The 102502-nt window shown below is 39.1% G+C and overlaps 8 protein-coding genes, 1 non-coding gene and 4 pseudogenes across 13 annotated transcripts; 9 read left to right on the forward strand and 4 right to left on the reverse strand.

Annotated features, from left to right (window-relative positions):
• The first annotated feature begins 11577 nt into the window (after positions 1–11577).
• Positions 11578–11682, forward strand: LOC148915700 (small nucleolar RNA R71). Its single transcript, XR_016122408.1, has one exon. It is a non-coding gene; the product is annotated as a small nucleolar RNA R71 (small nucleolar RNA).
• A 10685-nt stretch (positions 11683–22367) lies between these two features.
• On the forward strand, positions 22368–23818 carry LOC148915701 (uncharacterized). The gene is made up of 2 exons (XM_089041983.1): positions 22368–23475; positions 23760–23818. The coding sequence occupies exons 1-2, from the start codon at positions 22368–22370 to the stop codon at positions 23816–23818; spliced, it is 1167 nt and encodes a 388-aa protein (XP_088898109.1).
• A 14831-nt stretch (positions 23819–38649) lies between these two features.
• LOC103337300 (protein TPX2-like) lies at positions 38650–44145 on the forward strand. Its single transcript, XM_008240462.3, has 18 exons — positions 38650–39201; positions 39607–39756; positions 39880–39954; positions 40261–40414; positions 40665–40776; positions 41062–41112; positions 41631–41728; positions 41810–41885; positions 41970–42032; positions 42212–42298; positions 42427–42485; positions 42648–42726; positions 42805–42870; positions 42975–43037; positions 43180–43257; positions 43363–43407; positions 43540–43637; positions 43723–44145. The coding sequence occupies exons 1-18, from the start codon at positions 39042–39044 to the stop codon at positions 43739–43741; spliced, it is 1533 nt and encodes a 510-aa protein (XP_008238684.2). The 5' UTR covers positions 38650–39041; the 3' UTR covers positions 43742–44145.
• Positions 44073–46350, reverse strand: OZS1 (C4-dicarboxylate transporter/malic acid transport protein). The gene is made up of 3 exons (XM_008240491.2): positions 45759–46350; positions 44618–45423; positions 44073–44515 (listed from the first exon to the last, which is right to left on the reverse strand). The coding sequence occupies exons 1-3, from the start codon at positions 46293–46295 to the stop codon at positions 44167–44169; spliced, it is 1692 nt and encodes a 563-aa protein (XP_008238713.2). The 5' UTR covers positions 46296–46350; the 3' UTR covers positions 44073–44166.
• Positions 46351–47254: 904 nt separating this feature from the next.
• LOC103337332 (blue copper protein 1a pseudogene) lies at positions 47255–48003 on the forward strand (annotated as a pseudogene).
• A 1223-nt stretch (positions 48004–49226) lies between these two features.
• On the reverse strand, positions 49227–51644 carry LOC103337334 (sugar carrier protein C-like). Its single transcript, XM_008240493.2, has 4 exons — positions 51263–51644; positions 50810–51135; positions 50045–50674; positions 49227–49891 (listed from the first exon to the last, which is right to left on the reverse strand). Exons 1-4 carry the CDS (start codon positions 51393–51395, stop codon positions 49427–49429), a joined length of 1554 nt encoding a protein of 517 aa, XP_008238715.1. The 5' UTR covers positions 51396–51644; the 3' UTR covers positions 49227–49426.
• Positions 51645–52523: 879 nt separating this feature from the next.
• LOC103337335 (blue copper protein 1a-like) lies at positions 52524–53162 on the forward strand. The gene is made up of 3 exons (XM_089041984.1): positions 52524–52686; positions 52798–53025; positions 53068–53162. The coding sequence occupies exons 1-3, from the start codon at positions 52524–52526 to the stop codon at positions 53160–53162; spliced, it is 486 nt and encodes a 161-aa protein (XP_088898110.1).
• Positions 53163–53623: 461 nt separating this feature from the next.
• On the reverse strand, positions 53624–57577 carry LOC148915702 (uncharacterized). Its single transcript, XM_089041985.1, is given in 3 exon segments — positions 53624–55338; positions 55341–57391; positions 57552–57577. Coding segments are annotated over 3 exon segments (3753 nt in total). The 3' UTR covers positions 53624–53662.
• A 965-nt stretch (positions 57578–58542) lies between these two features.
• Positions 58543–59183, forward strand: LOC103337336 (blue copper protein 1b pseudogene; annotated as a pseudogene).
• Positions 59184–60794: 1611 nt separating this feature from the next.
• On the forward strand, positions 60795–61357 carry LOC103337337 (blue copper protein 1a pseudogene; annotated as a pseudogene).
• Positions 61358–70219: 8862 nt separating this feature from the next.
• On the forward strand, positions 70220–73669 carry LOC148915703 (uncharacterized; annotated as a pseudogene).
• LOC148915704 (uncharacterized) lies at positions 72784–78515 on the forward strand. 3 transcript variants are annotated; one of them, XR_016122320.1, is made up of 8 exons: positions 72784–73134; positions 73240–76444; positions 76563–76659; positions 76740–76848; positions 76978–77454; positions 77674–77934; positions 78013–78266; positions 78372–78515. XR_016122320.1 is itself a non-coding variant. In XM_089042028.1 (7 exons), exons 5-7 carry the CDS (start codon positions 77044–77046, stop codon positions 78061–78063), a joined length of 723 nt encoding a protein of 240 aa, XP_088898154.1. In that variant the 5' UTR covers positions 72784–73134; positions 73240–76444; positions 76563–76659; positions 76740–76848; positions 76978–77043; the 3' UTR covers positions 78064–78370. The 3 variants fall into 3 exon arrangements, 1 of the variants encoding a protein (XP_088898154.1); XR_016122321.1 differs by having other exon boundaries at positions 72785–73134; positions 73240–76377; XM_089042028.1 differs by lacking the exon at positions 78372–78515 and having other exon boundaries at positions 78013–78370.
• A 1744-nt stretch (positions 78516–80259) lies between these two features.
• Positions 80260–84810, reverse strand: LOC103337301 (protein serine/threonine kinase). 3 transcript variants are annotated; one of them, XM_089041265.1, is made up of 13 exons: positions 84527–84810; positions 84367–84413; positions 84208–84278; positions 84011–84124; positions 83721–83896; positions 83537–83625; positions 83213–83330; positions 82918–82991; positions 82721–82768; positions 82142–82310; positions 81620–81799; positions 81152–81259; positions 80260–80863 (listed from the first exon to the last, which is right to left on the reverse strand). In XM_089041265.1, the coding sequence occupies exons 1-13, from the start codon at positions 84608–84610 to the stop codon at positions 80675–80677; spliced, it is 1467 nt and encodes a 488-aa protein (XP_088897391.1). In that variant the 5' UTR covers positions 84611–84810; the 3' UTR covers positions 80260–80674. The 3 variants fall into 3 exon arrangements, with proteins under 3 accessions (XP_088897391.1, XP_088897392.1, XP_088897393.1); XM_089041266.1 differs by having other exon boundaries at positions 81164–81259; positions 84527–84809; XM_089041267.1 differs by lacking the exon at positions 81152–81259 and having other exon boundaries at positions 80456–80863; positions 84527–84809.
• Positions 84811–102502: the final 17692 nt, after the last annotated feature.

Below are 102502 nucleotides of genomic sequence, written 5' to 3' on the forward strand. Positions count from 1 at the left end.
CAAAGTCATGCCCTTCGACCTCAAGAACCTTGCCGGGCCACATATCGTCGGTGAGCGACATCTTTGCTCCACTAATTGGCAACACCATGGAGGTTTATGTTGATGACATGCTGGTCAAGAGTCGCACTGTTGACACATCCCTAACCTCTCTGTCATGTTCACCATTTTGAAGCAGTATAGGATGAGGCTCAACCCACCAAGTGTGCATTTGGGGTGGCTTTCGGCAAATTCCTTGGCTTCATGATCAGTCAAAGAGGTATTGAGGCTAACAGGAGAAGATCGGACCATCTTAGACATGACGATACCTAAGGCGGTCAAGGACATTGAGCCTTCTTGGGTGTGTCGCATGATACTAACCAGATTGTCTCTAAGGCCGATCATTGCGCCCATTCTTCAAGGCACTTAAGGGTAGCAAGCGACATTACAGGACTGCCGAGATGTGACCGGCCATGAGCCGAGCCCTTTTATTGTCAACCCCGAGTGCAGGGACCTCCTTACCATCTACCTCTGCTCGCCAACGCAGTTAGCTCGGTACTCATTCGACCACACAAAGGTATTGAGCATCCGGTGCACTATGTGAGCAAATGATTGCAAGATGCGAGGTTCGGTACCCAGACATTGAGGAACTTTCTTCTTTGGTAGTCTCGGCTAGACGCCTCAGACCATACTTCCAAACTCACACCATCCATGTCTTAACCAACCAACCGCTCAGGCAAGTGTTGCAGAAGCCAGAGACTTACGGGAGGTTGGTTAAATGGACCATTGAACTTGGTGAATTTGATATCCATTACAAACCCCGCCAGCTACAAAGGGTCAAGTTCTTGACTTCATATCAAAATTCACAGAACCCGAGCTTGACCGCTACCCAGATCATAACAGAACCAATCTTCCTTTAGGCTAGCTCCCACGTCGCCAACAATGGCAACCTCGACTGACCCAGCCCTTGTGGACCTTATATGTGGATGGCTCATCCAATGCCCAAGGATGTAGGGCCGGCCTCTTTCTTATCTCCCCAGACAAGGTTGTTCTTGAGTACTCCCTCGCTTCAAATTCCACGCCTCCAACAACGAGGCGAATACGAAGCCCTCTTTAGCCGCCTTGGCTAGCCAAGGAGATGGGCGCTAAGCAAATTCAGATATTCAGCAACTCATAGCTCGTTGTCCATCAAGTCAACTAGGACTTCACGACCAAGGACATCTCCATGACAGCGTACCTCCAACATACCTGCCACTTGCTTAGAACTTTGAAGCTCATCTTATAAGCCAGGTGCCACGCTCTGAGAACAGCCATCCTGATACATTAGCAAGGCTAGCCTCGGCCTTGGAGCAGGGCTTAGGTTGCAATATCCACATCGAGTTCTTGGACCAACCCAAAGCACGGGCACCACTCATCCGTGTCATCAATCACACCCTACATGGATGGATCCCATCACTCAGTTCTTGCAGAACCAGACACTACCTGCTGATCTTGCTGAAGCGCGGCATGTTCGCTATCGTTATACTCGATACTTGATCATCAATGACACCCTATACAAGTGCGGCTTCAGCCTACCCTACCATCGGTGCCTGACCCCAGAGGAAGGTACCTATGCCATAAGAGAGATTCATGAGGGCATCTGCGGCAACCACTCGGCGCTCGCTCCCTAGCACACAAGGCCATTCGGCGGGGATAATTTTGGCCGTCACTTCATCTGGATGCATAGGCCTTCACTCGGAAGTCGATAAGTGTCAACAATTTGCCAACATCCCACAACTTCGGTGAACCATTTTTAGCCATGGTCAGCCCTTGGCCATTTGCCTAATGGGGACTTCACCTCATTGGACCTATGCCTGAGGGGAAGGGCCAAGTCAAGTATGCGATTGTGGTCAGAGACTAGCTCCCTTGCCGAACGGCACATGCAGCCAAACTAATACTTCTTTCGGTTAAAGCAAAATCCCAAACCAGTCATTTTGGGATAAACAATACGAAAAATCACTGAAGCCATGAAATTTTTAGGGAAAGCTCACGAAAAATCAAACCTCCTTCTCTTTCTTTGAAGCAAGCTCACGGCATCTTCCAAAGGTCCGCTATATAGGCCCTCACTTCTTGCCGACGATCCAAGGAGACTAAAGACCCTGCTGAGCGGCAAGGGTCGTCCGTGAAATGAAGGCTCCATAATTTTTTGAATATATCTCTGCCGAACGAGCGGTTGATATCAAGGACAGCTCCCAAGGTCACTTGCCTGCACTGAGGACCAAGTCCCTCACCGGTTGTGGAGTGGTCTTAATTCCTGCGAAGATGTAGCCGAACACACAACAAAGGAAGTCACTAATGTTGTCGACTGAACCTTGCCGATCGGCGGGCATGTGCCGAACAAAACAAACATCCACACGATGTATACCGCTGCCTAGCTCCAACAAACTCACGACGCCACTCAACCTCCTTCAACAAATCTGAACCTTGGCTCCAATCTTGCCGAACGACAAGTGTTATAGAGCGTTATTCACACTCTTCACAATCCTTAAAACCCTAACATTTAGCTAGGTCAATGAAATCCCACGGAGGCCCACTCAGAGTTGCCTAACTAAATGCGACAGACCACCTACTCGGATCCGCCAAGTCGACCCTGGCCTTATCCTTCTTCTTAACCCTAGGCCAAGGCCCACACAAGCCCTAGCCAAAGACTCAAGCCCATCTTGGGCTCGATCCCATACCATTTCCCAGCCCCAAAAAGGCCCAGCTACGCTTCAAAAAGGAAGGGCCCAGCCGCATTGCAAAATCCATGACGAGGCCCACTCCAGGTTGCTCCTTGCTGAACGACATGGGCCATCCGAGGCTGCTCGTGCCATCCTTCTCATTTCAGCCCTGGGTCCAGACCTGCGACCTTGCCGAAGCTAATCTAGGGCCCAAGCCTTGCAAGCCTCATTGCCGAAGCCTAGCTCCAAGGAGAATCTTGCCAAAGGCTCTATTAAGTCGCATGACCTTTTGACCCTGTCTTTGCCAAGAGTCCAAATATACTCCAAAGGCCCAACTCCTTGCTTCGAAAATTTTTGTTGGGGTGCTCTCTCCCTTTCCCACAAATGTTATCTCAAAAAAAAAAAAAACAAAGAAAAAAAGAAAAAAAGAAAAAAAAGGGTTCCTTAATCCTCCTTTGCCAAAGCCTAGCACCTCAAACACAGGGGCCCAACCTCCCTACAGAATGCCCAGGTACCCAGCTACCAATTGTTGTAAAGGTTCACATAGCTTCTATAATACATTCCAAGTGTTAACGCAACTTCTAGCTTGCCAACTTAGGGGACTAGGGAATGCCCTACGACTCCCACTAAATCTGGAATGCTCGGTCATGATTACTAAAACTCACAAGTTCCCAACCCAGAAGTTACTTCTTGACCGCGAACTTGTGGGACTACTGTTTACACCATAATCAACCTAGCATATCCAGCCTCAAAACAACTAGTACCAAGGCAGACACGCCTTCTTCCCTGCAAAAGGAAGACACTCTTTCAAGGTGCCAGACACCGCCAAGCTCCCATGCCAAAGCTCACAACTGCCAAACCTAATCTCCATGACACATGTCACCACCGCGGTGACTTGCACAAAGTCCCACATCGAAAATCTACACAAACCTCCTACTTTCACTTCCCTATAAATAGGGAACAGTACCCTAGTAAAAGAGTAACTACTTTCTTATCTTTTCTGTTACTCTGCTAAAGTTACTACTCTTAGTGACTTGAGCATCGGAGAGCCTTCGGCACCACACCGGTGTCCAAGTTTAGCGACTGCTTCTCCTACTTTGTCTTCTGCAGCTAGTCCTTATTAAAGGTCCACACCTTTTCCACTGCTGAAGACAAACCCCTTTTCTAAGTTGCCTCTCCGAAAAATAGCATTAACACTGTCCCATAGCAGGCCTCGAAGCTCTCCTTGAAACCATACTGGTTTGGATTCTTCATGATTGTGAAATAGGCAATCCAGTAATCAGCATAGGTGATGACAGCATGTGGAAACTGTGTCCTGAGTTGTTGCAACTTGGCTTGGAGGACAAGGTTATGGCCATAGGTTTGGTTGTTTGCACCCTTCACACATCCTATACCGTCTCTGTCGTCTTCGGGAGCTAAGGTCATGTCCAATGGCAAGCACCCTGACATTGGCAGACCTTGGACAACAACATGCTTTGCACCCTTCTTTTACAATGCCCTCAATTTGGTAGAGCCTGAGATTATAAAAACTGCATATACGGATGTGGGAGCATCAGGTGAATTTGATTTGTTGTTTATTTAAGATTGAAAATTATGTCCAGAAAAGAAGATATTACAGATATTAAGCTTGAGATGGTGTTAATTTTTTTCCTCATTTTCTATGGATTTTAGGATCAGGTGCCAAATACACTTATGATAGGTTTCCCTCCCTCAAAAATTAGCCAGAAGAGCAAGATGAAAAGAGGGGGCAGATCCTTGCTACAGCAAGTGGATTATCCTCTAGGTATATGTAATATACATGGCAATTTGTTGCAGATGAAAATGAAATCTTGTTCATGTTTGTAATTTTTAGTCAGTCTGTCCTAAAAACTATTGGAGACAAATTCTATTTGCATTGAGTGACACTAAAATATATATTTTCGTCCAATTAGTGTGGTTATACAATAAAGTCAATCAGATTTTGTATATTTGTTATGCCTGTACTAAGCTTTCATGTATGATAAAAGATTATATTGAGTTGAAGGGCATATGCATATGATGACATTACCTTGTTCAGTAGAATTGAACTATCACACTGCTATGTTTCTCTACTGCTCTTTCAAACTTTAACTCAGGCAATTTTCAGTAGCGGGTCTAAGCAAAGTGTCAATCAGAGGAAGAGTTTAGAAATAAATCTTTACATTACCAGTCTCAATGTGGATATTAAAAAGTAAGGTAATAAAGAAAACCGGAATTTTTTGGAATTTATCGTCAGTGCAGAAATAGATAGAAATGGTTAGAGGAAGCAACAGACTTCTATTGAGTTACTCCTTGTAATGGGGACCACATCAACCTTCAGGTGATGATCTTTAGCTTTGGCGACCAAGGTCTTCTTCTTCCCAGTAGCTATTTCGTGGCTACTCCAATTTGTCATTCCCAGTTTGTTCCACGAACCAACTCCGCAACAAAAAGCAATTCGTCGGACTGCTCCACAAATATGTTGTCCATTTCTAGTAGGATCTTCTTGTGCGAGGCGATCTCTTCTGCCGCCTTCTCACTGCTTTTTCCTTTCAATTTTTGAAGTCGTTTCAACGCCTTCATCAGCACCAGTGAATGGAAAACTGAATTTTTCATGACTTGAGACATGAATCCTGCGACAGCCTGTAGGACTAGAAATATTAGAGAGGGCATAAAATCTCAATGCAATACAAAGAGATTATCTTCAACAAAGAAGACATCAGAAACACCGTTCATGGGAATAAATTCTATATTGGATCTCAATTGCAACATCTTTTAAGTATAAAAGTAAATGCATATACATCACAAAAACAAACCTGCACATTGCATAACAGATTAATGTCTGACCGGCGACCTATAATTCCTCTAGAGAGGTTGATAGGATTTTTAGTACCTGCGCAAACAGGGTTAAAATCACTGAAAATACTTGCAAGAATACAAGGTAATTGTAGTATAAATGCTCATGCAAGGTCGTTGTCCCCAAAGATTGTTTTGACTAATCTGTAATTAAACTAACTCTTAATTAATAACTAAAATAGATTTTATCAAAGATTTGAAGTTTATGAATTTGAAAAGATTAAACTAACAGTAAAAGAAATCTGAAAGTTGGGAAATAATAACAGCAAAGAAGAAAAACGATTTCTTTTTAAAGACTAACACTTTAGAGAAAACTAGAGTTTAGCCAACACCGTCGCAATCCTATGCAATTCTATCAATTACTTATGAATTTCCACATATATGCTTTGAAGGTTAGGTTTTCCTAATGCATATTTTCCTTGTGATGTTCAAGCGAAAACATATATCTAACATGCAATCCGTCTGTGACGTTCAGATCAAATATAAACATGCAAGACTCATTAAGCTTTGTGAAAACCCTTTGAAAAACCATGCAACCCTTAAGAGCGTGATGTTTGCCTTAAGTGAACTTACAATTACTGAGCACAAGAAGCCCTCCTCAATTTCAGGGTGATGTTCCAACAGAAATTGCATCAAATTACTTGTCTACATATCCTAATGGTGATCAGTCATTAAAATAGATAGATACTTTTAAACACAGTGATTAATAATTCAAAGCAAACATGCAACCATTCATAAGCAAATTAATAAAACTACATATTCATGCTAAGGCTTACGGCCTCGCCCTAGCAAAGGGAATTAGTTACACATAATCATAATTGAAATCCAAGAAAATATCATTCGAATGGGTAAGAATGAAAACACCTGAAAGTAGCGAAAATCCAAAACCCTAGCAATTGCTCTAAAAGCCAAAAAGAAGTTCTAAAAGGAGATCCCTTAAATTCTGTGAAAAGGAGCTTAAATACCTCCTAAAACCTGGCTACTCAATCCCCACAAGGAAACTAAGTTAAAATAAAATAAGACTAGGAAATAAAGTCCAAATTTGATTAGGAGAATCTGCCCACAATCTCCCCAGTCACGTTTTGGTCTCAAATCTCCTCCAAATCTGGCCCAAGATAGCTCATTTTAAAGATAAAAATATTCCGAACACTTCTCCAGAAGGCCTCAAACCCATCTGAGGTCATCTTGGGCTCCAAAAACGAAATATAAGCCCAAAACGTCACTATTCCAGCACTGCACATCGCTCCTTCATTTATTCACCAGGAAATCATCGCTTAGTGTAAAAGTCTGTTATTTTGATACGATCAAGCTAAGTGACTCACGTACGTCCTCCAACTGTAATTACTCCAAAATTCGTCCATTTGATTATGTTTTACTCCAGAGAGAGTCGAAAGTCCTATATTAGAAATATAATTCAAAGTATCAAAATTCTTCCAAAATATTAACCAAAATATACTAAGAACAGGGTTAAATATATAATATAAAATCGACTCATCAAAATACCCCCAAACTTAGCTCTTTGCTTGTCCTCAAGCAAAACAAGACTCAAACAAAAATAAAAACTTAACAAACTAGACATCTGGCTAACACTTTAACTAGAACAAAATTTCCACCTTCAAGTTGCAATCCATAGTGAATTTTAAAAACTAGAACATCTATTCAAAAGATCCAATTAATCCCACCACTAAGTCTAAGCTATTTAGAATCAATTAGAAAAGAATTCACAAACTTCCTTCGGTGTAAAGTGAACCATCATAGTTAAAGAGACTCGACTAAAACCCTTACATCTCATCCCTTTTATTCATATTTCACACACTTACTTCACACATTTCTTTTCTTTTTCTCCTTTTTTTTTTTTTTTTTTTTCAGTAACAGTAGCGATTGTGCAATGTCGGCTCCCTTAAGCTTTCGATTCAACCCATGTAGCGAGCTTTAGGTCAATGACTCCCAAACCACTAAGGCTTTAGGGCACTAGGTGTAGAACACCCCTAAGGACTTATTAACTCAAGCTGAAAAGGCTACGAAACCAACTAACCACCCTGCCTCATGCCAAAAACTTTACCATTTAACTTGAGAATCACTACCGATTAGGCAGGACTGGCCCGGTTACTAGGCAAAGCTTCGGGTGAGGCAATTATTACTTTATAACACATACTAACTTATTTATATATAACAAAAATTAAAACACACTGGGACAAACAATAAGTATTTCAATCGTACTCCCCACAAACCATGTTGGTGTGATGTGCAAATTTCAAAGTATACTTCATGAATTAGTGTCTAAGCAACAATAAACAGAAAAGACTCTATTGTGGGACTAATCTTCACCATGTCTATTTGTTCTAAAGTTTAAAATAATCTATGGATATTAACTTAAAAACGAAAATTTTAAACAAGAGTCAAAAAAAATAAAAATCTAAAATTTACTTTCCTACCCCCAAACTTAAATCACACATTGTCCTCAAGGTGTGGAAAATAAGCAAAAGAAACAAGAGTAGACCAAACAACTAAATCCTAGAAAATGGAAATAAAAAATAAAGAAAACACTCTAGGAAAAGAAACTAGGAAAGCAAAAGAGAATAACAAAAAAATAAAATAAAATAAAGTAAGGCAGAAAATGAGAAAAACAATAAAAGAAAATAAATAGGAAAGAAAATACCCAGAAATTTGACACCCTGGGGTTCAAGGCAGACTGAGCGGGATCTTGCAACGACGAGCTGACTAACTCGCACAAGTCCACACTTGTGTCATCATTGAGCAACAGATACAATATAACGGGGTGGTAGCTGCGGTGTCAGTTCCTTTTCACAAACCGAGCTGTCCACTCCATCTCTTCTCCTACTTCGTCATTTCTCACAAACCCAAAGTCTGTTTCTTCTTCTGGCAAAACCCAAACCAACATCTCATATGCTACCTGCCAAACAATTTTTTCCTCTCCACAATAAAACTCCACTCCCACTCCATATTGTCTTAAAACCTTAGCCTTGTGAAAAATCGATCTTGAAAATTTGCCTCTCCCTTTTTCCAATTACTTCTAACGTTCAGCATACGACAACATCTCTCAATCGCCACCTTTTTCGGTTGCTGGGAGCGAATAGGTTCAAGCCCAGATGCTTGGAAAAGGGGGATGTGGGTTTGTGTATTTGAGTTGGGTCAAAGAACCAAATATGTGCACAGGTGCCTTACCCCCAATTTTCGCAATGAAATTGACCTTATACTGTGATGCGCTTGAGCGAGAGATGGAAAATGCAATTCTTGGCACGTTTAGTAGCTGCCCATTGATCCTTCCTCGCTCTCGCAGCACCAATGCCTTCCGATATCCATCCAAAGGTAAGAGTAATTCCAGAATTTGTTTTGGGTCCTGATCTGGGAGCTGCGGTTGATGTATAGATGTGTGTGTATAATTTCGACATGTGCACAGTGTAGGAAGGTTGCAGATCCAAGAGAAGGCAACAGACACAAGCTCAAAGGGCAAACAGCACAAAGCCCCGAGGAGCCCCAATCTGCATCTCATAGGTATAATGTCGAATCCGCAAATGTTGTTGTTGGAAATTTGGTAGATTTGTTGGGTGCATGATTCCAGATAGACTTGCTGGTGCAGGATTCCACCAGGATTTTTTGCTTTTGATGTTTGCTGCTGATTGTTGTGTCGCTCTCGTGTAGACTTGCTCCGGGTGCGGATTCCACCAGGATTTTTTTGCTTTTGATGTTTGTCGCTGATTGTTGTGTCGCTCTGTAGACTTGTCTGCGGATTCCAGCCTAGGATTTTTTTGCTTTTGATGTTTGCTGTTGATTGTTGTATCCTGCATTGAATCAATGATGTGTTATGAGTAGAAAGAAAATAAAAACATCTAGTTAAAGAAAACAACAACAAATATTTTTTTAAATAATTTTTTTTAAAAAAATTAAAAGGAGTAAAGAGTATAGAAAAATTAGGTTGCCTCCCAATAAACGCTTTATTTTAAGTCTGTAGCTAGACTTTGCGAAGCCTGTGGTCAAATCACTGGTTCCTTCAGAGTCAAAGACTCGCTTGCAGATGTCAAAGGGTGTCTCCATGTAGGGTTTCACCTGTGATCAGTTGACCTTGAATGTGTTGCCTTGAGCTTCATTAGTGATTTGAACTGCTCCATGAGGAAAAACTTGAGTCACCAGGTAGGGTCCAGTCCAGCGAGATTTTAATTTCTTTGGAAATAACTTGAGCCTTGAATTGAATGTCAGAACCTTTTGTCTTGGCTGAAATTCCTTCCGTAAAATCTGACTGTCATGAAATGCCTTCGTTCTTTCCTTGTAGATGCGAGAACTATTATAAGCATCTTGACGAATTTCCTCTAGCTTATTGAACTGCAATTTTCGCTTTTTCCCAACATACGGTTTATTAGATTGACTTGTATTTGAATTGGCATAAAAATTGTCTTGAACCATACTGTCTACCACATCAATGCGCATGCATTCTTGCTGTTCAGCAGGACGTTTTGCTGCCTCAAACAAATTAAACACCACAGATTGGTCCTGAACCCTTAGAGTCAATGTTCCAGCTTCCACATCGATTAAAGTCCTAGATGTTGCCATAAACGGTCTCCCCAAAATAATAGGTGTTTGAAGGTCTTCGTCCATGTCTAGAACCACAAAATCCGCCGGTAGATAAAGATTATCAACCTTTATAATTAGATCTTCAATAACACCTCTTGGATAAGTAATTGAACGATCAGCTAGTTGAAGTATCATTGATGTAGGCTTTAAATCTCCTTGCCCCAATCGCTGGAAAACAGAAAAAGGCATCAAATTAATACTTGCACCCAAATCAATTAAAGCACTTTTAAAATTAGAATTTCCAATAGTGCAAGAAATATTAAAACTCCCTGGATCTTTTTTCTTAGGTGGCAATTTGTGTAGCAAAACTGCATGCACTGCTCAAAACGACTTTGTCCAAATCTGAAAACTTCTTTTTGCTGCTGCAAACTTCCTTAAAAATTTGGCATATGATGGAATTTTCTTGATTGCATCCAATAATGGAATGTTGATTTGAACCTTGGATAATGTCTGCATAAAGTCCTTGAGCTGCTGGTCCTTCGCTTTTGGCTTCAAACGTTCTGGATATGGAATTGGGGCCTCATAAACACGCTCAGGAACTTGTTTTGGAACAATTTCTGGATCTGCCCGCTTATGTTTTTCTGCAGTTTGGTGGGTTCGCTCTGCAAAATTTTCTATATTATCCTCTATCGCTGTTGCTCCTTTTCAATGCTATTTTCACGATTGTCATAGCTTTTTCCACAACGTAAAGTCCGAACAACGTTGCAAACTTCACGTCCATTTGGATTAGGAATTGTTTGACTAGGAAATTTGCCTTTGTCTCTGTCTGAAATCTGCAGCTAGCTGGCCAAATTGTTGCTCCAAATTTTTAATTGATGCTTCAACATTTTGAAATCTTTGATTGTTGCCCTCGATGAATGATTGAGTTGTTGCTGCCAATTTAGCTAGTTGATCATCCAGAGATGGTTTGGAGGGAACAAAAGGTGTTTGTGCATGTTGGAATGGTTTTGCATTATTTTGATTGTCACCCCATTTGAAATTAGGATGATCCTTCCATCCTGGATTGTAATGATTGGCATATGCATCATTCCTAGGCCTTTGATAGCTGTTCATCATATTGACATGTTGTTCAACAAGCTCTGGGTAGGAGTCTCTATGTGGGCAGCCCATTATGTCGTGTGTAGCCATGCTGTAGATAGTGCAAACTGTTGTTGCAGGTGGCTGTTGTGTAGAAGTTGCCATCTGTTGTAGAATAATGTCAAACTTTGCATCAATTTTCTTCTCCATTTGTGCCATTTGTGCAGACATGTTAGGAGATCCTGCTGATAACTCAAAAATTCCCCTTTTCTGTGAATGTTCTACTGCCCATTGTTGAGATTCTGTAGCCATCATATCAAATAATTCAAATGCTTCTCTTGCAGATTTATTTGACGACGATCCTCCAGCTGATGCATTCACATGACTCTTAGATGTTGGATTAAGCCCATCAAAGAAAATATTCATCTGTGTATCTGAATCAATATTAACATGTGGACACTTTATGTACATCTCTGTATATTTTCCCATGCTTCATGAAACTTTCATTAGGCTTCTGTGTGAATGTCAAAATCTCTCTCTTGTAATTCAATATCTTGGATGCTGGATAATATTTGTTCAGGAATTTTGTGTGTAACTGCTGCCAAGTAGTAATGCTATTAGCTGGTAGAGTAAATAACCAAGTTTCTGCCTTGTCTTTCAAAGTGAAAGGAAAAAGACGTAACTTGATAGCTTCAGCAGAAAAACCCCTAATCAAAATATTCTTGCAACCCACAATAAATTTTGCAATATGTATGTTTGTATCTTCATTAGGCAGCCCACGGAATGTTGGTAAAATCTCAAGCATGTGGTGCTTGATCTCGAACGAATCACCCTCTTCCTGGGTGGGATAGACTATGCAATTAGGAATATCGTGGCACGGGCTGCCAACGACTCTCTGAGTGGTCCTGCTGCAGGTAATTCTAACGCCATGTTACCCTCGTCTACAAACAAATTTTGCAGAAAAGTGTCCTGCAGTGAAAGTCCCAGTGCCCAATTAACTTTCTTTGTCTGTGCATAGTGCACTCTGGTTTTGGATCAAATCAGATAAGATGTGCAGTTCTGATCCGTCCGACCATGCAATTTGCAGACTCATTAAGCTTTGTAATGTTTAGATCAAATATAAACATGCAAGACTCATTAAGCTTTGTGAAAACCCTTTGAAAAACCATGCAACCCTTAAGAGTGTGATGTTCGCCTTAAGTGAACTTACAATTACTAATCACAAGAAGCCCTCCTCAATTTCAGGGTGATGTTCCAACAGAAATTGCATCAAATTACTTGTCTACATATCCTAATGGTGATCAGTCATTAAAATAGATAGATAGTTTTAAACACAGTGATTAATAATTCAAAGCAAACATGCAACCATTCATAAGCAAATTAATAAAACTACATATTCATGCTAAGGCTTACGGCCTCGCCCTAGCAAAGGGAATTAGTTACACATAATCATAATTGAAATCCAAGAAAATATCATTCGAATGGGTAAGAATGAAAACACCTGAAAGTAGCGAAAATCCAAAACCCTAGCAATTGCTCCAAAAGCCAAAAAGAAGTTCTAAAAGGAGATCCCTTAAATTCTGTTAAAAGGAGCTTAAATACCTCCTAAAACCTAGCTACTCAATCCCCACAAGGAAACTAAGTTAAAATAAAATAAGACTAGGAAATAAAGTCCAAATTTGATTAGGAGAATCTGCCCACAATCTGCCCAGCACGTTTTGGTCTCAAATCTCCTCCAAATCTGGCCCAAGATAGCTCATTTTAAAGATAAAAATATTCCGAACACTTCTCCAGAAGGCCTCAAACCCATCTGAGGTCATCTTGGGCTCCAAAAACGAAATATAAGCCCAAAACGTCACTATTCCAGCACTGCACATCGCTCCTTCATTTATTCACCAGGAAATCATCGCTTAGTGTAAAAGTCTGATATTTTGATACGATCAAGCTAAGTGACTCACGTACGTCCTCCAACTAGAATTACTCCAAAATTCGTCCATTTGATTATGTTTTGCTCCAGAGAGAGTCGAAAGTCCTATATTGGAAATATAATTCAAAGTATCAAAATTCTTCCAAAATATTAACCAAAATATACTAAGAACAGGGTTAAATATATAATATAAAATCGACTCATCAGAGGTAATAAAAAGGAAAAAATACCAATCCAAATTGATCTAGTTAAAGGTGCAAATAATCAACCATCAAGTTACAAATCATTCGGATAAACATTGAACTACTCCAAAAAGCCCCTTAACAGCAGTTGTGTCAAGAGACTTTGCCACATTGATACAGCCAAAAATTGAATACCATCTAAAGTGGAACACAAATTTTGAAAGTAAGGTACATATTCCACCAAGAATTCAACCATTGTCAGTCACCCAAAAATCAAGTGTTATTCAGTCAAGAGACTTCCCCATTTCGATAAACCACAAAATTTGTGAATTGCAACTTGTGCTGGACGTAAATTTTGTAAGTTAGAAGCATATTCCACCAAAACCTCAACCATTTTCAGTCAACAAATCAAGAGTTATTCAAACAGAAAGCCAAAGACATATATTCCTATTCGGCCAAAATTGGCCGTTTGCTTGTAATCACGAACCTTAAGTTTAATCCCAATGACATCTGATTTTTTGGGCCGTCGAAAGATTCATTTTTATGCCTCATGTATATCTCTAGCTGGCCGCAACTGGCCATTCTTTTCTTGAAACACACATATCCTTTCAAATTTCTCTTGCCTTATGCCAATTTATACTCCATTCCCGGCCGTCTCTCAAGTCGTGACGTTCCCCGTCTCCGTCTCTTAATTGGAATGCGTCGTGGTCGAGAACTCATTTGATGATGAACAACCCTTCCAGTTCAACGAAAACGCACCTATCTGTGGGTTTTTAGTCCTAATAGGAAGCATGGTGCGCCGTACGTGTCGCCTCGGCAAGGTCTTTGCTTGACTTTTTGTTGTAGGCCCTTGGCTCCATCTGCCTCGAGCTTGCATCGAATTATAAGCGCGAGTCTTGACTCGCTTCTAAATTTCCTAACTCGCCATGGCTCGCGCATAGTTCTTTACCTCATGCCCAGTTGCTTGGTACTTCAAGAAATCGAGCCTTTAGATTGATTGGTACATCGTTGTCCTCGCCTTAAGTCATGGCATAAGGAGCCGCGTGGCCGAGTGTTTCGATATGTGGTATGCCCAAAAGCCTTAGTGAGTAAGTCGTGCCAAGTCCTCGGGCTTTCCGGGTGGGTACGGCTCAAGATAACCTGGTGCCCCAGCCGCCTCGCTAAGCCGCCTTGGTCGTAAGGCGTCGGACATGTTCGGTCCGAGGATCCCGAGGGGCGACTCCACTGGTTGGAAGCGGCCCGACTCGTGCGCATCGCTCGCGGCTTTATCTGCTGGGCCACTTGAACAAAGGGCTTGGCCATTGCGACCGAGCCGGGCGACATTAGATAAGTGTCGTAGGTTTTACCGGGTGCGATGTGTTGCCGTTGGAATGGCCGAATCTGATCAAGGTGGGAGCCCGAGGGAAATAACGACTGTAATGGTGAAACGGTCGGATTACTCGATCTTCTGTGATGAAGCCGTCGCATTGCTTGGGCCGGATGGGTCCGACGGCACGGTGTGAACTAGGCTGTTGCTTTGGACCGCGAATGCGGGGCTGCTTTGCCCTGTGATACGCCAAAGCATGGAGTGGGCCATACGCTGTTTCGCGGGTAGGTCGGTCCGGGATTTACCTATGTTACCGGGATTGCCCCGCTATTTGTCGGCGGTGAGAATGTTGGCCGTAGCCGACGCAGGTGCGGCGAGGCACCGAGGCTACCGCTTTCACCGTAGGGCTCAAACCTCTCGTGCTCTTGGCTTCTCTGTCCGGCTTTGGGAGGCATCGCGACGACGTTACCGGCATCCTCTCTGAAAGAGCGTCCGTAGCTCGAGGAGAATCTGTCCATTGCGCCATAAAGGATGTCTCTATCCCGTAGGCTCGCTTAGCCATCGACCCTCCACTCGCTTGCTCTTCCATGGACTCGCTGCACGATCCGTCGTTATTGGAACGCTGGCCGAGATTCTCGACGGCGTGTTCGGTCTTGGTGATAGTGATTGGTGAGGTGGACTTTGGAGCCTCGGAAGTCATTTCAACTGTTTTGTTTTTTAGCTTTGCCTGTGCCCTAGTTTCCACCATGAGTTTTTGACAAGAGTCCCATGGGCGTGCAAAAGTGTTGGCTGCGCAAATCTCATAGCCTGTGCTCCGGGCCGAGGATGTGCATTAACACGTGACGCCCTTCTTTTGGATGCGGTGCGGTTGTGCGCGGCGTGCAAGACGGTCTATCGTAAGGCCGAGATGGTGATGAGGTTTGGGTAGAAGATGGTTAAATGATGTGCCTATTTTGAGTTCGACTCCTAAACAAACGATTGTGGCCGAGAGAGGAACCGATCTCACGTTGTGTTCACGGCCCGAGCTACAAGGCCGCTTAGTGGTGGTGTTGGTAGCGGGTTTTAGGCGATGCTCGACGCGTTGCTAGAGAGCGACGGTCGATAATATATGGGGTGAATGAGATGATAATAGAGATGGTGCTCCGGCGCCTTGAAAATCAAGGGTCGTATGATATATTGATGAATGAATTTTCCTTACAATCTACCACTACTCCTAGGAAAGCAAATAAAGGTATTGAAAGTGCATGACAGGAAAATATAATTTGCTCCGTGGGAGGCTTTTGGTTTGGTGTTTGAACCCTTTGAATGTAGTCTTGAACTTAGTATTTATAGGAGGAGTCCAGGAGGGACAATCGAGGCTGAAAAGATCTGCGTGGTGGAGCATGATTGGGGCAAGTGGGTAGTCAAATCGGCATTTGGGATCGTGAAGCATGGTGGTGTGACCCCCATAAATCCCAGTAAATCTCAGCCACCGTCCCGATCATGGGTTCTGCCCCTTGGCGTGGGAACGCATTTAATGCCCTGGTCTGGTGGTTGGTAATCTGACCTCAAGTTGTAAGAATACTTGTGAGAATGTTTGCGCCTAACCACTCTGATTTCCATCACCAAATCCTGACTTCAGTCACTTCCCCTCTTCCCTAGTGCATTAAATGCTTCTTGCGACTAGTGGGTTTGCTGCGATAGTAAGAGGCATTACTTCATTAAATGGGGCGTGGGACCAAAAGGCCACGTGGCGTTTTAACCACGATCTTCGGCCGTGTGTTTACGGCCTTCGGCTTCGCCTATAATACCACGGTCGCGAGGCCGAAAGGATTCTGCTTTTGCAGCTTTTCTTTTGTTTTGAAAGGCGAAATGCCTAACGAAACGGTAGGTGCTAGCACCGAGAGGAAGTCCCTTCAGTCAGTTTATGACCGTGATTTATTAGGCACAAACAGAATTTAAGAGTTCGAATTATGACATTTATTGTTCAAACAACACTCATTATTTTAGTACTGTGTAAGTTATATTTACTTTGCTTGCTTCTTGAAACACAACTAAATCCTTATTCTTGATGATCAAATAATTTGTAGGAATGACCATAGATAAAGTACCTAAACGATAAATAATTTCAATCATTAAACTACATTGTACAGTGATTAGAAAGAAATAGAATATACACATCTTTTTAACAATAATGCTACATTATTTTGTTTTTAATAAGTGAATGTGCATTCTAGATCCTACTTTGAAATTTGAGCATTATCAAATCTGATTGTAAAACCTCAAGTCTCAGGTGACAACTAAAGTCTAAAACCAAGTGATATGAACTTAGCAAAGAAAGAATATATCTGAATCTGAGATACTCTGGTCACGGACTAATTGCCTATTTAGGCATCTTCTCACATGGAATTAATTCTTTTTAAAACAAGTGGTGAAATGGATACACACCGATTCGGTTAAAAGTTGAATTCCCCATTTCTTTCTTTGTGCTGACCAATTCGGTCAAATGAACACACACACCAATTAGGTCATCCCTAATATTATAATTGTCAATTTCATGCCAAATTTACGATACCATTGATTTCAAAAAGAATAATACTAGTCTTACCACATTTTTATATCACAATTCCATACCACATGATGTGGCAGCTGATGTATACATATCACATCATGTAAAGTACTAGTTTCTGTTTTTCTAATTTTATTTATTAAAATACACTTCATTCATTTAATTGATGTGGCATATGATATGAACATGCCACGTCATATAGTATAAAAATGTGGGATAAAAATGTGGTAAGTGTAGCATTACTCTTTAAAAAAAACAGAATTAACTTTGGGTTTTGTAGTAATTTCAGCCACACTAATTTAATAATATATTCAAAGATTATACAATATATATTAGGAGACAACAAAACATTGTTGATATCTGACTCACTTGTACGGTTCTCCCATGATTTGAAATCCCAAGTGAGGTAGGAATCTGCATACAAGCAAGGGGTTGGAATCTATAGACTAAATAATTGATATATGATACCAAAGTCCGTCCCTTCGTTGGCACTAGAAACAAGCTTTCGGTTTTGTCCCTTGTCATGGCCACCACAAACCACAAGTTAAGCAACCAAAATTGAAGTTTCCCAAGCCACCTATAATCCCCACAAAATGAAAATGAACCTCTCCTTGTTTTCTATTCTCCTAGTACGTCTACATGCATGGCTACAAATCTCCTCTCTTATCCATGAATTCTCATTATTACAAGCTTTTAGTGATCTTGTTGTTTTTCTTGGACCTGCGAGCTTTTGGTTATGCCAATTGGTCAAGATGGTGTATCGGATCTATTATACCTGAGTTTAAGTCTCCATTTTTATGATATAGAGTAGTTTATATATATTTTCTTTAAAATAAAAAAGAGAAAGAACAAGAGGAACATATATTTAATTATATGAGCATCAAGCTTTGAGTGTAAAACTGGGAGTTTGAAGGCAACGCAGGCAAGTATTGCAAGCAACCCAATTTAGTTGAACCACTAGATAGATGGTTATCTGCACAAGGTTGATTACATTAATCCCGCGTATATAATTATTTGGGAGCACGCAAGAGCTTTCAGATAAATGAGTTAATGCTCATCCTTTTGGTTGTGGTTGCCCAAAAAAATTGCTTTTGAATGTGACTTATGGTTCGTGATCCAATACTTCGTTGCATTTTTAAACTAAATGACAGATTTTCATGAAAGGAACTTCCAGGCTAAAATGAGTTAAGAAAAAAGAAAATATTTTCATAGATTCTAAAATTAATTCAGATTTGAATTCAAACATGCTTTTGGATATGATAAACATATAACCAAGATTTAAAATTGTTATCTTTAGCCTATGAAAACTGGTTTTCCTTATCGCGAGTCAAATACATATAAAGGCTTATCAAATGAATATATGCTCTTCTACAAAGGCAATTTGCAGAAAGGTATATATATAAGTGGGAAAGTGTACTATGTCTTTCACCTATATATATATATACACACACAAAGCTTCTTATTTGAGGGACATCCCTTGTAGGCCCCACTCCGGATTGTATTTCACTAATCCAAATTGTCTATTTTGTAGATACTCATTCAAAGATCATCTTTACAAAAAATCACTTGAATCCGATATCATTTGACCACTCAATTGAGTTTGTTGACGCAGAAAAATGGTTTGGCATTTTCCCGCGCAACTTAGTGATTTTGGGCCTTCGGTATGCTATGGGTCTCGGTAGGGCGTTCGATCTGCAAGATAACAAATGCTCGGTAAGACCTAAGGCACCGGTTTGGTACCGGCCGAAGGCTCTCCGATGCTTAAGTAAGTACGGATTTAGTAAGATTGGACTGCAGATCAATAGGCAGTCTACCGTTAGTTCTGATTGATTACCTCCTAGTTGGGATAGTTCTCCTCTTTTATAGGTCTTGGGAGGTGTGCAAATTGTTTAGAATTTCGATGTGAGACTGTGGACTCCAATTGTGGGACTGCCACGTGCCCCTGGCGGTGGAGTTGCCCTAATCGTGCGATCGGTAGGAACGAACTGTAGCTAGGTGGCGAAGGCTTCCATAGCTATAAATTGGTCCACATGTCCGATGCTTATTGGCTGTTCATTTGGGTATAAACAAAGTTATTGAAATTTTAGTACTTTTTTGAAGCACCGTGTTCATTGATTTTGTAAGACACAATTGGATGTCGAAACGGTTTCCGATTTTTCTAATTTTTTGTAAGGATGATCTATGAATGAAGACCTAAAAAATATATGGTCTGGATTATTGGGAAAAAAATTATAGGGTACCCTAAAGGGCGTCTTTCAAATAAAATTATTTGAGGGATCCCTCAATAGAAGGGGACTATATATATATATATATATGGTATAGTATCAATATGGTATATATGGTATAGTATCAATAGAAAATTACCGCTACGCAAATATGTAAAATCACTTAAAAATACGTGTCAAATCTTGAAGATTTATTTATTTTTCAATTAACAACCTTGGAGGTGTTAATAATTAAGCTAAAATGAGAAGAAAAATCTTGACTAATGAATGCATAATTAGTATAGAATGGCCAACAAAGTCCATACGCTATTTTGGTGATTGACGTGGACGTTTGAGGCTTAGGTGCAAAACCTAGCTGGTCACGTACGCAGACGGCTGGCCCAAGGCAAGTCTCGCCGACTGCAACCCGAGAGGGAGATGACGTCGATGCGCTAATGTCACCGCGCTCCACCAACAGCTAGAAGACGTGTCATCGCTTGGGCACTACGATTGTCTGCTCTCCTCCAATCCAACGGCTGGGCTTTTTAGCTATAAAATTATGAATTTCAAAAAAAAAAAAAAAACCAAAAAAATTTGGAATTTTTTTCTATAAATACCTACCAATACTTTTCACTTTCAACACTAAATTCTCATACATTTTCTTCTACTTCTACTATTATTCACTTTTTACTCAACATTTTATTCACTTTTAAATTGTATTTTTATTTATCATTTTATCCGAAAATTTTATCCGATTGAAATATGAATTTTATAATAAATATTGACACGTACGAACCCAAAAACCTTATCCAAAAATATTATCCAAGTTAATTGTTTAGGTAAACAAATTTGTGAAAAAAACAAAAAAATGAATAGTATTTGCCTTTTGCCATGGCAACGGGTGGAAACACACATTGCTTTTTACAATGACAGCCACTATTCACATGAATAGTAGCTGCTCTAGTCCCCCCCTTGTCATGGCAAAGAGAAAATGGGTGGAGTTGCTCTAAGAGCACTTCCTTTGGGGTGGTGGTTGGGCCAATAAACGCTTCCAGAAGATAGGCTAGCCCCGGCAGAGTTGGGGCCACGAAACCAGGCCACTCTCGGCAAGATCAACCCTAGTTCAAGCCGGGTTTGCCGACGCCAAGAACAAAATTAAAAAAAAAAACTAAAAAAATACAAAAATATTCAGATTTAAAAAAAATAAATACTTAGTCATAATTTTCACTTTTCATACCAAAACTCTATACAAATTTCTCACCTCATATCTCATGTGAATAGTTGTTGCCATGGAAATTGGTGGAAACACCACAACCTTTTGCAAAGATAGCCAGTATTCACGTGAATAGTAGCTGCCCTAGCCCCCCCTTGCCATAGCAAAGGGCAAACTACTGGAAGTGCTCTAACAAAAAAACAAAGGCACATCTTGTTGTAGGGCTCAAGTGTGATTGGAGACTGATGGTAGTAATTTGGCCTATTGGGTTTGGCTTTTGTTCAAAATAAGTATAGCAATAATGTCTCAAATAGCTGTCGGCTTTGTATTGGCTTCAAATGTTATGAATTCATGAGAAAACGTGTGTCCTACATTTATCAATATTTTGATGTTTGCAATTTATAGTTTGGGTGCCACCAGAAAATGAAATGCATACATTGCGGAAAAACGAAAGTTCTATTGTCTCTCTAGGCTAATTTAAACTTGAAAGTTGTAACACATAAATCATATTAAGATGAAGTAATGGGATATAGACATGATCTCATTTGTGGAATATCTGAGGGAGATAGCCCAAAAGACCCATTTGCTAGACAATGGAGCAGTCCATATATATATATATATATATATATGTGTGTGTGTTTTGTATCGGGAAGCATTTTTGCGCACCACTTTAGTCAAAGGTGTACTCTTACCACCTCTCTCAAAAGTTGACATATGTCCATGAGTTTAACTATAGTTAATTCTTTATTTTTTTATTTATTTCATGACATTATTATGAGAGAGAAACAATGCTTTAATAAGATTTTTCCTGATTTACCCTTATTCTAACATAGCGAACTTTTCACTTTTCTAAATTAATTAGCTAACAACAACCCAAATAAATAATTGGCAAGATAGTTTAATTGGCAATTGGCTTTATTCACATGCTTTAATCTAAATCTGAATTCACAGGCTTTAATACAAAGAAAAATTAGGTATTAGACATAATTAAGTTTACTAATTAGTAAGTGAGGTATTAGGTATTTTAGTTTGGGTTTTAATACCTAAGAAAAAATAGCTATTTTAGATTAGGCCAAAGGCTGGCCCAGATTCGTTGGGCCAGCTTAAAAATAACAAATGAAAAGATAATTCTACCCTTTTTCTTAAAAAGTCTGGCCTATCTGTAAACCTACAAATTAAATGACGCTTTTGCCTCTGAATGTTTAAACGATGCGCGAGTTTCTCTTTCTTTTCGCTCGCTTTCTTCTTCGCTTTGAGATGTGGTTCGCCAAAGGAGCTCAATTTTCTGGTAGGTTTTCCTTTTATTTTCTTCGCTTTTTCTTTCTTCTTTTTTCTGCTACGCTTTTCGTTCGATTTGCATGCTGAATGACCTGCTTTGGGTGATTTCTGTTCTCCTTAGTTCGGGTATTTCGAGCTCAGTTTTGTGGCTCGATTTTGCAGCGCGATCTTATGGCGTTCAATGCTAAACCCTATATTCTTCGTTTTGTGATCAGATTTGATTTTAAGCTGCTATTTGGTTGTGGAGATTTTTGGCAGTCCTAAGTTTTGAGGTATGAGTACTTTAGAACCTGTTTTCGTTTATATCGACTTGTATGTTTATGGAATTTAGTTTTAGTACTTTTATCGTGGTTTCCTTTTGGTTTCTATTCGAATTGTTTTGATTTTCTGTCATAAACTACATCTGTTTGTTGTAGTTTTGGTAGAAACTGCATTGCAGTTTCTTGTTTCATAATTCGATTTCAGACTAATATTTGGAAGTCTATTGGAATTTTACAACTACTCATGTACATTATTTACTGATTTAAATTATTTTCTGTTTTTGTTTGTTGTTTTGTTTGCATTTTCAAGGCTAATGGAGGTGTGTGTCATTGCCAAGTGCACATATAAGTCGGAAACCATTATGTTTTCAGTTTCATCAGAGTCATCCATGGTTGATATTTTGAAGACTTTGTGTCTAAGGTTTAAGGGTTTGCAGTTGGGTTGTTTTACGTTACGGTATTCGCTACACAGTTATCCGAGTTGTTTTCTAGAAACGGATAGTGATTTGGACATGATGAGGACATTTTTGTTTGTATCAAATGAGAAGAGTGTTGATATTTTAGTGAAGGATTTATGCGGGAGCAGTGAATATAGTGGTGATTTTTGTGTAAATAAGGAGTTGATAGCATGTGAAAAGGGCGAGTCGTCGTGTTCTAGTACTGTCGAAGACAGAAATGAATTTTTGGGCAGGTCGAAGAGAGCAAGTGCTAAGCCTTTGTTGTCGAATGAGTGGGAGACGTACATACATCATGTAGGGCAGAAGTTTGACGGTGGTGCAGAGGAGTTCCGTTTGAAATTGTGCAAGTACGCTCTTGAAGTAGGATTTAATTTTTTATATGCCGGCAATGACAAGAAGCGGGTGGTTGCTATTTGTTCGAATAAGAAATTGGAGGGTTGTAGCTGGCGTGTTTATGCTTCTCGTTGTGAAGCTACTAGCTGTTTTGTAATTCGAACATTAAATAATGTGCATACATGTGTGGGTCGGATACGAGAATCAAAGAGTAAGATGATGAAGTCTCGTGTGGTGTCCTCCCTCATTGTGGACATAATTCTTGCAAAACCAGAGATGAAGCCAGTTAAAAGTATACACGAGTTCAAAGATTATTATGGTATAGACATTTCATACTACCATGCATGGTTTGGCAAAGAGTTAGCTAAATTGAACGTTCACGGTGATGAGTCGAAGTCCTTCAATGAGTTAGTGTGGTATGTGGACGCCATAAAGGAAACTAACCCTGGTTCTCTCTGCACTCTTGAATGTGAAGCTGGAATTAATTGCTTTAGACGGTTTTTTGTGTCGTTTGGCCGTTGCATTGCTAGATTTCAATATTGCATACCCTTGTTGTTCATTGATGCTACGTTTTTGAAGAGCAAGTACAAGGGGCAGCTTCTCTGTACTTACGGAAAGAATGGAAATCAAGGTGTGGTTACTGTAATGTATTGCAGATTCCATTTGTTGCAATTTTTTAGCAGAAACTGCATTGCAGTTTCTTGTTTCATAATTCGATTTTCTTAATAATTTTTGTATGTCTGTGGGAATGTTGCAACTGCTCATAAACTTAAATGTGTTTTAAACTTAGTTTTAGTTCTTGGATCATGGATTTGCCTTTTGGTTTCCTTTCAAATTTGAGCAGATTTATTTTCAAAAACTGCACTGCAATTTCCCTTTTTTGCTTATACTTGTGCTTTTGGTTTTGTTTTGCAGGGTTTTATCCTCTAGCTTTTGGAGTTGTTGATTCTGAGACGGAGGAGAATTGGACTTAGTTTCTTCAACATTTGGCTTCTATTTTGCTACCGATGGGGAGAGTGGTGACCTTTTTCTTGATCGCAATCAAGGTTTGTTAAATGTAATGGGGTTTGTGTTTCCTGGATGGCCTTATTCTTACTATTACTATCACCTCCAACATAATTTGATATCGAAGTACCCGAAGTCAGGTTATGGGAAATTGCTCCAAGACCATGTTATCAATTTATTTAGTAGGTGCGCATATGCTGTTACAGAGGAAGAGTTTACGGTAGCAATGGAGGAGTTGGTGATTGTTGGGAGTTCAAAAGTGAAGACATTTATATCTGATTTGTCTAGAGATCACTATTGACACATGCACACACATGCACACACATGCAAATACTTAGTCTTTAAATATAGTAGATATTTGTATTTCCTTGGACAATAAGTAGGTTCGATTCCTTGGAGAACAAGTACACAGGATCTCTTTCAATTGTTTAATAGTTGCTTTAGTTATTATACCAATAAGAAGCTAGTAGCAACCGACTTCTTCTAGTATAAATAGGCCTATCCGTTGCATCTTGTGAAAAACACACAAACCTTGTGTATTAATTGAGGTTACACACTGCATGCTTTGCATGCAAAGTAAGAGTTCTTGGGAGAGAGAGAGAGAGAGAGAGAGAGAGAGAGAGAGAGAGAGAGAGCTAGTGGTGATACAGTTCCTGGAAGAGTAGAGGTCCCAGCTTGTGTATTTTCTTAAACTTGGAATTAGCTTTGAAAACGAGGTAGGGATTTCTTGGGGGTCTTTACAGAAGATAATGTTTTTGATATAGGATATTTACGTATTGTGAACTATTTGAATAATGTTGGCATAATTATATCATGTCATTATAATTGATTGGAGTTGTTGGGTGGAGAAGATAATAATGGAAAAGAGGGTAATGGATATAGTCTTTTGTGTAGTTAAGTCTAACTCTTGGCAGGTACCTGGTCTCAGGGATCCCACAGTGCACATGGTTTTATTGGGTGATTCGGGACTGCCGAAAGGGAGTTAGACAAGATGACTAACAAAATGGGAATTGCGGGATGATTAAAATGAGTGTTAGTTCATATAAACGGACATTCGGGACCAAGTGGTATAAACATGGTATGAGACGTGCAAGTTTGCTTATCCAGTTATATGAATTAACGGGAGTAGATGAAGATCATTCATGCATTATTATTATATATTATTATTATTAATGTGATATTTGGCTATGTGATTGTATGTCACTAAATTTAGTTATATCAATCTACTGTGGTAAGGTCTCATGTCCCTACTGAGCTGTGGTTACTCACCCCTCACCCTGTTTAATTTTTCAGATGAATTAGTGGGCAAGAAAAGGACTAAACCAGTTGAGGCTAAATTAGATGAGAGTGATAGAGCTTCATTTATTGTAAACTTGTAAGATTTTGGGAACTATTTTTTATAAGAGAAGTTTATTTTAAACTCATGTTTCGGCTTCTTTTTATGTTATTTTTTTCTCACGCACTGGGCACAGGGGTTTCACCGACCCTCGGGTCCGGGGCGTGACAATCACACTTCCAACTCTCCTAGTATGTGGAACTACAGAATACTCGCCATACAAAGTCTTGTGGTGGGCCCATATTTGATTCAATTTGGAAACAAATTCCAACACCTACAAAATCTAATGGCTGTGATTTCTCCTTTCAAAGTGGACAACCAGGATTCATTCTATACAAACCCAACTGATAGATTGATCCAAATGCCCAAAAATGTTCCTTATTTGAGTAAAAAATACATCTTTGGATTTACATCTTTCCTATTGGAGTTAAAAAAAAAAAGCATATACATCCCCCGGGGGTGTAAAGGATATGTAAAAGTGGCCTTACATACTCGAAAATATATCCCCCCCCCTCCCCCAAAAATTGGTGATGCTATTATAGGAAAGAGAAAATAATTTTTTAGGGTAAGTGAATTGAAGCCCATGAATAATCAATCCATGAATAAACATGGCCCATATTCTTAGCTAAATGGGTACACTATGAACCCATGTTTAACATAGCATTTTTGGTAGCTATATTCGCGCCTACTGCAATTTGTCTTATCCAGTTTGTTCCACAACCAGCTCCGCCACAAAAAGCAATTCATCGGACTGCTCCACAAATATGCTGTCCATTTCTATCAGGATCTTCTTGTGCAAGGCGATCTCTTTTGACACCATCTCACTGCTTTTTTCTTTCAATTTTGGAAGTCGTTTCACCGCTTTCATCAGCTTCACCAGAGTATCATGCGATACGGGTGCCATCTGTATCAAAAGGCATGTTAACGTTAGCTTGATCCAAAGGCCCAAAATGTTCCTTATTGGAGTAAAAAATACATCTTTAGATTTACATCTTTCCTATTGGAGTAAAAAAAAGCATATAAACTGGGGGTGTAAAGGATATGTAAAAGTGGCCTTACATCCCCGAAAATACACCCTCCATTGGTGATGCTCTTATAGGAAAGTGAAAATAATTTTTTTTAAGGTAAGTGAATTGAAGCCCATGAATAAACTTAGCTCATATTCTTAGCTAAATGGCTAAATTGGTACACAATGAACCCATGTTTAAGATAGCTTTTGGTAGCTATATTCACGCCTACTGCAATTTGTCCTGTCCAGTTTGTTCCACGAACCAGCTCCGCCACAAAAAGCAATTCATCAGACTACTCCACAAATATGCTGTCCATTTCTATTAGGATCTTCTTGTGTAAGGTGATCTCTTCTGCCACCTTCTCATTACTTTTTCCTTTCAATTTTGGAAGTCGTTTCACCTCCTTCATCATCTTCACCAGAGTATTATGTGATATGGGTGCCATTTGTCTCAAAAGGCATGTTCACATTAGCTTGATCCAAAGGCCCAAAAATGTTCCTTATTGGAGTAAAAAAAATACATCTTTGGATTTACATCTTCCCTATGTGAGTAAAAAAAAAAAGCATATAAACCCCTCAGGGGTGTGAAGGAGATGTAAAATTTCCTTACATCCCCGAAAATACACCCCCCATTGGTGATGCTCTTATAGGAAAGTGAAAATAATTTTGTTTAGGGTAAATGAATTGAAGCCCATGAAATAAACTTGGCCCATATTCTTAGCTAATTGGCTAAATTGGTACACTATGAACCCATGTTTAACATAGCCTTTTTAGTAGCTATATTTGCCGCTACTGCAATTTGTCCTATCCAGTTTGTTCCACGAACCAGCTCTGCCACAAAAAGCAATTTATTGGATTGCTCCACAAATATGTTGTCCATTTATATCAGGATCTTCTTGTGCGAGGCGATCTCTTCTGCCACTTTCTTACTGCTTTTTCCTTTCAATTTTGGAAGTCGTTTCACGCTTTCATCAGCTTCTCCAGAGTATTATGCGATACGGGTGCCATCTGTATCAAAAGGCATGTTAATGTTAGCTTGATCCAAATGCCCAAAAATGTTCCTTATTGGAGTTAGAAATACATCTTTGGATTTACATCTTCCCTATTGGAGTAAAAAAAAGCATATAAAGCCCCCGAGGGTGTAAAGGAGATGTAAAAGCTGTCTTACATCCTGAAAATACACCTCCCCCCAACTTTTACCTTTCAATTTTGCAAGTCGTTTCACTGTCTTCATCAGCTTTTCTAGAGTATCATGCGATACGGGTGCCATCTGGATCAAAAGGCATGTTAATGTTAGCTTGATCCAAAGGCCCAAAAATGTTTCTTATTGGAGTAAAAAATACATCTTTGCATTTATATCTTCCCTATTGGAGTAAAAAAAAAAAAAAGCACATAAAGCCCCCGAGGGTGTAAAGGAGATGTAAAAGTGGCCTTACATATCTGAAAATACACCCCACCCAACTGGTGATGCTCTTATAGGAAAGTAAAAATAATTTATTTTAGGGTAAGTGAATTGAAGCCCATGAATAAATTTGGTCCATATTCTTAGCTAAATGGTACACTATGAACCCATGTTTGATATAGCCTTTTTCGTAGCTATATTCGCGGCTATTACAATTTGTCTTATCCAGTTTGTTCCACGAATTAGCTCGCCACGAAAAGCAGTTCATCAGACTGCTCCACAAATATACTGTCCATTTCTATCAGGATCTTCTTGTGCGAGGCGATCTCTTCTGCCACGTTCTCACTGCTTTTCTTTTCAATTTTGGAAGTCGTTTCTCCGCCTTCATCAGCTTCACCAGAGTATCATGCGATACGAGCGCCATCTGTATCAAAAGGCATGTTAACGTTAGCACTTGAGAATGTAGAATTATGGGATTTAAGTGTATGCAATTGTGTGTGTGTGTGTGTGTGTGTATATGAAAGCCAAAAAGACCAGAAAATCACAAGACAATGGGATTTACTTCAAGACTCTCATGATATATACACTAATATGGCCTTATGATTTTCTGATTTTTTTTTTTCCTACCAGAAAATCACAATGATATTAAAAAAAAAAAAAAAAAAAACACAAGTGCTCAATCTAGTTATTTTGCCATAAACAGTTTATCAGAGTAAAAACAAAAATATGGGATTTACCTTTCCAGCCATTAAGCCATAAACAGTTTGTCAAAGTAAAAAAAAATAAATATAGGCTTGTAGCTGACTCTGTCTCTCTACTCTTGATTATAGATAGCAATGTGAATTTGGCAAATGGGTTATATAAAATCAAATCAACAAAGAATTCAAAAAAAATAATCAGACTCATATTCCACAATAAAAGTAAACCAATATCCAACGTAAAGAGGAAAGACTGAAGAACCTACCAAAAGGGAAGAAGGAGGTATCTATGCACAATTATCGGAAAATAAAAAAACCCAAAGATTTGGGACCAAAAGCAGTTAGCAGTGCCCAAAATCATTTCTGAATAGTTGTCGCATCAAAACAAAAAGTAGAGACACTAAAAGATAAAGTTGTGTCTCGGCTTGAAATTGAAAGAGAAATTGTCATGATCTACAATGAAAATGAAAGTCCATACCTCAAGTAAAGTTGTGCCTACTGGGGTGGGGTCCTAGTTTGTTCTTGCCCTAGTTGGTTTTTGTAATTATTTTTGGGTCTGTCTGGTGTGGCTGGTCTGCATGGCCTTTTGTAGTGTTGCCTGGGGTTGTTTACAGACGTTAGTCTAGTTACTGTTTATTTGGTTGTGTTGCTACTTGTTGGGCTGTGTCCCTCATTTTCGCTTAATGAAAGTGTGTTTCGACCACCCAAGTGGGTTTGGTCTAGTGGAAATTGAACTGGCTAGGCCGCACATGTTGGGCGAATGTGATGTGGATCCTCAATGAGGTCCCAAGTTTGATCATTCACATGTGTAAAGAACCTCTTGGGAAGAGCTTTCCCTTAACCCATGCCCAGCTAGGAGAGGTGACACTCGCTGCCACCTTTTTTGTAACCAGAAAGTGTGTTTTGACAAAAAAAAAAATGTGAACAAGTAGAAAATAATTTACTCCAGTATTGAAAGCAGTGTTGTTGGTGCTGCAACCGCAAATTTGAGTTCTAGGAATTCACAACCTAGGATTGAAGTTTATATGTATATGGAGAGGGATGGCCAAAAAAACTATAAAACAAAAAGGCTATGTTAAATTTTCATATGCATATAGAACTCCTAACGATAGTTTTATTATTTGGATTTATGTCATCCCTATGCTCACTCTTAATGTTTAATTCAATGTGTTATTTTTGGATCATATAGATTCATAATAACACTGTGACACAACTAGTTAATCAAGGATGTGAAGTTCACATTTCAACATAAAATTAAATTTAAAAACTTCCACTCTCCTTTTACAAAGTAATCAACTACCATCATTGTTCTTGAGTACTGTTAATCCAATCCATTAAATGAGTCCATAACTTTCGGGTCGAGAAAGAGATCGCCGAGAATTAGAGTAGGCTCCTTGTGATGGACAACATCTTCTTCTATATGTTATGATAACACTAGTTACTTACAAACACCAAAAGCATCATGTTGGTCTATATTGTGGGAAAACACCACTTAGTTACAAACATCAAGCATCCACCTACTAAGATATTAAAAATAAATATTCTAAGAATACTAAGGTATGTTTATACATATTATAATATTCAAAATATATGTTCTGATAATGGACTTTTATTGCTTTACTTCTTATAGTGGGCATGCGCCACCTCAACCTTAAGGTGATCAACATCAAACTCAACCTTGAAAACTAGTTTCCCGTATACTACAATTTTTCCTTCCCAATTGATTCCATGAACCAAGCCCACCACAAAAAGAAATTCAGTTGACTGCGTCACAAAAATGATGTCCATTGCGAGCAACCTCTTCTTGTGTCGGGCGACCTCTTGTACTACCTTCTCACTGTGTTTTCTTTCCAATTTTGGAAATCACTTCACTGCCTTCATAAGCTTCATAAGAATATCATGCGATAAGGGCGCTATATGTAGCAAAAGACATGTTAATGCTAGAAAAAGCCCATATAGGTCGCTACTCGCAATGTGTTATTATTTGAATTTATGTTATCCCTATGCTCACTCTTAATCTTGAATTCAATGTGTTATTATTTGGATAATATAGATTCACAATAACACTATGATACAACCAGTTAATTATGGATGTGAAGTTCACATTTCGACATAAAACTAAATTTAAAAACTTCCACTCCCTTTTTACAAATTAATCAACTACCATCATCGTTCGTGGGTACTGTTAATCCAATCCATCAAATGAGCCCATGACTTCTAGGTCGAGAAAAAGATCACTGGGAATTAGATGAGGCTCTTTTTGATGGACAACATCTTCATCTATATGTTATTAAGATACAATTTAGTTACAAACACCAAAAGCATCTAGTTTGTCTATATTGTGGAAAAAACCCATTTAGTTACAAACACTAAGCACCAACCTACTAAGATATTAAAAATATATGTTATGAGAATACTAAAATATGTTTATACATATTTTGATATTCAAAATATATGTTTTGATAATGGATGTTTATTGCTTTACTTCTTATAGTGGGCATGCGACATCTCAACCTTAATGTGATGAGCTTGTCGCTGATGAAGGCGGTGCATCGATTTTCAAAATTGGAAGGAAAAAACAGTGAGAATGTAGTACAAGAGGTCGCCTCGCACAGGAAGAGGTTGCTTGCAATGGACATCATTTTTGTGATGCAGTCAGCCGAATTGCTTTTTGTGGTGGACTTGGTTCGTGGAACCAATTGGGGAGGAAAAATTGTAGTAGAGGGGAAACTAGCTTTCAAGATGAATGAGTTAGTAGCCTAAGCAAAAGCTCATCACCTTAAGGTTGAGGTGGCGCATGCGCACTATAAGAAGTAAAGCAATAAAAGTCCATTATCAGAACATATATTTTGAATATCAGAATATGTATAAACATAAATTAGTATTCTCAGAACATATGTTTTTAATATATTAGTAAGTGGATGCTTAATGTTTGTACTAAGTAGTGATTTCCCACAATATAGACGAATTGGATGCAACACAACCAGTTAATCATGGATGTGAAGTTCACATTTCAGCATAAAATTAAATTTAAAAACTTCCACTCTCCTTTTACAAAGTAATCAACTACCATCATCGTTCGTGAGTACTGTTAATCTAATCCATCAAATGAGCCCATAACTTCCGGGTTGAGAAAGAGATCGTCGGGAATTTGAGTAGGCTCCTTGTGATGGACAACATCTTCATCTATATGTTATGAAAATACCATTTAGTGACAAACATCAAAAGCATCCAGTTCGTCTATATTGTGGGAAAGCACCACTTAGTTACAAACATCAAGCATTCTAAGATATTAAAAACATATGTTCTGAGAATACTAATTTATGTTTATACATATTCTGATATTCAAAATATATGTTCTGATAATAGACTTTTATTGCTTTAACCTTAGCCTTAAGGTGATGAGCTTCTACTGGGGCGACCAACTCTTTCGTCTTGAAAGCTAATTTCCCGTTTACTACAATTTTTCCTCCCCAATTGATTCCATGAATCAAGTCCACCACAAAAAGAAATTCGGCTGACTGCGTCACAAAAATGATGTCCATTGCAAGCAACCTATTCTTGTGCAAGGCGACCTCTTGTACTACCTTCTCACTATTTTTTCCTTCCAATTTTTGAAATCGCTTAACCGCCTTCATAAGCTTCTTAAGAATATCATGCGATAAGGGCGCCATCTATAGCAAAAGACATGTTAATGCTAGAAAAGGTCCATATAGGTCGCTACTCGCAATGTGTTATTAATTGGATTTATATCATCCCTATGCTCACTCTTAATGTTCAATTCATGTGCTATTATTTGGATCATATAGATTCACAATAACAATGTGATACAACCAGTTAATCATGGATGTAAAGTTCACATTTCGACATAAAACTAAAATTAAAAACTTCCACTCTCTTTTTACAAATCAATCAACTACCATCATCGTTCGTGGGTACTGTTAATCCAATCTATCAAATGAACCCATAACTTCCAGGTCGCGAAAGAGATCGCCGGGAATTAGAGGAGGCTATTTGTGATGGACAACATCTTCATCTATATGTTATTAAAATACCATTTAGTTACAAACACCAAAAGCATCAAGTTCATCTATATGTTGTGAAAACACCATTTAGTTACAAACCCTAAACATCCACCTACTAAGATATTAAAAATATATGTTATGAGAATACTAAAATATGTTTATACATATTTTGATATTTAAAATATATGTTCAAATAATGATGGACTTTTATTGCTTTACTTCTTATAGTGGGTAGGCGTCATCTCAACCTTAAAGTGACGAGCTTCTGCTTGGGAAACGAACTCCTTCTTCTTAACAGCTATTTTCTTGTCTACGATAATTTTTCCTCCCAAATTGGATCCACGAACCAAGTCCACCACAAAAATCAATTCGGTTGACTAAGCCACAAATATGATGTCAATTAAGAGCATCCTCTTCTTGTGCGAGGCGATCTCTTGTACTACCTTCTCATTATTTTTTCCTTCCAATTTTGGTACTCGTTTCAACGCCTTTATCAGCTTCTTGAGAATATCTTGCGATAAGGGCACCATATGTAGCAAAAGGCATGTTAACGTTAGAAAAAACCCATATAGGTCACTTCTCGCTATGTGTTATTATTTAGATTTATGACATCCCTACGCTCACTCTTTGTGTTCAATTCAATATGTTATTATTTGGATCATATAGATTCACAATAACACTATGATACAACTAGTTAAGGATAGATGTAAAGTTACATTTCAACATAAAATTAGATTTAAAAACTTCCACTCTCTTTTACAAATTAATCAACTACTATCATCATTTGTGGGTACTATTAATCCAATACGTCGAATGAGTTGATAACTTCCATGTCGAGAAAGAGATCCCCTGGAATTAGATGAGGCTCCTTGCTGTGGACAACATCTTTGTCCACAAATTTGATGAGGTACTTGCTGTCACAACATTGGTTAGTGGAACTGAGTGAAGAGACAAAGTAACTGCGGATGGCAAGCTTCCTACTGAGACAAAGATTGAGTTCGTCTCCAAAGCCAAGACTCGTCAGCTTGAAGCTTATGTGGCCCCTGACCATTATGAGGAGTAGTCTATATGTTTTAATATCATTAGGGAACATATTTTTGATAGGGACATTTTGGAAAAAGCAAAAGGAGAGAGAAAAATTTTAAAAGAAGCAAAAATGGACAAAAATGCCCTTATTTATTTTTAGATTTCTAAGGAATCCAATACATTTGCATGTCTTTGATTTGAAAGTTGAGTGATTTTTTTGTCTTTTTGAAAAAGCTTTGGCTTTTTCCAAAAGTGAAATTTTTTTTATGTCTAAAACCTAAAAAACCTTTTTTGATATCATACTAAGTGGGACAGTAGAATTCGTATGCTTGTAATTAGTGGGGAAATGCTTGCTTAAACCCAACTATATATGTAGAGAGTAGAAGTGAAGTGATGTTTAAGCTGGATCTGCCTGACCCGTTCTAAGATTGGGTAGAGCTTGGGCCAAGGATTCAAAGCATTGGGCTAATCCATGACCCTTCTCTTTTGAGGCTATTCAGAAAAAGCCATATAGGAGGTTGTTCACAATGTTTTGTAGAAGCTTATGAAAGCGGTGAAACGATTTCAGAATTTGGAAGGCGAGAACCGTCAGAAGGTTGCAAAGAGATTACCGTGCACAAGAGGAGACCCAAGGTTGCTAACAATGGACAACATCTTTATCCATTGCAACATGGTTCCTATTCCAATCATGTAACGCAAGGTGTGACCCAATGTTTAGGCCAGGTCGGCCCGATTAGCCCAGCTCGTTCTAAGATTGAGTAGGGCTTAGGCCAAGGATTTGAAACCTTGGGTTGGCCTATAAAGTATCTAGATTGGAAAATAAAAGCATTTGTGAGATAGACCCTTATAACTCTTATATTCTAGACATAAACTCTCCTATTTATTAACTTCTATGAAAAACCTAAATTTGAATGTAGGTTAATAATTGTCCTAGTATTATAAAATATTTATTTTTAGCATTTATTTAATTCCCTTTAATTTTGGGGGACCCTATTCAATAATAAGACGTTTCAGCCAAAAATATTCAATGACCACACCAATATACATAAATAATAATACATCTAATACATATGTACAATAATAATAATAATAATAATATAGCCAAACAAACAATGAAAATATGCCTCATACACATTAATCTTTTTGCTTAAAAAGTATTGATCAGGTAATTGTCCATCGGAAAATTACGGTGATATAATCCCAAAAAAAACCTGCATATCTAATACATGATAGGTAAATAGATACGTACATATTCGGAAAAAAAAAAAGAAAAAAAGATAGATACATATTCATGTATAAAAAAAAAAGGTGCATTATTTAGATATAAAAAGGTAGGTGCATAATTTATAAACTAAAAAGAAAAGATAGGTACATTATTTACGTTCATATTAGATAGGTAAAAAATATATAGGTGCACTATTTATCTATACGCACCTATATTTTTTAAGTCCTTGCCCAGATTATATAAGTAAATTATTTACCTATAATTCTTTTTGTTTTTTCACAAAGACTTTTTTTTATTTTATACATTAATGTAAGTGTATTCGTATGTATATTAATTTAGCTATATTTTTAAATACAATGATATACTTATATTTGCAAATACAATTACAAGTAGGCACATAGTAATTTTGAATTTAAAAGAATGGGTACATTAATCTATAACTGAAAATTAAATTAAGGAGAATTCATAAGAATTGGATGGAATGAAATTGGATATATTGATAAAAAGGAAAAATCCCACGCCAAAAGAAGACAAATGAATTGTAAAAGAAACAAACAAAAACATTAAATGCCTATAGTTTATCCGGATTTTCATTTTTGTCCCTTATAATTTCATTCCATTGGCACTTATAGTCTAATCCGTCAAACTTGCCAATAACTTCCAAGTTGCAAAAATTATAGGTCTTTTTGTTCATGTTGAAGCCTAGATGTGATTGTTGGGGTTTTAAACCTTGTAACCATAGACTCTGTGAATCACGTAAACATGCACGATGAGTCGATGACTTTATTTTGATTTTTAATGGCAATTGGATCAAAGGCTTTGTTGTTAATCTCGGTTCTGGTATTGTCCTAGAAGCTGAGTTATGGGGCCTTTTCCATGGGCTACACCTTGCATAGAATGAATGCTGCAGATTACTTGAGATCGAATGTGACCCTCAAGCTCATATGATCACATATGATATAGCGGACTCACATCCCCTGTTCAGTTTAATTAATGGTTGTAAAGAGCTTCTGAGAACGCTTGTCGCATGTGTACAGAGAACAGAGTCGTGCTGTTGATCACCTTGCTGCTATGGGTCACAATTTAACTTCGGGTTTGCATAGTTTTGATGTTGTGCCTGTGCCTTCTTCTCTAGAGCATATTTTGCATGATGATAGCTTAAGTCGGACTTTACCTCAAAGTGTTCTTTGTTAGTTTTTTTTTTCCTCTTGGGCTTGCCAAAAAGAAAAAGAAAAAAAGGAAAAAGTTACATTTTGAAATGAGAATATGTGCACAAAGATTGATGGACCAAAGAGAAGACGGAATAAAGCTATGAAAGTGAAGCTGACAAAATAACAAGTCCAGAGAGAGGGGAAAAAAAGTCTGAAAGCCGCAAAACTACACCGATCAATCAGATAAATTTGGAGAAAACATTCAAACTGTCCCAGGGGTCAAAGTTCAAAAGGTTATAAAAATAAAATTTACTCGAAAGTGTAAATAGCCAGAAGGTATATTATATATATAATGGTAATTGCAAATTACACGATCATTTTCCTCCACACCTCAGAATGCCTCTTGAGAGTATAATGTGTAGTGATTCTTGAGACTGAGAGAAGCTGATTGTCATCATGGTCATTGTTCATGGATTTTATTTTAAAAAGAAAGTAATTAATGGGCAAATAAAAAAATTTAGGATTATAGGCAGTAATTTTTTGGTACAATTATGTAGGGACAGGCAACCGAAACGAGCCGCACTAGGAGGCCGGAATCGAGCCTGTCCAATTCGGTTGATAACTGGAATTAAAGGAACAAAAAAACAAACTAATCAAGCCAATCAGTTTGGTTCAACCAGTTTGATTAGTTTCCGGTCCGAATGTCGAGCCCCTACAATTATATATATGCATACAACTTTAGATTTAGAAAATAAATATATAATCATTCCGTAGCGAAGAAATAACGAGAAAAACTTACCTACAACCGGTGTATATATGTGGTTTATGCAAGTTTTTCTTGGAATCCACGTACTCTCTTAAACAATTTCAGAATTCTTGTCTTGGGTGGTGAATTAATCATTTAACCCTGTGTTAACGAGTGACCATATATTATTGCATTATGGACCTTAGCAAAATCTAATATATGATGGATGCTACTGTAGGCTACTTACAGCCTAAGCTGCATCTTGTCAAATGTCGGGCACGTTTGAAAAGCTGTTTGCTCCCCAGAGCCCCAGCCCCATACCCAAATTTAGGTCATTATGTCCACAAAGAAAAACACCTGTGCACATGAGGCCATCTTCCACCATTTGCTTCAGAACCAAGTTGTATGTTCTTAGTTGATGCAAAGTACAAGTTAGGTGAAGGAAAGGCATCCAATGTGGAAAAAAAATCCCATATTGAATTGATGAACCAGAAAAAGAAAAAAAAAAAAGGTTATCATTTATATTTTCTGTCACATCTCTGAAACTTTGAGCTACCAAGTAATCTTCCCATTCAATTAGAAAAGCCTCGGATGCTACAGACCAGTACAAGCCCCTCAAATGCTCATTCAATTCTTTCGTCAGTGATCGATGGACCCATATTTCAAATTTGTTCAGATAAAGGACAGTAATCTGTACACAATTTTGTGTATAGGAACTACATTTTTTTTCTTTTTTGGGGTCTGAAATTCATGTTGTATTCCAAAAAACCCCAAAACAGGGAATATAGATACAAACAGAAGGCAAAAGCCACAAAGAGCCAGCAGAACACAAGAACAAACTAACAAAAGCAGGGTTAGACATAGCTAGATTCCACCGGAGCCTAGAACAACAGTCCCTACCCAGCAGACTAACTACTAATAGGAATTAAAACTAAACAGCAGATGCAACATGAGGTGGACAAGGCAAACCATCAGAAGTTAACACCCCAATGAGATACAATGGTGGTCTGTTGACCCAACTTTGCGGTTCCAAAACTCTGTTACCTATCGACGCCGCTGCATGAGCCGCATAATTTGCACTCCTAGGCACCCATGACCATGTCACCTCCTGTATAGGAACTACTTAAGCACAAACAATGTTCAACTTTGCCTAGTTGGTGTTGCATTTTAAATCTTTTACACAAAAATAATCTACTCAATTCGTGTCTTGATTCAAAATCCCAAGTTTATGACATCCTCGTTTTGGTGTGACATTGTATTGTGCCGTGTGTTGAATTTTCCTCATTGGGAATATTGGACTAAGATTTGCATATACACTTCATTATGGCCATAAAGTCTACATTTATGATTTCCTCTTTGACAAAGAGTGCCTATAAATATTTTTTTTGTGAAAGACAAACTATCAAATCACATAATTGAAGAGACATAGTGACCGACGGGGCTTTGATTTAGTGGTATCTTTCGTCATTTTATTAGACAAAATCTCAGGTCATTTAGTAGTTTTTTAATTTTTTAGGATTTTTTTTTATTAATATGAGCGATAGTATACTAAACTTACGCATACTGCATGGATACTAAGATTCGAACCAATAACCTTTTTTGAAAAAGCAAGTGCTCCAAACTACTACATTAGTGGGTCTTTTATATTAAATTCACATAAACAACGATGACAATATATATTTGTAATGAGTTGATATGAGTTTATTAACATATTTAAACCTTAATTAAGTTTGAGTTAAGTTCTGAATCTGGAGGTATTGCACACCTAGATGAAAAGAACTTCACAATACAATTTGCAGCACCAAATTCTAATATTGCCTATCTTGCCCTTTGATCAGAGTCTCATTTTTTAATCTGTGAAAGGAGGGGCCCCATTTTTCCCTCTATACCGTTAGGGACAATCTTGTAATTCCACGAAACCCGAAGGGCATACTGAAGACGCGCCGAAATTTCAGAGTCGTAGACAGGATTTCGCCACCCGAAACAGAGCGCAGAAGCCGATAACACTGCCCCTCAGTCGAAGGACACAACCGAAATGACGCTCTTATCCAGCACTCTATTCAAATTTCAAACCCAAACAGCTCGCAATTCCCCAAAAACCACAGGGGCACATTCGCCAATCCAAATCCCAATAAATAATAATAATATATAAATTCTCCAGGGCCATAAGTTCAAATTTTGCGGATCGTTACAAAAAACTTCGACGCTACAAAACAAAAAGAGAAGCCTGGCATATGTCCAAAGGCCTAACGCTCCTGCAAAACGCACTCTGCCGGCTTAAAAGCGCTTGCACCCTACGGCCTTGCGCTTTTGACCCCTTGTACCTTGCGCTTAAATTTCAGTTACAAAATTTTTTACGGGTGGTGCCACAGTGCGGCAAGCGGACCTTGCTCTCTCTCTCTGGCTGCTGCTACAAAACGGAGCCGAAACCTCCAGATTTAGGGCTTTAGCAGGTCGGGTTCTGAGCTCTGAGTCCCGAATTAGAGCTTTTCGGTGATTGGATCCATGCTCTTTGGCCCTGGTTGTGGTGCATTGTAGAGAGTGAAAGTGGAAGAGAGAGAAAGAGAGAGAGGGAATGGAAATGGAGGTTGAGCAAGTGTTTATGGCTCAAGAAGTTGACATTGACTACGAGTTCGACGCCGCTCGGTGCTTTAACTTCACCAGAGAGGAAACTCCGGCGGAGGCTCGCCGAGCCGAGCTCTGGTTCGAGTCCGCCAAGAGCTACCCGCCGTCTCGTGAGCTTCTCTACCTTAGACGACACGTTTTCTTGAAATTTATATTTTTGGAACTATTTCTTCTTGAATATTTCTGTGCGTTTGATTAAGTTGAGCTACATTAAGCTCGGCTTTATCGATTTTTTAAAGCATTTACAAACCCTAACATTCTTCTTTGCTAAAATTAAAAAATGATTCTTTTCAATGTTGTATCTATATTCCGACAATTCCATTTGAAAGTGATTATTTTGGTGATATTTTTACTCAACTTTTTTTTTTTCTATTCAAAAATTGATTTTATTCCGTGATACATTACCTTATTCAAAACAGATATCTGTGGTTTAAGGAATTTTAGCAATGCATGAAGTTATATATATTGGATAGAAGGGAAAACTACCAAGCTTATGCCATTTTTGTTTGTTTCAGCTTTTGTGACAAGGTTAGTACTAGGAGCGGACATCCTCCGGGAAAATGTAAACATCTCCCCAAAATCCAGAGCCGTGGAGAATACGAATGACGGCGAGTGTGATATGGGTGGGGGCGAAGAAGTATGTGCAATGGATGTAAATAACAGAGGTATCGATCAAACTTCTTGGTTTGTGCCTGGTGGAGAGGCAGGATTTAGAAAGCAAAGTCTTTTGAGCATCTTTATCTTGGTTTGAAGTCTAAATTTTGAAATGTAATGTGTCTATTTTCTAGATTGCGGAGGAATGAACAGAGGGATATTTGGAAATTTACAAAAAGTTCTAAATCAACCACATGGAACGGGTACAGGTGATCATTCTGATACCTTTATGACTACTGTGTTCACTAATGGATTTCCCAAATGGTTTCCGAATAAATTAAGAGCATGATATAATGATTTAGTGAATACTTATATTTTGCAACTTACGTTATTCATGATTAATTTTACTGTACCTATTTTAAAATCTGAAGACTTTCAGCTGAAATTAAGCTTTACACAAATATTGAGTAGGATGTTATCATGAACTATGATTAAGTTATTCCATGGGTCCAACATAATGTATCTTTTGTTTTTAGTTTTTTTCTCCCTCTTTAATTTATATAATTGTTTTCCAGGAATGACATTCTACAATCACTTAGCCGGTGATAAGCTAAAAGGTAAAAGTAAATCTTCTGTAAAGCCATCTTTCCCCAGGAGCTCAACTTTGATGAAACCTACAGCAAGTCAGCTCGCTAAGCAAAATCTGAAACCTCAAATTGGCGGTTCCAGGTAATTCAGAATGTTCTGCATCTATGCATACCAGCATAGTTTTCATTAAGATACTTTCTCACCCCACATATTCTAGGTGGGGCTCTTATTTGTGAAAATGCTACTGGGTTGTTAAGTTGGGCATTACTCTGTCCAATAAAGTATTTAATTCAATATGATAAATCCCTGCATTCTATGTCCTGTATACCCAAATGATTACCCTTATGTCCCATACTGACCGCATTCTGATGTTTTATTACGTCACTGTTAGATTTCAGATGCTGCATTTTGAAAACAACGAGAAGAGCTTATGTAGTTCTTCTGGGGTTGAAAGTCAAGCTGCCAAGAGGCAAAAGCTAGATGGGGGTCATTTGCGTAAGGATGTAAGTTTTACTAGTCTATCAGTAATTTGTATTGAGGATATTCCAAAAATTTATCGTCTTTCTATAGAACTTGGATCAGTATTCTTCCATTACACACACTTGGACCAGTACTTACCGGATGATGAGTATGTTCTTTTGAATGTGTATTATTCTCATTCATAAGTCAGGTGTGCTTTTGACTTACTGTAAATTCATATGTATCTAAAATTGGATTGAAAATTTACACTTGGTTTTTGAACTAGTGGTTCCTTTGAATTGAGCATCATTGTTTTTTCTGCATTTCAGGTTACTGACACAAAGCAGCAAACTAATTTGGTTCACAAGGTGCCTAAAAAGGTATTCTACCTACTGCTTGGTGTTTTATTTTCCACCCAAAAAAAAAAAGAAGAATTGTTTTTAGATTTGTCCAGTATTTGTTTGATAAGTAATGCCTAAAACTTCGCAAATTCTGAAATTTGTGATTTTCTTTACGAAATCATGCTTCCAATAAACCAACAGCTTTTGTTTGTGTGGCTAAAGGTTATGCCAAAATTACACCCAATAACACTAAAGGTTATGCCAAAAACTGTCCTCCCAAATTGAAACTTTCGATCAATTTACCTTTGTCAAAATGCAACTGCTACCTGTATTTCAGAACATTTTACATTGTTAGCGAAGTCTTTAATGTAATTCTGGGTCTCATAAGTCTTCCATATTTCTTACTTGTGATTTTGTTCTTAGATGGCTGAAGTGATACATAAAAGGGAACTGAAGATGGCCTATAGTGTTGTATAAAGATAATTTACTAAATAAGAGATCCGCCAAGTTATCAGTAAAGTTTATAAAATTACAATATTTATGCGTTGGTATTTCAGGATGAAACTTTTGATAAAACCACTGCTCATGCCAAGTTGAGACTTACTATTCCAAGAGAGCCGGACCTTGAAACAGCATCTAGGGCACATAGGATAAGGTGAGTTCATTCTATCAGGGCACAAAGCACATAGCTTTATTTACCAGTCTGCAAGGTAGTTATTATATGTTCATATTTCAGGCCTAAGAATGCATCAGTGCTAGAACAAGTGACATCAGCTCATCGAAAATTCAAAGCTCGTCCATTGAACCGAAAAGTTGGTACTTAAAGTTATTAAATCGGGATTTGAATAGTGTTTTCACTGTCATTCTTCCCTCAAGTTTCTGTTTCTAAACTGCAGATTTTCGAGGCTCCTTCATTGCCACTCCCAACAAGGAGCACTCCAAAGTTGCCAGAATTTCAAGTGAGTGTTTGATATTTATAATTTGCTTGTTCTTAACATATTGTTACTCTGCACCAGTGGCTTGGAAGATAATGACTTCTGTAGCTCAAACTGAAACGAAATAAAGAAGAAGGTTCTATATAAATAATTTTGTTTTGGAGTTTTATGGCTCAGAATCCCTTTGTTACGTTTCTTCTTAGGAATTTCACCTCAAGACAATGGAAAGGGCAATGCAGAATACATCTGCTGTTTCATCATCCTCATATTGTTTCAATGATCCTGAGAAGGTTAGCTGTTATTTTCATTAAGTAGTTTTCACTGTTATCTGAAGTCAAAGTGATCCCTACTGTCAAATGTAAAACCTTGTGCCCAATTTTTTTTAATGGAATCATGACTATTATTGTCCATTTTGCAGGGTTTGGACAAACGTAGTATTTCTACTGTTGCAGAAAATGGAAACAGAGAATCTAGAAGGTAATAACAGAGAATCTTTTAAACCAAAGTCAACATGAGAAAAAAGGAATGCCCAGTTTACATTTAGTCCACATGAGAAAAAGGAATGCTCAGTTTACATTTTCCAATGTTTTGTATAACTGAAAAATAGTTCTTACTCTGGGTTTGATCTACTTTGATTAGACCAAGTACGGTGGATGGTCCCAAGCAGGATGGAAATGAAGTAATGCAAAAATTCAAAGCTCGTCCTCTTAATAAAAAGGTAATGTTTTACTGCTAATTTACTAGAAATTCATTCTAGCAGATACCAACTATGGGATTATTTCCTATCTTAGTGCAGATTTTATCTAGCAAAGGAGATATTGGTGTTTTCTGGAATAACAAGCGGGAAACCACTGTACCAATGGTAGCTCAAAGATGTTATCCTATTGCTTAGTGACGACATATTGTTTATATTTCCCAGTTCTCAGCATCATCTAAGCTAACAGCATGTTTTTGTTTCATATAAAGGAATTTAATTTTCAGACAGAGAGGAAAAATCAGCAGTTTCCACCAACGGATCTCTTCAGTAAGGTAGATGCTGACAAGTTTTTGTAGTTCTTCTTTGTATCCCTTTTGTAGTAATTCTCTCTTATTGTTCCTATATTGTAACCATATTACCGTTCCATAACTTTACATACCTGTAATTCTCATTTGTTCTTCGGTTGAATCCTAGCTGTCTTTGACATCTGAGCTCCAGCCAAAGAATGGATCACGGTTGAAAGTGTCTCAGCCTACATCTTTATCTATGAAGGTTATCCTTGTTCCCCTTTCATTAAACGTCAAACATATACTATTGATTAGAATTCACGTTCCTTAGTAACTTTTGAGTTATTTGATTTTTTTTTTTTGGCATAAGGACTCAAAAGAAAATAGATCGAATTTTTTCCAACCAGAACACAAGGTAAAGTACCTTATAGAACTGATTGTTAATATAATCTTCAGTGCTTATTTATTTTTGGTCCTTATGAGTGCTTGAGATTCGTTTAATTCCTTCTCTCATCTTCTATGCATGTGGTCTCACATCCTCTTGTAGATAATGGTCAAAGAAAAACCTTCTCTGTTTGATGCAAAGCAGGCTCAATATGGGGGTGACAGGTGCACCACTGATGTTGATAACAAATTGAGGATGAGGTGTGCCAGCTGAATGATGGATAATTGATGCTATTCTCATTTCTATATTTTTCTTATTCAATTATTGTCCCTGAAATTGCTGCAGGAGTTTTGGCGTCCGTTGAAAGTGAAGGTGCACAAAGTTCTGAAATAGCTCCTACAAGGGCATCAAAAATATGTTTTCGACCGATGATTGCACAACTCTTTGGAAAGATTATGAAGCCCGCCCTTCTGTTGTAAATGGAAAATCCACAATGGCTGGTGTTCTTTCAGATATATGTAAAACCAGCAACTTTTTTTTGCATTTCTCCAATTGATTTCAGTTGAAATCGAATAAATATGTCGAAGGCCGGTGTTGTATAGCTGTTAAGGCCACCTCTTACTTACAACATTTTCTTTTAGTGGCACCCAGACACATGTAATTGCGATTAGTCAAAGAATATACACAATTTGCAGTTATGTGCTCAATAGGATGATATGTTGAAAAACAATTACAGAACTTTATATGTAATTTCCATTTAACTGCTGATCTCTCTCTCTCTCTCTCTCTCTAGCCCTCTTCTTTCCCTCCATCAAAATCCTTGGTTATCAAATTGTGCTTGGTTAGAGCCTGCTTTGTCCAGCGCTTTATATCATAGGCTCTTTTGAAGGGTTTCTTCTCTTTGCCAAGTCTTCTCTTTGTTATGGCAATGGCAAGATCGTTTGGGAACAATGTGTGCCAAACAAAGGCATGAAGAAGCGTGCACATGAACAATACTGACACCATAGCAGATGACATGAGAGAAAGAGTAACTGCAAGGCCCTTGCTTCCAACTGACGGTACTTGTTCTGCATACTTGATGGTGGCTACTGAGAAAGTTGTCATTGGAAAGGTGTAAGACCACCAAGCCACTGAAAATCTACAAAAGGATGAGCCTATTGGTTAGATGAAATTATGTTTCAATGTCCAGTCTTGATTAATAGTTTGATAACATAACATGTAAAACAAAGGAGTAGCTTACCTAAACCCTGTGAAGAAATTGATCCTTACGACCAGTGAAACATACAGAAACAATGCAATGAAGTAGCAGGTCCGCGACACCCCGTCAAACTCCCCGTAAATAGTTTCCCAAGCAATGCTTGCAGCTGATGGGGCTGCGATGAACATGGAGTACACAGGGTGTAGCTCCTTAGGCAATGCTTCACTAGTAGGCAATCTCTGATACAAAGTCACAAAAACCACAAGATAGTGTGCAAAGCCAACTGCCCACAAAAACTTGGCAGCCTCATCCCACCCAGCCTTGGCAGCCAAAATTGCCCCGACAAAATTCCCAACTACTGAGAGATGAGAAGATGGATTGGCAACCTTACAAAGCCTTCTCTTCCCACCTGAAAGCCACTGTCCATAGATCTTTAGCTCAAGAAGAAAATAGGGTGCCACGAAAGTGCACCAAATGAAAGGTTGAATTTTTTCTGGGGCTATTGCAGGTGGTACACCAAGGGTTAAGAACATGCAGACAACCCAAGGAGCAAAGAAGAAGTTGACCCGAACCGGGTGGAAGTACTCTCTTTTCACTGCTTCAAAGTAGAAGATGCATTTGAGGATGTAGGTGAAGGAGACACAGAGCAGGACTGGCACTGCTAATAACCAGAGGGCAAGGTTTATGAAGGGTGAGATATTGAGAAACTTGGTGGCTGGGCTGGTGGCCAGGGCATGCCATAACACAGCTTGGCTGCTAAGGCCAAGACAAATACCAAAGCATCCAATTGGAAATCTGAGGAGAAAGGGCCATTTCTCATCTTTTGGGAGGAGAATATCCTCATCATCCTGCAAACCATATAGTAACTCATAAATTAAGTAGTTAAGATATATCTGGTAAATAATAGTGATCAATATACTTATACAGATATTGTTCTCTTGCTCTATAATTTGATATGATATGTTGTCAGTGTTAATTTGAGTCATTGAAGAGGCTGATTCTGATTTAAATGTATGATATTAGATTGACAATTTGGCAACATAACGGGTCGGATATCTAAAAAATGACTGAAAGCGATTTCAAATCACTTCTATCAAATGAGTAAAATTATATTAACATATGAAAATGTTGGAACAATTAGTTCAACACTAGACATTGGAACCTGCTTTGATCAGTGTGTTACCTTGACTTGGTCAAGTTCAGGTCCTCTAAGCGCAGCAAAGTATCTTCCAGCAGGAACGCTGTGATTAACAGATTCATCAAGTCCTTCTCCATTGCCATCAGTGGTCCTCTGAGACTCCATCTGCTCTCTTTCCTTCTTTGATGGCAACACAGAGTTCTGCTTACTCAGAGTTGATGATTTGGTCTTGAAAATACTGAAGTCTCCTTTCCTTCCTTCCATGCCAAGCCTGCTACTCGAATCGAAGCCTCCGAAACTTCTTCCACTCCTGGGCAGATTAACCCTCTTCTCATCTTTAGCCTTGGACTCTTTTTTAAGCACTGAAAATCCAGTCTCCAATGAAACTTGCCTATTGAAACTCCCATCACTTCTCTTCATCTCTCTATTGATTTTAATGGTTCTGCTAAATGGGTTCTCTCTTCTAATACTCCCTTCGTCTGCTTCTTCTTCTTCTTCTTCTTCGTCTTCTTCTGGCAAGACTTCATGGATATCAATAAAATGAGAGTTGAGGAAACTTGGAGAAGGTGGTCTTTGATCCATTTTGCTTCTGCTGATGCTAGAGTGAAACTAAGACTTAGTTCTTAGACTAGTTTTCATGTTAAGTCTCATATGTTGTTTATATTTGATATTTTGTTGGAAGCTTGTTCCTTGTGTACTTTTTAGGTGTCTTCACAAAAAAGTGGGAAAATTAGAAGGTACGTGGGTTCTGCTATGGGAGCCAATACTTTTCTTGAGAAAAAGTGGGTTTTTGGAGGGACATCCCGTGAGGGAAAATCAAATGATTTTGGTGGTTTAAGATTTTTACTTGATTATGACATTGAGAGCAATAACTATGACATGCAAGGATAAAAGCTTTGAATAGTATGTGGCTTAAGATCTCAATAAAATTGTTTGGTCTATTCAGGCCCAAACAATGCCATTTCAGGCCCAATTTCTAGGTGGGAAAAGTGCGAAAACTTTTTTTTCTTTTTGAGTATATATGATAGTCTAAATTACAGGGGAGGGGAGAGGAATTAATGTGAAAAACTCAAATGATGGGTGCATTGATCAAATTTTTGGATGAATTTTAGAAGCACTAATATCAGACCATGCAATAACAAAATGGTGCCAATCGTTTTACGCCTCTAATAGAATAATGAAAAATTGCCATGAAAATTGATTGATGGAAGAAGGTCCTCATACGCGGCAGAGGCAGGCCTCTGAGAAATTTTTTATTTTTTATTATTAAAAAAACCCAATTTGGAATACATAGCTCAAACAAAATTAATCTTCTAGTAGTCAAACTTTGCTTTCCAATTAATATTATAATTACATTGTAATTTTAACTATACAATCTTTTAATGCCATTCGGCAGTGGCAGTGCCGTCCCTAGCCAGACCAAATCTTATATAAATTGGCAGCATTTGAACTCATTTTGACAACCAAATCAACTGAGCTCATCTTCTCAAAACAACCGAGGTTCATAGAAATTCCGAAGCCAACACTCAAAACCAGTTGAAATGGCCTATAATTCCCAGCTCTTCATTATCCTTGCCACTCTAGCACTAGTTTCCCCTTGTATGTTGGCTACTGAATTCATTGTTGGTGATGATAAAGGCTGGACCATCAATTTTGACTACCAAGCTTGGGCTCAGGGAAAGCAGTTCTATGTTGGTGACAAACTTGGTAATTAAATTATGAAGCATTCCACAAACTTGCAATTTATTTATTTTCCTTTTTTTCTTTTTAATATTTTATTTTAAATTAATCTAAGCTACGGGGAGGGGATTCGAATTCGGGTGCAGACTGGGAAGCACATTCGCTTTAGCCAACTTGGCTAAGCCCATGTCCCTTTCTTTTAGTATTTAATCTTTAGTCAAAGAACTAATTCAAGACAATGTGATTTGGTTTTGGTGCAGTTTTTAACTATCCAAAAGGAGCTCACAATGTGTTCAAAGTGAATGGGACTGGTTTCCAACAATGTGCAGCTCCATTAGACTCTGTGCCATTAACAAGTGGAAATGACGTGATCAGCCTTGCAACCCCAGGGAGAAAATGGTACATTTGTGGTGTTGCCAAGCATTGTGCAGTAGGGAACCAGAAGCTTCTGATAACTGTGCTGCCATCTTCTCTTGCCCCTAGCCCAAGTCTCACTGCCTCAAGCCCTAGCACCTCAATCCCCTACACCTCTGCAGCAAGTGCAAGTCTTGGAACAAAATATTGGTGGATGATGGCTGTTGTTGGCATTCTTGGGATGCTCATGGCTTAATATTTGGACTAAGGTCTCATCATTGATTCTGTGTATTTGATTAATTCTTTACTGAAATAATAAGTGTAAGTTCTGAAATGGATTTGTGACACTACCACTATTTATATGAATGATTTTTCACATTTGGATCTTAAAAGAAATATTCAAGGCAGTTTTCTTATTAATTTTGACCAACATATAGCTTTATACCGTGAGATATACATTGCATAATTTCATTGAACATGCAGAATATACATGGATGTTACCAACTTGACTTTGCTTGCATTTGACTCCATGATTTTCATGATGCAGTGCTTGGCATCCTACACATTTCTCTTTTGTGACATAAATTATATCAAGGCTAATTATACTGCTGCCCCTAAAGTAAAATCACACATTACCTTTAGAAAGTGACAATAATCCACCTTACGTATGTTTAATATTAATCGAGTTACTAAGAGAGGAGGTTGTATTGCCTGAACGTGGAAAAATTATTGTAGGATATGAGAATATGGCCACATGGTATAACGGTGTTGGCGAGAGGCTTATCATGTGAGAGGATCCATGACAAAGAAGAAGAATCAAATGGTTGTGGTACTTTTACAAAAACAAAAACAAAAAGTATGGTTGTGGCACCCTTCATTCATCATCTTTGTTTTTGAATTTTAGTGATTCACACTTTTTACATAAGCGATATTAAGAAGGGGGAATTCAAATACAGGACCTCAGGTGCAATGATAACTGCTCTTAACCACTTAAGCTACAAGCCCATTGCTTAGTGATTCACAATTTAAGTGTGACACTTATGTCATGACAAATAGCCAACATGTACCAACTAATAAAGGACAGTGTTTACCCCGTGACCACAATGAGTTGGTTACAGATAACCCACATATCACATCACTTTTTACTATTTATGTATTTTTTTAGTAGTGTTTGAAATTTTGACCTAACTAACTAACCTAATAATTTTGGCTACACTCCTGCACAAAAAGCAACAAAATCAAAACCAAATCTAAAAGACACTACAACCAACCCGAACATCGATTTTAGTGCTCTTATATTGCTGTCTTGTTGTGAGGGATGTTCTCTATTGATTCGATCAAATTGAGGTGTTAATTACAATTCAAGTTAATTTTCTTCCAACAAATTGAAGTGTTTTCCCTTTAATTGCAGTGTGCAAGGGGTGAAATCACAAGAGAGAATGAGGGACAAAATAAGGGGATTAATCAGATAATCATACATGGCGATCGAAATTGTGGTTTGTAATATAAAGTTTGAGAACTCATGGTTTTTCACAACTGATAAAACCTATAGTTATAGGCGTTATCACAAGCTAGGCTATAGAAGATAAGCTAGTTGGCTTAATGGGGTTACATTAAAAGAAAGCAAAGGTGGTTAGCTATGAACTATTTGTTTTTCGAAAGAGGAAAAAATAAAATCTTTAGGCACTCTGTCCTCCCTTGTCCTTGCCCATGGCAATGCCTTCCTCTTTAATAACATACTTACGCCAATATGGATGATTCTCCCACACAGTGTGCATTTCTTCAATCGGAACTCCTTTCGTTTCGGGCAACAATTTGTAGATGAAAATGCTCATTGCCACTACACAGACAGAGAAGAAGAAGAACAAGCCAAACTTCATGTGGCAGAGCATGGCTGTGAAGACTTGGGCTATGGCAAAGGTGAAAATCATGTTGACGGAGACATTGATAGACTGAGCAGCAGACCTTACTTCAAGTGGGAAAATTTCACTGGGCACCAACCATCCTAGAGGGCCCCAAGACCAAGCAAATCCAGCCACGTAAACACAGATTAAGACCACCAAGGGAACTGCAAACCCTAGTGTCAACTTTCCAGGGTTGCCGCTGACCCCAAATTTAACAGCCATAGCAATTCCAACACCCACCTAAAAATGCCAACAAAAGAAGAAAAAAAAAACATTAAATTCAGGTTTTTTAATTTTTTTAATTTTAAATTTGTGGAATCTAAGGAAAGTAAAACATATACATAGAAGAAAACAAAACAAAACAGGGAAAGAAAAAAGGAACTTGAATTATACCTGCATGAGGAGCATTTGGCAACCACCCTGTAAGAAAAGTTTCCTCCTTCCAACCTTATCAACAGTGAGAATTGAGACAAACGTAGCTAAAGCATTAACGACATTGGTGATGACAGCTGACATCAGAGAAGCACTGCTTCCAAACCCCATTGTTTTGAACAAGACAGGAGCATAAAACGTGATCACGTTCATGCCGGTGAGTTGCTGGAAGGCGGGGATGCCGATTGCAAACACAAGCTGGGGTCTATATTTCCTGCTCAACAAGCTAACCCATGGGTGTTTTACCAACTTGGATGCTTCACTGGCCGCAACTAGATCATTGAACTCCTCATCAACATTAGGAACTCCTCTGAGCTTAAGAAGCTGAGCTTTGGCTTCCTCATGCTTGCCACGCTCGACCAAGGAGTTTGGTGTATCAGGTAAAAACAATGCTCCAACTATGATTATAATGGCAGGGACTGCAGCACCTCCCAAACTCAAACGCCATCCCCCACCGCCTTTGATCTCGGCAAAGAAATAGTTAAGCACACCAGCAGCAAGGATTCCAATTGTGATGGACAATTGGAACATCATGTTGAGAGCACCACGGTATTTAGATGGGGCTGTTTCGGAGACATAGATCGGCACAGACTGCGTAAAAAGAACATAAAAAAAACGAATTAGGGTTTGTAAAAAGTACACGAGATAACAAACTGGGATGGGAATAACCTAAAATTCATAAAGTATAATCTATGTATCAAAAAAGAAAATGATAATCATGGGTACCTGATTGGCACATCCAATACCAAAACCAAGAAGTAGACGACCAACATAAAGCATCCAAACAGCATTAGCAAAGGCATTGACCAAGGCACCAGCCAAGAAAAGAACTCCACCCAAGATCATTGTGAGCCTGCGACCACACACTCTGGTTATAGTTGATGCAAAAACGCATGCAACCAGAGCAGCCAAATATAGCGAAGATGTGAAAAGTGTAAGTGTCTGGCTATCGAATTTGCAGTACTGATCGTCGGAAGGCTTGATCGAAGACTCTTTCTGGTAAACCGCTGGAAAGAACTTCTTCAAGAAAGAGTCCATGGATGTAACGCCGCCTGCATAATCACCAAATCAAATTCGATGTCATGTATGTTCTTATAAGTACATGGTAATTCTAGAAATTAAAGGATGCATATATACAATAAATAAAACTGGGTTGTGAAAAAACAAAATGTTACATACCTGAAACTCCAAGGTCGTACCCAAAAATCAGACCACCGGTAGCCGCAACAATACATGTTATAAGAACCCTAGCTGTGAGTTTACCAGGGTATTGTTTTACACCACTCGATGGAGCTATACCGCCCCCAGCCATTGTTACCTTCTTCTAACTCTTTCTCTCTCTCTCTTTCAATCAAAGATCAATCTAAAGAAAGCTAAGAAAACAACTTTGAAGGACCGATGGAATTAAGCGTACAAAATTAGGTGGGTTTGATGAAGTATTTATAGTTCAAAACGTCCTGTGTCTAGCAGGATTACTAGTACAAGTTAGATAATGAGAGTCTATCAACTTAATCTTATCCGCATTTGTAAACCTAATTAAAATCCTAACTGATTTTGATATCCGGATCAAGTTTAACTTAAATTGGATTTTGGGTTTTTATTTAAACATAATAAGGTTATATCTGTTGTGGACCCTTCCCAATCCAAACAGTAAAATCATGAAAGGAGTTGGACACTCATCCTCAATTTCCTTAACTTAGGTCTTTTTATTTTATTTTATTTTATTTTTTTGAAGACAACAACATAACATTTTCAACTCAAAGAAGAACAATCCTAAAAATCGGGCTGTTGTTAATTAACTAGGGTTAATTATCAAACTGTCATTAAATTATTTAATTATACACGGATTCAGTTATTATTTTAGTCATTTTATTATTAAATTATTTTTTTTCCCTCGTATATGGTTCATCTTTTAGGGGTAATAAAGACTTTTCACCGGGCAATGCTGAAAGCCGTGGTCAAAGTGGAAACCCAGTTCAAATTAGCTGAGGATCACCTTAAGCAATCCGTGGAAATTCAAGCAGAGAACTAAATTTCCCCATCTGTAATATTTATAAAAAATGGTCATGAAAAATAATCGATGGAAATTATTTTGACTAGGCGTTGATGGTTGTGAAGGGTATGTGCCATTTTGACGCGTCAAGAAATTTCTAAATCTTTTAATAATGGCGAGTCATATACTTTGTTAGTGTTTTTAACTCTAGCTGAAACCATTTCTTGCCATTCGGCAGGCTCAGTGAACAGTGCCGACCCATGGCCAGACTTGGAACTATTCTCCAAACAAGACTCTTGTTTTTTTTGGTCAAGTGAAACCACCCCTATAAATTGGAAGCATTTCAACTTATTTTTACAAGCAAATCCATTGATCTCATCATCTGTAAAAGAAACAATCCACAAAAACTAAAAACCAGCTCAACCCAATTCAATACTGCTAGTTATAATGGCCTCTTCCCAGCTCTTCATTATCCTTCCCATCCTAGCAATTTTAGTTCCTTCAGTTTTGGCAACAGATTATGTCGTTGGCGACGATAAAGGTTGGACGATTAATTTCGATTACCAAGCTTGGGCTCAGGGAAAGTTGTTCTATGTTGGTGACAATCTTGGTAATTTAAATTCTAATTTCCAAACCTAACATTTTCTTTTCCGTTTATTTATTTATTATTGGTATGATAACGAAACTCAAGATTTTCTTTTGTGATTTGGTGTGGATGCAGTTTTTAACTATCCAAAAGGAGCCCACACTGTGCTCAAAGTGAACGGCACTGGATTTCAACAATGTGCAGCTCCATTAGACAGTGTGCCATTAACAAGTGGAAAAGATGTGATCAACCTTGCAACCCCAGGGAGAAAATGGTACATTTGTGGTGTTGGCCAGCACTGTGAAGTGGGGAACCAAAAGCTTGTTATAACTGTTCTGCCATCTTCATCTTCATCTACTCCAAGCTCAAGCCCTAGCTCATGGCCTAGTGCCACAGCTGGGCCAGGCCCCAGTACATCTTCAGCAACTACAAGTGTTGGAACAAGATTTGCTTTGATGATGGTTACTAATACTATTGCCTTTGGGATGCTCATGGCTTAGTATTCTTTTGTTGAGTATTTGATTGATTCTTTTGTTTTATTAAGTGTGACGTCTCAAATCCGTATGTAATACCAGAAACATTTATATGAATTATTCATCCACATGATTTATAATTTTGACTGAGTGTGAACTCAAAGCAATTTTCATACGAAAACAATCGAAAGAGACATAAATACCTCCCTCGCACGATCATTTTGTTTATTTAGCCTCCATTGACAATTTTTAAATTATAAGAACACCATTTGCAAAGTTGAAATCATATAAGATATCAAAGTGCATGAAAAGATTGTCCAAACTATGATGACCAAAATCATCAATTCGACCTTATGCTTTTTAGCTTTCAATACTCTATTTCCTTTAATCATTTGAGCTTGTAGGATTTGTAGAAGTATTTGGTGCAGCACGCCGCGGTATACGAGCTTGTAGTTGTTACTTTTTCTTTCGCTTACTCCTTTTTTTTTTTTTGGTGAAATGGGGCCAAGAGGCCAAAACAAAAGAAACTAAACAGCCACAACTCTAGGCCTGGCCAGACTGCAAACATCAGCAGCAAGGCTCTCACGGACACAAGGAGGCGCGAGCTCCAACCGATGAAGGCCAGGAAACAAACCATGACTCATGTGAGCCAAACCATCAGCAACACAGTTTTGCTCACGAAACACATGAGTGAGAGAACAAACCCAATCTTGCTGCAACTTCAACTTGCAACAACTTAGCAAGCTAAAGAGAGGATGTGTGGAAGCAATGGAGCCAGTGAGAAGAGACACCACAGAATTAGCATCACATTCCACCTCAATATGTCTGCAACCAATCTCCCAAGCCAGATGAAGCCCCCAAAAAACACCCCAAAGTTCAGCCTCAAGAGTAGAACCAACACCTTGATTGACAGCAAAGCCCGTAATCCAAACCCCTGCAGAGTTTCTAATCACACCACCTGCTCCAATAGCACCAGAACCAGAATTCCTACTCCCATCAGTGTTCAACTTAAAAACACCAGGAAGAGGGGCATGCCAATGCACCTGCACAACACACTTCTTGGGAGAGCTAAGCATAGGCTTACAAGCTATAAACCAGTCCATAGCATACTGCTGAATCATCTTATGAGGCTCAGAAGGCATGACAAACCTAGCCTCAAAAACAATTTTACACCGCCACTTCCAGATGAACCAGAGGCAAACAGCAAAAACTAAGGGCCAAGATAACTTATCACAACCAACACGTTTAGACTGCAGATTGTGCAAAAGCCAAACATCAAAGTCACCGTCATGGCAATGAGCCCACTCATCATTAAGCCCAAAGCCACTCCAAATATCCATAGAGCAACAGCAACCACTAACTAAATGCTCAATAGTTTCAACAGGGTAACTGCATCTAGGACAAGCAGCACAAGAAGCAAGGCCCCTCTTTTGTCTTTGATAATTGGTAAGCAACTTCTTATGGCACAACAACCACAGAAAAGCTTTAATCTTAGGAGGGATTTTAAGCTTCCAAATAAAGCCCCACTGCCACTGAAGCACATTCCCTTCAAGAAAACTGATACCATAAACTGACTTAACAGAGAAGTCACCATTAGGAGTGCACTTCCAGATTCTTTTATCCAGGCCACTTCCAAGGAAACCGGCATGAGTGCTTAGAATCATCTGAACAATCTCATTAGGCAAACATTCCTGCAGACAATTCAAATCCCAACAACCATCTTCCAAAAAATCACTTACGTTAAGCTGGAGCATTTCCTCAGATAAATCAATTAAGGCATGACTCAGCAGAGGACCACAGCTTAACCAAGAATCAGTCCAAAATAAGATGTTGTCACCAGAACCTACCCTCCATTGAAGGCCATGAGGGAGGAGCTTAGCACCATATAACACACCCCTCCAAGCACTAGAACTGCAACTCAAATGAAGATCCTTGGCAGCAAGAAGATCATACTGCCTTAAATACTTAGCGTTCAAAATTTGAGACCAAAGACCTTGATCATTCTGAAGCAATCTCCAACCAGTCTTAGCCAACAAAGCTTGATTCATCCAAGCAGTTTTCTTGATTCCCAAACCACCAGCAGTCTTAGGTTGACCAACAATCTCCCACTTAACAAGATGAACCTTACTCTTATCCACAGTATGGCCCCAGAGGAAATTCCTATTTAACTGATCAAGTTTATCACAAACAGAGATAGGAAGTGAGCAGTTTGCATTGCATAAATAGGGATTGCAGAAGCAACAGACTGTAGCAAGGTAATCCTACCAGCCATAGAAAGAGTATGACTCTTCCACGCAGACAACCTTCTTTGAACCTTCTCAACAATCTCAAGATAAGTAGCCTTAGTAACTCTCTTATGAATCAAAGGAACCCCAAGGTATTTACCAAGACAATCAGTAAGAGGAGAACCACTGATAGCAGCAACTTGACGGGCTAAATCAGAGCAGGTATTTGGGGAAACACAAATCGCAGATTTCTCAAAACTAACCCTTTGACCAGAGAGATTACAGAAATCATCTAAGCATTGCTTCATAACCTTAGCCTGAGTAACTGAAGCTTTGCCAAAAAGGATGAGATCATCAGCAAAGAATAAATGCGACACCATAGGACCCCCTTGACAGATCTGAACAGGCTTCCAGATATTATCCTGAACTTTTTGATGAATAAGATGAGAAAGTTTCTCCATGCACAAGACAAAAATATAGGGGGAAAGAGGATCACCTTGCCTAATCCCACATTTAGGAACAAAAGTTTCAGTTAACTCACCATTAAGGACAGCTCTATACTGAACAGAACAAATACAACTCATAAGAAGCTCAAGAATCCTGCCTCGAATGCCAACTTCCCAAAGCACTTCCCTAATAAAATTCCAGCTTAAACGATCATATGCCTTGGATAGATCAATTTTCCAAGCCACAAACCCTTTTTTCCCTTTCGAAACTTTAAATTTATGTAACATTTCCTGGGCCACAACAATATTATCAGTAATATGTCTGCCTGGCACAAAACTCACTTGAGAGGGACTAACAAGCTTAGTCATAAGAGGTCTAAGTCTTGCCACAAGAATCTTAGAAACCACTTTATAAAGAGTGTTACACAGACTGATAGGCCTTAACTGAGGCATAGAGGTAGGCCTCTCCACCTTAGGGACCAAAGCAATCAAGGTATCATTGAGATGCTCAGGAAGAGAGGCAGATATAAAACAATCCTTAACAACAGATCTGATATCACTAGAACAAAGGTCCCAAAAATTCTGATAAAAAATAGCAGGGAAACCATCTGGCCCTGGGGTTTTAAGGCCTCCAATAGCAAACAAACTATGTTTAATTTCTAATTCCGTGACAGTGCCACTTAAACTGGCTAACTCATCACAATCAAGCTGAGGAAACAAATGAGGAAGCAAAGAATACGCACCAGCTGAGACAGAGACGTTAAACAACCCTTGAAAATACTCACAAACAATCTGCTTCATACTACTCTTCTCAGTCACCCACACCCCATCATCATTATTCAACCCTTCCAACTTATTCCTTCTTCTTCTTATGACAGTAGACAGATGAAAAAACTTAGTGTTCCGATCTCCTTCCCTTAGCCAAGTATTTCGAGATTTTTGAAGCCAGAACATCTCTTCATGATCAAGAATGAGATTATACTCTTTAGTCAACTCAACCTCAAGATTACAGAGAAAGGGATTGGACTGCAAACACAAGTTTCGTTGAATACCAGCAAGCCTAGCTAAGAGCTTCTTTTTCTTTTGAAAAAGGCAGCCAAAAACATGCTTATTCCAATGATGGAGAGAAGGAATAAGACTAATAGATTTATGAACAGCATGACCCTCACTAGAACTCCAAATATCAGATATGAACTCAGAGAAATCAGGATGGTTTAACCACATAGCTTGAAACCTAAAAGGCAAAGAAGCTCTAGCTGGAGCATGATTAGACAATAACTTCACCAAAAGAGGGCAATGATCCGAGTTCACCCTAGGAAGATGAGATAAATGGGCTTCAGGAAACAAAAGCCGCCACTTAATATTACATAAACCTCTATCAAGCCTTTTCCAAATAACACCCTCAGAATTCCTTTTGTTACACCAAGTGAAATTAGCTCCAGAGAAGCCCAAGTCAACAAGATGATTACGATCAATCCACTCAATGAACCTCTGACCACCATTATCCAAATTACCACCACACTTCTCCTTAGCACACACAATGTCATTAAATTCGCTTACTCCTTTGAGTTGGTAGTATCTATGCCTTATTTATACCTATAGGGATCAACACAATCATTAGAAGTTAATAATAAAAAATTTGAGGTTAAAAGATATTCAAAGTCGTTAAACTTTTTACTTTAGAGGACCGAACTAGGCAGACATGAATGTTATTTGCATACAAACCATTATGAAACCCTAGTTACTTGTGATTCTTTCTCAATCTAAGCATTTTATTATAAATTCAATATTATTTTGTATTTTTGAGTTTTACTATTAAACCCTGAACGCAGTGGAACTTTAAGTAAAAAGGGTGCAAATTTAAGATAGCTAAGAAATCTGTAAAGGAGTACGAAAGATGGAGTAATGAAAGATATAATATTGTGCATTTTTTGTTGGCATTTTATTATTTTAATTGAAGAAAGATGATAGGATTTTATTGAAGGATTATGACGATTTACAATCGACTAAAAAAGCATCAGAGATTAAATCTAGAGTTACCAGAATATGCATGAAATAAAGCCAAGGATAAGCCACAACATTAATTGTGCCACAAATATCTTTGTAAGAATAACTTGTATAAAACGAGGATAACACTGTTTTACTATTCCTTGCCAGTCACAGAATGTCACATGAAAACGTTATCACGCATGGCATACCGTGATTAGCCGGGGATAACAAAATAGTGTTATCCCCATTTCATATAAGTGTTTCTCTGCAATACTCAAACCAAGCCAAAACAATGAAGAAGTTAATTAGAAACAGCCATAATAGGGCAAATAAATGATACTGGGGAAAAATACCACCTTATACGCGTTTACAAATTTTCTTTTGGAGTGGAGAAGGCAGGCAGGCTGGCAGGCCACTAGTAACTTCATAGAACTTGGTCATACAAAAGAAAAGAGCCTGTTCTGTTAAGTGTTTTTGAATAGCTCGAACAAAACATTAATATTATAGTTGCATTAAATCAATCTAGCTATTTTCGTGCCATTCGGCAGAGTCAATATTGCCGACCCTGGCCAGATGCTATACTTCTGTGGCTTATACTTGACAAAAAACCAGACTCTATAAATGGGCAGCATTTCAACTTATTTTGGCAAACAAATCAAGTGAGCTCCTCATCTCAAAAACAACCAAATTCCTTCCCCCACACAAGGAAAAAAAAAAAAAAATCTTAGAAGAAACTACCGAGTTGTAATGGCCTCTTCCAATCTCTACAGTATCCTAGTCATTCTAGCAATATTTTTCCCTTCAATTTTGGCAACAGATTATGTCGTTGGCGACGATAAAGGTTGGACGATTAATTTCGATTACCAAGCTTGGGCTCAAGAAAAGTTGTTCTATGTTGGCGACAATCTTGGTAATGAAATTATGCAACTCTTCATTCTCAAACTTGTAATTTCTTTTTTCTTCTTTTAATTGTTGGTTTGGGAACTAAAACTAATTGAAAGATTCTTGTGATTTGGTTTTGTGCAGTTTTTAATTATCCAAAAGGAGCCCACACTGTGCTCAAAGTGAATGGGACTGGCTTTCAGCAATGTGCAGCTCCATTAGACAGTGTGCCATTAACAAGTGGAAAAGATGTGATCAACCTCGCAACCCCAGGGAGAAAATGGTACATTTGTGGTGTTGGCCAGCACTGTGAAGTGGGGAACCAAAAGCTTGTTATAACTGTTCTGCCATCTTCATCTTCATCTGCTCCAAGCTCGAGCCCAAGCTCATGGCCTAGCGCCACGGCTGGGCCAGGTCCCAGTACATCTGCAGCAACAACTGTTGGAACAAGATTTGCTTTGATAATGCTTCTTACTATTGGCTTTCTTTGGATGCTCATGACTTGATATTTGATTGTACATTCTTTTGTTGTTGAGTATTTGATTCATTGTTTCTTGTTATTGAGCGTGAGGTTTCAAATCAGTTTGTGATGCCACAAACATTTTTATTATTCATCCACATCGATTGTAATTTGAATCTTAATAAAATCATAGCACATATTTCGTGTGAAATCATAGCACATATTTCGTGTGAAATCAAACAACATTAACCAAAGTGAATGAAAAGATAGTCCAAAATTCCTTTAATACTTTGAGCTGGTAAGATTTGTAAAAGGGCGACATCAAATATGGAGTCTTTCTAAACCGGACTACGTCATAAATCAAATAAAGCCAATTTGACCGTAAGATCGATCAGACACAACATCTACTTTACATTACTTAAACCAAGCCTCTCCTTACTTTCCCACATATCACATGAGTTTTCTGGGGTCTAATCTGCATTGTATTTCAACAATTAGAACTGTTAATGTATTTCAGCATATGAACGGTTCATTTTTTAGTTATTCACTCAAAGATCATCTATGCAAACAATCATAAGAATCCAAAATCATTCAACCATGCACTTAATGGTTATTATTTTAGTGTTCTAAGGGCCCGTTTGGTTCAAGGTTTAGGAGCTTGGAAATGGGTTTCAAATTGCATTCCCATCTTGTTATTTTAAAACACTACTTTTGACCCTTAAAAAAACTCTTCAAATTAATAACTTTTAATATAAAAAAAAAATCAAGGGTATTGTTAGAAAATCGAACAACATTTCATTCATAATATGACACAAACTAAACATGGAAATGAGAGAAAATGACAGTTCTTAAAGTCCTTATTTCCTAGCGTTCCCAAACATGGGAATGAGCATCCTTCATTCCCATCTCGTGGGATTAGACATAGGAAGTTTATCCCCAAGAAGTTTAATCCACGGGCCAAAGAAAATAGATGGTTCATAGGCATTAATATTTGATATAATTATCCAATTAAGAAAGTTTTTGTTTTTTGTTTTTATTTTTTTGTGCAAGCGATATTTAGGTGGAAAGATTCAATCTCATGACCTCAAGTGTAGTGACAGCTACTTGTACTTGAGGTACAAACTCCTTGCATCCAATGAAGACAGTTAGAGACAAGACCATATATATGACAAGACAAATAATTGATGCTGGGGAAAAATACCACCTTATACGCGTTAAGAAGTTTTCTTATGCAGTGGGGAGGCAGGCAGGCCACCAGTGACTTCATAGAACTTGGTCATACAAAATAAAAGAGCCTGACTGTAAAGTGATTTTGACTAGCTCCAACAAATATTACTATTCTAATAAAATCTAAGCTCAACCCAAATACTTTCGTGCCATTAGGCAGAGTTAGTGCCGACCTTGGCCAGTGGCCAGACCAGACCTTATAAATTGGTAATCTAAGCTCAACCCAAATACTTTCGTGCCATTAGGCAGAGTTAGTGCCGACCTTGGCCAGTGGCCAGACCAGACCTTATAAATTGGCAGCATTTCATCTTATTTCGGTAAGCAAATCAATTGAGCTCCTCCTCATCTCAAAACACATTCATTCAGACCCTAAAAAAGAAAAGAAAAGAAAAAATAACCATACTCCCATACTAGCTAGTAGCTGCAATCAATGGTCTCTTCCAATCTCTACATCATCCTTGTCACTCTAGCCATTTTTGCCCCTTCAGTTTTAGCAACAGATTATGTCGTAGGCGACGATAAAGGTTGGACGATTAATTTCAATTACCAAGCTTGGGCTCAGGGAAAGTCATTCTATGTTGGCGACAATCTTGGTAACTTAATTTTCTGTTCCCAAACTTAGCTTTTTTAAATAAAATTATTTGTATGAGAATGATCAACTCAATATTTTCTTATATGATTTGGTTTTATGCAGTTTTTAACTATCCAAAAGGAGCCCACACTGTGCTCAAAGTGAACGGCACTGGATTTCAACAATGTGCAGCTCCATTATACAGTGTGCCATTAACAAGTGGAAAAGATGTGATCAACCTTGCAACCCCAGGGAGAAAATGGTACATTTGTGGTGTTGGCCAGCACTGTGAATTGGGGAACCAAAAGCTTCTTATAACTGTGCTGTCATCTTCATCTTCATCTGCTCCAAGTCCAAGCCCTAGCTCATGGCCTAGTAAGGCATCTGCAGCAACTGTAACCACTACCACTACTACAAAATAACCCTTGCGCGACGAAAAATTATTCGTCGCGCAAACACACTTTGCGCGACGAAACTCAAAATTTCGTCGCGAAAAACTAACGCGACCAACTTTTGCGCGACGAAAATAATTAAATCGCTCAAAGTGACTTTGCACGACCAACTTTGCGCGACGACAATGCGTCGTCGCTCAAAGTCTTCTTGCGACCAAATTTTGCGCGAAAAATAATTCGTCGCTCAAAGTAACTTTGCGCGAAGAAAAAAATTCATCGCTCTAAGTAACTTTGCGCGACGAAAAACAATTAAATCACGCAAAAGCTACTTTATGACGAAACAATTAACTTCGTCGCGCAAAGTCCTTATAAAAATAAATAAAATAAAAAATTTATTTTTTAAATCTTTGTTAGAAAAATATAGTATTGTTGTTTGGATTGGGTTTTTATTAGAAAATATATATTTTAAATTGACGATCGAATTAGTTCATTGTATTCATATAGGGTCAAAGAGTGTAGCTATAAAAAAATCATCAAAATCGGAGTTAAAATAACCGTTAAATCGTGATTTTTCATTTATAACCGTCAAAAAGTTTTGTCCCATTACTTGATCTCTGAATGTTTATTTTTTCCGATTTTTGGCGTATATGATCTCGAAGTATAAACAAACAAGTTTGACGGTTGGATCGTTCAAACTAGTTTCGTAGAATGCGTATGCCATCAAAATAATATATTCACTAACAATTAAGAGTTTATTTATACTTTTGTTAAATATAACATAAGATTTTGTGGTATCCACTAGTGTAAATATTTTAAATTGAAGATCAAATTCAGTCATTGTATTCATATAGGGTAAAGGAGTGTAGCGGTAAAAAATCATCAAAATCGGAGTTAAAATAACCGTTGAATCATGATTTTTCATTTATTACCGTCGAAAAGTTTTGTCCCGTTACTTGATCCTGAATGTTTATTTTTTGCGATTTTTGGCGTATATGATCTTGAAGTATAAACAAACAAGTTTGATGGTTGGATCGTTCAAACTATTTTCGTAGAATGCATATGCCATCAAAACAATATATTCACTAACAATTAAAAGTTTCTTTATACTTTTGTTAAATATAACATAAGATTTTGTAGTATCCACTAGTGTAAATATTTTAAATTGAAGATCAAATTCAGTCATTGTATTCATATAGGGTAAAGGAGTGTAGCGGTAAAAAATCATCAAAATCGGAGTTAAAATAACCGTTGAATCAAGATTTTTCATTTATAACCGTCGAAAAGTTTTGTCCCGTTACTTGATCTCTGAATGTTTATTTTTTGCGATTTTTGGCGTATATGATCTCGAAGTATAAACAAATAAGTTTGACGGTTGGATCGTTGAAACTATTTTTTTGAATGCGTATGCCATCAAAACAATATATTCACTAACAATTAAGAGTTTATTTATACTTTTGTTAAATATAACATAAGATTTTGTGGTATCCACTAGTGTAAATATTTTAAATTGACGATCGAATTAGTTCATTGTATTCATATAGGGTCAAGGAGTATAGCTGTAAAAAATCATCAAAATCGGAGTTAAAATAATCGTTAAATCGTGATTTTTCATTAAGAACCGTTGAAATTTTTTGTCCTGTTACTAGGTCTCCGAATGTTCGTTTTTTACGATTTTTGGGGTATACAATCTTGAAGTATATACAAACAAGTCTGACGGTTGGATCATTGAATGGTGTGTGTATATATATATTTATTTCCTTATTAAGTAGCTTTAAATTTATTTATTTTGTACGTATAACACTCAAGAAATTGGTATATACATTTATTAAGTAGCTTTAACCTTATTTATATTTTAAATCGTAAAAAAAATAATTTTATTATTCATAACAATTATTTTTATAAATATCGTGCTACGAACCAATTTTTCGTCTCTCAAAAGTTTGCACGACCAACAATTAAAAATTTGGTGGTACCAAAAATGGGATGCGGGATGAAAAAAATATTTTTTAGACTTTTGCGCGAATATTTATTTTCGTCATGAAACATATTAATCGCATAAGCGACTTTGCGACGAAAAATATTGGTCGCGCAAAACTTTGCGACGAAAAACTTTATAAAAAAAATTCCGCTTCCCATTTTTGGTACCACCAAATTTTTATAGTTTTGCGACGAATACTAATGTCGCGCAAATATTTGCGCGACGAAATATTTTGGTTTTTGACTTTTTGTTTTATTATTTCTTTAATATTAATTTAATTATATTAATTATTTCGAATTTTTAATTTTTAAATTTAATTTAATTGTATGATTTTTTTCGTTACTTTAATTTAAATTGATATTAATTTAATTATATTAATTTAATCAAATGTTTACTTTTAAAATTTAATTTAATTACTTTAATTTAAATTGACATATTCAAAATAAAATTACATATGAAAAATAGTGATCAAATTATCCAATAAATATATATATATACAATATTCAAAATGTACACATAAATTAACAAAGTACAATAAAAAAAAAGGGATAATCTCCCCTAAAATTGTTATACCACAAATCCAACCCAAACTCCAATCCCTCCCCTTTACTCAACCCCAAACCCCACACAAACTCAAAACTAACTCCAAAAACACATATTAATGAAAAAAAATTAAAATTTGGAGAGAATCTACCTTTTGGCAAGATTGAGAGTGAGTGAGAATGAGAGAGAGAAATGAGTGTGAGAGAATTAGAGAAGATAGTGATAGAGAGATGAGAGAGTGAGTGAGAGAGAGAGAGATAGTAAAAAGAGAGATGAGAGAGTGAGTGAGAGTGAGAGATAGCGAAGAGAGATGATGAGAGATTAAGTGAAAGGAGTGAGTGTGAGAGAAATGGTGGGATTTGGGGAGAGGGAAAGAGAGAGGAGAGGAAAGAGTAGAGAAAGGCATTGAGAAAATGGTGGATGAGTTATTTTCATTTTAAAAACCGTATCACTTTGCGCGACGAACGACATTGTTGGTCGCGCAAAGTTTTGCGCGACGAAAAATATTAGAGTATTGGTCGCGCAAAGTTTTGCGCGACGAATATTAGTATATTGGTCTCGCAAAAGTCAAAAAAATCCCGCCTCCCATTTTTGGTACCCGCCCAAATTTTGAAAGTTTTGCACGACGAATATTAGTATATTGGTCGCACAAAGTCAAAAAAAAAAATCCCTCCTCCCATTTTTTGGTACCGCCAAATTTTGAAATTTTTGCGCGACGAAAAATACATATTGGTCGCATAAAGTCTAAAAAATTATATAAAAACTTCCCGTCCCATTTTTGGTACCCGCCATAAATTTTTGCGACGAAAATATATATTGGTCTCGCCAAGTCTAAAAAAATATTTTTTAGATCCCGCATCCCATTTTTGGTACCGCCCAAATTTTTAGAGTTTTGCGCGACGAATTGTTGGTCGCGCAAACTTTTGAGAGACGAAAAATTGGTTCGTAGCACGATATTTATAAAAATAATTGTTATGAATAATAAATTTTTTTACGATTTAAAATATACATACGGTTAAAGCTACTTAATAAATGTATATACCAATTTCTTAATAAGGAAATAAATAAATATATATATATATATACACACACCATTCAACGATCCAACCGTCAGACTTGTTTGTATGTACTTCAAGATCGTATACCCCAAAAATCGTAAAAAACAAACATTCGGAGACCTAGTAACGGGACAAAAAATTTCAACGGTTCTTAATGAAAAATCATGATTTAATGGTTATTTTAACTCCGATTTTGATGATTTTTTACAGCTACACTCCTTGACCCTATATGAATACAATGAACTAATTCGATCATCAATTTAAAATATTTACACTAGTGGATACCACAAAATCTTATGTTATATTTAACAAAAGTATAAATAAACTCTTAATTGTTAGTGAATATAATGTTTTGATGGCATACACATTCAAAAAAACTAGTTTCAACGATCCAACCGTCAAACTTATTTGTTTATACTTCGAGATCATATACGCCAAAAATCGCAAAAAATAAACATTCAGAGATCAAGTAAGGGAGAAAACTTTTTGACGGTTATAAATGAAAAATCTTGATTCAACAGTTATTTGAACTCCGATTTTGATGATTTTTTACCGCTACACTCCTTTACCCTATATGAATACAATGACTGAATTTGATCTTCAATTTAAAATATTTACACTAGTGGATACCACAAAATCTTATGTTATATTTAACAAAAGTATAAATAAACTCTTAATTGTTAGTGAATATATTGTTTTGATGGCATACGCATTCTACAAAACTAGTTTGAACGATCCAACCGTCAAACTTGTTTGTTTATACATCGAGATCATATACGCCAAAAATTGCAAAAAATAAACATTCAGAGATCAAGTAATGGGACAAAACTTTTCGACGGTTATAAATGAAAAATCATGATTCAACGGTTATTTTAACTCCGATTTTTATGATTTTTTACTGCTACACTCCTTTACTCTATATGAATACAATGACTGAATTTGATCTTCAATTTAAAATATTTACACTAGTGGATACCACAAAATCTTATGTTATATTTAACAAAAGTATAAATAAACTCTTAATTGTTAGTGAATATATTGTTTTGATGGCATACGCATTCTACGAAACTAGTTTGAACGATCCAACCGTCAAACTTGTTTGTTTATACTTCGAGATCATATACGCCAAAAATCGGAAAAAATAAACATTCAGAGATGAAGTAATGAGACAAAACTTTTCGACGGTTATAAATGAAAAATCACGATTTAACGGTTATTTTAACTCCGATTTTGATGATTTTTTTATAGCTACACTCTTTGACCCTATATGAATACAATGAACTAATTCGATCGTCAATTTAAAAAGTATATTTTCTAATAAAAACCCAATCCAAACAACAATAATATATTTTTCTAACAAAGATTTTAAAAATAAATTTTTTATTTTATTTATTTTTATAAGGACTTTGCGCGACGAAGTTAATTGTTTCGTCTCGCAAAGTAGCTTTGTGTGACAATTGTTTTTCGCGCAAAGTAGCTTGCGTGACGATTATTTTTCGTCGCGCAAAGTTACTTAGAGCGACGAATTTTTCTTCGTCGCGCAAAGTTACTTTGAGCGACAATTATTTTTGTTGCGCAAAATTTGGTCGCAAGAAGACTTTGAGCGACGATTGTCGTCGCGCAAAAGTTGGTCGCGCAAGGTTTTTCGCGACGAAGTTTTGAGTTTCGTCATGCAAAGTGTGTTTGCGCGACGAAGAATTTTTCGTCGCGCAAAATTTGGTCGCGCAAGGGTTATTTTGTAGTAGTGAACTGTTGGAACAAGATTTGCTTTGATGATGCTTCTTACTATTGGCTTTCTTGGGATGCTCATGGCTTGATGTTTTGGATCAGTATTTAATTAATTATTTACTTATTTTCCTGTTATGAGGTGTGAGTTTTAAGTTTTAACAGGTTATGTGATACTATTGTAAACATTATTATATATATGGTATGGATTATTCTTCCATAATATTTATACATACTGTTAGCACATATCAAAATTCACTCTCTAATCAAATCAGATAACTAGTCCTGTGATAATAGAAAGAATCACATAATTGTATACATGACACCTAAAAATCTTCTTGACTCACTATGCCAAATTTCACTTTACGCAACACCACATAGGCATCGGTGAAACGAAATACCAATGCTGTTAGTATATTAGGCATTGGTTTTATATTTAGCATTGATGATTGAATTATACCGATACGTAAAATTGTTGGGCGAAAAATAAATTTAAGCGCCAATTTAGCTCCGATGCCAAAAGCCTATAGTTGACCGCTACAGTGTTTTTTCCCAAAAAATTTCGGTCCTTTGTGAAAATATCAGATTCCCCCTTCTCTCAAAAAATTTCCCTCTTATCTCTCTCGATATCCACAAAGATGATAGTGATTGAGCTCCCATCTTCTCACCTTCAAACTCCCTCTCTTATCTCTCGTGATACCCCTCATTCACCCTATACCCTCTCTCACTATACCCAGTCACCGACACTCTCTCATCACTCTCTCATCCAGTCACAGACAGTCACTCTGTCACCTCCTCTTCGTTTTCAGATCTGTGCTCTTCACTGTCTCCTTCACTCCTCTCGACGCTGCTTCTTTAGCTAGGGTTCGTAACTCCGATCCTTTATCAGTACGTGCTTGCTTTTGTGTTTTAATTGCTCTATCTGTTTTAGGGCTCTGCGATTGCTAATGTTCTCTGTGTTGTGAATTACTTTCTATTTTTGAAATTTTAGTAAAGTTAAAGTCATAGTTTGGTAGATCTATACACGGCATTTTTTGATTTGGGTAATTTGTTATACATAAAATTTTTAAGTTTAGGGTTTGATTATTCTTCATCTGAGTTCTATTATTTTTCATAGATGTTGCATGTTGCAATTTGAAGCTTATTTTTCAGTTTATTAAGGTTGTGGGTTTTTGACATTGTTTACTGAAAATGGATGCCTTCTTTCAGAGACTGAGTAAGGGCACTGCAATAACCTTCAACAACTCATTTGGTGGTCAGTTGAAGTCCAAATTTTGCGTTCCCTTTGGAGCTCACGCATCTGCCTTTGGTGGAGTCTCTTATCTCTGATGTACTAAATCTTGATAACTATAGGTAAGACAAAACATCTTCCTTTTCAATTTATGTTTTTACTCTTTTGAGTGTACTTGTTTCTCACTATTTGAGTTCTGAGTTTCGTATGCTTCTATTTATGCCTTTGAAGGTAAATGTTGGCAGCAAATTAATTATTGGCAGACTAGTCACCGTAGTAGCTAATCTTTTTAATTATGTTAATCATAATAATTAATTAATTAAGTGCCCTTTCGATCTAAAGCATGACCTGATTTTCATATACTTGACCTCAATTATTGTTGGAGTGTAAAGGTCTGTGAATGTGTTACTACTAGGTTCTGTAATGTTCATTGTGATTTTGAAATAACAAGGCTTAAGTTAATTATGCATGTGGTATGTAATTCATGTAACATCATTGCAATTGAGCCCAGTTGCATGCAATTGGCTGCTACCCTTTTTGTTTTGAATATGAACTAGTGTTTCCTCTAACTTTATTGTATATTGGTAAAAATGATGGGTTAAGCAATTATGGAAAAATCTTGGATGCTTGCCGATAAGAGAAGTAAAGAGTATGAAGAGGGAGTTGAAGAATTTCTAAGGATAGCATTAGAAAATGCTATTGATCATGGACGCATTTGTTGTCCATGCCAGAAATGTGGGAATACAAGAAAGTTTACGATTAGAGTAATAAGGGAGCATATGTATTTTAATGGTTTTGACTAAACATACAAGGATTGGATATGGCATGCCAAGCCTATTGAAATAAAGGCTAGTGAAACTGTAAATCAAGAACCACAGCCGGAACGTGATTTTTTTGGTGAAACGGTTGACATGCGCGAAGGTGCACATTAACACTTCACTGAAAATCCAGAGGAATTTAAGAAATTTGTGGAGGAAGCCGAGAAGCCTCTTTATCGTGGGTGTCATAAGCACACCAAGTTATCAGGATTGGTTAAGTTGTACAATCTTAAAGCAAGGCATGACATGACTGACAATTGTTTCGCGGATATGCTGATCGAAGTTGGTGATTTGCTCCTGATCGGTCAAGAGCTACCATCGTCTATGTATAAGGCAAAGAAGACGTTGAATGCATTGGAATTGAAATATGAGAAGATACATGCATGCTATAATGATTGCATTTTTTATAGGAAGAAGTATCATGATTTGACAAGCTGCCCTAAATGTGACCTTTCAACATGGAAGGTGACAAAGAAGAACGTAGTGAAGAAATGGGTCCCGACAAAGGTTTTATGGTACTTTCCTCCTATCCCCAGGTTTAAACGTATGTTTAAGTCCTTGGAAACATCTAAAAGTTTAACTTGACATAATGAAGCTCGAATAAATGATGGTTGATTGCGTCAGCCAGCTGATTCGCCATCGTGGAAGATGATTGATTATAAGTGGGCAGATTTTGGGATTGAGCCAAGAAACCTTAGGTTAGCTCTTTCTTCGGATGGAATCAATCCACATAGTTCTCTTAGTAGTAGATATAGTTGCTGGCTAGTGATTTTGGTGACATATAACCTGCCTCAAGAGTTGTACATGAAGAGGAAGTTTATGATGTTAACGTTGTAAATTTCTGGCCCTAAACAACTTGGTAATGATATAGACATCTACTTGGAACCATTGGTTAATGATTTAGCGTTACTATGGGATGGGGTGGAGAGAGTCTATGATTCTTTCCGGCAAGAGTTATTCACTTTGAGAGCTGTCCTTTATGGAAAATCAATGATTTTTCGGCATATGGTAACTTGTTTGGGTGCACTACGAAAGGGTATTATGCATGTCCAATATGTGGCGACAAGACATATGCTGAAAGGTTGGAACATGAAAATAAAATGGCATTCACTGGCCATCGCAGATTCTTATCACGTTATCATCCTTATAGAAAATTAACCGAAGAATTTAATGGTAAGGAAGAACTTGACCCGCCACCAATGCCTCTAACCGGGGAGCAGGTATGGAAAGAAGTTGAATCCATAAACTATGAGTGGGGGAAGAGAACTGGAAAGCGGAAAGATGTAGGTTGTACTAATTGTTACAAGAAAAGATCAATTTTCTTTAATCTTCCTTATTGGAAATCACACGATGTTCGACATTGCCTCAATGTTATGCACATTGAGAAGAATGTATGCCAGAAAACAAAAGATGGTGTGGCAGCTCGTGAGGATCTTGTTAAATTGGGGATAAGAATTTTTTTTGGTACCACAAGTTGGGGAGAAGATAACTTTTTTGCCTCCATTAATGTGTACATTGAATAAGAAGGAGAAAATTCCAATGTGCAAAGCATTGATGGGTATTAAAGTGCCCGAAGGCTACTCTTCAAATATAAGAAACGTTGTATGCATGAAAGAGTTGAAACTACTTGGTCTTAAGTCACATGATTGCCACATATTGATGCAACAATTGCTACCCGTGGTTATACGTGGTGTGTTGCCTAAACATGTTAGATATGCAATAACGAGATTTTGTTTCTTTTTCAATTATTTATGTAAGAAAGTGGTGGATGTACCTAACCTTGATAGGATACAATCAGACCTTGTGGCAACATTATGTTTGCTTGAGCAACTTTTTCCTCCAACTTTCTTTGATATAATGGTCCATCTAATTGTGCACCTTATTAAAGAGGTTCGTTTGTGTGGACCAGTTTTTTATAGATGGATGTATCATTTTGAAAGATACATGAAGGTATTAAAGGGTTATGTACACAATCGTGTGTATTCGGAGGGTTGTATCGCTGAACGCTACCATGTGGAAGAATCTGTACAGTTTTGCTTAGAGTACATGGCTGATTTAAGTGCAATTGGGGTACCTACATCGCGGTTAGATCTAGTAAATACCAGCACTGCTTTATCAAGCGCTGTTATAGAATCAGTGCCGCATGACAAAGGGAGCAGGCACATCGAACTATCTTGGATAATACAGTGGAAGTTGATCTTTAGATCAAGTAAGTTATCTTTGAAAACAACTCTACTGTTTTTTTGTTGTTTTGTTATTAAGTCAGCTTAATAACAAAATTATTATTTGTGCATTGTAATGTTTTATAGTGAACATAAGCACCATTTTAAGGAGACTAATCCTAGGAAAGCAAAATATGAAAAATGGATACAAGACATGCACAACCGAAGGTTTATTAGCTGGTTTCATCATATGGTCAGTTGTGTTTATAGTACTAATTTGTGTTGAACATATTTAATTGGTACGACAAACAAATTTATTCTGTTTTGTTATCCTAGGTGGGTGGTCAATTATGCATGAATATGAATGCGGTGACAGACACCGTAAAGTGGTTGGCTCAAGGACCTCGAAAAGAAGTTATGAAATATAGTGGTTATGCCATAGATGGATACCGATACCACACCAAAGCACGAGACAACGTGCGTGCTGTCCAAAATAGTGAGGTTTGCTTGGTAGCAAGTACTATGCAAGTTTCAAGTGCAAAGGATAAAAATCCAATTGTTTCAAACATGAAATTTTATGGGGTTATTGAAGAAATATGGGAGCTTAATTATCATCAGTTTTAGGTGCCTTTATTTAAATGTGCATGGGTTGAGAATGAGAAAGGTATCAAATATGACGATGACACCGAGTTGACTATGGTGAACCTTAATAGGAGAGGTTATATAAAGGATGAATTTGTTATGGCCACTCACGTGAGTCAAGTATTTTACATTGATGACCATGAAAACGATGGCTGGTCAATTGTGCTTCCAATGCCGAATAGAGTCCATGTTCATGGTGATGAGTTAGAAGATGTTGTACTTGAACACCAATCATTTACCATTTGACTACCATCGGTTGAAGAATTTAAATATGAATTGGGTGAGGAAGATAGGAAGTGCATTCGAACAGATTGTTAGTTTATGTGTGTGGAATGCCAAAAGTACTGCTCAATTTTCTTATGTAAGAATTTTCTTTCTTGACATCATATTAGAATGCATATATAATCTGTCTTAATCTATATTAGAATGCGTATTAAAATACATCATATTACTATTCAATTTTCTTAATCTGTCTTGTTATCGGTTCATAATCTGACATCAATTTTCTTATAATCTATCTTAATCTGTCTTGTTATCGATTCATATATAATCTGTCCATATTGGTGCATATATACAATTCACTAATAATGTTCACTCATAGCTACAGCTCTAACTCGATTATTTCCTAATAATTGCTGTACTTCACAAGTCACATTAATTTGTTTGCTTTTTGGTGTTTAGGTTTGCCTTAATCAATCTTGCTATGGGTTCACCAAAGAAGATTCCAGTGAAACCCTCAAAAGGGAAACCAGAGAACCACTTGGATATACCCCAGTCAAATGAAGCTTCTTCATCAGAAATAACTGTTACCACCACGAGTGAAGCTAAAAGAAAGCGTGGTCCAACAGAAATGCATAAAATTCAAAAGAAAAAAAAGAAAGGGAAAAAGTTAGTAGTTGAGTTTAGCCCAAAAGGAGAACCAATGGGGAAGGTGGGCAAACAATATGCATCATACATAGGTGTAATGGCTCGAACCATAGTCCCCATTCATATAAGCAGTTGGCCAGCAGTGGATGACCATTTGAAGGAGAAAATATGGACAGAAATAATGGTAATTTTAATTTACGTATATTGAATAACTCTTTTATACTTATTTTAATGATTTCTCATAAGATCAAGATTCCTTATTTATTTCATTCTTGGTGCAGTCCGTCTTTGAATTACCACCCGAAAGCAAACAGTATACTTTGCAATCTGCTTCACCAAATGGAGGCAATTCAAGAGTACATTAACAAGGGAGCAGAGCGGCCTTGGGCGGGCTACAGCCCGGGCCCACAGTGAGGGCCTAAATTTTTTTAAAAGCTTATGTATATATGTGTATAAAAAAAAATTTAAAACAAAAGAAGTTGCTGCATGTACCTGTCAATGAGAAGGGAAGCCAATCAATCCAATCAGTCTTGATATACTTAATCTCAAGAAGAAACGTACTGAGTAAGGAAGTCCCTTATTAATTATAAAATATAATATAAAACAAATCAACAAATATGGGGAATCAAAATAGACTCTTAGCCACAAAAAGAAGGAAAAACCCTTCGACCTTCTCAGTTCATAACGCAACGAAAGCAATTTTTTTTTTCCGGTGATTCTCCTCTTCTCCAACAGAGTTGAAAATAAATCATCTACCAGCTAGACCAGTGCCTTTCTTTGAAGGTAATTTTTTTTTTAAAGATACATATAGAATCTAGATGTATAAATTTTGTAAATTGTAATACATATCTTTGTTAACTTTTTCTTATTTATTATTTGATTCAACAGGAAACTTGGCTGGGATTCTTGTTCTTTATAATTGGAAGTTTCAAGTGGAAGAAAATATGCTCAAAATTCAGGTTTTATTGTTCTTTGTTAATTAGTTTTATTGTTTTTTATTGTGTTGTGTTTATTATAAAAATTTAAAAAATTTCCTAAGAAACAACTTTCTGGAAATCTCAGGAGACAAAGAAAGAAAAAAGAAGAAGAAATTGCTCAAAGTTTAAGAGGATCTTTGAATAAATATTTTGTTAAACAAACCAATGCTTCACTTGAAAATTTAGATGAAGATTTACCGAATGAATATGAACAACCAATTCAATTGGAAGAATTAGTAGAAAATGAGAATGATGTGAATGAAGAAATTGGTGATCTAGATGAAAATGAAAATAGTGATGAACCTTTCCTTGATGAAAATGAAAATATTGATGAACCTTGACATGAAAATGAATGTCCTGAAACAAGATTTGATTTGAACATTTATGATCCACGAGTTTGGGATAATCTTGATGCAAAAATGAGATATTTACTTGTAGAAAAAGGTCCCCTAAGAGAAACTAATCTCAAATTCCCCATGGACGAACAGAATAGACATTTTTCTTCAAATTATTATCTTCGTACGTTACCAAATGGGGAAACTAAGGATCGAAAATGGCTAGTGTACTCAAAGGAGTTGGATAAAGTGTTTTGTTTATGTTGTAAGTTGTTTAAAATAATGAATTCTAGAAGTCAGTTAACTAGTGAAGGAATTAGAGATTGGAAACATCTTGGTGAGAAGCTTAAACAACATGAAAACAGTATTGAACACCTCACTAACTTGAGGTCTTGTGTTGAATTGCAAATCAGATTGAAAACAAATCAAACAATTGATACAGAATTACAAGAGCTAATCAAGAAAGATACACTACACTGGAAAAATGTTATTGTCAGAATCATCGCTGTTGTGAAATGTCTTGCTATACATAATTTGGCTTTTCGTGGAACAAATGAAAAAGTTTATGAAGATGGTAATGGTAACTTTTTAGGCCTACTTGAAATGATTGCAGAGTTTGATCCAGTAATACAACACCATTTTCGACTCATTCAAGATAAGAAGATTCATTATCATTATCTTAGCCATAAAATTCAAAATGAGTTGATAGCTATTTTAGCATCAAATGTTAAACATGCAATCATTGAAAAAATAAAAACAGCTAAATATTTTTAAGTCATTCTTGATTGTACTCCTGATGCAAGTCACAAAGAACAAATGACTTTAATATTGAGGTGTGTAGATGTTTCAAGTACTCCCATAAATATAGAAGAGTACTTTTTAGAGTTTCTGAATGTGGAAGATACATCTGGATTAGGAATTTTTAATGAATTGCAAAATGTAATTGAGTCCGTTACACTTAATATTGATGATGTGAGGGGACAAGGTTATGATAATGGCTCTAATATGAAAGGGAAAAATCTAGGTGTACAAAAAAGATTACTTGATATAAATCCTAGAGCATTTTACATGCCATGTGGTTCTCATTGTCTCAACTTAATAGTTTGTAATATGGCCAACTCATGTGTTAAAGCAAAAAAATTTTGGAGCATGTCAATGCATATATACGGTATTCTCTAATTCAACAAAGCGATGGAATGTGTTACTTGATTACATAGATGGTTTGACTTTGAAATCATTATCAACTACACGTTCGGAAAGTCACATTGAAAGTGTCAAAGCAATAAAATCTCAAGCTTCCCAAATCAGAGAAGCTTTATTTAAATTAACAGAAATTAGTGAAGATGCCAAATTGAGTAAGGATGCTCAAAGTTTAGCATTAGGAGAGCTTTCAAGTTTTGAATTTATATTAAGTTTGGTTATTTGGCATGACATTTTGCATAAGATTAACTTAGTTAGTAAAAAGTAACAATCTGAAGACATGCGTCTTGATGCTGCTGTAAGACAATTAGGACTTGTTTTATTTTTTGAAAACTATAGAATAAAACCATGATTGATGCTAAAGAAATTTCCCTTGATATGGGAATTAAGCCTGTATTTGAAAAACGTCAAGTTTGTAGAAAAAGACATTTTGATGAGGTTTCCAATAGTGATAGGGAACAGCAATCAGCTGAAGAATCATTTAGAACTGATTATTTTCTTGTTATAGTGGATATTGCTCTTGGTGAATTGAAGAGTAGGTTTGAACAATTGCATTGTTTTGAATCTATTTTTGGGTTCTTATTTGATGCTGCAAAGTTGACTTCGTTTGATGATAATGAATTGAAAAGTGCTTGTGTGAACCTTGAAAATGCTTTAAAACATGGTGATGTTTCTGATGTTGATGCAAGAGACTTATTTTCATAATCACAAGCGTTGCAAGTGATGTTACCAAAAGAAACATATGAAACAGATAAACCATGGACGTCCATTAAAATTCTTGAGTTTGTAAAGAGTGTGGATATGTTTCCTAATGTAATGGTTGCTTATAGGGTATTATTGACTATATCTATGACTGTGGCATCTGCTGAAAGAAGTTTTTCTAAATTAAAATTATTGAAATCTTACTTGCGGACCACCATGACTCAAGATAGGCTAAATGGATTAGCGATATTATGCATTGAAAAGGATATGTTAGAAAACATTAAATATGATAGTATAATTGATGATTTTGCATCTAAAAGTGCAACAAGAAGACATTTTAAATGATGTTTTGTGGTTCAGATTTCATTGCTATTTTTATTTTGTAGGTACATGTGATGATTCTTTGCTTCGATTAATTGTGGAGGATGAAAAGAAGATTGATCAAATCAAGCAATGCTTACGGAGATTCGGGAGGAAGCATGTAGACTCAAATATGTAGTTTTCATTTTTTAATGCAATTTTTACAATCCGGGGTACTCTTTTTCCTTCGTTTGGGGTTTTGTCCCATTGGGTTTTCCCCAAACAAGGTTTTAATGAGGCCCCAAAGTGTTCTTCCTTATCTTTTGTAAATTCTTAAAATTTTAATAAAATTAATTAGTTGATAATTTATTTATTTATTTGTTTAATTTGTATAAAGGGGCACACTTGAGAAAATTTGCCCTGGGCCTTAGAAAACCCAGGACTGGCTCTGCAAGGGAGTACGGACTTCCACATAGAAATAACCCAGAAGCCTTGAAGGAGCCTCCTAAAATGTATGACTTCATTGAATTATCAGATTAGCAAAGTTTTGTAATCTCTAGATTGAGTGAAAATTGGCAGGTATTATCAGATTTGTAATTACTTTGCAATCTGCTCTCCAAAAATTATCTATGCCTCCAAAATTGGCAGGTATGATCAAATTTGTAAATATGACATAAACTTGTTGTTTATAATGTAGGAAATCCATGAACTCCAAAAGGAGAGGCGCAATAAATCTAAATACCATCATAGAACTGGTCGTAAAGGATATATTGGAGTGGTAGAAGAATTAATAAGTATATATATGGAGAATTTGTATATAGTTGGGTCAGTAGGAGTAAATTGCTTTGTGCTAACTTTGGTTTATCTTGAATAGGTAGATAAGAAGATAGTGGCAAAGGATGAGGAAGTAGATCAAGCTCTTCTATGGAAGGTAGCATGGGAAGATTCTTGATGAGGAGGTAGCTCAATTGGCTGGAACAATTGTAAGTATATTTGTAAAATAATAAGTCAATTGTAAAACAAAATTATATCATTCTAATATATATATATATGTGTGTGTGTGTGTGTGTGTGTGTGTGTGTGTGTGTGTGTGTGTGTGTAATCTAAATCAGGAGAAATTGTTGAAGGAGAAAGAAGAAGGCCTTATAACCATATCTGGTTATAATGATGTCTTAGCTATGACTTTGGGGACCCCTAAACATGGTGGAAGGGTGAGGGGTGTGGGAGGCTATGTGAAGCCAAATGTGTTCTTCAACGTTCCTAGGAAAAAGAGGGAGTGTGTGTCAAAGGAAATGATGAAAGGACGAGATGTTTTGTTGCAAGAGACAAAAAAGATGATGGAAGAACAACAGAAAAAGCACGAAGCTGCGCAAGAACTTCTTCAAAAGCAAATAGAGATGCTGAAGGTGGAGATTTCCAGTCAAACTTGTAATGTATCTAACTCACCCCGTATTCCAAATATTTCCCACATGTTCGAGAAAGCATCAACAAACATACCATCAAAATTTATAGAAGTTGCTGCTGGTAAAGAAGTTTGTGAGGATGGTTGTGATGATGTGGTAGAGCAAACTGAAGTTGAGTCAAACAAGGTAATGTTTATTTGAATTTACTTTGATATCATGCACTTATTAATATTGTAGTATTAGATTTAGGCACTGCAAATTAAAAACAAATTTTGAACTTGATATTAAGACTAAATATTACTTGCTGAATTTCATTTAGTTTTATAATATGCATATGCTTAATTTAGTTTAAGGTATGCTTGATTGTTATTTTTTTTGTTTACATGTCTTTTATATGTGTATTAGGGTAAGGATTGCAAATTGGCTTTCGGCTCAAAGGACAATATTGTTGCAAGTGGCACAATTGTTGACATCAATGTGCCTCAACAACTGCTTCATAATGTTCATTTAGGAGAGGGAAATGTAAGAGTCTCTGTTAATTATGCCTTAAATGGAGCTTCTCCACTGCCGATACCAATGAAAGGAGTGTTGAATACTGTTGAGGATGTTGTTAGGTCTCAAGTAGCTTGGCCAGAGGATCTTATAGTTTTTCTAGACGATATAGTGGTAAGCAACCTTACTTTTGAACTTGTTGAATTTCATTTTATCCCTAATATATATGCGACCTTTTGGTATATGTGATAGGAGAAGAAAAAGAAAACTACAAAGGAAAAATTAGCAAAGTCATTGTTTTAGTCTATCTCGGAAACAATACCAAAGTCTTGCAAGATTTTATACGGCTTTGCACAGAAACTGATGTCCCAAGGTCAGACTCTCGCTTCATATATTGATGAGGACATATTTGGGGTAGAAAAGATGACATATGTCCTAAAAGAAGATGTTATCAACTTTATTCAGATGAATGGAATATGACAAGCTGTAATAACCGCTTATATTAGGTAATAGTCACTTTGTGTTTTATAATTTTATATTTATATTTGGATATTAATCATGTATTTCAGTTTATTGACTCTATGATAATGGTTAACAACTATTTATATAAGTTGATAAAAGACCAAGAATGGGAACCAATGATTGCATTTATGGACCCAAGTCGTACCTTTCATGATCCGAACTCACCGGATGAGGCAGTGAGGGTTCAATACATTGTGAAAGCTTTGAACCAAGCTAGTATTGACAGCATCTTTTTGATCCCATACAATCATGTGTAAGTAATAAAGTGGTTTGTTTTTTACAATATATATTTATGACTATTACTAATATAATTTCAATTAATATGTAGGGGTCATTGGATCGTTACAATCATTGATGAAGAGAAAGACAATGTGTATATCGTTGGATCCTTACAATCATTGACGAGTACTCGTAAAAATTCAGTTTAAGCTCCATCACAAGTTGCAACAATATCTGTCCTTGCCATTAACAAGTCGAAAGGATGTGATTAAGCTTGCAACCGCAGGGAGAAAATGGTACATTTGTGGTGTTGTGATGCATTGTGCAGTTGGTGCCCAGAAGCTTGCTATAACTGTGCTTCCATCATCATTTGCTTCTAGCCCAAGCCCCACTGGGAATACACATACTAGAAGTTTTGGAGCAAAATAAGGGCATGGATGAAGATTAAAATTATTGGGATTATTGGGATGGACCAGGGCTGAATATCGGATTACTGTCGTAATTTTGTTTCAATAACATTGTTTTTGAGTCATTGATTTTTCTAGTTATTAGCAAGTGTGAGTTTGCAATCGGTTTGTGGTACTAGAAACGTGACATGAATTGCTCTCCACATTATGTGTAATTTGGATCTTAAAGATATCAAGCCACTTATCTTTTGAAAATACTACTGGCACCATATGAATGTTTTAAATATCGGTTCAACTAAACATCAAGATGATTAGAAATTCTTTGATTCCGCAGGCAAACCACCCCCCCCATTCATCGGGCCAAAACATAAATAACAGGGACCGTCTATATTAGGGTCCACAAGAGAGGCCGTAATGATCGACAAAAAACCTCAGAGGATAGTATGGCCGAGCGGCTATACCCGCTTTTTTAATTTTAAAAAAGGTTTTTTAGGTTTTAGACATAAAATTTTCTTTTTCAAAAAGACAAAAAAACCACTCAACTTTCAAATCAAAGACATGCAAATGTATTGGATTCCTTAGGAAATCTAAAAATAAATAAGGGTATTTTTGTCCATTTTGCTTCTTTTAAAATTTCTCTCTCCTTTAACTTTTCTAAAATGTCCCTTTTAAAAATAGTATAGCCGTGGCTTTATGTTTTCTCGACGCGTGACCCTAAGCGCTAGCCCTTTGTATAGCCGGCTATACATATTTTGACGCTGTGGATCCGTAATCGCTGAGCGAATCCTTCATTTTCCATGCATAGTATAGCCAGAGAGAGAAATTGTGAAGACAACTAAAAGCAATTCCAACAGTGAAGGTGGGAGAGAGAGAGAGAGAGAGAGAGGGGTGGGGGGTTTGTTGGGGCAAAAAGTGATTCCAGCAACAAAGGCTTGACCAAACAATGTGGACCCAGAGACTGGGTTGGCCCTCGAGGAGGCTGGCCTGACTTGGAGCCCGAGTTTTGGATGATATCAGTAGCTGCCTATAGCCAACATCCACGTGGCGTCATTCGGATTTTTCTCCAATCTAATAGCAACGAATTTTTGTGCAATAAAATAATGAAAAATAGTATATTTTTTTTTTAATACCCAAAAATTAATGAATTTTTTTCTATAAATACCAACCAATACTCTTTACTTTTTAACACCAAATCCTCATACATTTTCATCTCTTTCAACTATTATTCACTTTCTATTTAATATTTTTTTCACTATCAAGTTTTATTTTTTCAAAATCTTATCTGAAATTTTTTTCTGATTATGAGATATGAATTTTATAATAAAGATTGACACGTAGGAATCCAAAAATCTAATCCGAAAATGTTATCCAAATTAATTGTTTAGGTAAAAAAATTTGTGAAAAAAACAAAAAAAATGAATAGTAATTACCCTTAGCCATGACAACAAACACAAAATACTATTTGCAAGGGCTGACACTATTGACGTGAATAGTGGCTGCCCTAGCTCCCCTCTTGCCATGGCTAAGGGCAAATAGGTGAGTTACTCTAAAAACAAAGAAAGATTTCACATTGTACTTTACATGAATAGACGCGTGCCATAGCCACTATAACAAGGATTTCATAATGTTATTATTTTGGACCTTGGGCACCACTGAAGACGACTAAGAGAACAAAATTTCATATGATGCCAGCCTCTCTTTGGTATGCACCCAACTCCAATTGATTATGGAGACATCTTGGTTTTTGCGGTGGGACTTCACATATTCTACCAGCTGCCTAATTGGCTCTGGACTTTGGAACTCTGAGAGGATCTACCGCCCTTGTCTTTGTAGGTATTTCTGGAGGCAAGATTCTTCCGTCTTCCACGAGCTGCTGTTACGGCACGTCGTCTCACCTTGCTCAAGCGCTTTTCCAGCTCCGCATCATTGTCATTTGCAGCCTCATCATCTCCCTCCTGTGGAAACAAAACTACTATGAGGGCTTCCATTTTGTTGAAGTGCTCGTGTCGAATGACAGCACAAGGGAGGGGAGTCAAACAAAGGATAAAGTATCCTGCTACAGGCCACTCCACATCTAACCCCAGTACCAAAAGGGAAGACAACTGCTATTAGAGCTGCATTATGGATCCACAAGCTCTTTACCCTCAAGGTTCTAAACAATTGACAGTAACTCCAAGGCCTAGATAAATCCTAACTTCAAGTCCGTGTCGGAAGCACAATATAAACACAATTTCAAGACCTACCTTGTCACTCACATCTTGAGATTCAGGTTTACTGCTTGGACCTACTTCACAGTTTCTTAGATTGTTCTCTACTCCTTCCTCTTCATGCTTTAAATTTAAAGTCTGACCCTGATGAATTACAACAAAATGTAAGTACCAAGTTACAATGTATGATGCAAGAATGCATACACTATAGACACACACAATATGATTAAGCCGGATTAAGAACATAATCACCCAAATAAAAAACCCTTCTTTTTTCCCTGAACACCCTATCTGATGTCTCGCCGAGTAAGAGAAAATTGTACGAGTCAAAGACATTTTTTTGTTACAGCCCAATTTGTTCTTATTAGACAAACACAACATGCTTCCTTTTTACTAGGCAAATATATCATCAGTTATGATTTCACTAATCTTTATTTTGTACTCAGATTTTGACTCAGATCATTTCTATTTCTTGATGATGTCAATAGCAAGTGAAAAATGTACCTGATCTAGCAAATGCAATGAATCAACACCCTTTATGTTCGCTTCATTTAACACAGAGATGTGTGTGGCATCTTCAGAATCTTCATCATCAGAACTAGCATCCTCCTCAGAGATGCGCGTGCCATCTCCAGTACCTTCATCATCAGAACTAGCATCCTTCTCCAGACCTCCTTCAATGAACTGCATGCGACAATGAGATATTGAAAAACATTATTATAGTCATAGATGTCTAGTATATGACAAGCAAACAAAAAAAGCATATTTCGTTAAATGAAATTGATCACAAACAGTGGAGTATACTCTCGATATCCAAATGAAATATTTTTCCAAAAGAAGGGAACATATTCCATGCAAAAGTTAAAAAAAAAAATCTAATATGGTGTGTGTTTTAAGCAGCAGGAGACTATAAAGGATACCCAACAGGCTACGCTATTCTATGATAGAACTATATGGATATGGCTCCACAAACACACATGGAGGATATGGCAATTGAATCTACCATGCTTCACGACAATATAATACCTTCTCAACAACTTCCTGATCCTTCTTAGTAAACCCACTAGCAGCAAGTTCCTTGTCCAGAAAAACAGCATCCTTGGCTATTGAAGAAAAACAAGGCCTACCACCTGCATCTGTGTCTACCTCTGTTCCATCAATATCATCTGTGCATTCTTGAAAAGACATGTTGAACCTGAGAGAAAGAGAGAGTCATTCCCCAGACACAATACCCAAACTCGGGTTATATAGGATAAACGAAAAAGTAAGAAGCCAATGCCATATACTAATTATCTATAAATAAAATATGATGAAATAAGAGATAATAAATAAAGGCTTAATTAGTTTTTCAACATTTACTAAATATTTCACAATTCAGTGCATAGTATTCTTCAATGTACTGTTTTAGATTCACTGTATATTATTAAGAAGATGGTGACAAATATCATACTGTATATTATTAATAAGACGGTGACAAATATCATATGTATGCATTCCATCAATCAAGGTTTGTGAGCCTTGAATTTAATAAGCATTCAGAAAGTGAAAAGCGATTGCAGATGACTTAAAGATTAATACTAGTTGATACGAAAAAAGAACGCTAACCTCTTTCTGAAAAACTTAAATACACATTCAACATCACGGTCAAAGTACCTGAAACATGGAAACGTCATAAAAATGAGAATATGATATTTGATTAACAAAATTTTCGGGAAAGAAAACAAATGAAATCACTTCAGCAATCAGACGTTACAATAAACAGAACGGAAAAATGGCTGAAATTTTTAAGAAGCAGTTCTTACATCTGTGCATTATGATGTGATACAGATACCATTTGTGGAAAATCAATCATGGTGACCTTCTCGTCGTCATCAATCTAAAAGAACCGAAATTGAACAATAAATACAAGTTTACCAATGAGTTGAAGGAGCAAGCTCATAAGGCATTTGAAGTGCATATGTTAATTGAAATATTAAAACAATCATACAGAAAAACTGTACCAAGTGAGAGCAGAGGAAAACACAATGACAAGATTATGAAACATAATGCAATTAGGAAGTTGCAATGATGTAATATCAGACTGCCTGAAATGCTTACCATGATGTTAAATTCATTGAAGTCACAGTGAATTAAACCATGTTCGGCAAGGCGAACAACAAGTCCAATGATTGTTTCAAAAACCACCTCTGGATTTTGCAATTGCTTCACCTGCACGCTGCATTGGACAGAAGTGAATTCCATAGCTCCATGAAGCAGCATGATCATCTATTTATTTCTAATCTTCTTTTTCTTACGCAAGTCAGCTCCAAAAGAAATGAACAAGGAAGGCATTATGGCTGCTAATATCATTCCGTAACATGCCATTTCCAGGGTTTCTCATTCAATTATTTCAAACAGTAATTTTGCGAAGATGAAGCTTACAATGGGTAGCCTTGTACTAGTGACATAATGACACAATGCCTGTTACAATCCACAGCATTAGGAACAGGAAAACCATGCTCTTCTAAGGCCTGCCCAAGGAGAAGGAAAGGGTAAAGACAAAATCAAGATGATAAACACAATAGGCAACACACAAAGATAAGAATGCCAAAAGCTAGAGGCAAACCTTCATAAAAGCAAATTCTTTGAGTGCAGCAAGGCGGGACAAGTAGAGCCAACTAAAACTGCTACGATGTTTTAAGTAATCACGCTTCGATTTAACAGCTCTGAAAGAAACTCTACCAAGTCTGTGTAACTTCATTGCCATCACGGTACCATCTTCCGTGGCCACCTCAAAGATATCTTTTTAAAAACAAAAATGAACTTCTATGAAGAATAATGACAATGGATAATAATAGGATTGGTCGGCATAGGCACAAGCATGTGTTATATACAACAAAAAGGAAAAGAACATACCAGACTCTTTCCCTACACCAATTTGTCGACCAACGGACGCAAAGACTCCACGGTTGACCAAAGTTTTGATTGCAAGAAAATCATAACCAAGGTAGGTGAGCCGAAACCCATCATCTATATTCACATAACAGCAAAGAACATAAGAGAAAATTCAAAACAAATATTATTGATTGTTAGAATCACAACAGCTGTATTACATTTAGACGAGTCATGATGCAAGAGCTTATGCTTGAGCAGATTCTTCAGAACTTTATAAGTTCCTCCATGCCTGTAAATTGGAAGATCATATCAGAGTTACAGAAAAAGATGGGCAATTTCAAATTCAGCAACCAAAAAATTCAAAACTAAATACATACTTGAGCGAAGCTATGCGCTCCACCAGCTCACAGGGTACAATTTCATGCTGCAAGAACATAAAAGGGAAAAGCTTTAAATTTAAATAGATGCATACTAAAGCTGAGCTATGCTGAGAAATTTATTGCATTTCAAAAACAAAAGAGCAGCAGAGGCTTTTACATTTCTCATTCCCATTTCCACAGCAGTTAGAACCCTAAAATCCTCTTTTGAGAGGTATCTCAACATGTTCACGTCCAGCTTCATTGTCTCTTGCCCCGTTTCACTACGAAAACCTCGTGGAGCTGCAGACGCAGTCGAGAAGAAGAGACCGCCGTATTTGTTAAAGTGGAGCAGATGCAGTATTTAGAGTTATGGTGGCTTTCTACTTCTTCCTTCTGGTGCTTTTGCCGCCGTTTCTTTCAGTGAAAAACCTAGGCTCTGTCGAGAAGACGAGGCTGGGTATGATTAAATCAAGTTTTGAAATCCATACTTTGACCCCAAATGTTCTGTAATTTTCAAAAAGAGTACAAATATTGTCAAATAATTTCAAAATAGCCCCTATCCGTATCTTGGCTGTATCAGAACCATATCCTTCGCGTATTGATTATGTATCGATACCGTATTGGATACGTATGGACCTAGGTGGTGGTAAACGGGCTGATAGGCGTGTGGGTTGGGCCTGTTTTTTCATGAGCTTCACCATGAAATCCAAGGATTTCAAATCAGAAATTCAAGTGCAAAGAAACTGACCTTATTGAAGTGCAAGGGAATGGGTGGCTCGGAATTTCGCTCATGCCGGATTCGGAGGTGTTGTGACTGCAGATGATGGGAGGAAGAGGAAGCAATACACGTTGAGAGATTTTGGACCTTGAATGTGTTTTACTGTGGCTGTGTTTAAGGGTGGTAGAAATCTACTTGACCGGGCACGAGAAGAATAGCGGTCGAGGTTCGTTGGAGTAGGGGGCTTGTGAAGCGGTGCACGACCGAGAAATATCTGGCCTTGAGAGACGTGGCGGGTAGTCCGAATGAAGCAGAAGATCTCGGTCGGGGTTTGGAGGCGGGATTGGAGGAGTTAGCGACCAAAATGTCGGGGTTCTTGTGGCGAAATGCTAGAGAGCTTAGGAGAGCTCAGGGGTCATGAAGGAGTCTCATGGCGGCCAAGATTGAAGCAGCTAGTGTCTCGGGCCGAATATGCGGCTGGGGTATTTGGTATCTTTGCAAACTGGGCTGAAAAGGTTTTGGTTTGGAGTAGATGAGCTTTGGAGAATGGCGGCTGGAGTTTTTTGGATTTGTTAACGGCTGAAGGGTTTTTTAGGTTGGAGGTTTAATTGTTTTATTCTATATATACATACATATATTCAAATAAGTGGGGCTGAAACTTCAAGATATGCGGCCGGGGCTTTATTGAACTTCCATCATCCAATTTTGTATTTATATATATATACTAGTCCCTTGGCACATGCGTCAGCATGTGCATGCCAATTGGTTTTCTTTTCTCTTTTTTTTAAAAAAAAAAAAAATTAAGAGAAGATAACATGAGTAGTTATGTTCCATAAAAGTAGGAACTATAATTTGATTTTGTTTTTAATTTTAATTTTTTTAATATGAAAAAATGTGAATTTACTATATTATTCTCATTTAATTAATAATTTCAATTCTTAATGTTTGAATTAATCAAGGGTATTTTCTGGTATTTTGAATGTTTCACAATTATCTGCCTTTTGCTTTATGCTTTATATATATATATATATATATATATATATATATACATTTGAAATATAGAGATATATAGGTGTGCGGCCGAAACGAGTCCTTTGCAAACTGGGCTGAAAGTTTTTGTCTTATTATATATATATATATATATATAATAGGTAGATGAATGCAGCTGGAGCCCTTTGGGTGATTTGCAAATGGGCTAAAGTGTTCACAGGTCAAAAAGCTAATGGTCATATATATATATATATATATATATATGCATGCGGTTGAGTGCTTGCAAATATGTGGTGCCTCTTTACATTATTTTATGTTTATTTAATATATATTATATAGGTAACAATGCAAGAGAAATCGGATGCCTAAGTTCAAGACATTGATCCGAGCCCCATAATTTTCAGAAAATTATGTGTACATGACAAAGGCCTCGCGAGGAAAGAAATCAAGGGATTTGATAATAACTCAGAGTGGTCCAAAGCAAGGAAGAATCAAGCGCGTCAGAATATTTCAATCAATGCAATCCTACGGATTTAGGAGGGCCTTGGAAGGAAAGAAGTTTTAAAAGAGTTGACCTTTGGCCATTCAATGGCCAACCCTTGGGTTGACGAGTGCCCTATATTGCTCGACGAAGACATCAGACACACAACATCAGACAAGCAAACTTATCTTTCGTCTCACACTTTTCTTTTCCTAGACTTAGGATTTTATTTTTCAAGCATCTAGTGTAGTGAGTTCTTCATATTTCTAGTGTAAGTTTATATTTCTTGTCATTTAAATTCAAGTTTGTTTATATTACTTTAATTTTCATTGTTATCGCACTTCAATTAAGTTCAATTTCAAGTTTGTTTATTTTATCGTTCTTATCGCTTTTATTTCGTTCTTGCTTTATTTATCGCTTTGATCTATTTTATCGCACTTCAATTCTTGTCTTTACGTTTATACGCATATTTAGTTTAATTGTATTATTTTTACTTAAACCATAAAAATCACAAAAACATCCGTACGAAACCTAACCATCCTCGAGCCCGAGGAAGTGAAAGAATCTAGGCCAAGAGGAGATTCCTTGCTTGGCCGATCAATCGTTTGGTCAGAAGTTAGAAGCGTAACACATCCATCTATTCACATTCCATTCAAGCCCACATTCGGGGCTTGGTGGTGGCACGCCCCGCATCCAAAAGAAGAAGGACCAAAAGTTCCTTCCATCGGCCGCCTCGGTCGACAAAAAGGGAAACATAATTTGGCACGCCTAGTGGGACCACTAGGTTTTGTATGGTCGTAAACACTAGGAGGAATCTTAGAAGAGATCAAGAATTTGAAGAATCTAGACGTCGGTTGGAATCAGAGACAAGCATGGCTGGTTCACTCCCTATGAAAGATCAAGGCTTGGATGAGATAATAGAAACATTCAAGAAGGTGCAAATCAACATCCCATTGCTCAGATTCCAAAGTATGCAAATTTTTTGAAGGATCTATGCACTAATAAGAGGAGATTCAAAGAGCATGAACAAGTTGCATTGAGTGAAGAGGTAGGTGCAGTGTTACAAAGAAAGCTACCTCCAAAGCTAAAGGATCCAGGTTAGTTTTCTATACCTTGCATAGTTGGTGATTTTAAGTTTCAAAAAGCTTTGCTTGATCTTGGTGCTTTTATAAATCTTATGTCATATCATGTTTATGAGAAACTTAACCTTGGTGAGTTGCAAGCCACAACTGTGAGCATTCAATTGGTAGATAGAACTATTTGGTACCCCAAGGGCATTCTAGAAGACGTTTTGGTGAACGTAGAAGGTTTAATCTTGCCAGCTGATTTCTTAGTCCTGGAGATGGAAGAAGCACCAATTCTGACGAGTGGTTGCCCTTTATCTTTAGCCGACCCTTCATGGCTACTGCTAAGACCAAGATTGATGTAGAGCAAGGCACTCTCACCATGACCGGTAATGGAGAAACTGTTGCCTTCAAAGTGTTTGATGCCCTGAAGCCAAATGTTGTACAAGATTGTTTTCAAACTGAAGTATTTGGGAATCTAGGGAAAGAGAGATTTGATGGCCTTCCATATTCAGTAGAATCATGCTTGCTGAAAAGAGGAGACAAGGAGGAGCAGGGGGCAGCCCACATGTTCAATGCTACAATTCCCACACACAAGAAGGGGCTGCCCAAATTTGGAGATGTGAATATTCCAATCATTCCTACAATTCATTGTGATTCTATTCATAAACAGAAAAGGAAAAGAAAAGCAACAAGGAAGCAATGGAAAAGGAAAACAAGCTTGGTGAACTCTCTTGCGTTGCATGAGGTGTCGATTGAGCCCAAACCCCCCCCCCCTCCCTAATTCACTATAGAAAGTTTGGACGTCCGGCTGAAGACATAAAACTTAGCGCTTCTTGGGAGGCAACCCAAGGTGATAAGGAGAAGATAGAATATGCAAGGAAGCCTACTTGCATCCTAATCACTTCAAAGGGGAGTTTTTTTGAACTCTAACCTTTGGTTATGTCTTTCCCTTATTTTCTTTCCTTTCATTTATGAGGCATTGCTTTTTCTTACACTCTAAACATTTAGGACAATGTTTCATTTAAGTTTGGGGGGAAGGATTTAATTATGTTGTTTCAAATTGTCAAATTTTAAAAATTTTTTGAGTGTGTATTAGATGTCTAAAAACGCAGGATTTTGTGTGTTGTTTCGTTATCCTTCCAAACACCTATGATAAGACTTGGATTTAATACTAATATGGTTTCTCATAAATTGATAGTCATTGTTTAAGGACTTTGTGTAGTTCTAAGTTAACTCTGTCTTGCATGTCATCCTTGCACTTATTGAGCACTTTGCCGAGTTAGTCCAATTTCATGCTACTTGGAGACGTTATGCAATTCTACTTATCTCATGATCTTGGTTTCGTACTCTAGAACTTATTTGAATATCTCTTGAGACATTTTGTTGCCATACAATGCTTAGGAAGTGATTTAGGCCATGTTTGAACCGTTTGAGCCTTTCTAACCATCTCTCTACATGTATTCATCCTTAGTCAACCCATTTGAGCCTACGTTAAGCCTTTCTTTGTGTAAACCATTCCTACCATAATGAACCTTTGTTTTCTTATTCTTACTTATTCTATGAGCAATTAAAGCTATCTTCAAAAGAGAGTTATAAAGAATGCAAGGTTTTTGGAGCAAAAGTGAATCATTAGTGCCATAACCCAAGTGTTGAAAAGAAATAAGTTTGGGGGTATTAGTAACTAATCAAAAGAGGTAATTGAAGTGTGACCAATGTAGTCACGGCCCTAGGGTGTTATAAAAGAGAAGATCATAGGGTAAAGAGCCACAAAATTAGGCCAAATAAACATATATGAATGTGCTGAAATTCTGTTGAAAATATGCTCATGTCTGGCAACTATAAGGTGACTAGCCAAGCTTTGCTCGGATATCATGCCTTGGCCAGCCAATTGATGGAAGATTTTGATGATGTGAGACTCGCCCACCTACCAAGAGAATATAACACTCAGGCCAACGCCATGGCCCAATTAGCATCCGGAGTGGAAATCTCGAGGGGCTCTCTGAGGAGCTTTTTAAAGTTGAGAAGCGATCTCTCCTCCGTCTTTGAAAGAGGGACTCCAGCAGAAGGTTATGGTGTTAACCACAGCACCGGAGGATTGAAGGCACGACATTGTGCAATATTTAAAAAATCCAAATGGGTCACATAGCCAACAAGTTCAGCGAAAGACCCAATATTATGTGACGAGGGATGAGATATTGTTCCGCATAGGTTCCGATGATTTGCTCATGAAATGTTTGGGCAAAAGGAACAACTCGTAGCAATGACCGAGGTCCACAAAGGAATATGTGGTGCCCATCTAGTTGGCATCAAGATGAGGTGGCTTTTAAAGAGGCACGGTTATTATTGGCCGACTATCCTCAAAGATTGCATTGACTATGCTAAAGGTTATCAAGATGAGGTGGCTGTCAATGGCCTCACCAAGTTGGGATGTTGGTAATCACGACACTTATCGCACTTCTGGGTGAAGGCTCGCATCAGCAGTGAAGTGATGGCCAAAGTATCCCCGCCAATGACCTTGTGTGCTAGGGAGCGAGCGTCGAGTGGTTGCCGCAGATACCCTCATGAATCCTTAGGACGTAGGGTACCTTCTCGCACACCAAGGCGGTAATGAAGCCGCGCTTGTATATGGCGTCATTAATGATTAAATATCGAAGGAACTATAGCGAACACGCCGCGCTCTGCAGGATCGCAGTAGTGTCCGGTTCGCAAGAATTGAGTGATGGGTCCATCCATGTAAGGTGCGGATCGATGGCACGGATGAGTAGTGCCCGTGTGCTGGGCTGGGCTAAGAACTCGATGTGGATAAAGACCTATGCCTCGCTCCAAGGCCGAGGCTAGCCTGCTAATGCATCGCGATGATCGCTTTAGAGCATGGCATCCGCTTATAAGATGAGCGCCGAAAGTTCCAAGCAAGTGGCGGGTATGTTGGAGGTACGCGGTCCTGGAGATGTCCTTGGCCGTGAAGTCCTGTTTGACTTGATGGACAACAAGCTGTGAGTCGCTGAATATATGAATTTGCTTGGTGGCCATCTCCTTTGCTAGTCGAAGGCCAGCTAGGAGTGCTTCGTATTCGACCTCATTGTTGGAGGCATGGAATTTGAAGTGGAAGGCGTACTCAAGGACAACCTTGTCTGGGAAGAGGAGAACGAGGCTGGCCCCACATCCTTGGGCATTGGAGGAGCCATCCACATATAAGGTCCACAAAGGCTGGGTCAAGTTAAGGCTGCCATTGTTGGCTACGTGGAGCCGCTCGAGGAACACTAGGTTTGCTATGACTGTAAAGGTCGGCTCTGTGGATCTGAATTTTCGATATTAAGTCAGCAACCGCTTGGCCCTTTGTAGCTTGGCGGGGTTTGTAGTGGATATCAAATTCACCAAGTTCAATGGCACACTTAACCAATCTCCCAGAAGTCTCTGGCTTCTGCAACACTTACCTGAGCGGTTGGTTGGTTAACACATGGATGGTGTGAGCTTAAAAGTATGGTCGGAGGCATCTAGCCGAGACTACCAGTGCGAAAGCAAGTGTCTCAATGTCTGGGTACCGAGCCTCCGCATCTTGCAATCCTTTGCTCACATAGTGCAACGGATGCTCAGCACCTTCGTGTGGTCGAATGAGCACTGAGCTAATTGCAGCCGAGATGAGAGATAGATGGTAAGGACGCTCAAACTCAGGCTGACATAAAGGCCTGCCCATGTATGCCTGAGCTTGCCGGCCCGGTCACATTCGCATTTTAGGTAATGTCGCTTATACCCTAAGTGCCTCAAGAATGGGGCACAACGACATGGGCCTTAGAGATAACTGTCGGTCATACACGCCCGGTGAAGGCTCAATGTCCTTGACCGCCTTGGGTATCGCATATCTAAAATGGCCGGGATCTTCTCCGGGTTGGCCTCAATACCCCTTTGGCTGATCATGAAGCCAAGGAATTTGCCGGAAGCCACCCTAAATGCACACTTGGTGGCCGATTTCATCCATATCGCCAAAATTGTGAACATGGCAGAGAGGTTGGGGATGTGTTGGTCAGCAGTGCGACTCTTGACGAGCATGTCATCAACATAAACCTCCATGGTGTTACCAATCAGTAGAGCGAAGATGCTGTTCACCTGTGATACGAGTCCCCAGCGTTCTTGAGGCCAAAGGGCATGACTATGTAGCAGTAAAGGCCACGGTTAGTGATGAAGGATGTATGAGCTTGGTCCTCAGGGTGCATGAAGATCTGGTTGTACCGAGTAAGCATCCATGAAGCTAAGGAGGGCGTGGGCTGTGGCGCCAACTAGTCGGTCAATGCGGGTAGGGGAAACTATCCTTTGGGCGTGCCTGTTGATTTGTGTAGTCCATGCACATGCGCCAGCCCTTCTTTGGTTTACGTACCATTACCACATTAGCTAGCCAGGTGGGATAATCCACCTCCTTGATGAATCCAATGGTGCTCATTTTATCCACTCTCGCCTTCATGGCCTCATACCGCTCTGGGTCATAAGCACGACGCTTCTGTCGAATGAGTCGGACGACAGGATTAATGCTTAGACTATGAGAGATGACGCGTGATATGCCCAGATATCGCTGTAAGACAAGCAAAGACCTCAGAGTTGAGGCGGAGGAAGGCCACAAGATCATAGCAAAGCTCTTGTGAGAGGGAGGTGCCGATCCCGACTGGCCGATCCGGATGTCCTCCAGAGAGACCAGCCTGAGGTCCTCCACAAGTTCGGCCCGTTGGGTGACAGATTCCTCACTAGGGTCTCTCACGCCAAAGGCCACCTAGGTGGGTCAGGCTGGTTACCGCTTAGGGCCTCACCCCTATGTTGGCGATTGGTCTTTCAATGTCGGCTACAGCCTGAGCAGTTGGTCGCCTGTGGCACAGGCGAGGGAAATTTCAACAAGAACATATGTGTGGAAATGAAAACCTTCATTTGGGCCACATGGTGGCGCCCAAGGATGACGCTGTAGGTCAGCAACCAATAATGAGGAAGAGAGTGGTGACCGTCGTCCGCTGGGGTGATGCTCCAATAGAGATAGGGAGATGAATGCTCCCAGTAGGCTGGACCACATTGCCCGAAAAACTCACTAGGGTGTGACGCCGTCAAGCAAATGAGACGGACTCGAGCTCGCTGAAGGCATCAGCAAACATCACACTGACTGAGCTGCCAATGTCTACCAAGATGCACCCAACGTCGAAATTAGAGATGTCGGCGCAGATAATGATTGGGTCATCATGAGAGGAGAATAACGCCACGCCCCCTCCTCACAAAAGGCCCAAAACTTTTTTTTATTCTCATTCCCCGTCCAAGATTCACCCCGCATAAAGTGGCGGAATCTTTGATGGAGCTTGGAGGTTCCAGCTGATGGCAAGGCCTCCAACAAGGTTGATATGTTGATCGTTGCTGCGTGAGGGTTAAGGGGGTGGGAGGTTGCACGTTTTATTCAGCTTTCCTCACGAATAAACTTTCAATTATGTTGCACAAGGCACACAAGATTTGGTATGGCATGGCCACCAAATCAAGAAAGAGGCAAGACACTGCATTAGCATAGGCTTGTTTGCTCGATTTCTGGGAGGCTGGGTATGATAGGTGCCTCTGGCACAGTGACATTCTCATAGGTGTTTAGGTGGTGAAGACTAACCCGGGTTTGGGGTGAGAATGGGAGCGGTCCCTGTCATTTGTCCCGGGGTTGTTTCCACTAGACTAGTGGTGATTGCCATGTTCGCCTCGCTTGTTATTGCCGAAGGTATGCCGGTAGCTATCCTTCCTCTTGGGGTCCTAGTGCACCTCGGGTGCTTGGTGTGAAAGAATGTTGAGGTAGAGCCGATGGGTACTAAAGGTGGAGGATCGCAAAGGATTACACGCGGGGTGGTCTGGGCGCTTTGAGTTGAAGTATCTCACTTGGTATGAATCACGCTTCATTAGTTCAAAGATATGTGTTCCATGGGTTGTTGTGACGGATACTAGTTGACTCTCCGAGGCCACTTGAAAGCACCAAGGCGCACATCATCGGGCCGGGCACGGAGTATTCATGGCTGAACTTGGTCAATACTCTAAATGTCTCGCCCTCACCCCGCCGGCATGTACAAGTCGTCCGCGGCGTAGAAGCGACGATCCGATCATGAAATGATCCGCAGAAACCTGTTTAGATCACAAATGTGTTGATGGTGCAGGGGTTCGCACCAGAACCAATTTGAGCCGCACTCACCGGAGTTGAAGGAAGAAGAGGCACTTGCCTTCGCTGAGGCTTGCACCCCTGCATGACCGGAAAGAATGTATGGGTGAGATGATCCTCCGTGCTAGTGTTGAAGGTGATGCGGAGTGGTGGATGTCCCGCCCTGTGGTAATTAAGGATGCGCTGGTAAAGGCCCGGTGTCGTGGCTTGCCAGTAGGCTGGTGGTGGCCGTTGTTTCGCTTCTCTCAGCGCGGACTTTCTGAAGAGAAGCCTCATTGTCGGTCGGTATGAGGGAGAGTCTCGGTGCGGAGGTCCGTGTGTGGGTGGCCATGGGCTGGATAAATTTCTTCGAATGTCTCAGTATGATAAGACTCGTAGTCTTCTAAGTAATCCTACCCCTAGTTCTCCGAGTCCCCATACCTCTCCAAGGGGTAAGTGGGTTTTGGCGAGGCCTAGGTGTGTCACCTGGATCTTGAGATTAACGGGATAAGAGGGGTTCCGCTTGACGGTCCATGATACTGTCCCCGCAATCTCAGAGACCTTTGTTGGTTCATAATGGGCGGTCTCATGGGGAGATGCGGAGGAGCCACGACGGTCGCCTCCGATGGAGAGGCTTTACCCTTGGCCGGGCTTAGGCCGATTGGGACACTATGGGAGTGCCCGGCTGGTTTGGCTGGTACGCTGTGTTCCTAGGTAAGGCTACGTTGGGAGCCCCGGCCCGATTCATCTCCGCCACGCTCACAGCGTGTAGCATGCTTGAGCTTGACGTTCTTAGCATGAAGATGGTCATATTTCTGACATCTTGGTGATACGGGTGAGGCTCTCTGCGGCCCACCGAGATTGGCATCATCAAGGTCTCCTTGAGCACTCCCATGGGGGTATGGTGCTAAGTCCTGTGGCTATCCTCCAGGCATAGGTGGTGGAGAAGAAGAGGCGACGGACCGGATAGGAAAAGGACATGGGGCTAGTAGAGAAAAATGGGTTTCAACTATCGATTCTCACAGACGGCGCCAAACTGTTGATGCTTTTTGCGTCAAGTTAGGTAGATGTAGATTGTCTTCAGTAGGGAAGGGTTTGGACCTTCAATAATGACTAGCTCATGGAAGACAAAATAGAGAGAAGCAATCATTAAGCTTCGCATCGGTGTGGTGCCTGGCAAGGCTCTCAATGCTTAAGCCACTAAGAGTGGTAAATTTTAGCAGCAGCAATAAAGAAAAGATAAGAGTAGTTACCCTTTACTAGGGTATTGTTCTCATTTATAGAAGTAAAAGTGGAAGGTTTGTGTAGATTTCCGATGTGGGACTTTGTGCAAATCGATGTGGTGGTAACACGGTCATGGAGATTAGGTTTGGCAATGTGAGCTTGGCAGCCGAGCTTCAAGACGTGACGCCCTTCTTTGGATGCGTGCGGTTGTGCGAGTGGCATGCCAAGACGGCCTACCGTGTGTCGAGATAATGATGAGGTTCAGGTAGAAGATGGTTTAAATGTTGCACCTGTTTTGCGTTCGACTCCTAATCAAACGATTGTGGCCGAGTGAGGAATGAATCTCGGCCGTCAAGTTCACGGCCTGAGCTACAAGGCCGTTTAGTGGTGTTGTTGGTGGCGGGTTTTAGGTGGTGCTCCGGCGCGTTGCTCAGAGAGCGACGGTCGTATGATATATGGGGTGAGTGAGGTGATAACAGAGATAGTGCTCCGGCGCCTTGAAAATCAAGGGTCGTATGATATATTGATGGATGGATTTTCCTTACAGTCTACCACTACTCCTAAGAAAGCAAATAAAGGTATTGAAAGTGCATTACAGGAAAATATAATTTGCTCCGAGGAGGCTTTTGGTTTTAGTGTTTGAACCCTTTGAACGTAGTCCCGAGCTTAGTATTTATAGGAGTCTTGGAGGGACATTCGAGGCGATAAGACTGACAGGATGGACTGACGGCAAGTGGGTAGTCAAATCGGCATTTGGGATCGTGAAGTATGGTGGTCTGGGGTTGAGAAGCATGGTGGTGTGACCCCCATAAATCTCGGCAAATCTAAGCCACCGCCTTGATCGTGGGTTCTGCCCCATTGGCCGTGGGAACGCATTTAATGCCCCGGACTAGTTGATGATCCGACTTTGTAAGTGATTACTTGTGAGAATGTCCGCGCTAACCACCGATTCCCATCACCAACCTCGACTACCACCCCTGCATTGAATGCTTCTTGTGACTAGTGGGTTTCTGCGCGTCGCATTACTTCATTAACGGAGTGGGGCCCCGAGGCCACGTGGCGATTCAACCACGCCTTTTTCGGGACCGTCTTTGAAGCCGCCGGCCTCGCTTTCAAAATCGCGGTCGCGAGGCCGAGGATTCTCCTGTGCTTTTCTTTTGCTCTTAGGAGGGTGAAATGCTTGACAAAACGCTAGGCGCCAGGCCAGCGGAAGTCCTTCAATCGGGCCATGACCGTGCTTTATTAGGTACAAATATTACCCCTATATCTCGGATTCTTCGGCCGCGGCTCGGGCAGAGGTCGAAGGATCAAGGGATGGACCTTTGCATTCCTCGAAGTGATTGATAGTTGGTGCTTTAAATGCGAGTCAATCGGGCGCATAAATGCGCAAGCACTCGCAGCCATCATTTAGCAAACCACCATTTGTCTCTGCAAATAGAACGACGGTTTCAGCTTTTGCCACGCTATTGCGCGTACGATCGCGTGCCGATCGTCCGCCTCTCGAGAGCCATGCCTCATTTCATACTGTGTCAATATGAAAGCCTGGCCTTCTTCATTTCTCTTCACTCCTTCATTCCAACCTACTCCCAGGTCTCCCCTTGTAGCTTATCCAACTAAGGTCGAGCCATATCCACGGACCCCTGCGTCGTGGCCTGCTCCAGATGGTTTTCTCCCTCCTGCTGTCCAACAACTATCCTTCGTTCTAGAACGTCGACGTGGGCCAAAGCCATGGTGTGGCCGAGATTCCTTCCCAGCCCTGGGAGAGAATGACCTTCCTTCGTATGAGGCCGCAGATGGACCGCAATGCGATCGATGAAGATGGAAGGGCCTGGTATGACGATTCCAACTTGGCCATGTCCGCTTGGCCTAGCACCTTGGTTGCATCCATGACCGGGGTGACGGCCTTGGTTCCACCCAGCCACGGCTGTCTTGTAATGACAACCGCCATGGCTGTGAGCGACGGCCCGGGATTGCGACGTCTTACCTATGTCCAGAGGTGTGACGCCGCACCCATGGTCGAATGACGGCCTTGATTGCGATCCGTCTTACCCATGTCCGCAGGACTGCACCATGGTCGAATGACGGCCCCGATTTTAGCCAAGGCACTCGTGTCCGGAGTAACGGCCTTGGCCATGTCCAGAGCGATGGCCCTAATTGCGATCCGGCCTTACCCATGTCCAGAGTGACGGCCCCGCCTTCGGTCGCGGCTAGTGAAACAGTGGGCGGTGGAGGGCGTCTAGGGAAGAATCATCTACCTGTTCGAGCAAGGGGATCAAGACGCGGCCGTTCATAGATCTAGAATGTATTCTACCTTTTGCATATGTATGCTTAAATGTTCCATTCGGCCATGATCGGCCGTCCTTTTGTAACCGTGCCTCTTTTCTTTTAATATAAACGAAGTATAACTCCTTTCCGCATTTATGGTTTATCTTTGCCGATTGCAAAACCTTATAACCCATTCTCGGCCGTCTCTCATAATGACGGTGCATATTTCTTCAAATATTGGTTGTTTATTGGCAAGTTGTGTTGTTCCCTATCCCTATCTCTTAACTGAAATGCGTCTCGGCCAAGGATTCGATCGATAATAAACGATCCTTCCCAATTGGGTGAGAATTTGCTGAATCGAGGGTCCCTAGTTCCGATAGGAGTACGCACGCCCATACTTGTTGTATAAAGTTCTTTGCTTCACCTTCTTGTTGTAGGACCTCGCCGCGATCTGCTTTTGTGCCTGCATTAGGTTATAGGTGACGAGCCTGGATTGCTCCAAATCTTCCGACTCTAAGCCATGGCTCATGATAGTCCTTCTCTTTTCCGCCTGTGTCGCTTGGTCACACAAAGAGACCAACCTTTAGCTCCATTGGAATGATGGCGCCGTGGACTGTAGGTTAAGGCATAAGGGGATGTGCCAAGAGCGATCATCGCTTCGCAGACTTTAGTGAAGCCTGAGGGCCTCAGTGAGTAAGTTGTGCCATGCCCTAGGTTTTTCTCAATCATCTCTCTCGAGAATACACTTGATTACCTTGTTGCTTGCCTTGGCCTTCATCCGCTAGCCTGTGAGGGTAGGCGCTGAGTGGACCAATTTGATCCCTATCCTTTCAAACAGATTCTCGAGTCCTGGCTAATGCGACATCAATGTTATCGCCGATGGTTTCTCGGTATACGAACTGTGACAATGTGATTTTCAAAGAATCACCACTGCGGTACTAGAAATGGACCGATAGACTCGCCGACCCATTTAGTGAAATAGTCGGGCTGTTAAAACCTGTGCATGCGTTGGACGCGTCGGGTAGATTTTGCTGATAATATCCACGCCCATCCCCTCCAACGCCAAGGCTTAGTAACCGCACTTTGTATGGGGCCAGATTTGACACTTGATGCACCCTTTCGCATATTTTATGCTTTAAAATGGTCGCCAATAATAGCTGTATCCAACCAACCATCTCATCTTAACGCGGATCGTGATTTGGCCATGATAATCTTGACATCTTCTTGATCGGGCATAGGAGCAATAAACTGCCCGACCTTTTCTGTGACTGCTCATAAATTAAATAACATCGAGCTCTGGCGTGTAGTCCTTTTGTGGTTGCCGAGGCTCGCAGACACTTCACTATGGGGTAGCGCTAGTCGGTTCAGCCGCCTCGACCTCGTTGGTAATCTCGGCCGATGATACCTATGCCGTCATTCTTTTAGAATTTCAAGACCGATGATGAGTGCTTCATATTCTGCCTAATTATTGGTGCATTTGAAATCAAGCTGGAACTCAAATTGCCACCTTTGTCCCCGGGATTCAATCACGACTCGCCCCTCGACGGTCCCCGCATCGGAGCCATCAAGTGCATGGTCCAAGAGTTTTCCATGTGGGCTGCGCCGATCTCAACCTCCAACTCCTCCTGCCCCCGAATCCGGGTGGTGGGCTAAGAAATCGCCAATGCCTGGCCTTTGACCGACTTCTGGGCCACATATTGGAAGGTGAATTCGGACAATGCCATTGTCCATTTCCTAATCCGGCCGCGTATGATCGGCCGAGTAAGCATGTATTTGATGAGGTCGGTCTTGGAGATGATCTGAACGACCGAAGGAAGCATATAATGGCGCAACTTAGTGGCCGCGAAATAAAGCGCCAAGCATAATTTCTTGATTGGTGAATAGTTGAGCTCGGCCATGTTGAGGGCGCGGCTCAAATAATGCATCGCTTGCTCGCCGTTCATTTGTTCCGCCGCCAGACAAATCGACAGAGCCCTAAGCCGAAATGCAAAGCCTCAAGGGCTTCTCTTCGCGTGCATATGACCAAAGGTTGAGATAACATCGCTTGATGTCGCGAGGGCCTTGATGTTCGCCCCACACGAACCGCCTGTCTTTCAATTTGAGCAAAGGAGTCAATGGCCGGGATCTTCCGCCAAATTGATATGAACCGCTTAAAAAGTTGACTTTACTGAGGAAAGACCGAGTTTTTTTGGTCTTTGGCGGGTGCCATGATGGCCGTGGCTTTACTCCTATCTACCTCGATCCTCGCTGGTGACCAAGAAGCGAGAGTTCCCGGTGACGCCAAAGCACATTTTTAAGGGTTCATCTTTAGGCCATGTGCCCGCATGCGATTGAAAGCCTGTCGAAGATGCCCCACATGGTCGGCCTTGGATGGGGACTTTACAACAACGTCGCCGATGTAGACTTCGACCGTTCGGCCAATTAGGTCGTGAAAAATAAGGTTCATAGCTCGTTGGTACGTTGCGCCGGCGTTCTTTAGGCCGAATGGCATGACTACCCATTCATAAGTCCTGATTACGCCTGGACATCTGAACGCCGTCTTGTGAACATCTTCCTTGGCTATGAAGATTTGGTTGTAGCCAGCATGGCCGTCCATGAAAGGCAAGAGTCAAGCCGCTCCCGCTCCACCAAGAGGTTGGACACGGGCATGGGATACTCGTCCTTGGGTCGCGAGGTTTAGATTTCTGTAGTCGGTGCGGACCCTCAAAGCCCTAGTCCTTTTTAACACCGTATAATGTTGGCCAACCACTAACGTGTGACTGAGTATGGATGAAGCCGGCTCAAGGAGCGCTCAATTTCTCTTTGACCTTAAGTCAGACTTTGGCCGAGAATGGCCCTCGCGGTTGTTGGAAAGGCTTAAACCTCCCACTTTAGTTCAGGCTCGACTCAAACTTCTGTAATCTAGGCATCCATGATAATCCCAAGCAAAACAACTCTTATATTCATGAAGCAGCCGATGATCTCGGCTAATCTGTGGCTCCAAAACCGCTTACAAAAAGAGGCCATGGTTCGGCCTCGGTTCCACATTTATTTCTAATAACGGTCCTCGACCTCGGGTAGTCATCCTCCATCCCTGAGCGCTTTCCCAAGCCGCCAAAGGCCAAAGTGTCCGCTTCATCCGACTGGTGGAGGAATTCGATCAGTTGATCGCACGAGTTTGGTCGTAAGGGATTCTTTCGCCTAATGTTCCAGCAAAGGTTCCAAAGAGGGTCGGTCACGGCCGCCACTCCCTCCTCTCTAGTGGCTTTGTCTGCCATCTACAGTCGCTGAGGTCGATCATACTTCACACGCAATAACCGCCGAACATTCTCGCGCCTAACTCCAGACTCTTCGGGCCGTTGTCCCGGGGCGGTCGCTTTATCGTGGCGCGCGAGGACAACCCATCCAACGCCGCCGCCGTGAACCGCGCTTGCACGGCGTTGGTTTCAGAGGGCTTTGTCACCGGGTGTATGGACACCTCCAGCCGTCCCGGTAAGAACAACAATGGAAGAAGGAGGATGTGATGCATCCAGATCGATGGATCCAAATACGACCAAGCAATATATTGTAGTCCAGCGTCGGATTCGACTACGTAAGGCCGCGACTTCATCCGTCCGCCACGGTGATTTTTAACTAATTCTCGATAGTCTTAGATTTATCACCGGCAAAGTCGCTCGCGACCACATCGCCGGTATGAGATCGCCTTTGACTTATCCAAATTCTTTATCAGCCGAATAGAAGGATGTTGATCGCCGCACACGTCAACGAAGACCTTGGACACGGGCACACCCTCCACATGAGCCGAGATGTATAACGTTTGAGATGTCGGTATTTGTTCGCCTGCCTTGCATTACTCGCTAAAAGCCTGGCCATGTCATTATTCAGTGCCGTTGGTCCGCCTCTTGAGCCGAAACTCGCCAAGAGCACCAAACCATGTTCATGCGACTCCTTGGCTCCTTACGTAGGTTTCCCTACCACTTTTGTCGACGCCACCATCGGTAGGGTTCTTCTCAATCATTCCGGGATCCCATCGTCGCTATTGGAGATCTCCAACGCAGGTCATCCTCAGCCTCGTGACCAAAGAGAAGGTCGCCGGCCCCCGGCCATAGGTCTTGCAGTCCCGTGGTACGCCTCGTGGCAGCGGTCTTAGCGGGTCCGAGGTCCCGACTTCCTCCTCAGGGCTTGCCTTGCCTGGCTAACGATCCCTAGCCGCTAAGCATCGCCAGCGGCTTATCCAGTTCTTTCTCTGTTGTCAAACCGACGGCCGGGTCACAGAAATATCTACGGAGGTATTCCAAATCATTTCGGGCCAAAGGGCCTTGGCCTCCATTTTCCCCGCCGGGTCGGTAACCTAGCATCCTCTTGCCCCGCCTCCTGCCGTCGACACGCCTTAATGGCCGAGTCGGATTCTGCTGTAATGAGGAGCCTTTCGCCTGGCGCTTGAGGGCCAATCCACGATTTCATGGTTTTCGGGGTCATGCCGATAGGTCGATGGCCGAGTGATCCTGTGGAATTCCATGAGAAAGGACAAACCGCTGGGTCGTGGGGTCCTTCCGTGGTAGACATCGATGATGCTTCATCTGCTCCTCTAGGCCGCGCCTTTGGCTTGACTGGAATGGCTTTCATTCCACGGATCACCGTTTTGCCTAGGGCGCCACGCTCGGGAGGCTTGGCACGCGACTTTCACGCCGGAACGATTAGCGATGGTGTTTCGCCTGCAGCACCGCCATCTTCTTTACCGCTTAACCCTCGACGAATACCACTGCCTACCGAGCTTGTCGTGATCCTTCGAGCTAGGTCTTTGTCAACGGTTCACACGCCCTGTGTCGAGTATGGTACCAACGGGTCATCTCATACGCATCATGGTTTGAAAGTCTGTCGCTTCCTAGGAGCGGCTCCGCCTTGTGGCTCAAGTAAGGTACTAGGCCTCGGTTCCTAGTCTGGTCGAAAACAATGCCTTCTAGTCGACGGTCAGACTGGCCTGCCGAATTCTCATAGCTGCCGAGACGGCTCGATGGCTTCTCTTGTTTTCTTCCGACACTGGGCTGACTGCCCGATAGGCTTTTTAGTACCGCAAGAAGAGGGTTAAAACTCCTACAAAACTTGCAAGAATGACAAGGTTATTCTAGTATAAATGATTCTCAAGGTTGTTTCCACAGGATTATTAAATAACTCAGAGTAAATTCTAATTAATTATTATAAAAAGAGAAAGGAGATGTTTGATTCAAGACCTTAAATTAAAAGGAATTTAACTTAGGCAAAAAAATAAGAGCAATATGCAAAAATTAAAGCACTAA

Source organism: Prunus mume, linkage group LG7 (genome assembly GCF_029339155.1).
Source record: "Prunus mume cultivar Tortuosa linkage group LG7, ASM2933915v1, whole genome shotgun sequence".
Classification (NCBI taxonomy): domain Eukaryota; kingdom Viridiplantae; phylum Streptophyta; class Magnoliopsida; order Rosales; family Rosaceae; genus Prunus; species Prunus mume.

Coding starts and splice junctions, on each gene's coding strand:
- LOC148915701 (XM_089041983.1), top strand. CDS start 22,368: ATGGAGGTGTGTGTCATTGCCAAGTGCACATATAAGTCGGAAACCATT. Junction 23,476..23,759: donor CGGAAAGAATGGAAATCAAG/GTGTGGTTACTG, acceptor TTTGTTTTGCAG/GGTTTTATCCTCTAGCTTTT.
- LOC103337335 (XM_089041984.1), top strand. CDS start 52,524: ATGGCCTCTTCCCAGCTCTTCATTATCCTTCCCATCCTAGCAATTTTA. Junction 52,687..52,797: donor CTATGTTGGTGACAATCTTG/GTAATTTAAATT, acceptor GTGTGGATGCAG/TTTTTAACTATCCAAAAGGA. Junction 53,026..53,067: donor TTCATCTTCATCTACTCCAA/GCTCAAGCCCTA, acceptor CAGCTGGGCCAG/GCCCCAGTACATCTTCAGCA.
- LOC103337300 (XM_008240462.3), top strand. CDS start 39,042: ATGGAAATGGAGGTTGAGCAAGTGTTTATGGCTCAAGAAGTTGACATT. Junction 42,486..42,647: donor GGAAACAGAGAATCTAGAAG/GTAATAACAGAG, acceptor TACTTTGATTAG/ACCAAGTACGGTGGATGGTC. Junction 42,871..42,974: donor GGGAAACCACTGTACCAATG/GTAGCTCAAAGA, acceptor TTTCATATAAAG/GAATTTAATTTTCAGACAGA.
- LOC103337301 (XM_089041265.1), bottom strand. CDS start 84,610: ATGAAGCTGGACGTGAACATGTTGAGATACCTCTCAAAAGAGGATTTT. Junction 84,414..84,526: donor TGGAAATGGGAATGAGAAAT/GTAAAAGCCTCT, acceptor ATGTTCTTGCAG/CATGAAATTGTACCCTGTGA. Junction 83,626..83,720: donor AAGAATTTGCTTTTATGAAG/GTTTGCCTCTAG, acceptor CTCCTTGGGCAG/GCCTTAGAAGAGCATGGTTT.
- OZS1 (XM_008240491.2), bottom strand. CDS start 46,295: ATGGATCAAAGACCACCTTCTCCAAGTTTCCTCAACTCTCATTTTATT. Junction 45,424..45,758: donor CTGAACTTGACCAAGTCAAG/GTAACACACTGA, acceptor TATGGTTTGCAG/GATGATGAGGATATTCTCCT. Junction 44,516..44,617: donor AATTTCTTCACAGGGTTTAG/GTAAGCTACTCC, acceptor ATCCTTTTGTAG/ATTTTCAGTGGCTTGGTGGT.
- LOC148915704 (XM_089042028.1), top strand. CDS start 77,044: ATGACTTTGGGGACCCCTAAACATGGTGGAAGGGTGAGGGGTGTGGGA. Junction 77,455..77,673: donor CTGAAGTTGAGTCAAACAAG/GTAATGTTTATT, acceptor TATGTGTATTAG/GGTAAGGATTGCAAATTGGC. Junction 77,935..78,012: donor TTTTTCTAGACGATATAGTG/GTAAGCAACCTT, acceptor TATATGTGATAG/GAGAAGAAAAAGAAAACTAC.
- LOC103337334 (XM_008240493.2), bottom strand. CDS start 51,395: ATGGCTGGGGGCGGTATAGCTCCATCGAGTGGTGTAAAACAATACCCT. Junction 51,136..51,262: donor GTACGACCTTGGAGTTTCAG/GTATGTAACATT, acceptor GTGATTATGCAG/GCGGCGTTACATCCATGGAC. Junction 49,892..50,044: donor GCCAAATGCTCCTCATGCAG/GTATAATTCAAG, acceptor TGGCATTTTTAG/GTGGGTGTTGGAATTGCTAT.